Below are 133066 nucleotides of genomic sequence, written 5' to 3' on the forward strand. Positions count from 1 at the left end.
ACTGGGGCCAGGCTGTTCAGCATCATCTATTCCCACACAAAGGACAGCCAAGGAGAGAATATCTGAAGATTAGCTCTCTAAAGAGCCATCAGAATTTTATATCTACTAATTTGGAAGAAAAAAATAAGTCGTGTGGGAAAATGTAATTATAATGCAGCTAGAAAATAAAAACAGGCAAAGCAAACCAAGCATTGTTGCATCATTAAAGGAGAAAATGACCCTTCTGGGTAATTTTCCCATGGAATTCAGAACAAAAAGGGGAAAAAATTGGAAAAAGGTTTGGAAGAAACCACATGTGATTCTTTCCCTTCCAATTACAACAAATTTCCACAGTTTTCAACTCAGCAAAATGCCTGAACCATAGCTTGGCAAATAGCAGAGAATAAAATTGTTAATAAAATAAAAAATTCATGTCCAAGTCTTCCAGACAGCTAAGTTGAATAGGTTCTCGTATTACTTAAACTAGGTTTGGAGAGATTTATTCAATTTCTGACTTCCAGGTTCAGTTGAAACAATCTAATTAAAATTCAGATTTAAACACACACACACACACACACACACACACACACACACACACACGCCCTGTTTCTCAGAGTCCACGAGCAGCAGCATATATAGGTATCTGGTTCCCTCTGGGAGAAAGTCCTGGGATATCTCTGCCTTTGTGAGCTCCTTTGGTTCAGTCACTGACATCGATTACCAAACTCTTGCTATGGTCACAGCACTTTGTGATCTAGCATCCCTCAAACCCACACCTCTTCATGATTCTCCTGCCTCAACCCAATGCACAACCACAACATCAGCTGCTTGGACCAAGGGCCAAGCCTATGGCCACATGGACCTTGCTTTCAAAGGGCTGCTAAATGCAGGGTTTCCTTTGGGCAGAAGTGTTTCTCCCAGGCAGCCCTGGTGTGTTTGGGAAGTACCAGGGTTCCTGCTGAATGGCTCCCTGCATCAGGCATCCTGGAGGTCTCCAGAGCCTAATGAGGTGTCATATATAAAGCATTCCTTAATGGAGTGACCTCAGAGGAGAAATAGCAGGGAGGCATTGTCAGGGTGCTACTGGCAGGAAAGTCTAGTAGATGCTCATTAGGTTCACCCTATCAGTAAATATCACTGTCTTGGAGAAAGAAGAATTAGATAACCCTTAGCTAAGGTATGTAAAAATCCTGGAGTTTTAGCTTCACAGCTATACCTCCCTGAATCTTCTGTTTGCTCAGCCTTATTTATAGTCCTTATGTTCAACTTGTATAGTATTTAGTTTTACCCTCATTAAGTACTTGTATGACAGTAAAAATATACTATAGATTCCTCAATTAAATGGATTTAAATATTTGCTGAGTGGCTACTATGTGTCAGGTGTTTCTGGCTGTGGAGGTTGTGACTTGCTCCAAGACATTAAATGCTCAGGTAGCAGTTCAGGCATTCAATCTCCAGACCCAGATCTCCCCACTCCACTGCAGCTGCCACCCACTGAAAACCCACTTTCTCCCTGGCTTTCTCTTCTATTACGTTTTATTTGAATGTGTTCCTTAGTCTTTTTTTAAATCATCTTTCTATGGCTTTTACCCATTTATCCCTGCTTTCTTCATGCTTCTGCTTTTCTATTTTTCTCAGTTTTCTACACGTTCTTTATACTCTTGATTATTTACCCTTTTCCTTCCAATCACTTTCCCCTTGAACCTAGGTACCTCAAGTCCTCACATTATCAATAATATCAGGTAAAGACACATAGACCATCCATACTATCTACCATCCTACCCACATTTAAGAAACTGAGTATGGGAGAAGTTAGGCAACAACTATAAGGACCCACTACTAGTGGGAGCTGAATTCAGTCTAGAAACAAGCCTTAATTCTTACATTAGTGTTATTTCTAGCTCTGAACTTTCCTCTCATACTCCTTGACCATAATTACACAGTTCAAGTGCACTTTTCATCACTGAATAGTTTTCCTGTGTATCTCCAACACTACCTGTACTGTCCTGTCCAAGACTTTTTAACACATCCTTAGCTCAAGATGGTAAAAGAACTTAAATCTTCTGGCCATCTTCTGAGTCTCATATCTTTGAGGGACTCTTGTATGTACATATGTAATTAATATTTTTCTCCTGTTAATTTTTTTACAGGGTGGGTTCAGCCAAGAACAATTAAGAGTAGAGGAACAATTATTTTTCCTCTCCTACACTTTGACATTTATGTCCTACCACTTTCCTAATCTACATTTTTAATCCTTCATTTAATTTTTTTAGTATTTTTCTTTTTCCTTTATTAAATTAAATTTATTGGGGTGACACTGGTTAATAAGATCATATAGATTTCAAGTTTACAATTCTATGATACATCAACTGTATTGTGTGCCCACCAACCAAAGCCAAATCTCTTTCAATCACCATATATTTGACCCCTTTTAATTCTTCCACCTCCCTCCACCCCCTTCCCTCTGGTACCACCATTTGTTGTCCGTGTTTATGAGTTTTTGTTTGTTTTTCTTTCTTGTTTGTTCATTTGTTGCTTTCAGTTTTCTATCCCACACCTTTATTTAACTTTAATCCTCTATTTCCCCTTTATTCATGTTACAACAAACTAAGTGCATAATAAGGGGTCTGGATTCCTTTAACTTGGTCTTTAAGTCATAGATTCACTACATAGTTAGAATTTCAGGATGTCCAAGGCCATTACCATTACCATGGATCTACTATCAAGTGGACTTAGCACTGGTCACTTAGGTTGTCTTATCCTAGCATGACTTAAGGAAATTAAAAGTGCTTGTGCTTGTTCGTGATAAAGGTAGACTAATATGAATCTGAATGATTGAAACACATTCCCAGGGGAGTATGTTTTCTAAGTGTTAAAAGAGCTTGGGTGACAGAAGTTCAAAAGGAATTCGCAGGAGGATCTCGTAGAAGAGTTTTTGAAGACCTGCTGTCTGATAGCCTCTATTCAGATCAATGCCCAGCAATAATGGTCTTGAGTTTAAGGAGCCCTCTACTTGGGCTGACTAAATACATACTGACACCCTCACTCTGTCAGTGGATTTTATTATTTGGGATATCAGTTTCACATTGAAATATTACTTTCCCCTTATTCACAAAGTATATGCTCTGACAAAAAGTTCTGATCTAACTGCAGTTTTTATAACATGTACTTCTATGCATATTGTAACATGAAGTCACCATGAATACGGCTTTGTTTTGGGACAGGTAGAGGCAGCCTAAGAGATCAAAAGCTATGTAAGAATTTAGGTTTAAGAAAATAAAATCCTGAAACTATATATTATACTGTAATGTGGATATATGTCATTATACATCTGTTAAAACCCATAGAATAAACAGTATCAAAATTGAACCCTAATATAAAGTATGAACTTTGGGTGATAATGATGTATCAATGTAGGTTCGGTGATTGTAATAAATGAACTACTCTGGTGTAGGATATTGATAGTGGGGAGGCTATGCATATATGAGGCTAGAGGCTATATGTGAAATCTTTTTACCTTCCATTCAATTTTGCTGTAAATCTAAAATTCCTCTAAAAAGTAAAGTTTATTTAAGAAAAATCCAACTTCTCTTAATATACATACAAACATGCACATGTTGTAGAAAACTTACATTTTTTGTTTAACAAGATGTGTTAGAAATATGTATATGCCATGATTATAAATTGTTTTTTATTTTGACATCATGACATCTCAATAAAAAGGAAACAAAGTGGGCTCCAATAAAGCAGCCAAGAAATCCACTAAAAGATTAAGTTTGATTCCCAATAACTGTGGGAAAACCTCAACAGAAATTCGGCCAGCATATGGTCAATTTTAAATTTAACAAATATATTTTCAAGATTTACTAGCTAGAAGAGATGAGTTGTAGGAAGTGATACTTGCACAGCCTTTTCCAATTTTGGCTGTATCTATTCCTTAGGAAAGAATGCTTTCTTTTATTTTCTGCCTTTGATCCATCTGGGCCCAGGCTTACAACCTGTCAACAACCTCGTCCAAGCAACCAGCAAGTGAAAACCCTCTGTCGATAAACAGCTCACACACTTGTCTGCAGCATCAGAGCAGCTTCTTTCTCGGGCTCTCCACATGCACAAAGGACCATCATGAGCAGTTCCAATAAAGTAGCTGCAATCAATTTATTAGAAAATAGCTAGACAATAATCTAGACAGAGCTGTTTCTCTGCTGTTATTATATCTACTCTCTCAGCACTGGCTTTCTGAAGCTCCCAATGGTCTAATTTTTCAAGTCATTTATCCACTTCCAACTAACCTTGATAGAAGGTCCTAGTGATAAATATATAATGACCGAACCAAGTCTTCCCTAGCTTATTCATTCATACTGAATTAATTATTCATTTTCTAAACATACTCTTCCTAGGGCCCCAATACTTATTCTTTCAACTCCAGATGGTCAAGAGCTCACATCTGCATTATCTTTGGAATTGTAACCAGTAAGAGGGAAAGTAGACAAGCCAGAAAACGGAGAGAAGGAATCCTGCTATTCTTTGAAAAAGGTCAGAGGCCACCTCTTATCCCAAATCCCCAAAGACAGTGGAAGGAAATAATGAAAAAAGTACATAGGCCATAATCCATCACTATAAGTACAATAAAACTATCATAAGAAGGCCCAAGCTTGTTTCTGTTTTCCAAGGAAATTTGCCCATCAAATAAGAGTTAAGATCCTTTTTTATTATGGTGGTGACAAACCTTGTACTTAGGATGGAAGATCATGTAGAATTTGTACTCAGAATTGTCCTGATATTTTGTTCTTATTTATCTAACTAGAAAGAAAAAGCCCAGAGGACAATATTTAAACAGAAAAGAATATTGAGCTCCTTTGGTAGAAACCCTGTAACTCTTTTTTTTTTTTTTTTCCCCTATCACTAGCTCTTCATTTTAGGAAGAGTTGGAGATTAAAATTCTTGAGAGTTAATCCAAATGCAGGGCCCAAGTACTGCATTTCTTATGTCTTATGATGACTTCTAGGTCCTAACATGTTAGGGAAAGTGGTCATAACTGCTGTGCCTCCAGTCTTCAAAAACCTTCCCCGAGTCCTTGGTGAATTCAGCTTATTTTTCTAGGCCACATTCAACATTTACCCAATTAACTAAGTCTTCAAAATTTTCCCTACCGACCCCCAAGGGGAAGTGAATAGCAACATAGATAAAACACAATTGGCCACAAATTAATACCTGTTGAATCTGAGTTATAAGGGCTTATTATACCATTCTCTCTGCCTTTGTGTATAATTGAAATTTTCCCTAATAAAAATTTCATAATAGTAAAAAGCATAACTCTCCATCATCTCCATAAAGTGAAGTATTTTAAATAATTCTGAAAATTATCTCCCAGAAAACATTAAATAGTGCCATAGTTATTCTAAATTCTGTCCCTAAGCAATATAGCAAGTCCTTCCTCATCCCTTACTGTAGGTAAATCAGTTTATACACTCTTTCCTCACCTCCACTCTATTCATCTCTTGCACTTAAAAACCATAATGAGTTGTTTTAATTGGCACATTGTGAATTATTAGTTCCATGCCTCCCAATACTGTGTGCATTTTGAAAGAGGCTAGGAAGAGCAAACCCTAAAATAATGGCTAGCCAACTTACAAATTAGTTGGAGAGATCATTTGTGGGCAGGTCTTCTGTAACCCCTATGTAACAGATGCTCTTGGTGCCCTGCCCAGATCCCCTTCATCAGCCAGGGCACCATCTCTTAGATGCAAGAGTGTTGGCCAGTGGTGTGCTGATTAATGTTTAACAGCTGCTCTTAGTGGGCATATAAAAGCCCCCAATTTGTAGCTTTGGCTAAATTTCATGATGCAGATGCTCCCATGGGGCAGATTCCAAGCTACCAGGATGTGGTGACTGCCTGGGGAGTTGGGAAGTGGTGCACACAGTCAGCTCTCGAGAGCTATATAAGCTGACTCCAGCACACCACTGCTGCAAGGAACTCACAGCTGTTCTGTTCTCTGGGGAACTGCGTGATCCACACACACACTTTCTTCCCCACTCCCAGTGAAAAGAGTCACCTCTCGGGCTTCATGCAGGGATGGCCTGCAGATGATGACTAACTGATAGGGAGGTACAAAAACCCAGCCTGCTTGCTTCAAGGGGAGTCAACTCTGTGATGTGATCTATTCACCACCACATAAATCAGATCATATTCCTTGAGACCACATCAATGTTATGCTCTTCTCCCTTTCCTATCCTATTTCCCTCACTTATTAGCAGGGTTTTTTCCCTTAAAGCATATGCCCGCAGTAAATTGCATGCAGGTGAACGCTGGCCTCAAGTTCTGCTTCTAGGGAACCCAACGTAACAAACCCCCAAGGGTCTAGATTTCCCAAACTTTCCCTCCAATGCACCCCTAATGAAATAAAGAAGTAATTCTATCCCACAAGATCTAAAAGTACAATCCAACTACAAACCCCACATTTTTAAAAAATCTTCTATTTCACAATAAAAATGCATGTAAAATTTAAACTATGTTTTATGTCTGTGTTGAACATAAAAAAAAAATGTCTTCCTTTATTTTTTCAGAATTCTTAACTGGAATCAATGTTTCAAGGTACTGGACTATAATGGCCCATGGTTGTTCCATCCCTGAAGGCAGGCATGCCCCAACCTGGGAACCCTGAACAAAGGAGCAGGGAGGTCTACCCTGGGTGCTCAGCTTCCAGCATTACAATATGCAGTGTGTTTGCCAATCCTTCAGGCACTGTCTCTTCAGCAGCACAAGCTCTTAGCAAACCTACTCCAAACACAGTGTCAGTACATCTTAGTTTCTCCTTTAGTTTAACCAGCAAGGAAGGGAGGGAGAGAGGAAAAAGGAAGGAATTCAGTCACTGGTTGTTAGAACTCAAAGTGCTCTTCAAGTATTCTTTCTAGTCTTCCATATTACAAATGAAAAACTGAAGTTTGGGGCATGAAAGTAATTTGCTGAAGGTTATGAAATCAATGCTGGAACCAAATTCATCATGTCTCTGGTTTCCCAGACCAGAGGTCTCACTGCTTACTCATGCTGCCTGCCCTCAAAAGAAGATGTTATCAGTATAGGAACAGAAGATCTGAAGTATGTGGTCACTCCGCAAAATGTCTGTGCTGATACCCCAGGATTAGGTGGTGGTTTATGTAGCAAGGCAGCCTACGTACTCCAAGTGTTCCCAAGTGAAAGTTAGAAACTGCCTCTTCCTCCAAAAGGAGACCCAAGTGAGAGGCGTCTGGTACTTCCCAGCTGTAATCCCTTACTAATAGATGGTCCAAGAGTGCCCCCTGGTGATTTTCTAGTGCATGTTCAGGCAATTTAGAGAGAGGAGGTGGTTGTAGGTAAGAAGTTGGACTCCTGGAAATGGTTTTCTCATCCAACAAATGTGGCATAAGTGTTCTGTCAGTAGACTGTGGATCCAACCAGAAAGTAGGATAAAACCATAATACATGGTCACATATCTGTTGCATTTGTCTTTTGTCCTCTAACAATAACTATAACTCCTTTTTATTGCACAATTATTTAAATACTTACTGAACTCATATTATATTAATAAAAGGCACAGAAACAATAACATATTGGTAGGCATAAAAAATCTCTAACACAATTTTAAATTAGGCATATCCTTCTCTGGTTTACTGTATCATATGATCATCATTTTCTAAGAAAATGAGCAAAAGCATACCCGTTGGTTCTCTTGAGGCCACTGCCACTTCATTTTTAATGACATACATTTGAGAAAAAGAAGATTGACACTTGTGCTCCAGGATATACTCCTGAAGATGTTAAAATGAGTTTGAATAGAAGCAGTGAGAAGAAAACAGACTCAAATGCAATTAAATATTGTCTAGGACTATGACCTAGATATGTTTGCCCCTTTTAAGCTTTATATGGATCAGAAATATAAAATGTTAGGAAAGGAGACCATCTATTTCAACACTACCGTATATCAAGACTCATCATTTGTTAAATATTTGCTAGGTATCAGATAATGTGATAAACACTTCACATGGATTATTCCATTTAAGTCCTAACAACAACCATAGGGGAAAGGAACTGTTATGTAGATGAGAAATCTGAGACATGGAGATATTAAATAAATTATGCGAGTTCACACAGCCACTAGTGAGACACCCCACAAGTTTCCTAATAGCCATCCTGTCCCCTCTCCTTGAATTCATCCAATCATGAGCCAATCATCCTATTATCTAACAGCGCTCATTGCTTAAAAAGCTCCCGTTGCCCTCTGTTTTGTGCCATTTGGTCCTATCCTGTCTACTCAAATTAGGCAGAAGGCTGATTCTGGTTCAACTTGACATCCCTTTAAATATTTGAAACAAAGTATTAGGTCACCAGCCCAAACTCTAGTCATCTTTCCTCCAATCTAAACAGTCCCAGGTCCTCCAACTCTTTCCTGTATAAATAGTTTTTCATTCTTTTCACTATTGGGGTTCATTGCAGCTTGTTATCACCTCTCCCACAAAATCAAAATGCAATGTCTAGCACCAAACAAAACTCTAAATGTAGTCTGACCATAGCAGAGCATAATGGAACTATTGCTTCCTTGTTGCCAAAACATTATTTCTTATTAAAAAGCAGCTGACCATGACCTGAATTCTCACAGTAGCTGGATCACACTGATATTCAGACAGAGCTCATTCTACAAGAATCCTCAGTGTTTCTCCCAGCTGACAAATACACACTATATGCTAACTGAAATGAAGAATTTACTTATTTTAAACTGCATAATCTTATCTGTTCTCATTTCTTCTCTACTAGGATCATCCAAACCTCAGATCAAGATGTTGAAAAGTGGGGTCCATACATGGATCCCCAAAGTCTCCCTCCCAAGTGCCCCTTGCATATCACCACCAACTGGCCGTGTTTCCTCCAAGTGTAACTGTCACCCAGCTCATGTATCTTCATCTTTCCCAGAAGGACGTCACCACAGACTATCAAACGTCTTCCTGAAATCCAAACACATCTTGTCTGTGGCACTTCCCCTCTCCACCAGTCTCCCCACTCTATCACAAAAGGAAATGAGGTTAGTTGGGCATATCTTGTTTTTAAGCAAACCCACATTTAGGGAATTCTTATTTACATGTACCAATAGGCTCAATGGAATGTTTATTTCAGAAAGTGGCAAGTTTCTCCAAGAAACCGAATTTTGAACAGATTATAAAGAATTGACATTTTAGCTACACTTTTTTTTTTTTTTTTTTTACTTTCAAAAAGCACTTGACAAAAATATTTTTTCAGGACTGTCAATGCCACATGGAGCTCAGTATTGATGATAGTGCAAACACCACTTAAATATACATTTCTAAACTACAGCTAAACTTTTACTGAAACCACATTATCCAGGATTAGAACATTTTCTGCTCATACTGTCGCCAGAGAGAGAAACATCACTAAGACAATTTGATATCCGGATTGAGTTCTGAATTCACATTAAGTTCCACTTTCTAGAACTTTTAGAACTGCCATCTGGACAATGGAAGTTGAGCTGGCCCTGAAAGACTTCTACATCATAGACAAAGATTTCATTGTGTAAGCATTCCATACATACTAAAGCCAAAAAGTGGATGAAAACATTTTTGAAAGATATTATTTATCAAAGTAATATAGCATTTAGAATGTTTCAGGCATGTTCTGAAAGCTTTACAAATGTCAAGTCATTTAATCCCAATAGCAACTCTGTGAGATAGTTACTCTTAAAATGAAGACACAGAAGTTAAGTGACTTGCCCAAGGACATGCAGTTAGGACACAGCATGGAGCCCTCATAGTGAAAATTAAAAGTTTTATGCTTAAAACTCAAACAAAATATTCATAGACATTCTTCCACCTCCCTGGGCATTCCCCAAAATGTCCTAAATACTTTTATTTTTCTCCTTACATCAATTGGCAATGTTCATCTTCATAAAAGAATGGAATAAAAAAAAGTACAGAGTAGAAAAATTAAACAATTATCAGGGCTATGCATGGCTCATTTAGTTTAAAATTCATGGATCATTTAATTTCAATTCACTGACTGTATTTCAACTCCTGATCCTTATGGCAGCCTCAATGTCTGCTACACTGCCCAGACCTTGGTAGGTAGTGAATTAATCTTTATTGAATTCACTTAAGTTGATTTGTTTTTGAGGCATTTCCAAACCACCACATGTAAAGGTAGTAATAACAGCCCCACCACTGAGCTCAAAATACTTTCCAACTCCTGTTAGCTTACCCTCTCACTTAAAGAAGATTTAGACTCATATTTCTATAAGCAGGATCTAGGATACATGCCCCAACAAATTAGATTATGTTTTTTAAAATTATAAGAGTAAAAAATCCCCAATAGAATATTTTATTGTGGTTATATTTTACGCAAATGTGAAATAGTGTGATATTAAAAAATTAATACAATTCCTTCATTCTCAAAAATTTGAAGTAGTGTAAATCCCCCAAACTTAAGTTCTTTTCAAGGGTCACATAATTTCAAAGCTCGCACGCCTAATGAATTGTAAAACTATGTTAGGATATTGCCTAAATGATGCAAGTTTTTAATTATGCCTCTTCAGGGCCACATCCTTGTCATGAAGTACCACCATCCTCTCATGTCACTGAAGGATAACTCTCATGAAGCACTACTCTACAGCTCAGTGGCCGAAGCCTGAAAGGCCAAACAGGCTCAGAGCCTCAAGCTACAACAAGGCCGGGTTGCACAATACAAAGATGCAAGTTAAACTGAAGGAGCCCAGGACCGATGTGCACCGACATGTCCAAATGCCCGTGGTGATGGCCCTGCGACAGAAGGCTCCTCAGAAGTCAGGGAGCCAGTTACCCACCAAACTCTCCGACCTTTCTATTGTAAGCTCTCGGACTTCATCGGGTTGGGAAACCACAGCTCTCTCAGGAGCCACATCATCCGAGGATGAGAAATGTTGACCCATGAACAAACTACTAAATGACAGAGCGACCTTAGTCTGTTGTGCATTGGAGCAATGTCTGGAAAATCTCTGACCAGCTCCCACAGCCAGGCAGACACTTTCAGAGAGAGGGGAGAACAACAGTCCCTCATGTCACCTCCTCCGTTATATGCTCCCTGAAATTGTTGCTCATCACAGTCCATGACTCCTTAGAAAGTAAGAAAAGAACAAAAAACTAAGAAAAATGGAACTTGGGCAAAGTGTGGGAGCAACAATGAAAGGAATGGGGCTGGAAGTCTTTTACAAGCACGTACAGAATCTGAAATAACGTGTTGCCTCTTTCCTGGGGCTTTCTCCTTCCAGTGGCCTTCCTAATTAGAGAAAAACTGAAGCTAGTCACTTTTGGTGCTGGTATCAACCTTGTAAGACATACTAAATTCTCCCTCCAATGCATAACTGTCAGCCGCCCTCACTCATCTAGAGTGATTTTTCCAATTAACCAGGACAGGTCTTTCACTCAAGCCCCCTCTTCTAACTCAGAGACCGGGTCCTGAGGAATGAGACGTCAGGCGGCTGCTGACACTTCCTTTGTCATACAAGCTGCTCTAGACAAACAATATTGACTGCAAATTTGTCAGGACTTTCTATGGCCATCAATCATTCCTGCCCTTCTGCCTTCTTATTCACCCCTGAATTTCCCCTCACTGTCATCCTTAAAACCAAACAAAATAAAATAAAAAATTAAAATACCCCAAAGTTAGAGTCAGGACACATCCTGGAGTGTCTGGAATTTGAAGATTCATTTGCTATGACTAACGTACCCCTTACTATGGAAATTAAAAGCTATAAAATAATGCACCACCTTAGAGAAATGAACACTACAGTTTCATGTCAGAATGTTTTGGGGGTTAATTTTTCACTCTTACACAAGATCTCAGAAAGCACAAGACAGGCAAAGGTTTAGTCCACAGGTCTTAACCTCAACACCTTCAGTGACCTGGATTATAAATTATAAAAGTCCTAGATGTAAGAAAGCAGGGACTTGTGGAAAACTGGAGTGTGCATCGCACTCTGCTTTTCAAACACCGTGCTAACCAAAAAAGAAGCATATCTGAGGGCTGAATTCATGGCATGGGCTGCCAGTTTCCAACCCCTGATTTAATACACACACACACACCCGGGTACTATAACTCCTCCTTTATCTCATATGGGCACATTTGTATATTTTTAAATATTTTTTCAGAGACAATCAGATGGAAGGAAAAAGAACAGAAAAAATAATCCAGACTCAAAGCTTATATAGGGCAGGGCAAAAGTAGGTTTACAGTTGTGAGTCCATGAAACAGAGTTTATTCTTGTACTATTATTTATTATGTACCAGGCCTCTAGTTATTTATTAACTAGAGGCCTGGTACATAAAATTCGTGCCCAGCCTGCACCCTCTCCAATCCGGGACCCCTCAGGGAATGTCCAACTGCTGGTTTAGGCCTGATCCCCAGGGGATGTCCTACTACCGGTTTAGGCCCGAACCGGCAGTCAGACATCCCTCTCACAATCCGGGACCACTGGATCCTAACTGCTCACCTGCCTGCCTGCCTGATCATCCCTAACTGCCCCCCATGCTGGCCTGGTCACCCCCAACTGCCCCCCCTGCCGGCCTAGTTGCCTCTAACTGCCCCCCCCCCGCTGGTCTGGTTGCCCCTTACTACCCCCCCTGCCAGCCTGGTCACCCCCAACTGCCCCCCCACCAGCCTGGTCACCTCTAACTGCCCCCCCTGCTGGCCTGGTTGCCCCCAATTGCCCCCCACAACTGGCCTGGCCCCCCCCAATGCCCCCCTCTGCTGGCATGGTTGCCCCTCACTGCTCCCCCCACCAGCCTGGTTGTCCCCAACTGCCCCCCCTGCAGGCCTGGTTGCCCCATGCAGCCTGTTGTTTGGTCATTTGGTCACCCCTCACTAACCCCCCTGCTGGCCTAGTCGCCCCACACAGCCTGTTCGGTGGTCCGTTCGATTGCGATGGTCGCTTAGGCATATATATATATATATATATATATATATATATATATACACACACACACACACATATATATATATAGATTATTGCATTATTTTCCATATGCACAGCTGTGAATCTACTTTTGCCCCACCCTGTATATTGTTCACAGAGACAGGATTCAGAGGCCTCACCTTCCACTAAAAGAAAAAAGACCTCCTATACCTATATTCCTTGCTCATAAGTCAGGATCTCAATAGTAGCAAAAGTGTATAAGCCTTCCCCCATCTCTACTCCATAAATGCTGAATCAATTTCATCAAAACTGCAACTCTCCCTCATTAATCCTTAAGCAACCAGAGCCAAAGTTACTCCTGCTCAGCGAAGGGTCCAACTATTTCTAAGGGCTCCTCTGCAGAGCTTGGAGTAATGGGGCTCCCACCACAGTGAGCTCTAAGGCAGCTGGTCCTGTCTTCTGACCAGATGGCTGATACTAGCATTAGAACTTCCCAAGTTATGGTTTCTTTCTGCTGACTCTTGAATGAGAAAGAATTAGTGTGTTTTTTTTTTTTAAATAAAGTTTAAACTTTCTTCTCTCTCCAAGGTCTTCTTAGCCAATGTGCTGGTTATCCGTCAGCTCAGATGACAGAGATGAACAGAAATGGGACACTGGTGTCCCTCTCCTTACTGCACCTCTGCCACTTGCAGGTACAGAGTGTTCTCATACAATATCAGCTGCTTCTTCAGCATGTTTGGGAGGTACATATACAATTACAATGCTGTTTGCAGGTTTAGTTCATAATAAAAACCAAAGTCGAAATGCTTCAATATAAAACAGAAATTTCAAAGCACATCTAGTTAACTGAGAAGCTGATGTCATCTTTTATCTTTTTCCTGATTCATGAAAACTACTAGTTGCAAACTGATGTAGACTCAAAGCAGGGGGCAGGGGTGGGGAAATGCATCTCAGGATCTGGCCCTTTTTGGAGCCAGTGCCTGAACCACAAGGAAAAAGGATCTGGCCTGAAGCCAGTGGTAAAATCGTCATAACAGACAATACAACCAATTTGCTTAATGGGGAAGGAGTTAGGCAACTACAAAAACCACAGGCCTCATCTACATTTTTAAAACTTATGTCCATGTGTATAAAAGTTGCATAAGCCTTCTATGCTCTGTTCTTTCAACTCTCAGAGCTCCGTGAGACTCAATCTATCCCTCCTCTACTTTAACTCTGAGTAATGGTGCCCCAAGCTGCACAACTATCAGCATAACCTGGAAAGAAAGCCCTTAAAAAAAAATTCTCTGCCCTCATCCCAGGTCTCACCCTTGGCCTACTAAATCAGAAATCTGTAGCATGAGGCAGATTTATCAAGTTATCCAGGTGAATCTATTGATCAACCAGAGTTAGGAATCACTGGGTTGGAGAAAAAAGAGAAAACATATGGCATATGAGTCAATTCCCCAACTTCTTTGTCCATGGCAGACATTAATAATCAATACCAGCACTCTCTCCCATAGATCCCAGCCAAAGCTTTAGAATCCTCCTCCATGTGGAACTCCAAGGAGCCACCACCGGTGGGCGAGACCTGGCTCCAAAGTGAAACCTGCCTGCTATCCCCGAGTGAGACTCCAGCAGCCCACCAACATCCTGTGCTCAGCTGCACCTTTAGCCAAGTACTATCTAGAATAGTTCATTGTATAATTCTTTTAGGTTTATAAATCTTTTCAAATATTCCATCTCCTTGAACCTTCCCAAAACCTCGTGAGGTAAGAAGAGTGTTTACTATTACAAATTGACAGGTGAGGAACCGAGAGTCACGGCTTTGTCTTGCTCAGGGTCAGAGAGCTGATGAAGAGTAAGGACAGAAAATCAATCCTGATCGCCTGCCTCTCAGACCAGCACTCCTCCTTCTCAATTGAACTGGGCATGGAGTGTTAAGGGCAACCTGAGCCTAACAAGAAACAGAGACAATAGGGAGAACAGTGCAAAAAAGGGGTACGTAGGCTTGAGAGGCTTAGTAAGTTGACCAAGGTCACAAAGCTGGAGAGCCAGACCTCTAACAGGGTCTGTCTGACTCTGAGATTTATGTTCTTTCTGCTTTGATAGCAGGGCCTCCCACACCAATACACTAGGAAGAAGCCTTTCCTCTTCTTCCCCCTCTTCCCTGCTCCTCCTACCCTCCTCTCAGCCTAATTTGCTTCCTTCCACTAGCATCATCCTCGTAGCCACATGTACCTCTCCACAGCCGGCCCTCTTCTTGCCCCTGCAACTCCCTTCCAAATGCAGGCGGAAACCGCCCAGCTTACTCAGAGAAGCCCCAGCCAACTGACTGAAGATAAGACAAGCACCTTGGCAGTGAGATGCAAATATAAAATTGCAAACAGCTTTTGAAGTTGCAGATCCATAATCTTCTAAGCCAAAGAAGAGGGGTTTGCGTCTTCTCCCCCTCGTCTATATCAACACTCCAAAGGCCTGAAATGAGTCCAGCCAGCCTTCGGATGTGATCTCACAAGCCTGCCTGCCACACACATGCATTTCCAGCCTGTCACTTGAGCAAAACCTCCATGCGGCTTGTCACCACTTGATACAGAGGACGTGTTTCTGCTGAAATCAAAGGGAAAGGACGTGCTTTACTGCCCTTTCATGTGCTCAAATACGTCCTGACTGACGTGGCAGGGCCCTTATCTCTTTAAGAAACTAAGCACTTTCAGGTTCAGGAGGAGGATTCTAATGGTTTCAGAACACAGGGGCTGGTTAAAAGCCCATGTTCTCCTTACTGGTGTGTAACCTTGATCAAGTTATTTAATATCTCTCATCTCAACTTTTCCATTTGTAAAATGGAAATCTAATAATAATACTTTTGTTATAATGTTGTAAGTATTAAAATAGTTAATCCATGTAAAGAATCTAGTACAGTAGCTGATACAGAGTAAGCAATGAGTATAACCATCACAGTTCATTTTAAGACTGAAACAGAAGACTCAGGGCATATATCACATGATTTTTAGACTTTAAATGGCATCTCAATAGGTCCCCATAGTATTTTAGGGTCACAGTAAAATAAATTTAGAGGGTCACACATGAAACTCTAATATTTGTGTTATCATTATTTTCAGTGACATAACTGTATGCATAGAAATAAAAAATTAATAAAATTTTTAGAACGAAGTTAGCTTAAGATAACAGTGTTTGCTGAGATTATTCACGATTTTTACTTTTTTAGAGTATACATTATATACTTTTTAAATCTTCTTTAAAAAGCATCTATTATTTTAGAGTCAGAAAAAGTAAAACAAAAAATACATATATAATAAAATTTGGCAAAATGTGGTTTATAGTTATAAAAACATATCTGCAGGAAACTAAAATCTAAAAATAAATAAGTGCACTGAGATTGCATCATGGCTTCCCCTACTGGCCCAATTGGACATTTCTCTTGGAAAGTTTGAGAGACCGAAGTCTCCACATCCAAATGGAAATGGGCCCCAGTATTGCTCAAATATCACTGGCAGTGCTTTCAGCCTGGAGAAAAGCAAAACAAAGAATTGTTTGCAGGCCACCTCCTTAGCTAGTTCCATTTCGGCCTACATTAGCTTCATCCACAGGATGCTGATCTGTCATTGTCGCATGCGAGCACGCGCGCGCGCGCACACACACACACACACACACGCACACACACACACACACATCTTCATATGTACAGCCCAAGCACTGAGTTTTGTTTCTACTGCTTTGTTCCTGTGGAGTACTGAGCAGGTACTGACAGACCTTATTCACTTCTTTCTTGGTGCACTCTGGACATTTCAGCCTTTTTTGTTTTTCTTTCCACTTTAAATAGCTAGAAATGTCCCCAATTAAGGCGCTTTTCAACTGGTAAAATATTAATTCCCATTAAGTCAAAAAGTGCTAGTATCCTATAAGCATGCAGAGCAAAGCTTAAAACCTGATCTAAAAAAAAAAACACAACACATTTTGAAGTGTTCATATAAGAAAGATGAGGAACTATGTAGTGAACCCAATCTGTTCTTCAGATCTATAAGCAGAGGGACCAGCTGGGTCATTTGTCATGAGACAAAAGCCCAGAGGATCGCAAATGTTGGCTGCTGTTTTATAGTAAACTCAGGGCCACTCAGAGGCTGAGAGAGGTCTGAGCCTATTTCAAACTTAGAAACTTAACAAATATATTAAAAAATGAAAAAATGCCAAAAAACACTGCTACAAAAATATTGATATTTTTCATATGCTTACATTTAGCAAATGAATGCTTTTGACCCAAGGATAATTTTAATAACCATATGTATATCTTCTTTTGAGGATATTTTCACAAATCAAATTGTGGGGGCCATCATCAATGTGAGGCCGAAGATACACAGCTCCCTATCCCCAGTCCTGTGACACATGTGAGTAAATTTGAGCAGAGAACAAAGTGAGGATAGCATTCCTTCCCTTGCAGGACATTTGGTCCACACCAAAAGGTCCTTGATTCATGCTAGTATTTTTTATGTATTAATTCTGTAAATCAAAAGTATAAATACATATTATGGGCTATTTGAACCAGCGATGTTTTCTAAGCGTGGACCATATGGTGTGAATCAAATGTTTCCATAGACCTTTTGGACAGGACCAAATGTCGTTCAAACACTGACCTGAACTCAACTCCAGCACCCTCAGTCCTGACTGCATCAGAGGTGTGGGAAACCGCCAAGGCCAGGATGAAAAACCTCAAGTCAAGGGCTGTCCAGGCCTCATGCATCCCTTGAGACCCTCTTTTTAAAACTTGGATTGACATGTGATATACAAATCAACAAAACTTATTCTGAAATAATTTTATCTTCTCTTGGGTTATCAAGCTGCCAATGGCCTCATTCTCTTCGCCCATCCCCCTCTTCAGACTGTAATTTTCACTCACAACTAATCTGTTCTAAGGCCCCAGCATCGAAAGGCATCAAAGAAAGGAATTGGTTCCTTGAAGATGATGATGAGTACTTTTAAGACCTGTGTCGCCAAAGCCCCTCTGGGGTGGGAAAAAAATAGATGATGATAGCAACCTATATAAATATATACCCACAGGATTCAGATATAATTACACAAGCTGGGCTTTATTAGGCATCCATGTGATGATTGCCTGACACAAGGTACCCTGAAGCACAGAAGCAAAGAGACAAAGAAAAGGCCTCTGGGATTTCTAAGTAATGCTGGTAATGAAAGGGAAACAGGAAGAATGATGCACAGAGCTTCCATGAATGATCTCATGACACCTTCATCCCTCTGCTGTTCAAAGACATAAGCCCTGGTAACTGTGAATCTCAGGTTCCCAGGTTCTCCATAATCTGGTCTCACAATGCCTGGTGTATAGTGCATGTAGTAAATGTTAACGGGCCTACATTAGTACTTTGGAAATAAATTAGAACTTAGATTCAGAAATCCCTTTTAATTCTTGGTTAGTAAGTTTCCCACTTAGGTCTCCATATATGTTCAGGTATTTAATAGCTTGGTCTATATGGCATCAGAAAGTGCCAGTTATGTTTACCCACTTCTCACTTCTCCCCGTTCTCTCTCACACACACACACACACACACACACACACACACACACACACATCTTCCCACTTGTAAGAAAACTGATTCCTATGGTTTTGGATGTTTTGTGGTTTGGCCATTTGAAAAATAATATTTTTTCTAGAAAGAGTATTGGAGGAAAGAAAACACAAAATGATGGATCTACTTAATTTAAGAAAGAACAAAAGTGACTCTCCAAGGAAAAAGCAGGTCTGGCATTAATAGAAGCCCATGTCTGCATAAAAATAAAAAGCCAAATAAAAATTAAAAGTTCATTATAAATATATGTGTGTTTTCACGTAAGTCATAAAGAAGAGATGAAATTTACTATCCCTGCTCTCACATGAAGAGAACTAAGTTACAAATCTATTTGGGTCAGAAGTAAAACAAGTCCATACCACAATGCAGGAAACAATCCCCAGCAAAAGAGACTACCGACTGAGAATGCTGGACCCAGGGAAGTGGTGAACTTCTACTCCACCTCTCTGCTCTACTCTCCCTTCTGCACAGACACACTTCCAAATCTCACATCCTCACCTAAATGTCTATCTTGTAAGCAAGTTTTCAAAAGAAGGATAGGTCATTGAGAAATGGCCACTTCCCTTGAAAATTTACAGAAGTGAAAAACATATGCACTTTGTAACATTGCCTTAGTAGAGAACTGTCTGTGTTCCAGTAGTACTGACCCAGGAGTTGCAACACAGGAAGCCCACTGGTCCCTGGTCTCCCTCAAAATACATGAGAAGTCACTCCTACAGAATGGGTTATACAAGTAGGCCCTAGTCAGAGTGCTCTGCATACTATAACCCTCTGGTCAATGCCTTTAAAGCAGGTGGGAATAATTTAAAAATGTATCAAAGGCATCAAGGTGAGTTATCAGGAAGACTAGTGTTCCCTGACAAAACCATGAGCAACAACAACAGCAACACATGGTTTCTTTCAAACAAGCTGAGGTAAAGAACGTTACTTTTCTGCTCTAGCCGGCCTGGCTCAGTGGACTATGGACTGAAGGGTCCTGGGTTTGATTCCAATCAAGGGCAGGTTCTCCTGTCCTGGTTGGGATGTGTGCAGGAGGCAACCAATCGATGTCTCTCTCACATTGATGTTTCTCTCTGTTTCTCCCTTTCCCTTCCACTCGCTTTAAAAATCAATGGAAAAATATCCTCGAGTGAGGATTAACAACAAAAACAAAAAAGAACTCTACTTTCCTAAAAGCCTTTTTTTTCTAGGTCTCAAACACTTTGTACTCCCCTGTTCACCCTGAATTTTGTAACAGCTTTTACACATCTGTCTCTCCTACTGATAGATGGACTTCATAAGAGCCCTGCCCCATTCTCATCCATCTTTATATTCACAGAGCCCTCAGGGTAAGTGAAAAGTAACAGACTCTCAATAAATGTTCAATAGATGGATAAATGTATGATTAACGTATACCAGAGTGCATTAGAAAGTAATATCCAAAATTCTTGAGATAAAAGTGAAATATTTTACAGCAAATCATCTAAACATTGAGGAAGGACTTCATTGTTACCCAGATTTCATCAGATTCATTACCAATAATTGCATGAGTATTCTAAATAATGGAATGTTGAAATGGACACTTGTCATTGACATTATCAAACATGTTGGTCACACCCAAAATAGCTGCAGTTCATGTGACCAGCAAGAGAGTCTCGCTAAGGACTCCGGAGGTGGTAATATCAGTGTCCCTAGAAAATCTGGAAGTCATCGTCTTGAATAGGAGGGCTTAGGAAAGCTGAGGGCAGACTGTTCTCTTGACCCTAGGGTTAGCACTTACAGAGAGACAGGAAGTTGGAAGAGGACCCAGGGTCAGACTTCTGCAATGGTGTGAAGTAGAGGCAATTTGTCTTCACCTCCTTTTTTATGGCCTTCCTCCATTGTCTCCCCACCCACCCTGATCTTCCTCAGTAATCACACCAGGTAAATTTCAAACAGAGTATCTCCTACTAAGGCATACATAACTTATAATGATTGCATAAATTATTGCCCCATGGGCATTTCCCTTTTTAACAGGAAGCAATGCTGTTACTCCAAAAAATAATAATGAAGTAGTGAGATTTCTACCATCAATATAGCAAGAGATATACCTGAGGTATGATTATCAGTGCCAGCTTGTAGTTGAGTAGGTAGCTACCCACTGAAGTAGCTATATACATTTTTTTTAATCTTTGGAAATTTATGACTTGGGCTTTGAATTTTCTGTGACTGTGTGACTATATCTGTTTAAAAAATAAACACTTCCACCTTCTAGAGTGATAACCAAGAGGTTATCAGTATTCAGACACTGATTAGTGAGTTTCTAGAGACCCCAAGTGGTCACAGTAGGAACTCATTTTTGTAATGAATAGAAAGAAGCAAGATGAGCAGATGTTAGTGGGGCAAAATAAGATCTACAATTCGGTGATCTCTATTAAGGAAATATTTGGAAGTTTCAATAATGGGCAGTTTGTGTCACTTGCTTTTCCATCCATTTTTGTTTCTCCCTCCTTTCTCTTTTTTATCTGTGTTATAATCCCATTTCCCTTAAGTACCTTATAGGGTCTTGTCCTTAATGGGCCTTCGTTGTCCATTTTCATTCCTTTACTTGGGTTGTCCACATAAAAACCACCTTGCCCTTCAAAGGATCCAATCACGAGTATATTTCTCTCATGCATTCCAAGGGCTCCTACATCTTGTTTCACCCTGACATTCACTTGGTCTTTTGTTACTAGATTCTCAAACCAGTATGTATTCTCAGATACATACAAAACTATGCTATTGCTACCTTCCATTTTCACCTTTTTTTGTGCCTGGGGAGTGTTGCTTCAGGGACATGGAAGAACTATCCTAGGGAATCAAATTTTAAGTGCTGGCTATTAGTAACAGCTAGTTTATAAATTCATCATGAAACTCCGGAAATAGAGACAGCCATATACATACATATCTATATATATATATATATATATATATATATATATATATATATATATATATAGATATATATATAGATATATATATAGATATATAGATATATATACTAGAGGCCCAGTGCACAAAATTCATGCACGGGGTGTGTGTGTGTGTGTGTGTGTGTGTGTGTGTGCTCCTCAACCCAGCCTGTACCCACTCCAATCTGGGACCCCTCGAGGGATGTCCGACTGCCTGTTTAGGCCCGGGCAGTCAAACATCCCTCTCACAATCCAGGACTGCTGGCTCCCAACTGCTCACCTGCCTGCCTTCCTGATTGCCCCTAACCACTTCTGCCTGCCAGCCTGATCACCCCCTAACCACTCCCCTGCCAGCCTGATTGATGCCCAGCTGCTCCCCTGCCAGCCTGATTGCCCCTAACCGCCTTTCCCTGCAGGCCTGGTCACCCCTAACTGCCCTCCCCAGCAGGCCTGGTCACCCCTAACTGCCCTCCCCTGCAGGCCTGGTCCCCCCTCAACTGCCCTCCCTTGCAGGCCTGGTCCCTCCCAACTGCCCTCCCCTGCTGGCCATCTTGTGGTGGCCATCTTGTGTCCACATGGGGGCAGCCATCTTGTGTGTTGGAGTGATGGTCAATTTGCATATTACTCTTTTATTATATAGGATATATATATATATCTATTTCAAAGAAGAGGGCTCAAAACATTACCATACTTTATAAGAATATCAGAGATCACCCTTCCCAAAAAATAAAAATCATTTCCACAGATATGTGGTAAAAGCAATACAAGTATCTATGTCAACCTGAAGCTTTATTATGTACACTTTCAAGTGGCAATATGGTTTTCCTCTCCCAACTTTTCCTATCCAACTACTAAAATTATATAAATACTAGAGGCCCGGTGCACGAAATTCGTGCACTGCGGGGGGGGGGGTGTCCCTCAGCCCAACCTGCACCCTCTCCAATCTGGGACCCCTCGAGGGATGTCTGACTGCCTGTTTAGGCCCAATCCAGGCAGTCGGACATCCCTTTCACAATCTAGGACTGCTGGCTCCCAACTGCTCGCCTGCCTGCCTTGCTGATTGCCCCTAACCGCTTCTGCCTGCCAGCCTGATCACCCCCTAACCACTCCCCTGCCAGCCTGATCGATGTCTAACTGCTCCCCTGCCAGCCTAATCATACCCAACTGTCATCCCCTGACAACCCAGTCACCCCCAAATGCCCTCCCCTGCATATTCCCTCTTTATTAGATAGGGTTTTTTCTTTAGCATATTGGACAGCGCTAACTGGTTTGGCTCAGTGGATGGAGCATCGGCCTGCAGACTCAAGGGTCCCAGGTTCGATTCCGGTCAAGGGCATGTACCTTGGTTGGGGGTACATACCCAGTGGGGAGTGTGCAGGAGGCAGCTAATGGATGTTTCTCTCTCATAGATGTTTCTAGCTCTCTATCCCTTTCCCTTCCTCTCTGTAAAAAATCAATAAAATATATTTTTTTAAAAAAGAAACATTTAAGATTCCTCCATATCTGCCTGGCTGGTGTGACTCAGTGGTTGAGACCCCAGGCTGCCACGCCTGGCCGGGGATGGCGCCCCGACCAGGCTGAGACCCCAGCCCAGGCTGCAATATGAGCCTGGCCGGGGATGGCGCCATTGGGGGTGCGTGCCCCGGCCAGGCTGAGACCCCAGCCCAGGCTATGGCCCGGGATCGTGCCGGGCACTGGTGCCTCCCAGCTGGCACCCCGGGCTGCCGCCGCTGGGCAGAAATCACTGCGTGGGGGGTGGGCGCCTTGCAGCCGGACACCCTGGACTGCCGCTGCTGGCCAGGGATTGAGCCGCAGAGGGTGCACCCCGGCCAGCCTGAGACCCCAGCCCAGGCTGCCACTGCTGGGCAGAAGATCACATGGTGGGGGTGCGCGGCCCTGCGGCCTGAGACCCCAGCCCAGGCTGTGGCAGAAGATCACGTGGCGGGGGTGCAAGGCCCTGCCAGCCTGGGACCCCAGCCCAGACTGCCGCCATGGCCGGGGGATCGCGGCTTGGGTGCGAGGCCCTGCCGGCCTGAGACCCCAGCCCAGGCTGTGGCCGGGGATTGCGCCGGGCGCTGGTACCTCCCAGCCGGACACCCTGGACTGCCGCTGCTGGCCAGGGATCGCACAGCAGGGGGTGCATCCCCGCCAGGCTGAGACCCCAGCCCAGGCTGCTGCCATGGCGGGGGGATCGCGCGGCTTGGGAGCGAGGCCCTGCCAGCCTGAGACCCCAGCCAGGCTGTGGCCAGGGATCGTGCTAGGCGCTGGTGCCTCCCAGCTGGACACCCCGGACTGTCGCTCCTGGGTGGGGATCGCTACATGGGGGGTAGGCTCTTCCCAGCCGGACACCCCGGACTGCCGCTCCTGGGCGGACTGGGGGACTCCGGAGGGGCTAAGAGGACTGGGTGCCACCATCTTGTGGCTATGGGAGCCGCCATTTTGTAGCGGAGTGATGGTTAATTTGCATATTACTCTTTTATTAGATAGGATATATATATATATATAACATATTAAAATACATACTCACCAATATGTATTAGAAGGACATTTCTCTAGAATTAAATTATAATTCCTCCTGGCTTTGAACTAGTAATGGAAAGAAGTGGGTCAAATCAATAGGAATAAAGTGTGGGCTGCAAGTATATCATCTATTAATCTTATCTGAATTTCTGCTTTGCCTTGAAGTTCTAGTTCATGATCATGAACAGGTTTCTCTAACTCATTTTTTTTTTAATCCCCACTTCAGATGAATCCCTCTTCCAATTAATTCTGAGTGATCAAACTTAAAACTGAGAGTGGGTCAGGCCAATGATAGAAGCAGCAGGCCCAGAAGGACTTACTTAAACTGGACCCACATTTGGGTAATTTTAGCCTCCAGAACTGAAGGAAAGTTATTTAAGCCATTTAGTCTATGGTATTTTGTGATAGCAGCCCTAGCAGACTAACACAGCCAGTTTTATATACAATGCACATACCATCAATCTAGAAGTTAATCCCACCACACCAGATTCCCACTGATGTGAGGCACTGATCTAGATCCCTTCTCCACGTAGGCACCTTCTCCCCACGGGACATTTTGCCTTTGTTCTTAAAACTTATGTGAGCCCGTCCTTTAAATCCTCTTTAGAAGTATACATTTTAATTTTGCAAGGTAACACTTGATGTCTGGTGTTCTTACCTTTGGTCCGCCCAGCCCCAGCCACCACACTTGAGGGTGCTAAGAATTCAGGAGATTCTCTGGACATAATCCTTATTTCCTAGCAAGAGCTTCTGTGTCAAGCTCCTATCTGATCTCCCAATCTGCTCAATTTTCTCTTTGTTCCCTAGGATCTCAGGTAAAGCCAAGAGAAAATGTTTGCTCTGAACATCCATCTCCTAGGATGCTTCCAACCCTATGACTTCAGAGGGAGAGAGTAGAGAGCTATTACATAATTTCATACAATTTCTAAAATATTTATTGAGTGTCTAATATATGAAGGCTATCATAATGAGTTTGCAAAAAAAAAAGTTTTATTTTTCTTCTATTTTCCAAAATCATAGGAGTGTGTTTATGTGTAGAAATTTTTTTTTAAATATTATGTAAAGAGTTGGCATCCTAATCACTCTTGGGAAAGAAACCACTTTTGTTTTGGACAGTCTGTTTTGGTAGAGGTAGACCTTAAAGATTTGCAGGAACAAAGGCAATGAAGGAAAAAGCCAAACTATTGTACCAGTGCTTCTCAGGAGACAGTAAGAGGGATTAGGGGTTACATCAGAGTGAGAGAGGAGAAGAGGAGAGATGAAGAGCCAAACAAATGCCATGTTATGAGTATGGGAAATATGTAAGGCAAAGCAGCTAGTGAAAAATGCATCCTGGGTTGACTTTTAAAATAAGAATGGTTAAAAAAAAAGAAAGAAAGAAAACATAAAAAAGTGATTTAAAAACAAGAACTAAGTAATCAAAAATGCTTTGTATTCCTGCAGTGAACCCCCACTTCTTTACCCAATGCACACTGCAGTCTGGGCAATGGCGCCCCCTGTAGTCTCCTGTGGGCTGCCTGAAGGACTGTTCTCAGAGACTATTGTTTCTGACTCCCCAGAGCCCTTTCAGGCCATGCCAACCAAGCCCATGGCAATTTCTCAAGTCTTTATAAATGAGTAAAAGTAATTTGTTAAATTAGTAAATTTGGTAAATTCAGCAAATTCATCATTCAATAACTGGCAAATTGGTTTTTGGCAAATTGAACTGATTGTATTAGTGCTAGAACAAAATCATTTCCAGGACTTGGCTAGTCTACCCACCATTACATTCAATACAGCACTTTGATGCTCACTCTTTCATTCCCAAACACCAAAATGTGTGGTGTTTAAGAACCAGCCTCATTTTCTGAGACAGGATCAATGGTATAGACTTATGCCTGGAGAGATCATCTCTGACAAAAGTTCATATCTACAGGTCTCCTTTAAGCAAAAAGTTAAGAGGAAATGACTAACAAGGTCCACTTATAAGAAGAAGATAGGCTACTATCAACCTGGGTAGACCAAAGTTAAGAACACCAGACATCAGGTCTTATCTTGCAAAATTAAAATGTATACTTCTAAAAAGGATTTAAAGGATGGGCTCATGTAAGTTTTAAGAGCAAAGGCAAAATGCCCCATGGGGAGAAGGTGCCTACATGGAGAAGGGATCTAGATCAGTGCCTCACGTCAATGGTAATCGGGTTTTGGTGGGATTAACTTCTAGATTGATGGTATGTGCATTGTGTATGAAAAAGAATCCCTAAACGATGAGGATAGTGTAAGGAGTCTCTGGTACAACTTCAAGAGTACCAATATTTGCATCATGGGGGTGTCAAAAAGAAAAGAGAGAGCAAGAAATTGAAAACCTATTTGAAAAAATGATAGAAAACTTCCTTAACCTAGTGAACACAATAGACATACAAGTCCAGGAAGCACAGAGAATTCCAAATAAGATGAACCCAAAGAGGCCCACACCAAGACACATCATAATAAAATGCAAAAGGTAAAGACAAAGAGAGAATATTAAAAGCAGCAAGGGAAAAGCAGTTAGTTACTACAAGGGAGCACCCATAAAACTGATTTCTCAACAGAAACTTTGCAGGCCAGAAGGGAGTGGAAAAAAATACTCAAAATGATGAAAAGCAAAGCTATCATTTAGAATTGAAGGTCATTTAAAGCACTTCCCAGATAAGAAAAAGCTAACGGAGTTCATCACCAACAAACAGTATTACAAGAAATATTAAAGGCTCTTCTTTAAGAAGAAGAAGTGGGGGGGGAGATAAAAATACGAGTAATAAAATGGCAATAAATACATAAAGTATATCAACAGTTACTTTAAATGCAAATGGATTAAATGCCCCAATCAAAAGACATATAGTGACTAAATGGATAACAAAAGAAGATCCTTACTTATGCTGTCTATAAGAGACTCACTTCAGATGGAAAGACACACACAGGCTGAAAATAAAGGAATGGGAAAAAATATTTCATGAAGATGGAAATAAAATTTAAAAAAAGCTGGTGTAGCAATACTTATACCAGACAGAATAGACTTTAAAACAAAGGCTGTATAAGAAGAGACAAAGAAGGACTCAGCAACTCCACTTCTGGTTATTTATCCAAAGAAACCCAAAACACTAAATCAAAAAAGACATATATACTCATTATTTATTGCAGCATTATTAACAATAGCCAAGATATGAAAGCATTCTAAGCATCCATCAATAGATGAATGGATAAAGAAGAAGTGATGCACATGTATACACAATGGAATATGATTCAGCCACAGAAAAGAATAAAATCTTGCCATTTGTGACAGCATGGATGGACCTAGAAGGTATTATGTTAAGTGAAATAAGTCAGACAGACAAAGGCAAGTGCCAGATGATTTCAATTATATGTGGAATCTAAAAAACAAAATAAATGAACAAGCAGAACAGAAACAGACTTACAGATACAGAGAACATTTTGATGGTTGCCAGATGGGAGGAAGGTTGGGGGATGGAAAAAAAGATAAAGGGATAGAGAAGTACAGATTAGTAGTTACAGAATAGTCATGGAGATGTAAAGAACAGCAGAGGAAAGATAGTCAATAATATTGTAATAATTATATGTGGCATCAGATAGGTGGTAGGTTTATTAGGGTGATCACTTCATAAGTTATATAAATGTCTAATCACAGGGTTGTACACCTAAAACTAGTACAATACCGTGTGTTAACTATAATTTTAAAATAAAAACACACACAGAACACATGACACCCCCACTGGCAGATCCTAACACTGGACTAATGAATACTCTGCATCTTGAGATCCAAAGACATGTGTGCAGAAATGCATACCATCCAGCAACCACAGCAGAGACCCAGGCTAGGACAGAGGGCAGAGATAAGTATGTGAGTCTCTCCTCACTCCATCCACAGGTCCTAAGGGCTTGCCTAGCACCAAGCCAAGGAGGGGGCTAACATCCTGTGTCCATCCAGGTTGGGGTTAGTGAGATGACCAATGTACCTAACATCAAACCTTACTTTAAGGCTGGCCTTAAACACAGAGTGGGGGTTATGTGAATGAGGGCCCAGTAGCTCTATTCTCAAGTTTAAAAAGTGGTATTATCATGAAGAAACAAAGGCTCTCTTGGGCCCGCTAGTCAGATTTGTACAACTGAACAAATATGGAACTTAAAGCAAAGTCCAGTGCCCAAAGCCAATTCCAGCATGTCATCAAGTGCTGAATCATCTGGGATGGCTGAAAGGCATTTCCCCAAAACTGAAAAGGATGATTGCTTGCTGCCAGTCAGCTCAGGGCTTCTTAATCTACATGTTATTGCCTCCTCCTGGCCAAACACCTGAATAGCCGGAGGTAATTCTTCCAATCTGACAATGGATTCTGTACCTAACCCTACCCTTTGATGTGTATATCTCTACCTGCCTTGGGACAATTTGTGTTACTAAAAAGCAAGGGGTCCTGAGACGAGGAGAACTTAGTTCCTTTAGCTAAGTCTTTCTCTGAATCCCCAATATGCCTTTCAAAATTATGTTTCATCTCTGGACTCTTATTTATGCACAGCGCCTTCTCCAGGTTTCCTGAACCCTTCTAGATGCTGGATCAAGACCACCGGTGATAGGCCAGAACACTGGTGCACTGGTGCACGGCTAGCTCCTCCAGCAATCCTTAGAGAGACATAACCTATTATCATACTCCTTCATTTTCTCAGGAGCAGGGCCAACACACAGGCTGCAGGATTGAATGCTCAGTGTATAGTTATGTTAGGTCCCCCAGCATCGTCTGCAGTTGCATGAGTACTTTTCAAAAACCACCAAATTAAATACCCTGAACAACCAAGGTTGAATCCTCCTCTGGGAGGGTCAATTCTGCCTGCAGTCACTCATATTTGATGAGTTGCTCTGATTTTGAATGGAGGTTTGACATTCCTTACACTGAAAGAGTCGGGGTCAGCCTCACAGGATTAGCAGAAAAAGTCCATGGTCCTGTCGGAAGTTAACACAAGCCTTCCAGAAACAGCTTGCTCCACTGTCTCCCCAGATCTCAGCTCATTCCATTTCCTGGGCTTAGATGAGAACAAGGCAAGGAAACAGAAATGGTTCATATTTCATCCTCTGGCTCCTGAGCTACAAAAGCCCTCAGTCATGTGGCTTCCTCACAGAATTCACAGAGCGTAGCAGCACCCAGATGAGCATGAATTGCCCCTCTGTTGTCCCTGGCTGGGACCTGGAGTAGTCTGCAGTGAGAGTGCACACTGTCACTCTTGTTGTACAGACAACCTAGGCATAGAGTGCTTCTGTCTGGATGACACATTCAATTTCAATGGTTTCAAATCAAGTCACAGAAACTGAATGTGAACTCTTCCCCAGGAAATAAGAGTGTGAGTTTGAAAGGGAACCTGGCTCTCCACAGGAGACTCATCGCTCTGCACTGGAAGAGACTTTTAAATATCTCCTAACATAAATCGCAAGCAAACTTTGCTAGGGGGTTCCCTCTTTGACCACCACAGCCCCAAACATCTTGCTATTCCTTGGGATCCCTGGGTCCCTGTTCCCCGGTACTAAGGGAACTCCTAGGAGTGATGCTGCAGTTTGTCACTAGCCAGTATTTAAGGCAGTTTGTTTATGTCACCATTTTATTCTTTGCAAAATACAGAGAGCAATGGGGTCAACCTTGTAAGGCTTGTGAGAATTAAATGAGCCAGGGCACATAAGGCACTTACTTATATAAATGTGAGCTACTAATGAGATAAGAAAAACAATATCAAATATAAAGAAAAAAAAAGATAACATGACAGACATGTCAGTTCACAAACCAAGGTGAGTAATAGGACACTCTTCTTCCATTTTCCTGAAATCAACTGGAGTCCAACTCAATCCCCCAGTAAAGGTAACACAATCACTGCTGGGGTTCCTTGCTGCCCAGGGCTGAGCCTCACTTAGCTCTAAGACACCAGGAGGCCTTCTTCACCCAGCACCTGCCTTGCTCTGCTCTGGTGATCCCTGCAGGGCCAGCAGCTCTGTCACCTCCTTACCTCTCTTGGGGATCAGGAGCCTTTGGCAAGTCTGGGGATCCCATGAAAGTATCTAGCCCCACTCCATATCCTATCCAGCCACCTCTACAGTTTTTCTTCTAGCCTGGAGTCTGCCCGTATTATCAACCTCTTTTCCTGTCTCCTCTTTTGGGAGTCTCTCTTCACCTTCTGTTCCACAAAGGTATCCTCCTAGCCCCACCCCTTTCTCTCCATCCCATCCAGGACACTTCACATGATCCACTAGACAGAAGGCAGGAAGACTTTGCTCTAAGCAGTTTCTACTTTCTTCCCACAGGCAATGATTTCAAAGGGTCTGTCAGCCACCTGGTTATAGAGGGAAGTGATTTCATGCAGCCAGCAAAATGCAAATTAATATTCAAAGATAACATTCTGCTGCAATAACACATTGGGAAATAAATGTTAAATTCTGCCAGGCTGATGACAGGGTCACCAGGAACCAAGACTTTTTAAACATGAGTGTGTTCCATATCATCTTACCTCCTGTAAGCTTGGGACAGGGTAGAGCAACTGCCTGGTCACCTCAGCAGACATGGGGGTCACATCCCATCATGGGGGTGAGGTGGCTTCCCATCGAGGGAATGACTCCTTAGTTGAGCTGTAACATAAGAAAAGGGGCAATTCTGGAGAAGTGCAAAAGGAGGACACCAAGGGCAAATGATGAGGGTCATGGAAGGGGACACCAAGGGCAAATGATGAGGGTCATGGAAGGGGAGGGAGAGGGAGACACAAAGGCAGTATTTCTGGAACCATAAGTACCAGGCAAAGGAGTCCTCAAAGACAAGGCCAAGTCACCAAAAGACTGTGTACCTACACTGAGAAGTTCAACCATTGACATTTCTGTCTGCCTTCTGAAACTAAGGAACGAGTGCCTCAGGTTAGTGGCAGGACTATTCAAAGCCTCGGGTAAAGAGACACTCTTAAAGATAACTAATTTAAGGCATTACATTTATAATAGGACAAATGTAGCTCATTAGTAACAAGAAGGCAAAATTTGAGTAAATTGTGAAGATAAAATAGGAAAACTTTTTTCACTTATAAAGAGGGTATCTCCATGTCTCCTGAGGGTTGCTTTTGTCCTCCTCAGTCCCAGAGTGTATTTATGTAGCAAATTTTTAGATCTTTTGATCAATAGCTTTCATTTTTGTTTAATCAGGATTCCCAGTTATAAAGGGGAAAAAAGTGCATTTTTCACAGTCACCCAGTAACACACAAACACATGCATATGCACACACACAACACATAATTCCAAACTGTTCTGCAAACATTACTTATTCTCACTATGTGAGAATCGTTTTGCTTTCTATTCTATCATATCCTATCCTATCCTATTATATTTAACTTTCTTTAAAACTCTGACCTCAACTGACTAAACTCATTCCAGAACCCAATGATGGATGACCCCCACAACAGTATAAAACTTACACCATAGTGCAGGGGTCCTCAAACTAGGGCCCGCGGGCCACATGCAGCCCGCCGAGGACCTTTATCCAGCCCGTCGGGTGCCGCTGCCTGTCCTGCTTAGCAGCCGACTTGTCCCGGGCCCACAGTGCGCATAGGAATTTGTTCATAGTTTTTTTTTTTAAACTATAGTCCGGCCCTCCAACGGTCTGAGGGACAGTGAACTGGCCCCGTTTAAAAAGTTTGAGAACCCCTGCCATAGTCAATGTAGAACCAGTGAAGAGATATAAACAAAGAACTCTTATCCTGATTAGATTTGTGTTTCTAATGCCTCTCTCTCTGGGTTGTGTAGAGTTTGAGTTTGAGGAGGATAAATGGAAGGAGGCATATTGGAAAGGAAGTTCTTTTGATTCGCAAGGTGGTCTGCAATGAGGGCATTGCACTAAGGCAGAATTAACAGAGATGACGAACAGGTGATCATCACAAGTATCTAGGAGCTAGAATTATTAAGACTTGATACTGGGTTGGATATGGATCTGAAAGAGTGGGAAAACTCTAGAATGGCTCCCATGTTTCTGCCTCAGCACTGAGTCCACCATTAACTGAAAGAGGGGAGGCATACAGGTCTAGACAAGCAACACCTTAGGTTCACCTTGAATTTGAGGTTCTTGAAACACATCTGTGTGGAGATGACTAGAAAGAATTTGTATTTTCTGGTTTGAAAAATCAGAACTACAGATTAATATTTTGAATCATCAATATATGGGTAGCAATTAAAACATTGAGAGTGGGTGTAATCCCCCTGGGAGAAATCTTTAGAAGATTATTTCACTCTGTCTTTGTGAATATGATTATCCTATCTAATAAAAGGGTAATATGCAAATTAACCATCACTCCATCACAAATATGACGGCACCCATAGCCATAAGAAGGCGATGGCTAGTCCTCTCAGCCCTGCTGGAGTCCCCCAGTCCTGGCAGGGCGGCCACTGAGAGCGGGCAGCGTGAGCGGCCTGACAGAATGCTTGCTTCATCGTCGTGGCAACAAGGCAAGCATTCCACCCCGGCCTTGGAGGGCCTCTGGGTAGTGGGCACAGAGTGCCTGGGGGGTGGGGGAGGGGAGAGGGGAAGCTTGCGTTGTCGCCCCGGTGATGAGGCAAGCATTCTGCGCCCAGCCGCGATGGGTCTCTGAGCCACAGAGAGCCTCTGGGCAGCAGGAGTGGAGCAGCCAGGCCCCACAGAGAGCTACTGGCGCACAGATTCGTGCACAGGGCTACTAGTATATATATATTACATACAGAATTAATTCATTGCCAACATATTTTACCTCTCCCCCCTCACCACAAACAAACTGTGAAAACAAAATTAGCAAGATAACCTTGACCTCACAGTAGAACTCAAAGTGTGAAGACACAAAGATTATCATCTGCCCCATTACACCAAAGCTATCTCCTCTTTGGGATGTGCCTATAGTTCCAGAAGGCAGGAGACAGACACATCTGTTGGCTTTAACTGCATGCAGACATCCAATTCTGTGCTCAGCATAGAGCCTGGCACAGAGCAGGCATTCTAAATATAAATGAGTGATGCAAGTTGTCCCACCTCCACATTTAACCACCACATGTATACATCCATATACTTTAAGGTCAGGATTTATGCATTACTGATAAGGGGAAGACCTTTTTATAAGAGAAAAATGCTCAGAGTATGGATAAATATTGTGGACTACATGGAAATATGGCCAATTTTTTTTGGCAAGATATGATAGAAATTCATTCTGTATCTAAAATCACAGTATATAATGACAGAATAAAAGAATTTTCTATGATGAGAATACAATGACCATACTTCTAACAAATGTAAGAGTTAGATGAAATTCCCCTGCTGTTACTAAAAAGCATTTCCTTATACAGATGCACAGTTTCACAAAGGTGCCACATTATATAATTTTAAAGACCATCAAAATGACTTATGCAAAAATATTTTATTTTAAGACATTTAAAAATATCTGTTAACTATATAGTGAATAACAAACTTACTGGTATTACATAAACAATTTCATTTCAAAAGGTATTATTTCCCTTTTTCATTTAAGCACATTAAAAACAGCATATGCCTGAGATCATTCCATATATTGTTTGATGTTAAGATAAAAGAACTATGCAAAACCCTCTAATCTGAGTTCAAAATTGTTTTAGTTGGACATTTTAGTCCTTTATGTACATAGACTAATCACAGTTTTATTGATGGGATCATAGAGATTTTCAGTTCTCAATGTTATGCTTTAGTGTCTACTTTATTCCAAAATTCTTGCACACAAACAGGCAATATATTTGTATGTGAGCCTTATCTAACTTGAACTCCCCAAGGGCAAGCAATGAGTTAACATTTAAAAGATCCTAATCAGGAATTCTCTGAGGAGACTATTGCAAGCAGCTTATAACGTGGCTTCTCAAATCTGCACCAGAAGATGTAATTTGCATAAAGATGTTAAATAAATTTTCATTGGTGAAATAAAAGGTATTCTAAGTATGTGGTTAGTTAGAAATTGTATGTGGGCACCTCAATCTTTGCATGAACAAATGTATAAAAATTTGCTAAATTTACCTTCTATCTGAGACCCTAGATCTGATCCAGCCTTCTGCCACTTGATGGAGGACTTTGTTACTTATTCAAACTAGAAGGCTTTTTTTCCTTCCAAGTCTACTGTTCTGCCCTAGACAGTTTGGCTTAGTGGATAGAGCATTGGCCTGCAGACTGAAGGGTCCTGAGTTTGATTTCTGTCAAGGGTACATACCTCAGTTGCAGGCTTGATCCCCAGCCCTGGTCAGGGCTCATGTGGGAGGCAACCAATCGATATGTCTCTTTCATATCAATGTTTCTCTCTCTGTGTGTCTCTCCCCTGCCCTTCCACTCTCTCCCCTAAAAGTCAAGGAAAAATATCTTCGAGTGAGAATTAAAAAAAAAAAAAAGAATACTTTCTAACTTGAATGTTCATACAAAGCATATGACCTGAGTGCCTAAAGAGCAAAGACCTCGTCAAGCTGCTAGCTAATAAATGTTGGATGATAGAACTCTGCCTGAGACTTCCTCTCACTGATTCCTAACACCTGGTGGTTAGGGTGTGGAGGAGGAGCTTTCTAACCATTGGAGGCTACCAGTAAGCATCAAAAGAAGCTGGTCATTGGCTAAATTGGCTTACATGAGTTCTCAAAAAAGTGGAGAGACCAGTAGGGACAGCCAGCAATAGCGTGGCTGTATCCCTCTCTCAAACAATGTAAAGCCTAGTCATTTCTACAGTCTGAATATCCTCAGAAAAAGTGGCATAAAGGATAAAAGGTATGGAACGAATGAACTAGTCTAATACTCCCATTACAGAGGTGAGCACTTCAACCCACACACTACCTCAGCAGAAGGCCGAGCCAGTCAGCAGAGAAGGGCCAGGCTGGTTCTGTCCTAAGTTTAGGATCTGCTTTGACTTCCCTGGGTGATTGGCAGGTAGTAAAAATATTTCCACTCAAAAGCATTGCCCCATGCCCTGCCATCGGTTGGTGTACTTTCTTCTATAGATGTGAGGTTGAAATGGGCGAAGCCACTAGATGTAATACAGAAAGAATTAGATCAACAGCTGAAATTTCATGATTAGGGCTCAGCCTTTTGAATGTAGCATGACTCTCTCATGTACAAAGATACTACATTTCTTCAGCAAACATAACTTGAGCACTGATTGTATGCCAGGCACTGTACTAGACACTGAGGACACAGAAATGAAAGAGACGTAATCCCTGCCTCAAGTCCTGGGAGCATAGCATGTTCTCAGTAACAATTTCATAGGACTTAATTTACCTCATGTTTTCCTAGATGACTGGAAGGACTTGGGATGATTTCCAAGCAGAGATTACTAAGGAAAGGAATTAAGGGGAAATGCTAAAAGGAAACAAGGAGATACCGAAAGAGGTTCTTTCTGAAGGCAGCCTTCCCTGCATTGCCATGTTGCCTTGCCTTAACCCTAATGGAGGTAACTGAAGTTATTAGTGAGGTGGGGATGTAAGACCTTTGGAAAAACATAGATCCACTGGTGGCAGAGTAGCTCTTGCCTTGGAAATAGTAGAAATATATTTCTTCTCGAAGCATTCATGCTCTTCAATATGCTTGCCCCAAATCCTTGCAGTAAAGAGAGACTTCTTCCTTTCCATTCCCACTGACCAGATGAACTCAGAATCATCTGGTGTTTGCGTCACACAATGTCTCCAATGAAGCAGAGGTGGATGAAAGTAAAATATATCCTGTACCTCCTTGCCAAGTTAGAATACAGGCCCAGATTGGGGCCAGATGTGTGAACCATGCCATATCATCTTTTACCCTTTCAGGGCTTGGCTCCTCTGAGACATTTAGAAATGGGAGCAGATAAATGCTGACTGCTAGGGGACTTTTCCCTGAGATGGAAGCAAGAATTTTAGACTCAAGGAGAAAAACCTAAATTTTCTGGTGCTAGGCATTACGTTTGCCCTTGGAAAAACACTTAGAACTGCTTGGAAAAAGTCAAAAGACTTGTTAGACATCAAAAACTCAGAACAATGCTTTAATGATTTAAGTGTAAATGAATCTTTGACACATATGGATTAAATTTCCCTTACCAGGCACATGCTAAAACGCTGAAGAAAAATGTTTCTGACAAGTCACATGTTCAGTTTACCAAATGAGTGCAAACTATGTGATAGATCATCCTTGATCCCCACTTGAGTGTCATCCAATGGGCACATGCTGTCCACAGGTGGACACATCTCAGGATAAATTGGGAAAACTGGATATCCACATGCAAAAGAATGAAATAGGGCCCTTTTCTCACTCTATAAACAGATACCCAAAAATAAATGCAAATGGATTAAAAATTTAAACATAAGACCTAAAACCATAAGATTCCTAGAAGAAAGGCTAGGGGAAAAGCTCCTTGACATGAATCTTAGTAATGATTTTTTTGGATTTGACACCAAAGCATAAGGAAGAAAATCAAAAATAACCAAGTGGGACTATAAACTAAAAAGCTTCTGCACAGCAAAATAATCAACCTATAAAATGAAATGGCAACTAATGCAATGGGAGAAAATATTTATAAACCATATATCTGATAAGGAGTTAATATACATGATATGTAATGAACTCATACAACTTCAGTGGCTAAAATAACCAAATAGCCAGATTTTAAAATGGGCAAAGAACCTGAATAAATATATTTTTCCAAGGAAGACATACAAAATGGCCAGCAGGTACATGAAAAGGTGGCCAGTGTCACTTATTATAAAAAGTTAAAAGATAAGTTTTGGCCAATTGTGGGGAAAATCAACCCTTTTATACTGTTGGTGAGAATGTAACTTGGTACCGCTTTTAGGGAAAATAGTATGACACTTCCTCAAAAAATTAAAAATAGACCTACAATATGTTCCAGCAATCCCACATCTGAGTATATATGCAAAGTAAGTAAATCACAATTGCAAAGAGATATCTGCATTCCCATATTCACTACAGCATTATTTACAGTATCCAAGATGTGGAAATAACCTGTGTTTACCAACAACTGAATGGATAAAGTGTGATACACACATACACACACACACACACACACACACACACACAGGATATTATTCAGCCTTTAAAATGAAGGAAATCCTACTATTTGCAATAACCTGGATGAACTGGGGAACACTGTGTTAAGTGAAATAAGGCAGACACAGAAAGACAACTACTGCATGGAATCTATATAATAAAAGCCCAGCGACCATTACAGCGGAACGACTGAAACGACCGGTTGCTATGATGCACCAGCCGCAGGGGCCACCACTAGTGCTGCTGCTGAGCCCGAGGGCCCTGGGGCCAGTTGCACAGCAGCTGCCAAGGCGCCAGTAGAGAAGAATGCGAAGGTGACCAGTGTGAGTGTGCAGCTTACGATGAAGGCTCTGTGGGACAAATTCAATCAGCTCGGCACCGAGATGATCGTCACCAAGGCTGGCAGGTCAGGGCACCCCTTTCCCTGCTGTGACCCTCCCCACATGGCGCCAGTCTCAGGCAGCGGGGCTTTGGCCTGATCCACACGAGCGAGACTGAGAAGTGGGGTGGAGGGTGCGGCCTGGCCACCTGCAGGTCCAGCTCCTTAGCTCTCCGAGTCCCAGCTCTAGCAACAGCCTCCTGGTGGGCCAGGCTGGAGGGTACTGCTCAGGAGGCCAGGAAGGTGGCAGAGAAAAACCCTGTGGACCTGCCACCGGTCCAGCAGCCCAGGACCCAGCACTGCCAGAAATGGACCGGCTCAGAGCACACTGAGCTTGTGAGGAAGGCAGTGCCTGTGAGGGGCCTTGCCACCAGCTGGCTCCCGGTGGATCCCACCTCAAAGGAAACTCTGTCTTTGGTTCCTTATTTCAGTCTATCCCAGCTAAAGAGGAGCAGCTGGGCACATTGTAGGGGATAATTAAGACTCTAAAACAGTGTGTTCTGTTCCGTGGAGATAGCTACCCAGTTGTCTTAGGCCTAAATTCCAGGTGACTGTGGGGCCTGGCTCTGCCACTGGGGCCCATGTCTTCCAATTGGCCTGTATTTGTTGTAAGGGCCCAAAGAGAAGAAGGGGAACAAGTTTTTCGATGCAATGGATTTGACCAACAGACAAAGATGAGTGCCGGGCTGTGTCTAATGTACAACAGAGACACCATCTCTGAGTCCGCCTGGCCAAAGGGAGCTCAGGCCTGTTTTCAGAGCCTTCTGGTGGTTTCTGTTTCCTTGCTGAGGCCACCCTCCCCGGGAAGCCTGGGGCCCATGCTCAGCTTCAGCTCAGTGGGTTTTCTCCAGGCCCCTCCGCCTGGCCGCCCCCACCCCTAATCAGCCCCCCCATCCCGATTGGGGGGCGGTGCTGGCTGGCCAACCTCCCATGGCCCCTCACTCCCAGCCCACCTGGCCCCACCAGAGGCAGTGCCAGCCAGACCCAATCCGTGCACGAATTCGTGCACCAGGCCTCTAGTCACTTATAAACAGAATCTAAAAATGTTGAACAAAATTTTTTACACAGAGAGAAGAATACTGGTCATCACAAGCTGGGGGGTGGGAATTAGGAGCTACTGATCCAAGGATACAAAGATTCAGTTATAAGATGAATAAGTTTGGAGACCTAAGGTACAGCATGATGACTATCCTATCTAATAAAAGAGTAATATGCAAATTAACCATCACTCTGCTACACCCACAAGCCACGCCCACAAGCCAATCAGGAGCAAATATGCAAATAAACCCAACCAAGATGGCTACGGCCACAGAGAGCAGGAGGGAGGCTTGGGTTTCCCCAGCAATGGAGGAAGCCAAGCTTTCCGCCTGCCCTTGCCGGTCTAGGCCTCCACTCAAGGCTACAAAGTTTCAATAATAGAAGATACATAAACCCAAACAGAAATGGTGGTAGCCACGGAGCTGGAAAGAGCAGGAGGCTAGGGTTGCCCGCGGTGATGGAGGAAGCCAAGCTTTCCCCACACCCTGGCTGGCTCAGGCCTCCGCTTAAGGCCACAAAGTTTCAATTATAGAAGATACATAAATCCAAAAAAAAATGGCTGCCGCCTCAGAGCAAGCAGAAGGCTTGGCTCTGCTTCAGGCTACAAAGTTTCAATTGTAGAAGATAAATAAACCCGATACCAGGGCCTCCGCTTGGGTTGCCAGGGGGCGTGGCCGGCCTGCAAACCACCACAGGCCCCTCACCCAGGCCTCCCCATGCCCCAAGGGAACCCCCACCCTGATCTGGGACACCCTTCAGGGCAAACCAGCCGGCCCCCACCTGTGCACCAGGCCTCTATCCTATCTAATAAAAGAGTAATATGCAGATTGACCATCACTCCAACACACAAGATGTCTGCCCCCATGTGGTCAAAGATCCTGCCCCCATGTGGACACAAGATGGCCACCACAAGATGGCCAGCAAGGGAGGGCAGTTGGGAGGGACCAGGCTTTTAAGGGAGGGAAGTTGGGGGCAATCAAGCCTGCAGGGGAGGGCAGTTGGGGGTGACCAGGCCTGCAGGGAAAGGCAGTTGGGAGGGACCCAGGCCTGCAGGGGAGGGCAGTTTGGGGGGACCCAGGCCTGCAGGGGAGAGCAGTTGGGGGGGGACCAGGCCTGCAGGGGAGGGCAGTTAGGGGTGTGACCAGGCCTGCAGCGGAGGGAAGTTAGGAGCAAACAGGCTGGCAGGGGAGCAGTTAGGCATTAATGAGGCTGGCAGGGGAGTGGTTAGGGGGTGATCAGGCTGGCAGGCAGAAGCAGTTAGGGCAGGGGTGGGCAAACTTTTTGACTCAAGGGCCACAATGGGTTCTTAAACTGGACCGGAGGGCCGGAACAAAAGCATGGATGGAGTGTTTGTGTGAACTAATATAAATTCAAAGTAAAGGAGCGGAGGGGAGAGCAAGAGAACCGGATAGAACAGCCGGATCCGGCCCGCGGGCCGTAGTTTGCCCACGGCTGGGTTAGGGGCAATTAGGAAGGCAGGCAGGTGAGCAGTTGGGAGCCAGCAGTCCTGGATTGTGAGAGGGATGTCCGACTGGGCTGAGGGACACCCCCCTTCCCCCATGCACGAATTTCATGCACCGGGCCTCTAGTACCTAATAATATTGGATTATATACTTGAAATATGCTGAGAAAATTGCCACACACAAACACACACACACACACACACACACACACACACACACACAAAAGGTAACTATATGAGTAGATGGATAAGTCAGCTTGATTGTGTTAATCGTTTCACAACATTGATATATATCAAATCATCACATTGTACTTTAAATATATACAATTTTTACTTGTCAATCAGACGTACATAAGGTTGAAAATAGTAGCGGTCTAATAGGGTAAAAAAATTAAAGTAAATGAGCTGAAATGAAAGAAAAAACAATTATTGGCTATGAACCACAGACTTGTTAATCCCCTTTGGTTCAATGAGTCCTAGCATGATTTCCTTGGTAATAGAAACTCAACAGTTTGAAAGCAGATCAGTTTAGGTTCAGCCTAGGACAAAAACTAAGACTGTCTTATTAAACACACACAGAGAAAGAGAGAGAGAGAGAGTCCCTAAGAGCTGCCATATAAATTTAAAATCTATAACTTTGTAACATCAAAATTTGTGCACACAAAAAGAAGGTCTGTCAGAAATATCTGAGTACAAAAGACCAATAGGGAACAAAATCATTCTGGGGAAAAATAATTAAACCTTAGGTTTGTATGAATGCACAGAAATGCATAGTAGACAAGACAGTCAAATTTAGAAAGTCAGAAACTAAGATTTCTTTAGAAAGCAGTAGTGTGACTGGCACATTCCAAACCTGGAGGAGTGACTAAGTCCATTCATCTAAATCTAAATCTGGGCCATGGTGTGAAACGTGGCACGGTGAGGTTTTCAGATTATTGATTGAGGAATAAGAACAGCTGCAGAATTGTCCTGTTAGTCTCTGGATTTTATGTCCATAATGCTTCTCCAACCACATATAAAAGCTGTGGGAAAGGCTGCAATCATTACGTATTAAATGGGTTTACTATCTCACCTTTACACTCAGCAAAGCTTATTTTTACATCCTCTAGAAAAGGTCATTGTAATTATTACTAATTTCTAATAGCCTTCCCTGAGAATTTGTGTCATGGTTTGTTGGAGGGAAAGGTGGAAGGGAGGGGAGGGAGGGAGGGAGGGAGGGAGGGAGGGAGGAAGGAAGGAAAAGAGGAAGAACTAGCAAGATTTTGAGCACTTTAGAGATTATAAATGATTGGACTGGATACCAGGCTTTATCATTAGACTGTGCACTTGAAAATTGGAAGATGAAAAATATAGTGGAAAGCTGAGTAAAGACATGTAAAAGGCAAATAAGAATGCTTTATTTTGGGATATAATCATTCTTATGAAATGAACTGGAAAAGGGTTTTAGATGAAAAAAAGGATGGGGAGATCTAAGCTAATTTTGATTTTTTTAAATTTTACAGTTTCCACTCTACAGTTTAAATAAATTTTAAACTGCCCACACTGTTCCTAAATTATTTTATTTCCTGTTTTATCATTTAGTTAGCTTAATCAGTTCCATAATGGAGGCAGAAATGATGGCTACATTAAAACATACACTTCAAAAGCGTGAGACTCATAAGCGAGGAGCCCACTCGGCCTGTTCCGCTGTGGGCTTTGGGAGGAATGAGAATCTCTTCTGAACTTACAGAACCTCAAGTCAGAGGATGGAAAGTGGCAAAGAGGAGAGAGTCAGAATGAAAAGGATGAGTTCTTACTACTCAGCCAAAGTTTTTCTAGGAAGTAGCAATAAGGGTTTCATGTATTTCACACTTTTCTCTAGACTAGGTTTTACCGAATTTTAGTAAAGACACAAATTTAACTTAACTTAAATCTCATTTTCAAATCTTATTTTTAGATGCCAAGTCCTGCAGTTGGCATTATAGAAGTGTTTCTGGAGGTTGGCCATGTTGCTGATGATTTTTAATAGATGCCAAAGAAGAAGCAGCATTCTAACTTGGAAAGAATAATTTAGGACAAAGAAAAAAGCACAAAGAAGTCTAAATGCAAACTATCTACATTAAATAAATGCAGCCATGCCAAAACAATGCAATTTGTGCTTCAGACAAAATAAAATATGGTGATACTCTTATGGGTTACAGAGAATAATTTAAGAACTATTATAGAAATGATCCCTTTTGGTACTAGGGAAAATTAGGGTACTCGCCTCAAACACTGTACTGTGAGTAGAGAACCATTCCTAGCCCCAAAGCCTTTTTCTCTTTGCCAAACTCAAGCAGATAGATAAACAGGAGCAGGTGGGGCACCAGGCCTTGGACACTTATCCATGTGCACAGAGATGGGATGAAGTAATGGGAATATCACACAAGGAAGTCCAAGGACCTGGAATCTAGTTCTGTATCTGCCATTTACTAAATATGAACTATGAGTAGATACCCATCTGAACCTCTATGTCTCATTAACAAAAATGGGATGATAATTCTTGCCCTCCTAAAGTCCTTAAGAGTATCAAATACCATATCAATTACAAGGTCAGAGTAAATCTGGGAACTAATAATAAGCCCTTAGATATTGAACCTCTCAAGAAGGAAACATGTCTTTCTGGCTTAGAGCTGCAAGATGGAGCTTCGGCTTTCCAACAAACTGACAGAACAAGTGGGTGAGGTACTGAAGAGCACCAACTGATGCTCAAGACAGAGTGAAATTTTCATGTGATTACTGAACAGAGTTAATACAAGTCTCTTTGGTGCCCAAGGCACTGACAAGTAGTCAATTCAGCATTTAGGCATGCCCACAGGCACTTTCAGTCTCACAGAGCATCACTCAATGCCATGTCATAGATGACATAAGGAGTCTTGTTAGATAGACTCTTACTCAACTTGAGTCTTTCTCAGATACATCCTCCTCAATCTCACTTGGACAAAGCTCTCAGAAAAAAAGCTCAGCTTATCAGACTCCAACAGAGTGTTGAGTTTCTTGTGTCAGAGCTCTGGAAATAAGACACTATTCTTAGCTGAGTTTACTTGGGAAATATTTAGCAGTGGTTTTTAGCTATTCTAGGAATGATACTGAATTTGGATGCCATCATGTTGGCGCCTCCACTAGAGGAATGTCTGTTCTGGTGAGGAAGGAAGCATGGAAATTGTAACTTCAAATTGAATGTTTTAAACCATTGTATAGCTAAGTAGAAGTTCTTGCAACCCCAATTTCTCCACATACTTTACCCATGGTTCTGAGTTTCCTTGTGAAAGGTGGAGGGATGGTTCTTAGTCAGCATTCCCCTAACCATCATGTTAATTGGTTCAATTCACTACATCTTTCATTGATTAAAGACAGAAACTTTAGACATAAGGAGAGTCCTTGGACACCTTCCCAAAACAAATCCCAAGTATCTCCCTAAAAAGCTTACTATAATTCATGGCCCCCAACACTAGCATTAGAAGTTGCAGGTAGATAAACTCAATCAGGAAACCAGAGCAAGAGACTTTAGGAAACAAAAAAACAACCTTAGGGCTCAGTTGACATCTGAAGGCAGAATAACATGTAGGCAAATTTTGCCTAGTTGACAAATTATATAGAGTGAGCTCTGAACATGAAAAAATGGTATATCATAGTCCATTTTTAGGTTTTCATATGTTCACGGCAAATCTTGCAGTCCCTCTGTTCAAGAAGACTTATCTATAAAGTCCTTCTATTTTTTAAAAAAATATATATATTATTGATATTTCACAGAGAGGAAGGGAGAGGGATAGAGAGCTAGAAACATCGATGAGAGAGAAACATCGATCAGCTGCCTCCTGCACACCTCCCACTGGGGATGTGCCCGCAACCAAGGTACATGCCCTTAACTGGAATTGAACCCGGGACCTTTCAGTCCGCAGGCTGACGCTCTATCCACTGAGCCAAACCGGTTTCGGCTATGAAGTCCTTCTTAAATGTACTTCCAATCAGTGGGTCATTTAATCTAGATCAATATAGGAGTTAATATCTATAAAGCACTTAGAAAAATCCCTGGCACTATATAGTATTCTCTATATAAATTTTTGTTAAATTAAAATTTTAAAAATTTAGTACATCTATTTTTAAATTGTTGCCCTACAATTTTAACAGAGTTCTAGGAATATACTACACATATAATAAACACTACTTTCTAACAGATTCATTTCAAATATTTATTGAATGCCTGTAAAGTTATTCCAAATAAATTAAACACTTTTAAATTTTATTGTTCAGTTCTTTTTTATTGTATTTTTATTGATTTCAAAGAGGAAGGGAGAGAGAGAGATAGAAACATCAATGATGAAAGAGAATCATTGATCGGCTGCTTCCTGCATGCCCCCTACCAGGGGATTGAGCTCACAACTGGTCATGTGCCCTTGACCAGAATCGAATCCAGGACCCTTCAGTCTGCAGGCTGACATTCTAGCCACTGAGCCAAACCAGCTAGGGTAATTGTTCAGTTCTTAAGTTGCATGTAAACATGCAGTCAAACCAATTTGTAAAGCCATCAGTTATTTACTTACTCTTGACAGCCTCCGTGTGATCCCTTTTATACTCAGATCTGAGAGGATGAAGTGATCAGAATATGAGGTTCTTGACCTACCCCCAAAAGAAGAAGTTACTTAGTGTGCAATCTGAGTGCCAGGGGCCACTGCTCCTGGATAGGTAGTGGCAAAGTTCTATATTCGGGAACATATGCTGGATTCTTTGCTCCCTGGCAGTCTTACATCTAAAAGAACCCTCCTCTTTGAGGAACTTTTCTCTGAGTCTTAAAAGTTATTACTCTTTCTCCTCAGCATACTCACTCATTTAAAGTATAATTCCTCCTGGAAAAATATATATACATATGTAAAAGATGGAAGAAGATGAGGAGTTTCTCATGGTCACATTTTCACGTTTAATTCTTCTACTTATTTCTTTCAAACATTTCTCACTTTCCTCATTTGAATTGCTCATTTCTGGAAGTTCTCTCTGTCCATCTACTTTACTTGAGAATCGAGGTTCAGGTTAAGAGTCACTTTCCCAGTACACATAGTTGCCGTTCATCAGTGTCCACATGATCATCAGCTTTGTGTCCAGTTCATCAAATTATAGCCTGTCTGCCCTCTTCTTCAGATGAACTACACTTTCCAAAATCATCTCCCGGTTCAGACTGCTGCCTCCCTGTGCTCACTGGCTTTGGAAGGCTCTCCTAATGTGCCTCTTGACCTAGAGTTGGTTGCACATTATTGACTTCTTTCAGCAAAATATTTCCAAAGATGTTCAACAAGCTGCACCTCATAACTCTTCAATGCCTGAAACATCTCTCCACAGTGTGGTAAATAGACATCTACAGTCTCAGCCCTAGATTCTCACTGTCTGCTTCTACCCAGGGGTCAGAAAACCCATACAGTCCAGCACATCCATAACTCACTCCCTCAGTCATATGTCATCAACTCCTAGAAAAAAATGCCACACTAAAATCTAGTCAAATATAGTTGTACTCTCTTTTGTGCCCTAATAAATCTATTTTTACCAGGATCACTTGTTCATTTAGAAACAGAACTATGAGCAATCATTATCCGCTCCATTAGTGTAAAGCCCAAGAAATTCCAGAGATGAGGGAGGGGTAGCACAGGAATTCCCTTCAGAAAAGTGACCTTTTATTTCATTGGCCTCAAGGCATCTTTTTTACACCCCATTCCATACAATAAAGATCTCAGAGGAAAAACTTTTTTTAAGGCAAGGGAATAAATGGAAAAGCATCAAAACAAAAGACCCTCAGAGGTGTTTTTCTGAAATTTTTATTTCCTAGACTGGTGCTGAATTTCCTTTAATCACCAAAAGACAAAGAGGTTTGAACTTTGCTTTCCCCTCCACACATACAGCTACCCTCACGCTCCAACAAAAATAAACCCATCCCTACCATGCATTTCCTAGGGCAGCTACCTATTCTTCCACTAACTTCCTGCCACATCCCCTTTTTCCCAGCCCTCTGCTCTCCAGGTTCAAGGGCATGAGCAAGGAATAGGAAGGCTATTACTTTCATCACTTCTACCAGGATTACAGATTCCATAATGTAACTGAATGATCCTTAGATTGGTAGAATATCAGAATTCTAAAGGTAACTAGAGATTGGATGTTCAATAAATGTTACTTAGTTTTCTACCAGACTCTAAGCAAGGCCTTTATCTGAATTTCCTCATCAATCTATTTCAGTATCTACCACAGTATCTGACATAGTACATGCTCAATATCTGTTTATTGAATAAATGAACAAATAAACAAATAAATGAATTAGAGATCACTTATTCTAAATATCTATTTTAAGCATGGCAAATACTATATAGCATTAATAATAAACACTTCATATTTGCTTTGTCTTACAGCATTTGAAGTCTTAAATAATATAAAATTTTAATTACTTGCCCATTTTTTCACACTTCCAATACCAACTTTTTAGTGCTCCTAAGCTCAAAAATATGCTGTGCTTGTGAAATTAGCTCCAGTAAGAAGTTATTAAATATAATAATAGGGCCATGTGAATCTGTAGGCCTAGAGCCTGAAATCAAAAGTATATGTGATATGTTAATAAAATATATGAATATTAACAAAATATGTACTATAATTTAATATTATGCACTACAATTTAGAAGGTATTATACTACTCAAGCATTTGATAATCCCTGGCTGCATAATCAATATCACTTTGACAATAAGAGAATGCTAAGCTGATGACAATTTTGCTGGTTCATTGATGTTTGTATATTTGGTCATTTATTTCAATGATGGACAAGCAAGATGTCCGATAAAAAAATACAAATTATGAGATGGTTAAAACAGAAATGAAGTGTTTTATATCATCAAGTGAAATACATATGCATATTTCAAAATTGCAGGTTTGGGTTCTATATTCGCTAAAGAGCAAAGTAGAGACTTTCAGCAATTCTCCAGCTACTTCAAAAGGGGAAATATATTTTGCTTATTCCACTAGATATCTCTTATAAAATTATGGCCTGGTTTTGTTTCACATGATCTGGGAAATAGCTCCAGTTTTCTCCTAACTAGTAGTTTACAGGCAATGAGTAACCTTTATTCTATAGTAAGACTTAGTGTTACTCACTGGTCAACTATCCACTACATTTATTACAAAATGGGTTACATCTACATATATAAAAGGCTAATATGCAAAATGTCCCCTTGGGAGTTCGACCGGGAGTTTGATCGCTCGCTATGACATGCGCTGACCACCAGGGGGCAGCACAGAACGAAGGAAAGCCTGGGCCAGCAGCTGGAGAAGAAAGGCCCTGGTCGGCAGCTGGCAGCCGGCAGCCAGGGAAGAAAGGCCCCAGCCAGCAGCTGGAAGGAGGCCAGGCCTAGGGATCCTACCGTGCACAATATTCATGCACTAGGCCTCTAGTTTAATTATATTGCTAATTAAAAATAAAGGAACATACAAAAGGAATATGTTGACCAAGAGGGAGGAAATAGCATTGCTTATTCACCCAAATAATAAATATCACTGACTCTAAACACAAATAAATCTGACTAGATATTTTTTGCTAACTATCACGTGAACTTTGAGGAGTCCATCATCCACGTCATAGCAGATAAGGCCTGCTTCGTCCTGTTCTGAATCAAGCACCAGCTAATGGAAAAGCAATGAATCATTATCTGAGTTTTCTCTGAGTGAGGAAGAAACAGATTGTATGTTAATCCATTCGAATATTTTTAAAAGGAACCTTGGGTCCCAAAAACAAATACATGCATATCTGGGAGAATCATTTATAGGAAAAAAACTGGGTGTGTCTACATTTTCTGTACTGATGACTGGACCAATTGAGTAATTTAATTGGTGACACCTGTTATTAGGATAGAACTAGAAACAAATTTACTTATTTTGGCAAGTTTTCTGTTAGACAAATCAAGGAACTAAAGACAATGACCTTTTTGGTAATCAGCTATGTGTTGTCTTTCATTAGATTTTCCTTGGTTTTTCGATGACAAACAAAATTTGCTTAAAGACACTTCTAGATCTGTCTGGCTATTCTTCATGGGAATTAGAGCTCCCTACTTGGTGATGCATCTGGTTTCCTTCAACAAATAGGGATGACCCCCTGAGACCTATGAGGCCTGTTTCTCCAGGGCAATGAGCATTGAACCAAAGAAAGAGAAAATGTTTTCCATTACCAAAAGGAAAAGCAGAAAGCAAGAAGGGAAGAGAAACCCTTGGTTCTGAGGTTGTAGAGGTGGGTTCTGAGAATATCTGTTTAAAGATGTTCCCAGAACATCTTGTAAAGGGTATATTATGGAGGACACAATCTTTTTGTCTCAATGGACAGACATTTCACAAAGACCTACACACAGCGAGGCCCCACAGAAGCTGTATGAGGACACAATACAGGAGGCACATTCAAACAAAGAAATGTGGCTGTTTGGGTGAACTCTCCTGACTATAAAGGAACAATCTGGGACTAATTATATCCAGCCTTATTTAAAACCATCACTTCATTTAGTATTTTGAATTGCTCTAATGTAGTTAATTAAGGTTTCCCCTATCATTACCATAATAAATAAATATATATAATATATAAAGATATATATCTTGTATATGTATGTATATGTGTATGTATATGTATATGTATATGTATATGTATATGTATATGTATATGTATACATATATGTATATTCTTCCAAAGCTTTTGCAGTGTTGTGTCAGGATTACCACTATGAATGACAAACAGTTACAAAATATTCCATGATTTTTTAAAACTAAAAGTCATTGCTGAAACCAGTTTGGCTCAGTGAATAGAGCGTTGGCCTGTGGACTGAAGGGTCCCGGGTTCGATTCCGGTCAAGGGCATGTACCTTGGTTGTGGGCACATCCCCAGTGGGGGGTGTGCAGGAGGCAGCTGATCGATGTCTCTCTCTCTCATCGATGTTTCTAGCTCTCTATCCCTCTCCCTTCCTCTCTGTAAAATATCAATAAAATATATTTTAAAAAAACCAAAAAACTAAAAGTCATTGTCTAAGACTTTTCAACAGATAACAATAATAATTCCAGAAAAAATTAGTGGCTTACATCATTAGAGCATCACATCTGGACACCATGAGTGCAATACACTCTTGTCCCTGCAAATGTGTGAGTTCTCTGCATTCAAGAAATACTACAAATCCAGAATAAAGGAGGTTTCCTCTCTCTCCCCACATCCCCTGGTCTATTAAAAGCCATTGTGGGAGCCATGAGACCATAAAGAGCTTATATATCATCTCCTTCTCCCAAAGGGTTGGTGACTGAACCAAATGAAATAAACTCTTTCTCTTGCAGGCTACTGGCTACAGATAGGTGGCTCTGTGGTGGCATTTTTTTCTATTTAGCTTTATTTCAAATATTCCCTTTAAAGGGTGTCAGAAGTCTCCAAAATCTGCTTTTTTTTTTTTCAGTTACTAACTGAAAACTGAGCCAGTAGCAGTAGCATGAGTTTTGGTGGATGATTCTCTCTTAAATCGCAAGGAAAGACAAAACGCCTTACTAAAGGGATAGGAAGACTGTCATCCGCTCCTACTACAGAGCGATTTCCTTTTCCCACAAAAGAGCTGGAGTCAACGTACTGAGAAAAATCTAATGACAGTGAGATTTTTGAATAAGTCTTTTGATTCTACCCTTCTTTCCTTCTGGCCATTTCTCTACCCCTGAGTCTGGCTGAGGCAGGAAAAGAAGAGAGAACAACTGGACTACTTGTGGATCTCTGGCAAAAGGTTTAGTGAAGGACAAGGTTCAGCTTAATTTCTAAATTTTTCAAATACTATTGATACAAACTCAATCTGTTCCCCATTACCACAGATACCAGGAATTAACTGTAATTTTACTTCTATTTGATTCCCCATAGGGACAAAACCACATTTTTAATGCCAATACATGCACATTCTAATATTACAGTAAACATTTTTCTGACGCATTTACAGATTCATCAAAAAAGAGAGATAAACTGAAACATTTGGCTAAGGCTTATTTACTTCACTGAGAATCAATAATATTTCAGAAAGTGGTACAATGTTGAAATTACTAAATCCATTCTTTAAAAATCCTCAAATTAAAGTCTGAATTACCAGAAAAAGAAATAAATGCAAATTGTTTATTGTTTTCACATGTACAGTAAATTCAGAAAATTGAACTTCTTTTGAAAACCATATGGGAGAGAGACACTCTTTTCATCAGGAGTGGTTTTGTTAGTTGTGCCAAGAACTAAAAAGATGTTTTCAATAACCAAAGCCAGTTTGTTATACAATCTGTCTGGATTTTACTTGTAACAGAGATGAAGATCCATTTGGTAGGAAATAGAGGGCAATGAGGCAGTTGTCTGAGATGATAGAAAAGTTATGCAAAACACACAATGCAACGTGAAACATCTTTAACTCATGACTGGTAGAAAAACTGGTTTCCACACACTGAGGAACCATGGGAAGTTACTAAGGCTCCTTTAGTATATGTGACCATGTTCTTTACAAAGGGGGATACAACATTAAATTGGGTGCTGCAAACATGTCTCCTAAACACCCAAGTTTGGTGCAAGTGAAGAATTCACCCAACAACAGCCTGAAAGGGCCTCAGAGAACATGACTGTACTTTGAGCATGACTTTGAACCAAGGAAGGCCAGGCCCCAACTCAGATTCTAGGAAAAAAAGTATTCTGAGGAATGAGAGTGATCCAGAGAGTGATCTATTAAAACAGATGTGTTTTAGTAGACCTATGTTTAAAAAAAAATAGTGTCAGACCATATTTAACTTTTCATGGTCCATAATGAAACAAGAAAATTATGCATTTTTCATAAAGTGAAATAAATTCATTGTAGAGGCCAGTCCTTCACTGTAGGAATAGATCCTTCCTATAGTTCTCAAGATAAAATATTCCTTAATATAGTACACTGAGCCACAGGAAAATGCCACTATTCAACTGCTACAAAAATGTCCATTTCCTAGGTTTCAATCTAACATTAAATGATGATGGTTAGATATGGGAACTTCCAATGGCCTTATGCAGTAATACACAGGGTGCGGCAAAAGTAGCTTTACAGTGTGACTACACGAAACACAGTTTATTCTTGTATTGTTATTTATTATTAATGACATATGGTTACCTGTATAGACCTGGTAACCATATGTCAGTGCCCTGATTTGTTTTTCAAAATGTTCTAGTCCATAAAGTCCATATAACTATAAATTGCCCCTAGAGAGTGTCTCAACCAGCAGCCTTCTAACTTTTATTGTTGTAAGATAAAACAAAATACAATTTTTCTTTTAAAAAAGGAAAGCAGACTCAGGTGCTGACTAGAATGCTATGCACACTGGAAATGAGGTTTATATGAAGAGGCTGGAACTCTTGAGTCTTTGGACACCAGGAGCACCATAAAGACATGCTCAAGTGATGAGAGATCTACCAAAGAGAAAGAAATTGAAAGAACAAGGCAGAGAAAACATCTCCTTTGCTTCCAGATTACATTCCAGTTCCTGGGCCAGTCATTCAAGAAGACCTAGCTGGGCCCTCGCCAGTTTGGCTCAGTGGATAGTGTCAACCTATGGACTGAAGAGTGCTAGGTTCGATTCTGGTCAAGGGCATGTACCTTGGTTGAAGGCTCCTCCCCGGCCTGGGCCTGGTCGGGGCTCGTGCAGGAGGCAACCAATCCAGGAGGCAACCAATCGATGTGTTTCTCTCATATCGATGTTTCGATGTTGGTCTCTCTCTTTCCTCTCTCTTCCATTCTCGCTAAAAATCAATGGGAAAATATCCTTGGGTGAGGATTAAAAAAAAAAAAAAAAAAGAAGAAGACGACGACCTAGCTGGGTCTTGGGATCCAGGAGATACCCCAATGTGGGAAGTTTCTGAGTTTTATAAATAACGGACTTCTGCTAAATTGTGAGTGGTCTAGATAGCGGAAGAAGAAATTGGATTATGGCCAGAACTGGCTGAGAGTAATAGCTACTTGACTTCATAGTCCTCCTTTTATATCTCTTTTCTTTCATATATGGTTTATCTTCTGCTCTTTCTTTCTTCTTAACTGGCAGATGTGATAACTCAGAAGTAGATGTAACTTCTAATTTAGAAATGCTTCTAACTTTGATGACATATCCGTAAGTTTTGGCTTCAGAAAAAAACACTCCAAGACATAGTACCTCAAAAGAACCATTTTTTAGCTCATAATTCTGCATGTGGGCAATTAGACTTTCATTAGTTGGCAGTTCTTCGGGTTGAAGCTAGGCTGACTTACTGGTACACATCTGTGGATAGCTGCTGGGCCTGCTGGGGCTGACGGACCTAGAATAACCTCAGCCCAGATGGATATGTCTCCTCCAGGTGGTCTCTCATCCTCTAGCAGGCTCTGCCCCCATAATTGTTTACTTGGCAGCTGAGAGGTATTCCAGGAGAACAGGTAGATGCTTAGGCTCAGAATCTGCCAGGAATCACTTCTGGATGTTAGTGGCCAAAGCAAATCATCAGGCCAGCCCAGATTCCGATGCTGGGGAAATATACTTCACCTCTGAAGGGGAGCAACTTTGAAGTTACATCACAAGGGATATAGATAGAAAGAGAGGAATAATAGTGGCCATTTTATAGATAATCTACCATAGGTGGCCTCTCAGCTCCAGGGTAGAGTCTATTAATAAAAGTGACGTGGCCTGGCTGGCATGGCTCAGTGGTTGAGCAACAACCTATGAACCAGGAGGTCACGGTTCGATTCCCGGTCAGGGCACATGCCCGGTTGTGGGCTTGATCCCTAGTGGAGGGTGTGCAGGAGGCAGCCAATCAAAGATTCTCTCATCACTGATGTTTCTATCACTCTCTCCCTTTCCCTTCCTCTCTGAAATCAATAAAAATAATATTTTTTTTAAAGTGATGTGAAATCGTGGCTTAGTCTATCCCTGCTGTAAGACCCAAGAAAAGGGCTATTTCCCATTTCCCTACTGGTTTCCTCCTGTCATATACAGTCATAGGATACAGAGAACCAAAGGATCAAACCCAGGTCATGGGCTCACTAGGCTGAACAATGGGCTGACAGAGTTTGCAACACTAGAGCCTAAAAGCTGGAAAACAGAGGCAGCTAGTTTTAATAGTCTAAGAGAAGACTCCATCCAAAGAACAGCATTGCAAGCATATGAGATGATGCATTTAGACCATGGCAAATTAAAAGTTATCTCTTTTAACAATAAATGTCCAGTTATAAGATGAATAAGTTTTGGAGTTCTAATGTGTTCATTATAGCTAATAAAACTGAATTATATACTTATAAGCTGCTAAGTGATTACATCTTAAATGTTCTCACCACACAAAATAAAATGGTAATTGTGCAACATGATGTAAGTATTAGCTAATGCTATGGTGGTGATTATTTTGCAATATATAAGTATATCAGATCAACATGCTGTACACCTTAAACTTACAAAATGTTATATGTCAACTATATCTCAATGAAGCTGTGATGAAAAAAGAAAACCAAAGTAGAAAACAAAGTATCCCTTTTGTGTGCAATCTCAGCTACCATTCCTTGGATAACACAGTTTTTACTTTCCAGTCCTGTAACTTTCGGCTCAGTTGGCTTGAAGGTCTTAGTTCCCAAGAGAGAAATGCTTTCACCAGGAGAGAAAACAATGATTCCATTGAACTGGAAGTTGAGACTGCCACACAGCCATTTTTGGGTCCGTATGTCTATGAACCTACTGGCAAAGAAAGGGGTTACTCCAGTGGCTTCCAACTGGGGGCAATTTTATCCAGAGGACATTTGCAATATCTGGAAACATTTTTGGTTGTCACAACTGCAGGAGAGCACTACCAGCACCTTGCGGGTAGAGGTCAAGGACGCTGCTAAACATCTTACAATGCGTAAGACAGCCCCTCTACAACAAAGAATTATCTAGTCCAAATGCCGATAGTGTGAAAACTCTGGATTCACTTCATTGGTACTGGTGATGGGATTGCCACTGCACAATGAGGACAGAGAGGATCCCTGGGTGCCTGTTAGTACTTTCCTATTCTATGGCCAAAGTCAATGGAAAACTGCAACAAGTCAATTCAGGCAAAATGTAATAGCCCAGAACTTCAGGAATAAATGTTTAGGTTACCCACAGTCAAGGTACTCCAACTAGTAGAAAGAGGCAATTATAAATGCCAGCTACATCACATGACTAATTGCAGAGATGAGGAGTATGGTAGTTATAAGTATTTCTTCCTTATTTTGATAAGAACATAATATATATAAAATCTTTGTTTTCTTCCCCTCTCCCATTCCCCTACCATCTAACATAAGATGTGTAGTAGTTTTTAACCTTATATCATAGTATAAGTTAACAGAATATCAAAGTAGGAAGCTGAATAACCTACAAGAAAAATGAATATGACCAAAAATGCAAATTAGTATTCACTTTGGAGAAAGGGTTAGAATATTTTCAGTTGTTCACATTGTAGTTAGGCAGAAGTATAACTTTGTTATGTTTATTTTTAAAATAGTATAGTTTTTCAGAGATGTATGTGGGTGCCAAGTTGACAATGAGTAGGCTATTGTGGCTTTGGAATATGTCCAAAGATGGGCTGATTCACTTCCCTGTATGTTTCTGGTTAAGGTGCACCATGTTTGAGAAACCTATGTGCATGAGATTTAGGTGGAAGTAAAGCAGCAGCCATCTCGTTTTTAACCTTCAAAAGGTAGAGTCAGAGTGGAGAACCAAGATGGCAAACGCCTGTACTGCTGCCTCCCACAACCACGTCAAAATTACAACTAAAATACAGAACCACCATCATCCAGAACTGCTGGAAAGCTGGCTGAATGGAAACCCCACAACTAGAGAAGTGAAGAAGAAAGCACACTGAGACTGGTAGGAGGTGCGGAGGCGCAGAACAGGCAGGTCAGGCACCCAGGTGTGCTGCTTTTTTAATCGGGAGAGAGATCATCTCTACGGAGGCTGCAGAGCTGCCCCACACCAGACTCCCAGCCCAGGGTCCCAGAGCTGGGAAAAGAATCCCCACCGGCAGTAAGAACTACGGGCTGTAAAAATGAGTGCTGACTGGGGCTCAGTGACACACAGGCTGCTGGAGACCCAGCTACTCCTCTTAAAAGGCCGGCAACAGGAACTGAACTTACAAACTCCCACTTCTTCTGAGCTCCACTGCTGGGCGAGGCTCTGGGGGACCCAGACACATACAAGGAGAAACGACTGTCTGGCATCGGGGCAGGAACTCTGGGGTGATGGGGAGGCTTTCTTCCAGACAGAGGTGCTCGCAGAGGTCACTGTTCTGGTGCTGGGAACTCCCTGGTCGCAGGGCTGACTGGCAGCCATTTCTGTTTGCTCAGCCCTGGTGATTCCCTGAGACCCCGCCCTACCCAATTTACCGTGTTTCCCCGAAAATAAGACAGTGTCTTATATTATTTTTTGCCCCCAAAGACACACTAGGTCTTATTTTCAGGGGATGTCTTATTTTTCCATGAAGAAGAATACGGTACACATTTATTGTTAAATGAAAATAAAGGAAATTTATTACCTATATATGGTACGGTAGTACGGTAGTTGTCAACACAAACCAGACAAACTGTGAATCCTACAGTATCAAGAATTTATTCATTTATTCAATGACAATCATGTCATCATCTTCTGGAACATCATCATAACAATCCAATTCCTGAATTTCCTGGTGAATTTCTTGTGACTCCATTTCTTTCAGAATCAGTGGACCAAATCTCTCATGTTTAGCAATAGCACTGTCTTTAAATGAGTACTTCTTGTCAAGGTAGCCTGCTCGCAGTGCATTTGCAATGCAACTGTCAGTGATTTTCTCCCATGAATTCTTCACCCAAGTCACAACTTCTTGCAGTTTAGGTTTCACAAAGTTTCCACGCTGATTTCTCTCCATTCTATTTTCAATGTAGTCATTAATTTCCATGTGCAAATTGTCTTTGAATGGCTTGTTTATTGCAATATCAAGAGTCTGGAGATAGGCCGTCATTCCTGCGGGAATCATTATCTGATCTATTTTTCTTTCGTGAAGGAATGTCTTCATGTCTTTAGCGCGGTGAGTGCTGGCTGCATCCCAGACTAGCAGACCTCTTTGGCTCCCTCGCATAACAAGTGGCAGCATTAAATCGACCCACTTCCTTATAACTGCTTGTGTGGCCCAGGCTTTTTCAGTTTCAAGAATAAAAACGCCCAAAACACGTTCAATCTTTTCCTTCTTGCCCTTAGAAATGATTAAAGGTGGGATTTTAGTGCCATCCAGACGAATTGCCAAAATACAGGAAACACGTGCACTTTCGTAAGCAGTGGAGGGAATGTACACTAAGGAGGCACCCCGCTGTTCAATTGTTGTTTGAGATGATTCCCCCATAAACACTGCAGTTTCATCCATAGCAATCATGTTGGAAAGATTGTATTTAGAGAAGTCAGCATCATCAATAAAGGACTTGAATGCAAGTGCTCGCTTAATAACTTGAGTATCTTCCAACCTAAACAATGTTGTAGATCTTCTTAAAGACAGTTCACTTCGCTGAAGGAAATTATCCAGCCAGTGTTGTGATGCTTTGAAGTCTTCGGGGGCTATGTCAAACTGTGGTGCCATTGCAAGGGCAAATTCTTAAATCTGAGCCCTATTCACAACCAAAGCCTTTGCTCTCCTGTCAACAACCCATTCACAGATCAGGTCTTCCAGCTCGGAAAATAATGGTTGCCGACCTGACTCACACTTGCACTTTTTAGCATTTCCCTTGTCCACTTGAGGTTACCATACTCTGCTCGCCATTTTCGGACCAATTGGATACTCAACATCTTCTCTTTGCAGAAAGCAGTAAGATTTTGGCCCCAAGAGTCTTCCACCATTCCCTTCTTGTACTCCACGGAGTAGCTTTTTCTTTTTGCGCTCATTTCTAGGGGTAAAAAAAAAAGGAATTGGGGTATCAAGGTGGGGGGAGGGGGATCACTCAAAATGACACAGGGGGGATCAGAGGGGAGAATCAAAATGGCACAGAAGAATCAGAGGGGGGATTGCCATTTTAGTAACCCCTTTTGATCCTCCTGTGTCATTTTGATTGCCCCCTCTGATCCTCCTGTGTCATTTTAAGTGATCCCCCTCCCTCCTCCCCTGTGCCACTGAACACCTTCACCAGACATCCCTCCTACCCCTTTATCAGACATTTACCCCCTGGGGCCTGCCTGGGGACTGTCACTGGGCTTGCTGGGGCCTGGATCTGGGCTGGAGCAGGGTCTGCCACTGAGAACCTTCAGTCATCATGAAGGCAGCTGCGAGCATCAGGTAGTGTCACCAGAGACAGACCAGCACTCACCACCTTCGCCGCGTCCCGTTCGCTCTAATCCTCCTGTTCTTCTACACGCATCTGTGAAAGTCTCCTCCTCTCTCCCACCCTGCGCTCACCGCTCACTCCGACCTCAGCTCCGCCTCCACACAGCAGTGACGTCAGGACTCCGCGTAACGTCACTGGTTGCTAGATGCCAGTCGGGGTGGCCCTAGCGACCAGTTTACGGTAAATTAATTTTCATTCTGAGACAGAGCCTGGGGGACTTATTTTCGGGGGATGCCTTATATTTCACTCAGAAGGAAACCTGTAAGTAGGTCTTATTTTCGGAGGATGTCTTATTTTAGGGAAAACACGGTACAACCCACCCAAGCTGTGCGCAGCAGCTTTTGCATATGAATGGCCTGTCCATGCTCAGGCTAAAATCAAACAAGCTGCAGCTGGGTCAGGGAGCCCCAAACCTATCAATAAAAGGCCCAAGACCCGGCACCAGCCTGCCTTGCTTCACAGCTGGGCCTCCTCTGGGCACTTCCAAACCTGATACAAAGAGGAGGAATCTGCAGATCTCTCTGTAGCTCCTGCTGGGTGACCCCAGGCAGTGGCTGACTTTGTACCTCTCTGGAGACCTAAGAGCCAGTATACCTGGTGGTCAGTGTCAGACCATACCAGATTACAACTCTACATATTCATAAGCAACACACTCAAGGGGCCAACTCAGTGAACACCAAAGCCCCACTGAAGCGAGTCTTACTCCATAAGGGTGTCCCCTGCACAGTAGCTCTCCACTGTAGTTGCAGCTAGTACCCAAAGCCAATTGGCCTAGAGGTCAATTCCTCCAGGTGACAACCAACAGCAATCAAGGCTCAACAACAGCAAAACTGTGCACACAGCCCTAGCTGTTTTGGCTCATTGGAAGGGTCCCAGATTCGATTCCAGTCAAGGGCACATGCCTGGGTTGTGGGCTCAATCCCAGTGTGGGGCATGCAGGAGGCAGCCAATCAATGATTCCCTCTCATCACTGATGTTTCTATATCTCTCTCTCCATCTCCCTTCCTCTCTGAAATCAATAAAAATATATTTTTAAAAAAAAAAAGACTGTGCACACAGCCCACAAAGGGGTACACCTAGAGTGTCCACCTCAGGTGATTGAGGAGGCTGAGCCACTGGGCCCTATAGGACACCTACTACACAAGTCCACTCTATCAACTTGAGGAGATTTAGCAGTTCTACCCAATACATGGAAACAAACACAGGGAAGCAGCCAAAATGTGGAAACAAAGAAATAGGTCACAAATGAAAGAAATGGGAGAAAGCAAACTACTGGATATAGAATTCAAAACCACGGTTTATAAGGTTACTCAAGAATCTTCTAGAAACCTCCAAGGGACTTAGTGAGATTTTCAAGAATCTTAGTGAGAATGCCAAAAAAAAAGGGGGGGGGGGGAAGCATACACTGACTGAAATAAGAATAGTATACAGGGATTTAACAGTAGACTAGAGAATCCTGAGAATCAAATCAATGATTTGAAATATGAAGAAGCAAAAAACACCCAACCAGAAGAGCAAAAAGAAAAAAGAATCCAAAAATATGAAGATAGTGTAAGGAGCCTCTGGGACAATTTCAATCATATCAACATCCAAATTAAGGGGGTGCCAGAAGAGAAAGCAAGATATTGAAAACCTATTTGAAGAAATAATGACAGAAAACTTTCCCTACCTGGTGAAAGAAATAGACTTACAAGTTCAGGAAGCACTTGTAAGAGAACCCCAAACAAGAGGAACCCAAAGAGGACCACACCAAGACACATCATACTTAAAATGCCACGGGCAAAAGACAAAGAGAGAATATTAAAAGCAGCAAGAGAAAAACAGTTAGTTACCTACATGGGAGCACCCATACGACTGTCAGCTGATTTCTCAACAGAAACTATGCAAGCCAGATGGGAGTGGCAAGAAATATTCAAAGTGATGAATAGCAAGAACCTACAACCAAGATTACTCTACCCAGCAAAGCTATCATTCAGAATTGAAGGGCAGATAAAGAGCTTCACAGATAAGAAAAAGCTAAAGGAGTTCATCACAACCAAACAAGAATTACATGAAATGCTGAAAGGTATCCTTTAAGAAGAGGAAAAAGAAGAAAAAGGTAGAGATAAAAATTATAAACAACAAATACATATCTATCAACAAGTGAATCTAAAAATCTAGCAAATAAAAAATCTGATGAATAGAATAAACTGGTGAATATAATAGAATCAGGGGCATAGAAAGGGAGTAGACTGACAATTCTCAGGGGGAAAGGGTTCTGGGGGCTGTGGGAAGAGACTGGACAAAAATCGTACACCTATGGATGAGGACAGTTGGGGGGTAAGGGCAGAGGGGGGAGTGGGAACCAGATGGAGGGGAGCTATGGGGGGAAAAAAGAGGAACAATTGTAATAATTTAAAATTGAAGGTCAGTTAAAGAGCTTCCTTGACCTTCACAGACAAGAAAAAGCTAAAGAAGTTCATCACCACCAAACCAGCTGAAGGGTATTCTTTAAGAAGAGGAAGAAGAAGAAAAAGATAAAAATATGAACAACAAAGTGGCAACAAATACACATCTATCAACAATTGATTCTAAAAATCAAATGAATGAAAAATCTGATGAACAGAATAAACTGGTGAATGGAATAGAATCAGGGGCATGGAAATGGAACAGATTGATGATGCTCAGAAGGAAGGGGTATGTGTGTGTGGGGGGGAAAGGGGGCAGGAAGAGATCAAAGATCTTATATGATGTATGCATTACCTATGGACACAGATAATAGGGTGGCAAGGGCCTGGAGCAGGGTGGGAACTGAGTGGAAGGAAGCTTTGGGGTGGGGGGAAGAGGGACATCTGTAATAAACTCAATAAAGATTTTTTTTAAAAAAAGGAAGAGTCAGGTGCATTTGTAGCTCAAGCACATTATCATTATCTGCTGACTCATCTTCCTGGCACCTAGCAACACCCAGGCCTACAGCTGCCACATCTTCTCCTGGATCCTCCTTCAATATCTTCAATTCCTGGGCCATCTATTTAGCTCTGTTACAAAGAGCACTACTTTATCAAGATTGAAGGCAGTGAACAATGATACAGGTCCCAGTTATTTCTCATGGTCCCAACTCCTCTTTATGAATTCTAGTTCATCCTTGCTCTCCCCCACTTTACATCCATCTTCCCCTCCAAGTTGCCTTCTATGCAGACTTCAAGTTTTAGCATCAGACATGAAGACAACGGTGCTTAACTTAATTTGAGCTCCTGAGAAAAGAATTTGCATATAACTCCTTTATTTTGGAGGTGACACCAGGAAATATCATTGGGAAAGCAGGGAAGTAAAATAGGGCAGAGAAGGGAATCAATAAAGTGAACAATATCAAGCAAGATATCACAATGGGCAAAAGCTTAGTCTTGCTGGGAACTCCAGGAAATGGTGTAAAAGACACTCCAGAATGATCTCAGTCAAGGGGCAAATGACTGGAGTATTTATACACAACTCCTAAGAGTCACTGGATGAAGACTACTCCCAGGGGGGCATTAATTCTTCAGTGCTTCTAACCTTCCATGAACACAGGTAGAGCTGCCTCTGAGGGCAGTTATTGGCAATGGAAAAAGGGCCACCAGGATACACTGAAATGGTAAAGGTATGTGGGTGACAGCTTCTGCTACATTTACAATTTTCTAGTCAAGACCTTTCTATACACATATGATCCCAGATTCATACTTGTACCTCTACTATTGGACCTGCCTACAGGAATCTCCCAACTCCCATTCCTCTCATCCCTTCCTCCCTGATTATAGAGACTGGCATCACCATCCACCCAGCACCCCACATAAGATACTACCTACCAGTCATTTGTGTTTTGCCAATGTTTGCCAAGTCTTATTGAACCAACCTTCTACACACCTCTTATAGCTCTTTCTTCCCACCCCATTGTCTTAGTTTAGGTCCCATCATTTTTTGTATGAATTGTTGCAATAATATCCTGATTGGCATTTCTGTCTTATTCTATACACACTTACACACCATGTAATTTATCTTGCTTAAAATTCTCTTGGGGGCCTCACCATTTCGTAAAGTCAAGATTCTAATTCTTTAGTTGAATGCTAAACAGAATTGGAATCATCTGTTCCCTCTCTTCATTCCTCTAAATAGATTATATGTACCTACCCACATACATGTATTGCATAGTTCTCTGCACATGGTAAAGTCCAGTATTTACATATATGTTTCCTTTTGCTATGTTTGTCCTTCGCCACATTACCTGCCTGGTCAACTCCTACTCATATCAAACATCACTTTCTTTGCCATATTGTTCCAGACATCCCAGGAAGACAGATATCTCTTAGGCTATTCTCCTGTAATAACAATTTCAGGGCAATAATCACATATCTGTTGGGTTGATAATAAAGGTATCCATGGGAACAGTGTAAATTCTTTACCGAAGATCAGAACACACCGTAAGTACTGTAAAAATATAGAAACCAATTGACAAGTATAAAACTGTTTATGAGAATGCTCAACATTAGTTATGAAGACCATAAACCCTTTTTTAAGAGGTCTCTATTTCATTCAAGGCGTTTGAGTTATAAGCAGTCTCAGCTTTAGGAAGACACTATGATGACTCAGTAAGGTTTTTTTAAACCAGAATTAGATGATGGTGATAATGAAGAAGAAATAAGGAGCAGGAGCGGGGGAGGAAGAAGGAGGAGAATGAAGAAGAAGGAAGAAGGAAGAAGGGAGTAAGGAGGAGGGAGGAGAAAGGAGAAGGAGGAGGAGGAGAAAGAGGAGGAGGAGAAAGAGGAGGAGGGGCAGTACTTCAGTGAATTTTTCATAAATTATTTTATAAATTATTTTTCATAATTTATTTCATAAATTATTTCATATATTATTTAATCTAATCTGATTAACACTCCTGCCCTTCAGCCCTTTAAGGTTGCTGGCTGCTACTTGACCTCTGCCATTCCAGAATCCCAGCATCCCTACTGAGACTAAGAATTCCACTTCTAGGATAGTATCTCCTACCTTCCCCTATAGCTCACTGAGGCAGCCACTACAGTGCTTCAAAAATGCCGATACTGTGTTCCCAATGTATTTCATAGTGCAATGACAAAAGGAATGTCTTCTGGGCCTTCACAGAGGAAAATAATTTTGTAGGGGAGAGCATGATAAATTTATTCCTACATCCCAATTTCCTAAGTTATTAAATTTCTTTTATTTCTCTATATCATGCCAAGGGATTTCTGGTATCAACTTCATTTAGTGTATGCCACTGTTGAGTCCAAATTTTAATCAACTAAAAAATTGTTAAAAGTATCCCCAGTTGTTCAAATCAGCACATTTATTCCAAAATCTAGTAAGAAAAACTATCTCAAAAAAAGTTAGCCCAATCTAAAATTATACACCTCACTCTCTGAGTTTGCACCTTCAGAATCCATTCCCACATATATTCCCCCAAGTCTTTTGCTGCATAAATTAGCAAACCCTTGCAATTTTATTTTCTCAGATTTGACTTTGCAATTGGTTCCCTGAGATGTGCTAGAACATGACTCTACTTGCCTAGAGGCATTGAAGAAAAATGGCACACACTAGCCAAGTAACTACCTCTGGTGAGGCCCTTCACAGAGTTTTCAAGCAAGGCGGGAATAGACTCTTCTCTCCGGGGTTACTTCTGCTAGCAAGAAAACCTCAGTGGAGTTTGGAGATTAAACCTCCTTAAAGTCATCTAAATTCTCCACAAAGTTACCATTCCTATTTCAAGGTTTCTCTCTTTTGTAATCAATGTTCTCATGTTCATATAAGAGCCCTGGCAAGCTATGAATTCTACCTGCAATGCAGTTTACCAATTTGCAGGATCAGACCTCGGTCTGATTTTCAACTGTCAGCCCCCTTGACAAAAGATAAGAGATCCTTGTAAATCAGTCACAGAAACTCCCCAGATTTTTTACCATGTCTTGAGCTGCAAATTTAAAATCCTGAGCTATTATTTTCTTTCTGTAAGCCTTCCAGCCCAGATAGAAAGAGCCAGCCTTCCCTCAGGGTATCACCCATACCTGGGGTGACTCTATATCCCAATTTGTGTGGCACCATCCTGTTTATGTATCTTATCTTGCAATTGTTGACACTCCCTTTCACTTTCAAAAGTGATCCCCTGTTTGAACAGTAAATTATGTTTACTCTTCATGGACCTATAGCCTAACACAGCAGCTATCTGTACCACCACTGGACCATCAAGGCGACCACATTGCAAATCTATTTCATTAAGGAATGGCATTGGCTATCAATTTTCTATTCTCTAATGCTAACATAATCCTCACTGGTTTTAAGTCAAACAGAGTCAGATAATCCTAGATTCCCATTTTCTTGAAGGTCTGTTCCCTACAATCATCTTTTGTACTAATAAAGTACATAAATCAAGACTCTTAGTTGTAGACTACACAATCTATTCCAGGTATTAAAACAGAAAGGAATTCACCACACAGTTTTAGGAGCTTACAGAATTCTGAGAGAGCTGGAACCAAACCTATATTCACAATCAACAGTGCAGCCAGAAAAAAGTCCAACATGAGACTGTTCTATCAGAAATCCCATAGCCATTGTCATTTGCTACTTGAGACTAGATTACCCATCCACACAACTGCCTGGAAGATCCAATATCCCTGTGCCTGACACCTCCCCCTCCCCCAACTCACTTCCACCCCCCCTGCCCCGCCCCAACCCATGTTGTTCCTATCTACATTCTAAGTTTTGTGCAAAGGTATCAGTTGTACCAAGGTCATGTACAAAAACCTCGTTAGGGAAATGCAATATACCTTTTATACTTAAGATCTCTTTAACACAGAAGGCATATTAGAGAGGTTTTGGTGAAGATGCAGAGTGAGCCAATCTCCAGTATCTGCTAAGAGCTGAAAAAAATTATGGGGAAATCCATGTGGAACAAAATGGGAGACAGAAGATTAATGGTGGCAACAGATTTTCTATTAAAGAAGAGTTTAGGGGATACTATCTCACTGGAAGTGGGTTCAGGGGATTCGCCTTGAAGCTGTGTTTGCATAGCAAACACACTGTTCTTACTTAGCTCAGTTGTTTGTTTCAAGTGGCACCTAGGGGAGCTAATGGAGGTCTAAATCAGACAAGTAGGGTGAACCTTCACATCACAGCCAGAGAGGAAAGGTAAAAATGCTACCAGGATTACTACCCCTACTTCACAGATTGAACTGGGCTTCCTCTGAATAGAAAATAAATGACAAGAAAACCCTTGAGCCCAGCTGGTGTGACTCAGTGGCTGAGAATCGACCTATGAAACAGGAGGTCATGGTTTGATTCCTGGTCAGGGCACATGCCCAAGTTGTGTGCGGGCTTGATCCCCAGTAGGGGGCATGCAGGAGGCAGCTGATCAGTGATTCTCTCTTATTACTGATGTTTCTCTTTCCCTCTCCCTTCCTCCCTGAAATCAATAAAAATACATATATTTCTTAAAGTTCAGTTTCTTTTAAAAAAATAAAAAAGAAAACCCTTGAATAAAGTGTTCTACTATAATGACAGGAGTCCCCCTAAACAGTTCTATGAATGAGAAAAAAAGATTCATTTTTAAAACAAAATTGTGACATAATTTATGAAAAATGCAAACTATGTTACAAAGTATTTTAAATTCAGATCTTCCAGATAACCTTGGATCTATTATTTCTACACTTATCACATCCAAACTGGCACAGGCAAGAAGGAACAAGTGTTTTCCCTTCTTTATATTGCATTGGTGTGTTTTTGTGTTTTTTTCATCTCCCTAACTTCAAGGTAGCTTGCCTTCAAGGTAGCTTTGGGGCAATGAACCATCATATTTATCTTTGTGGGATTCCTGCCAATTCCTTTTCATTTTCCCAAGTCTACCTCAGTAGGTGAATGGATACTTACGTATTTTTTACATGTATTTCCTTTTTTAAAAATCAAGCCATTTGGTAAAAATCATGCATCAGAAGTCCAACAACAGAGAATACAAACAACTCCTTTCTAACCCCACGGTGGACTTCGTAGGAGAGACTGCCTGGGCTATTACACGTATATTTTGCAGATCTGTTGGGTTCTCAGTTCATAGCTTTCAACTCCCTGGCTCCTCAGCAACTCCTTCTCTTCCGCTGCATCTCGAGCTTTCAGCTGGGGGAAGTGGGCCGGAGAGGTGATGAAATCGTAGTGCCTGTCCAGATGCCGCAGGTAGATGAGCATGTGTAGGGCGTAGGCCAGAACCAGCAGCAGGATCAAGGACATGGCCAGGCCAATCAGAATAGCTGGTGAGAAGGAAGAGGCACAGTCTCGGGCCTTGGCAAACTGTGCCCCATTGATGGTAAAGCCTTGGATCTGTCAGGAGAAAGAGAAGACACCCCAGCTGGTTTTGCTCAATGGATAGAGCATCAGCCTGTGGACTGAAGGTTTCCGGGTTCGATTCTGGTCAAGGGCATCCCCAGTAGGGGTCATGTAGGAGGCAGTTGATCAATGATTCTCTCTTATCATTGATGTTTCTGTCTCTATCTCCCTCCCTTCCTCTCTGAAATCAATAAAAATACATTTTAAAAAAAGAAAAGAAAAAGAAGAGCTGAAATGACAAATTTTCTCCTAAGATATATTTCCCAGTCAGGCTGGAGTTCTGGACCCCTAATTAGCCAAATTTAAGACACTGTGCCCATATTTATGAAATAACTTAAGCCCATGATCTAACAAGTGTGAGTGTGCTTACGGGACAGTGAAACTGACTTTTAAATCAAGACTGACCCAGAAACTCCTCTAGGATGTATGACTGCCGTAAATAAGAAGCTCATGAAATTCAAGGCTCTGAAATAAAACCTTTATTCCAAGGATCTAAAATAAAACTTCTTTTAATCAGACTCTTAGAAATGTTCTCATTCACCTAAAACCACAACTGCTATAGTGTTTCTATAATTCAAACACACTCACAATTTTATGTTTTAGTATAAATTTCACAAAGAATTTTAAGACTTAGCTCGTCTACCTTTGATTCTGTTGACAGAAATTAGACAGGAAAACTCTTTTAAGGGAACATGATTCCCAATGACGTAAAACATAGAAAATAATAAAAGCTAACAGTTATTGAAGGTTTAATGCTGCCTTAACTCACTTAATATCTACAGGAGCCTATGAGTACGTTATTATTCTAGTCCTATTTTATGGATGAGGAAACTGAGGCACAGAAAAGTTAAGTAACTGGCCCAGAGTCACACAGCATTAAGTATAGTAAAGCTATAATTCAAACGTAGGCAGTCTGGCTTCAGAGTCACTACCCTGTAACTCCTGGTGTGGTCTGTCTCTTCTCCCTCTCCCTCTTTATCTGTTGTGCCCTACCGACTTGGTACTGTTTCTGGAAGAGCTGTATAGCAGTCCTCCCTTGCATCCTACCCAGAGAATATAAAGGAAAGCTTTCTCATATGCACAATGAAGTGGTTTAATTAGTTGGAACAAGGAGAGCTCAAATCAACAACTGGCCCTGACATCCAAATACTATCACAATGAAAGAAACAAGGCTGCAGAGCAACTACTCTGAAGGGAGCAATCTTTTGTGGAAGGCAGCCCCAAATGTAGCTGGCTTCTAGAATGTAACGCTACACTGTGTCCCTTCACTCAGTCACCTAGTTAATTTTAAAGAAGTACGTCAGGAAATTGAATTATCCATGAGTGCTTTACTGAGAATTCATTTTTATGATGTAAGTGGGTATGGTAGCATTTTCCATGTTAAAGTGCTTGTAGCCATTCATCATGCCACAGACCTTAGGGGCCTTGCTCATCCAATTGTCTGTGCTCTACACTGAATTCAAAACAGCTTCTGAAGGAGAGTTTTGGCCCGGCTTCTGCAACCCTTGTCCTACCCCCTCTATGAAGAGGTAAAGTGGCCCAGTCTCCAGTTCAGTGCCTGAAGAGTCAAGCTCCTCAATTACAAATGATGGACTCATTGATGCTGCAACTCTAGCCAAAGAGAATATCCTCACACTGACTGCCATGTCATTCTTAACAAGACTTGGTTGAATCGAACAGTATCTACAGAGACTGCCTGAAAGGTATGTTCTCCATCCATTTTCTGGACGGGAGATTGCTGTGTTCACACTAAGGCTGCTGTAAATGTTGGCACCTATTGCACAGCACCAGGGATGGACGTACTCCTCACACACACATTTTCAGGAGTCTTATGGACCCCACGAGCTTGTACCTGGATGAGTCTTTCTTACTCTGGCCAAAGCTTCAGAGCCAAATGACTGAGCCACCTCCAGCCAGGGCACACAGATAGTCTTGTGGTTTTATGTACCAGACTCACCAGATCTAACTGATCTTTTCTTCCTTTGGTTTTCTTAACCTTCATGTCTTTCCCTATTTTGCAAAGTTATTTTTATTATAGTATGTGTATGAGTCACTTTAAGTCATCTCTGGAACAAGGTGGAGGCATAAATCAGTCTCTTCTTCCCAGCTGGTGTAGCTCAGTGGTTGAGTATCGACATATGAACCAGGAGGTCATGGTTCAATTTGATATCCAGTCAGGGCACATGCCCGGGTTGTGGGCTCAATCCCCAGTGTGGGCATGTAGGAGGCAGCCAATCAATGATTCCCTCTCATCATTGATGTTTCTCTCTCTCTCTCTCCCTCTCCCTTCTTCTCTGAAATCAATAAAAATATATTTTTGTAAACATCAGTCACTTCCTCTGTTCTATTTAGGTGAAACTGTGTATGAGTTATTCCTTGTTTTCATTATTACTGCCTCATTGCCCTTTCTGCCTGCTTCTCTTTTAAAGGGCCAGTGCACAAAATTCGTGCACAGGGGGCGGGGGGTGTCCCTCAGCCCAGCCTGCACCCTCTCCAATCTGGGACCCCTTGAGGGATGTCCGACTGCCCATTTAGGCCTGATCCTGGTGCAGGACTGCTGGCTCCCAACTGCTCGCCTGCCTCTGCCTGATTGCCCCTAATTGCTTCTGCCTGCCAGCCTGATCACCCCCTAACCACTCCCCTGCCAGCCTGATCGACACCTAACTGCTCCCCGGCCGGCCTGATTACCCCTAACTACCCTCCCCTGTCAACCTGGTCACCCCTAACTGCCCTCCCCTGCCAGTCTGGTTGCCCCTAACTGTCCTCCTCCCTGGTTGCCCCCAACTGCCCTCCCCTGCTGGCCTGGTCACCCCTAACTGCCCTCCCCTGCAGGCCTGCCCCCCCCAACTGCCCTCCCCTGCAGGCCTGGTCATCCCCTAACTGCCCTCCCCTTCAGGCCTGGTCCCCCCTCAACTGCCCTCCTCTGCAGACCTGGTCTCCCCCAACTGCCCTCCTCTGCAGGCCCAGTCACCCCTAACTGCCCTCCCTGCAGGCCTGGTCCCCCACAACTGCCCTTCCCTGCAGGCCTGGTCCCCCCAAACGGCCCTCCCCTGCAGTCCTGGTTCCCCCCAACTGCCCTCCCCGGCTGACCTGGTCTCCCACAACTGCCCTCCTCTGCTGGCCCGGTCACCTCTACCTGCCCTCCCTGCTTGCCTGATCACCTCCAACTGCTCTCCCCTGCAGGCCTGGTCCCCCCCAACTGCCCTCCTCTGCCAGCCTGGTCACCCCCAACTGCCCTCCTCTGCTGGCCTGGTCACCCCTAACTGCCCACAACTGCCCTCCCCTGCAGGCCATCTTGTGTCCACATGGGGCAGCCATCTTTGACCACATGGGGGTGGCCATCTTGTGTCTTGGAGTGACAGTCAATTTGCATATTACTCATTTATTAGAGTGTGTGTGTATATATATATATATATATATATATATATATACACACACATACATATATATATATATATATATATATATATCCTATATAATAAAAGGCTAATATGCAAATCGACCGAATGGCAGAACAACTGGTTGCTATGACGCACACTGACGACCAGGGAGCAGACGCTCAATGCAGGAGCTGCCCCCTGGTGGTCAGTGTGCTCCCACAGGGGGAGCACTACTCAGCCAGAAGCCAGGCTCAAGGCTGGTGAGCCAAGCTGTGGTGGTGGGAGCCTCTCCCGCCTCTCCAGCAGCACTAAGGATGTCTGACTGATGGCTTAGGCCCACTCCCTATGGAGAGCAGGTATAAGCCGTCAGCTGGACATCCCCCGAGGGCTCCCGGACTGCGAGAGGGCTCAGGCTGGGCTGAGGGACACCCGCCCCCCCACTGAGTGCACAAATTTCGTGCACTAGGCCTCTAAAATATATATATATATATATATATATATATATATATATATATATATATATATTAGATTAAATATATGTTTAATATGTATTAAAGTGCCTTTAAGCCAAACAGTCCAGAATTCAAATTCTGCCTCTACCATTTACCAGTTATCTCATTTTGAAAAATGATGTAAATCAGTACTCCAGTCACCTCATTGGAAAAATAACTGCAACAGGCTGACACCAGATGGGACTCATAAGTAGTATTTTTAATCCATGCCTGACATGGTCCTGGTATTGCTACATATATTAGGCCATGAATTCTTTACATCTATAAAGATAGATCTGAAATTGAGAAAGTGAAGTAACTCGCCCAGGTGGCTGAGAAGTAATTGGAAACCAGGACTGTCAGGCTCCAAAATGCAAGCTCCTTACCTATGTCAAAATGCCTCTCATCAACACCACACCTCCCCAAGCTGGGGGGAGGGGGTAAATATGTATGTGAAAGATTGGAAAATGCCCATAAAAGGGACAAGCTTGCCTGCTATTTCAGTGAGTTGTAAGAACAAGTTAAAGCTTTTTTCATAGGTAAACAGGACAAAGAACTTGACAGATGTCTCTGAGCCTGAGATCCTGGAGGTGAAAAGGAACCTCTTATGCCCATGCCTTTCCCCAAATACTTTCAAGAGGATCTCTGAGATATTTTTGACTCCCTGGCTGACAGCTCCATTCCTACGTTAACTGCCAAAGCTGTCACTCACGCTACAGATATACTTCTTATCTACCCTGATAGGATCACTGCTCCACTCCCTGAAGGAAATAAAATAATTGTCCGATAATTCCTCTCCCTAGAAGGGTTTCTCACTCCAGGAAGTGTCAGTGACTGGGCTTCGGGCCACAGCCTCACTGGGGCTTAGATTGCTGGCATTCCTCCCTGATAATCTGTTAGTGAATGGATAAACCTGAATGTAAAATCAAGAGGAATGGGGAGTATGCAGGGAGAGGAAAGACTACCCTACTCCATTTCACACCTTAGACTTAGAGGATAAGGAAAAAGAAATACTATTTTAAACGTATCCACTCCTCTTTTTCCCTTGAACACCTATGTTTCTGTCAGGTGTTTTCAAACAAATACTGAGTTTCTCTGGCACCAAACACACAGGAGCATGTATAATAGTTTATTACCTGGAAATCAATGAAAGTGACCTCCCACAGGCTTGACATATCATCCATGTCGCTGGGCAGCAAGAGGGCATCATACTGCTGCTGGCTGCTGACGTGCTGGCAGTGGTAGGAATAACTTGACAGAGCATATATGCCAGTTGCATTAAAAGTTGCTTGGATTGAATTATTAAAAATAATCTCAACTCGGTGCAAACTATACCAGCTCTGCATGGAAAACTTGTTGTAATTGGTAAGAATGAATCTGAAAACGAATATAAAACAGTATTACCACCAAAGCACTTACATATTTGCTGACACAGAACATCATCTATAAACAGTGCAATCTCGCCCTCTTTTGTCAGATAGAAGAAGTGGCTCAAAGAGAAAGTCTGGCATGGTTCTGAACAAGAGCTTCCTGCTGGGTGGGAATGAAAGCAAAAGACCAGGCAGCCCCCAAATTGTAGCAATAAAATTCCTACAAAAGGAAAAACACAAAAATCTTGGCTTTTTCTGTTTTGGAATTAACACTTGATTTTATTATTGCTAAAAACATTGAGAAAAACTTAAGTGGACATCAATATAGAATTAGCTAAAGAAATAATGATCAAAATTAATAGTAACGAAAAAAAATAATAATAATGGCTCTTTGTGTTGAGCACTCTATGTTTTTTATATACATCTTATTTCATCTCCCCTACAACACTAAAGACAGATAATATTATTATCCTCATTTCACAGATGAGGAATCTAAGACACAGAGGGGTTAAATCTATAACCTGTGCAAGTTCACTCAGAGAGTAAGTATTGGAGCTGGGTATTGAATTCAATCTGCAGACAAGAGCCCTAATTCTTAGCTATTGTAGAATTGCATATTCTCCAGCCATAAACACATTATAATGTACATTTGCCATGATCATTTTTCTCACATAAAAAATACATAGAAAAATACATGATTGCATAGAAAAAATTCTGAAAAGTCAGAGATCAAAATGTTAATGGTGATTATAAATTGTGGTTGAATTATGGATGACTTTCATCTTCTTTCTATAGCTCAATATTTCCTGAATTTTCTGTTATCAATGGACATGTATTATTATCTTGTCTTAGCTTGGGCTCCTACAGAAGCAGACCCTGAGATAAGAATATAAATACAAGAAGTATTTTTGGAAGGTGATCCCAAATCAATTTGGTAATTTAGTCATTCAAAAGATGTAGAACGGAGAGAAGAGAAATAACAAAAGAATAGAAGGCAGCCAAAAGGACACATTATCAAGCGAGTTTCCACCGCGGGCAATGGACCTAATGCCTATGGGGAGCCCTGGGATGTCGGGCTCCAAAAAGGAACACATGCTTGTGAGTTATCACCAGAAGGTGAGGGAGCTGGGATATTTCTACACCTGTCAGTCACTGGCTGAGGGTTTCTGGGGTAGGGATGGGAGGCAGTGGGTCTGATTGGCCAGAGTAAACTTTCAGACAAAGAAAGATTGGCAATTGAAAGTAGAGCTGGTGGACAATAGAGCTCTCAAATGGAAACACCCAAGGGGATATGGATGGGGTACTGACAGTGTCTGCCATATATCTTTATCATCAGGAAAAAAAAAAGTCAGAAAGCTATTTTGGAGGGGAGTATGATTTGAATAAAATATTCATTTCTGTATCAAACAGATATGTATATGTGTTCAGATATGTTGTGAGATTCTATTTTTCTCATAAAGTTCTCTGAAAGGTAGTGGCATGCATTACCTCAATATGGGCAGTGACACATTGGTGCTCCATTATATACAGACAAGTGTTCTGAGGAGAGAGCTGTCCAAGGTTGAAGATGGTAAACACTAGGTGAACCAAAGTCACCAAGCACAACAATCTTCCTAAGGAGCTTGTCTTCACAGAACCTTCATACACAAAGTTAGCCCTGGCCGGGTGGCTCAGATGCCTAGAGCATCGTCTCATACACCAAAAAGGTGTGGGTTCGAATCCTGGTCAGGGTATATACCTAGGTTATGGGTTCAATCCCCGCTCGAGGTGCATATGAGAGGCAACCGATGGGTGTTTCTCTCTCACATCGATGTTTCTCTCTCCCTTACTCTTCCTCTAAAATCAATAAAAACATATCCTCGGGTGAGAATAAAAAATATATATCTATATACAAATTTATACTGTGAATCTCCCAGAGGCGCACATGGCGTGCAGTCTTTCTCAACCATGTTTGACCACAGAATGCCTCTTCTGAGGAATCTTACATTTTCACAGACCAGGAGTAGCTCATAGAACACAGCTCTGGGAAGATTGCTCCTAACAAATTCTGCTGGTTTTATAAGTAATATTAAAGACACAGCTGCTACCTCCACTGAAAGCCTGGTCATACATAAAGGGAAACATTATCCTGTATAATAAAGGGGTAATATGCAAATTCACCCTAAGGGCAGAACGACCAGAATGACCGTGGACCAGTCACTATGAGGCGCACTGACCACCTCCTGGTCCCTTTCCCCGGCCCGCAGGCTCTGATCACCTGATGGCCACCCACTGCAGGGGCAGGGCCAATGAGCGGGTGGGAACAGCCGACCTCTTGGTCCCTTCCCCCGGCTGTCAGGCACCAATCACCCTATGGAGAATGGGGAACTGGGGGTGGGTGGCAGCGGGGGGCGGGGCCGGCTGTGGGCAGCTAGGGAAGATGGCCCTGATCGCAGGCCAGGCCTATGGACCGTACCCATGCACAAATTTCGTGCACCGGGCCTCTAGTATTTTTATAAGAAAAAAATGTAATCCCTTAAAATTGCTGCCCTCTCACCTTCCTTAAACAGTTCCCAACTGCTTAGATAAATCACTTTTGGCAGATATATCCTTCCATACATAAACACGGAAAAACGTAGGCCTGTGCCGACTGTCCACTGGGGGATTCAGCTAACAGACACTTTTTCATTATCATTAAATGATGTGTGATTCACTGTAAAGAGCCATACAGAAAATAACTTCAAACCAGAGCCTTAGCCCTTGGAGTTTTAAATATATTTTATTCTTTGCTCAGGTGAAAATGGTTACACATTCTCACATTCATGTGTTCATGTGTTCTCTAGGTCCCTAAATGAGGAAACTACAGATGCTTTAAAAACTAAAGAAAGCATGACTATAAGACCCCATCACAGAACACCACTGGCTTTCCAGGGTAATTAGGTAGCTGTGACATTTCACATGTCACTGCTTAGCACAGAGCAGGCCCTTGATACTTACATGTTGAATGAATAAATTATATGGAGCTAATCTGATGTGCTGAACCTATAGAACTCCAAAGTGGTATCCATACCTACCTTATCTCAAGACCTCTGGAATTTTCAGCATCGTCAAATTTCAGAGACAACCTAAGAAAACAGAAACAATATAGCACTTCACATATACTAAAAAATCTCCTCAAAATAAATCATAGACCTAAATGTAACAACTAAAACTAAAAAACTTGTAAGAAAAACATAGAAGAACATTTTGGCAATCTTGGATGGACAATGGTTTCTTGAAAAAACACAAAAGTATGAACTATAAAAAAAAATCAATAATTGTACTTTATTACATTCAAAAACTTTGCTCTTCAAAAGACATCATTAGGAAAACAAACAAACAAAAAAAAGCAAGCCAGAGAATGGGGGAATATATTCACAACACATACGCATAAAGAATTTGTATCCGGAATACAATAAATAACATTAACAACTCAATAATAATAAGACAATCTGTGCACTACAAAAGGGGTTCTATGGGAAGTAAACTCACAGGGTAATCTGATCATAAATTCCTAACTGGGCCAGTCAAGGTGGGTAGTCATGCCCTAGGCATATAACTTGTTAGTAAAAGGTTTATCTTTGCCTTAAGTAAGCCCTGTCCATTGTTTTTGTGCATCTAGGTTAATACAACTTTGAAATAAGTGTAACCATCCTCAAGAGAACACAGTCTTATTAAATACTAGAGGCCCAGTGCACGAAATTCGGCCCAGCCTGTACCCTCTCCAATCTGGGACACCTAGGGGGATGTCTGACTGCCGGTTTAGACCCGATCCCTGCGGACATCCCTCTCACAATCCGGGACTGCTGGCTCCTAACCACTTGCCTACCTGCCTGTCTGATTGCCCCTAACTGCTTCTGCCTGCCAGCCTGATCACCCCCTAACCACTCCCCTGCCAGTATGATTGATGCCTAACTGCTCCCCTGCAGGCCCGATCGCCCCCAACTGCCCTTCCCTCCCGGCCTGGTTGCCTCTAACTGCCTTTCCTGCTGGCCTGGTCGCCCCTCACTGCCCTCCCCTGCCAGCCTGGTAACCCCTAACTGCCCTCCCCTGAAGGCCTGGTCACTCCCAACTGCCCTACCCTGCAGACCTGATGGCCCCCAATTGCCCTCCCCTGCCAACCTGGTCATCCCCACTGCCCTCCCCTGCTGGCCTGGTCACCCCTAACTGCCCTACCCTACAGGCCTGGTCACTCCCAACTGCCCTCCCCTGCCTGCCTGATGGCCTCTAACTGCCCTCCCCTGCAGGCCTGGTCCCCCCAACTGCCCTCCCCTGCTGGCCTGATCGTCCACAACTGCCCTCCCCTGCTGGCCTGATCGTCCACAACTGCCCTCCCCTGCTGGCCATCTTGTGGCGGCCATCTTGTGATGACATGGGGGTGGCCATCTTGTGATGATGCAAGGGTGAGACGCCACCTAGGCTTTTATTAGTATAGACTAGAGGCCCGGTGCACAAAATTTGTGCACAGGTGCTGTCCCTAGGCCTGGCCAGTGATCAAAGCGCAAGCATCTGGCGTGGAAGGGCTGGTCCCAGCTGACCTCTGGGCCCTGGGCAGCACCTGGGCCCCCAAACACCTCCCTCCGCCTGAGTCACAGCACCCAAGTCCCCACGCAGAGGTGCGGTGAGCGCGGCATGACAATGTGGGCCAGGGCGCAATGTGGGCCTCTGGGTTGCCCACCGGCACCACACGGAAGCCAGGCAGGCAGCACGCTCTCTCCTGGCCAGCCTTGCAGACCCGCTCCTGCGCAAACCCACTGGGAGCCCAACTGGTCCCTGTGGTCCCAGCAGCTGTAGCCTGGCTCACCCAGAGTGTGGGGTGGGCTCCTCATGGGTGCCCAGCACCTAAGCATGGGGGCTTCCCCAGTGTGTGAGCTCTGGTGTCCCGGGGGAGAGTAGCAGGGGGAGTGAGAGCGAGCTCGGCAGACACCCCACATTCTCACTGCACCTCTGTTCCCGTCACCCCCGCCTCCAGGTAGCTGGTGAGAGGTCGCGGCGCGTCACCGACGCCTGCCATGTTCTGTGCTGCCCCCTGGTGGTCAATGCATGTCATAGCAAGCAAGCGGTCAAACTCCTAGTGTCCTGGTCAAACGACCACCCAAGGGGACAATTTGCATATTAGGCTTTTATTACATAGGATTCTGTAATTTAATCACCGCTTTGTTTTTCTCCCCCACCTCCTTGGAAATTTTCTTACTTTCCCTCAATTTCAAATGCTACAAAGAAGCTGCAAAGTTGTTATTCTGTGGAGCATTTGAGATCTTGTTCCCTGGCTTATGTCATCAATTAGGCTCAAGTAAACTGTCATCAAAATTCTTTACAGGTTTGGACATTTGTTACATCGACAAAACCTAACTTAAAAATGGTCAAAAGACAGGCACTTCACAAAGGAAGATATACCAATGGCAGTAAGTACATGAAAGGATGCTAAGCATCATTAGTCATCAGGAAAATATAAAATAACCCCATTATAAGATACCATGGTACAGCAATAAGAATGACTCCAACTTTTTTTTTTAATATATTTTATTGATATTTTACAGAGAGGAAGGGAGATGGATAGACAGTTAGAAACATCGATCAGCTGCCTCCTGCACGCCCCCTACTGGGGACGTGCCCGCAACCAAGGTACATGCCCTTGACCGGAATAGAACCTGGGACCTTTCAGTCCGCAGGCTGACGCTCTATCCACTGAGCCAAACCGGTTTCGGTGACTCCAACTTTTTAAAAATATCTACTCTCCAGGGGTTTTTTGTTTGTTTGTTTTTCTACTCCTCAGTTTTTAATATCTATATTTATTCACATTTTCCTGAAAGTTAACTTGAGATTTCCTAGAGCAGAGACAAATTATTACTTACTCATAGCAATAACCACATTGGTTCCCTTTTAACCCAGTTCTTCCCTCTGACCACATGCTGAGACCCAGATGTCACCCTGCACATGTTGAGATTGGTAATGCAGGTGAGGAATACCAGAATTATTGAGACAGGCTAGTAAGCCAGGACAAGCAGAATAGGGAAACTGAGACAGACAGTTAAACAGCTAATCAGTTTACAGCCATCTAGTAAATAACCAAATCCTATCTTTCCTAACCAAGGACACTTAAGAGTATATGGTCTGCACTTCTCCCCAACCAGAGAATAGCTTAAATCAGTGGTCGGCAAACTGCGGCTCACGAGCCACATGCTGCCCTGTTGACTAATGAGTTTGCCGACTACTGTCTTATACCATGAGCAGGGATTATCCTAAATCATCCTACTCAGGGAGATAAATAACAAAAATCCAATTAGTGCCATTTGTGCCAAGCACACCTAAGGACCAATGCAGTCAGGGAAGTAAATCCCATTCTGGTGCATCAGCATAAAGCTGAATATTCTATTGAGATCCTCCCCTAAGACCTCTCCAAAACTCTCAGGCTTTAAAACCCTCAAGATGAAGGACCCAGCATGCTCTCCCTCCCAGGATCATGCCCGAGCCTTTCTTACCTCTCAGGCATGCATCTCCTAAATTCTAACGGTCTTGCAACCAGGGGAGCATTGGGCAGCTGCAGCTTATCCCAGGCTAACCCCCTGAACCTGTCTCCAAGGCCCCCTTTACTCTTGACTTCTCAGTGAACCAAAGCAGTCCTGTTTGTTGCTTCTTCTATCCTAAGACCTCCCTTGTTTCACTGTCCCAGCTTTATAGAAAGTACTCTCAAAATCACCTGGACTCATATTGTGAAATCTTTCCTGCACACAATCAAGAACCCCCACATTACTGGCCAGCCCGCGGCAAACATGCTCTGGGCCTGGTTCCTGTCCCGTAACATTATGAATCTGGGAGTTTACATAGAAGAGTGGCAGCAGTCCCGCAGTACCTCCTGAGAGAGGAGAGACACATCTGCTTCCTTAGTGCCAAAAATTTTCTTTGGGACGAGAGAAGGGAAGAATCCTGGGTATCTACCACAGAATGTAAGCAGATGAGTTTCATTAGTCTTTGGATGGGAGCAAATAGTTCACCATAAAAAAGACAAATGGCCCTGACCAGTTTGGCTCAGTGGATAGAACGTTGGCCTTCAGACTGAAGGGTCCCAGGTTCAATTCTGGTCAAAGGCCATGTACCTTGGTTGCAGGCTGGATCCCCAGTCGGGGGCATGCAGGAGGCAGCTGATCAATGTTTCTCTTTCATAGATGTTTCTAACTCTCTATTCCTCCCCCCTCCTCTCTGTAAAATATTTTAGGGGGGAAAAATGACAAATGCTGCCCTGGCCAGTGTGGCTCAGCAGGTTGTGTGTCCATCATCCATGCAAAGAAAGGTTGCCATTCGATTCCTGGTCAGGGCGCATGCCTGGGTTGTGGGCTTGATCCCTGGTAGGGAGCATGCAGGAGGCAATCAATGTTTCACTCTCACAGCAATGTTTCTCTCTCTCTCCCCCTTCCTTTCTCTCTAAAAAAAAAAAATCAATTTAAAAAAGGGACAAATGGGAGAGATCCAAGATGGCGGCGTAGGTAAACACCTAAACTGCTGCCTCGCACAACAATTTCAAAACTACAACTAAAAGACAAAACGTCTATCACCCAGAACCACGGGAAAGCTGGCTGAGTGGAAGTTCTACAACTAGAAGGAAAGAGCAAACAGCATTGAGGGGTGCACAAGCGCTGAAAAGCTGAGGTACGGAGACGCACGAATCGGGCCTGCGAAGGGGGGCTGGGAGCACTGCTGTTTTCAACCCGAAGGGAGATAAGCTCCCGATTACTCCGAACTCGTTTCTGGGGAGACACAGGGGACCCAAACTCCTACGGGGAGAAGCTGGACTGTATGCCCTGGGGTCGGAAAGTGAGGGAGGCTTGCTTGCAGGGCTGCGCGCAGGAACAATTGTTTATTGTGCTGGGGCGCGGGACCCAGGGACACGGTGGGAGACTCAGAGCCGCAGAGCTGGCTTACTGGCAGCCATCGCTGTTTGCCACGCCCTAGTCTAGTCACGCCCTGAGACTCCGCCCTGCACAATCTACAAACCCACCCAAGCTCTAAGCAGCGGCTTTAGCATATGAATGGCCTGCCCTATCGCAGCTTAACCTAGCAAACTTGCAGCTCGGGTCAGACAGCTCCAAAACCTCCAAACCCCAAGCAAAGAGGAGAAAACTGTAGTTCTCGCTGTAGCTCCTGCTGGGTGGCCTCAGACAGTAGCTGACCTGCACCCCATTGGAGATCCAGAAGCCAGTGTACCTAGTGGTCAGTGTGAGACACCAGATTTCAACTCCTCACATCCATAAGTGATACATTCAAGAGGCAGACTCAGTGAGCACCAAAGCCCCACTGAAACAAGTCCTGCACCATAAGCGTGTCTCCAGCGCAGCAGTTCTTCCATTATAGACACAGCGGGTCCTCACAGCCAATTGGCCTGGAGGTCAATTCCTCCCTGCGTACCAACAGCAATCAAGGCTTAACTACACCAAGACTTTGCACTCAGCCCACAAAGGGGTGTACCAAAGGCGTCTACCTCAGGTGATTGGGGAGGCTGAGCTACTGGCCCCTATAGGTCACCTACCACACAAAGCCACTCCATCAACATAAGGAAGCAACAAAATGCGAAGACAAAGAAACATGTCACGAATGAGAGAAATGGAGGAAAGCAAACTAATGGACGACATAGAGTTCAGAACCACATTTATAAGGTTACTCAAGAATCTTCTAAAAACTGCCGAGAAACTTGATGAGACCTCCGAGGAGCTTAGTGAGACCTTCAAGGACCTTAATGAGAATGCCAAAAAAATGGAAAAGGACCAGTCAGAAATTAAGCATACACTGTCTGAAATAAAGAATATACAGAAATTCAACTGTAGATCAAAGGACCCCAAGAATCAAACCAAAGATCTGAAATATGAGGAAACAAAAAACACCCAACAAGAAAAACAAAAAGAAAAAATCCAAAAATATGAAGATAGTGTAAGGAGCCTCTGGGACAACTTTAAGCATACCAACATCCGAATTTTTGGGGTGCCTGTCCCGTAACATTATGAATCTGGGAGTTTACATAGAAGAGTGGCAGCAGTCCTGCAGTACCTCCTGAGAGAGGAGAGACACATCTGCTTCCTTAGTGCCAAAAATATTGAAAACCTATTAGAAGAAATAATGACAGAAAACTTTCCCTACCTGGTAAAAGAAATAGACTTACAAGTTCAGGAAGCACACAGAACCCCATACAAGAGGAATCCAAAGAGGACCACACCAAGACACATCATAATTAAAATGCCAAGGGCAAAAGACAAAGAGAGAATCTTGAAAGCAGCAAGAGAAAAACGGTTAGTTACCTTCAAGGGAGCACCCATACGACTGTCAGCTGATTTCTCGGCAGAAACTATGCAGGCCAGAAGGGAGTGGCAAGAAATATTCAAAGTGATGAACAGCAAGAACCTACAACCAAGATTACTCTACCCAGCAAAGCTATCATTCAGAGTTGAAGGTCAGATAAAGAGCTTCACAGACAAGAAAAAGCTAAAGGAGTTCATCACCACCAAACCAGGATTACATGAAATGCTGAAAGGTGTTCTTTAAGAAGAGAAAGAAGAAGAAAAAGGTAAAGATAAAAATTATGAACAACAAAATGACATCAAATACATACCAACAAGTGAATCTAAAAATCAAGTGAATAAAAAATCTGAAGAACAGAATGGACTGGTGAATATAATAGAATCAGGGACATAGAAAGGGAGTGGACTGACAATTCTCAGGGGGGAGGGGGTGTGAGGGGTGCGGGAAGAGACTGGACAAAAAGCTTACACCTATGGATGAAGACAGTGGCGGGGGGTAAGGGCATGGGGTGGGGTGGGGAATCAGGTGGAGGGGAGCTAGGGGGAAAAAAGAGGAACACCTGTAATAATCTGAACAATAAAGATTTATTTAAAAATAAATAAATAAATAAATAAATAAATAAATAAATAAATAAGGGACAAATGGCTGCAGGTCCAAAACCATGGTATGTAAATATATGTCTCCAAGGGGAAGATCAGAAGCCTCTCTGAGTTTCCAAGCCCTGGAATGTCTCCACAGCCCTGAGCTTATTATTACCTTACCTGTAAACACATTCCTCTAAGGAAGAAAATCTCTTACTAACCCGAGGCTTATCTTTTAACCCAAGTCCCAGTAAAAGGTGTTCAGAAATTACTAGCCATGCAGAAACAAAAATATTTTCTCTACAGTTCCACACTGACCATACCAAGTGTTGGTGAGGATGTGAAGTAACTGGAACTCTCATACAATGATGGTGGAAAGGAAACTGGTACAACCACTTTAAAAAACAGTTTGGCCGAAACCAGTTTGGCTCAGTGGATAGAGCGTCGGCCTGCAGACTGAAGGGTCCCAGGTTCGATTCCAGTCAAGGGCACGTACCTTGGTTGTGGGCACATCCCCAGTAGGAGGTGTGCAGGAGGCAGCTGATGGATGTTTCTCTCTCATCGATGTTTCTAACTCTCTATCCCTCTCCCTTCCTCTCTGTAAAATATCGATAAAATATATTTTAAAAAATAAATAAATAAATAAATAAATAAATAAATAAAACAGTTCGGCAGTTACTTTAAAAACTAAACAGCATGTAACATTATATTTAAAATAGTTTTTCTTGAAATATTAATGTTTATTGCATGGAAAAAATAAATAAAATTTGATTTACACTAAAAAAAACCCAAAAAACTAAACATATACCTACTATGTGTTCCAGCTATTCCACTCCGAGGAGAAAAAAACAAATTTCCAACATGAGGTGGATGGATAAAAAAGTTGTGGTATATGCATATGATGTACATACTACTCAGCAATAAAAAGGAACATACCCTTGATACATGCACCACACAGAAGAATATCAAAATCATTAGCTAAAGGGAAAGAATGTATACTATATGATTGTATTTACATAAAATTCTAGAAAGCACAAACTAGTCTGTAATGACAGAAAGCAGATCAGTTGTTACCTAGAGAGGTGGGAGGGTAGGAGTGATGGTTAAAAAGAAGCATAAGGAAACTTCTAAGGGTGATGTGGACATTTGCTGTCTTGATTGTGGTGATGGTTTCATAGGTATACACATATGTCAGAACTGATCAAATTGTACACTTCAAATAAGTGCTACTTAGTGTACTTCATTTATATTTCAATAGGTTAAAATATGGATGATAAAAAGCTAAATAAATAATTGAAAATGAAAAATATAAAAAATTTAAATGCACAAAGGATCCCAATGTTATATGACATTATAATGTATAGAAGTTATATCTCAATCTAACTAATAAAAGAGTAACATGCTAATTGACTGCACCTTTGTGACGCCCACCAGCCAATCAGGAGTATGCAAATTAACACAACAAAGATGGCGGGTTAATTTGCATACACAGGTGACGAGCAGCTGGGGGTGGGGCGGGACGCTTGCCTAGTCACCATGGAGACAACGCAGGCATTCCGCCCCACCCCAGCCGCTCCGGGCCTCTGGGCAGCATGGGAAGGCTGAAAGGCGGCTCCGGGCCAGAGTGAAAAGGCAGCTCCTGGCTGGAGCGGAAAGGCTGCTCTGGCCAGAGCGAAGGCGGTGCCAGCAGCCAGAAGAAGGAAGGCCCATTCTTGCACGAATCTTCGTGCATTGGGTCTCTAGTACATTATAAAACCGAAAAAGCAATAAAATGCCCAATTAGAAGCTTTAAAAATACTGCACATGTATAATCTCATTAATTTGGTTTTACTTATCAAGATATAAAAATGTCAGTGATTGAGCAAAGTTATTTTAATACTATTATGGAAAAGGGGAGAGGGATATTTAAGAATAAACTTTATAAATAAGATTGCTAAGAGAAATATTTTATTTACCTAAAATCATAAGCTTAGCCACCTTAGATACATTCATTTACAAATACTGTACAGGCTAATTTACTCAGTAAAGCAAGTTTTCAGCAATATTTTTAATAATCTATTACAAATTATTGAAAATATTTTAAAGAACTAAAATGCATTTCTTGAGTAGTACTTTGTAAATTTGACTGGTCACTTATTCCAACAGAAATTTCTCTAATTCTTCCAAGGAATCAGAATAGCTTAGTTGCTCATGAACTGGCTCTACAGCTAACAAACTAAACCTTAAAGCAAAGCCATGCTGAGATGCCCTAATCTCTGTCCTCCTCTCCTGAGGGAGAAGCTCAACAGCCCCCACGCTTCTGACACTCGAGTTTTCTCCAGCAGTCCTGGTTTCAGTGAAAGCTGTTATCACGCTTCACTGCAGAGTAAAGAACATGAGGCCTGCTAGTGTAGCTCAGTGGTTGAGCATCCACCCATGAAACACGAGGTCATGGTTAGATTCTTGGTCAGGGCACTCGCACAATCCCCAGTAGGAGGCATGCAGGAGGCAGCCGATTGATGATTCTCAACATTTATGTTTTTATCTCTCCCTCTCCCTTCTCCTCTCAGAAAGTCAATTTTTAAAAAAGAAGAACAGGAGACCTGATTTCAACAAAGCAAATTCAACACAGGAAAACGATACACAAAGGAGAAATGCAACCTAGTGAGTCACTCAAAAAGGAGCTTATTTTACTCTTCCAAACTCCCTACCCTCCCATGTTTAAAATGGATTCTGAATTCTTCAGACTATAATTGCCTAATTCAAAATATAGACAGATACTAGGATTATGCTCTATTTGTAGGGCTTTGACTATTTAACAAGACTTCCATTGGAAATCTGTCTGCCAACAATTTGCCTTTCCCTGAACATTGTGTTTTCAAGCACTAAAACATGTTCATCTTTTTTAAATCTGTGCTTTTGACCTTACATGGTTATGTCTTTGCTTAAGTTTTTTCTTTCAGCAACCCCCTTTCTGGTTCTTGAGGACATGAGTTTTTAGCCAGCACCACATGCTCAGGAATCAGGGACACCCAGTCTCAGCAGCTGGTCCTCGAACATCTCACATCCTGGGAAGCCTCCCTCATCCCCATGGAGGAAGCAGATGCTGCACACTTAGTAATTGCCCGGAGTATAATTCTAGAGTGATGACCAAGAAGAAAAAAGTCAGGTCCCACCCAATTATGAATGTGTGCATTGTGAAACCCAAAACTTCTTTGGTCCTCTTCACCAGGTAACTAGACACTATTTTACACTAGTTACCACTAGTATGTTAGGAAGGTCTTCTAACATACTAGAGGCCCAGTGGGGTCCCTTGGCCTGGCCTGTAGGATCGGCCAAAACTGGCTTTCCAACATCCCCCAAGGGGTCCCAGATTGCAAGAGGGCACAAGCCAGACCGAGGGACCCCACTGGTGCACAATCGGGGCCAGGGAGGAATGTGGGAGGTTGGCCAGCTGGGGAGGGCTCCAGGGCGTGTCCGGCCCAATTGGCCAGACTCCAGCAGCAAGCTAACCTACCAGTCGGAGCGTCTACTCCCTGGTGGGCAGTGCACGTCATAGTGAGTGGTTGAGCAGCCTTAGCATATCATTAACATATTATACTTTGATTGGTTGAATGGATGACCAGACACTTAGCATATTAGGCTTTTATTATATAAGGTAAGATATTTTGAGTAACACTTGACAAGTTTTCAAAGTTCTTATGCATATAAGAGGCCCAGTGCACGAAATTCATGCACTCGGGGGGAGGTGGTCCCTCAGCCAGGCCTGCACCCTCTCGCAGTCCAACAGTTGGACATCCTTAGCACTGCTGTGGAGGTGGGAGAGGCTCCCACCACTGCCATGGAGCTCGCCAGCAGTGAGCCCAGCTTCTGGCTGAGTGGCGCTCCCCCTGTGGGAGCAAAGTGACCACCAGGGGACAGCTCCTGCATTGACCATCTGCCCCCTGGTGGTCAGTATGCATCATAGCGACTTGGTCAGTCCACCATCAGGCCGAAACTGGCTCTCCGACATCCCCTGAGGGGTCCCAGATTGAGAGAGGGCGCAGGCCAGGCCAAGGGACCCCACCAGTGTACAACTGAGGTCAGGGAGGGACAGGGGAGATTGGTCAGCCAGGGAGGGGCCATGGGAGGACTCCAGAGCGTGTCCAGCCTGTCTCGCTCAATCCCAATTAGCCAGATCCCAGCAGCAAGCTAACCTACCGGTCAGAGCATCTGCCCCCTGGTGGTCAGTGCATGTCATAGCAAGCAGTTGAGTGGCCTTAGCATATCATTAGCATATTACACTCTGATTGGTTGCATGGCCAACCAGACACTTAGCATATTAGGCTTTTATTATATAAGATTTCCTTATTTGATTTTCACTACCTTAAGAAGTAGGGCCAAGAACGAGGAGGTTGAATGTCATCATTAAAGATGTTTTAGATCCCAGCCCTATTACCATATAAGTTGTATAATCTTAGCAAGTTTTCTAAGCTCTACATGCCTTGACTTTCTCATCTGGAACATGGACAATAATAGTACCTGTGACTCAGAGACTTATTGGCAATAGTACTGTGAGGAATATCAAACATCAAGCTTGTGAAGTCCTTGTATGACACCTGGACCATGGTAAGTGTTCTGGCTGTTAGTTAATAGATGGCTTCACCTCCATCTCACAGATGATGATTCTATTGTGGCTCTAGTTTCGTAAAGTCACTGAGCTCACTGGCAGAACTCGGGTTAGAGCCAAGTTTTCATTCTTTCTGTGGGATTCCAGTGATCATTGCAGTTTCTAAAGCCCAGCAAAATCCTATGGTGCTCTGTTCTTCCCCCAAAATAGCCTCAGGTCAGAATAAATGGAATCAAGGAGGGTCAGTCAGACATGGACAGGCAAGACGATCCCCAGGCAATCAGCCTCTCTCTGAGCAGCTGACTGCAAATAACGAGCCCTGTAGGGAACTGACCAGTGCCTGAGGAAAGAGTCCTAAACTCTTAGCAGTGCTGGAGTCTCTGATAGTCAGCTGTAACAGAATAAACAAATCTGGGAGGACCCTGGATGCTTACAATTCCATAGTTTCCTAATAAGAGAGTTATTCTGAGTCATAAGGTACTTACTAAGACTTGTAATATAACTTGTAAGTTTATTAATATAAGCCATTTTACCCAACATCAAGAATTTTTGAAGTTCAGGAATAAAAAAGTGTTTCAGCCAAAGTATATAAATATAAAACTACTACTACTACACACACACACAGTATGTTACGGTTTATATAAAGAATTCTGCCCATCTAAACCAGACCAGGACAGAATCTTCCAAAATCCTCCATTATACCAGTAAATATTGAAAGCAAGGAGATTTACATGAAATAAGTGGGACATGCCAGACTTCCTCCCGCTGGACCAAAACAAATACAAGCAAAAAATTTTGCTTGGACAACTGAAAAGCAGAGAAAGGCGTTGGCAATTGATTCCCTCCTCTAAAGGTGTATTTGTTTAATCTGCTTATGTCAAATCAGATGTAATTATTCTAATCATTTTGAAATGTCCTAAAGGATTATCTGTTCTCAATTTTTTGACCTAGCAATTCCTCTCCTGGGTATATACCCAAAAACCTCAAAATCATGTATTTGCAAAGATATATGCACCCCTATGTTCATTGCATCATTATTCACAGTGGAATGGAAACAACCAGTATCCTGAGATAGAGGGCTGGGTAAAGAAGATGTGGTACATATACATAACGGAATACTATTCAGCCATAAGAAAGGATGAAATAGCACCATTTGCAATAACATGGATGGACCTTGAGAACATTATGCTAAGTGAAATAAGTCAGTCAGAAAAAGGTAAGAACGATATGATTTTACTCATATGTGGGATATAAAACTGAAACTCATGAACACAAACAGCAATGTGATAGTTGCTAGAGGGAAAGGGGTCAGGGGAGAGGGGTGGGGGAGAAGATTTGACTTTGGGTGGTGAGCACATGTGCATTATAAAGATCTTGTAACATAGAAACCCACACCTGAAACCTATATGTTCATGTTGACTAATGTCACCCCAATAAATTTCATTTAAAAAAAAGAATTATCTGACATTTGGCCATTTAAAGGTACCCTAGCATATTTGGAAACAGACCATGTTCTGCAACTTCAGAACACTCCCTAGAATCAAATACCTGCCCTGAGCAGGATCAGTCTTCTCCATTCACCCACTGGAATGATTCTGCCCTGTGATATGAAATTTCCTCCCTGATGAGACCAACGTCGTTTGACATCTCACATTTGGAGCTGATACCATGCCTGGAATCATTTTCTCTTTTTCAGGAAGAGAAACCTTCATTTTCAGAGCCCCGATTTCCCACAAGATACTGTAATAATCAGCTAAAGGATGCAGAAGAAAATTGCTGAGACAAAAAAAATAACACATTTTTTTAAATTAATTTCTGACTTGGTCTTTATTGTAGATTATTAAAAATTTCCTGATGGATGTATGTCAGGTCATGTACAAAGGAACCTACTTCTTTGTTCTGAAATGACAGAAAACTGGACAGTCCAGTTAATAGACTACAATCACCCAAAAGGTGTCATCTGATGAAGTGGTCAACTTACTTGGCACTTTCTTCACTGCAGTTTGAGTTGGTAGCATCCACTGTTGCCTTCTGGCCAAAAGCTTCCTCTGTAAGGTCCAGCCAGGTCTGGTTCTTAAACTTAATTGTTATTCTTTTGGCCCAAAAGAGAATGCAGGGGGTTCCATCCATGGAGACATTAACTGGGCTGTCATGGCTGAATGCATTCCAAGGTTCTTTTACTAAATGCCCTTGTCTGCTCAGATTGTAGTTCAGGGCCTAATTAACCAAATAAACAAAATAAGAGATAAAATGCTTTCTGGAAGCAAAAGGGTTAATTCACAAACTATTGAAACTGATCTTTCTATCCAGAATTCATATTATTGTGGGGCAAAGGGGATAAGTGGACTAGATCATAACAAGCCTTACAAGATAGGTATACTTGAAAGGTACATGAACCCATTTCCACAAAGCACCAAAAATGGAAAAGACCAAACTAAAAAACAAACAAAAACCCAACTTTTCCAATAACATTATTAATATAGACTTTAAAAAGTCACTTGCTGGGGCAGAAAGCAGGGATGCAAATTTTTAGGGCCATGAAACTATTCTGTATAATACTGTAATGGTGAATAGATAACATTATATATTTGTTCAAACTCATAGAATGTACAACACAAAGAATAAATCCTAATGTAAACTATAGACTTTAATGAATAATAATTAATCAATATTGGCTCATCAATTTTAACAAATGTACCACACTAATGAAAGATGTTAAATATAGGAAAAATTGGAGGAGAGAGGAACCTTCTATACTTTTTGTTCACTTTTTTCTGTAAACCTAAGTCTATTAATTTAAAAACTTCATCATGTCATGATAATTGCAGTAATCTCATCAGAAAATAATATCGTAGGAACCCAAATAATGCAGGACTTTAACTAAAGAAATTAATGTTAAAGAAAACATTTTTAGAAATCAAGCATAATTCTCCAGACCATTATGTCCAACAAAACAATCTCCAATACTGGATGTGTTCTATATCTATACTATCCAAAGGCTGGTATGGCATAATGCCCTGGAAATGTAGCCAGTGCAACTAAGGAGCTTAACCTCTAATTTTATTTAGCATTATTTCTCTGGAATTTAAACTAAAATGCCACATGTGGCTAGTGGCTACTGTCTTGGACAGTGCCAGCTCCAGATTACTTAATATACATAAACTAGCAAACTAGTATTCTAACATTGTTTTAATTCTTATGAAACCTCTGCTGATTTCCAGGGAGCCTAAGACAAAGCACTTCCATACCTGACTCTGGAGGTCACAAAGACGGGGATATATCTGAAAAAAAGATCCACTTATCTAGATAACTACTCCATACCAATTACTCCAGTGTTAAGTACAAAGAGAAATTTAACAGGCAGCAGCAATCCAAGCTTGCCTGTAACCAAAGATAAAATGGTCCTATAGTGATTCTCTCTGGAAAGCAACAAAAGTAAAATTAACTATTGTAATGAAATATATAAGAGAAGTGAAACTTTAGTTTTTCTCAACTATAAGATTACCATAATACATTTCCCCACTCACAGCTCAAGCAGGATATTATTTATTAATTGAATTACTTATATTTTCACAGTGGCTCTGACCTGATTGAAATGCTTAAAATTTTTAAAGACATAATTTAGTTTCCTAACATATCCATACCTGTGGGACTGGTATTGTTGTGAAATTCTGGATTGGTTTCATATCTTCATTATTTTGTTGATCTGTCAAATAAATGAGAGGAATACAAAGGCTGAATGTCATTGATTGATTCATGTAACTCAGTTGAGGGGACTGAAGGAAGCTAGGTAGACAGGGGTGGGACCACGGAAAAGGAAATAGACTAAGGCACCCCAACTGGGCAGGGAAGGAAGGGCACTCAATGGCATGAACTTTAAAATGTATGGATGTTGTTAAGACAGCAGTGTATAGATAACCAATCACAAGGCAGAAAGGCATATGTGGGAACCATGCCAGGTCCCCAGATAGTCAAGGCCGGTGGGAGCACAAAGGCCTTGTTATTAATATATTAGAATGATCAAGGGCCACTCTGAACATGAGTATAATCGGAATGTCCAAGGACTCTGAGCCTGGGAATTCTGATCAGGCCAAGATACCATGAGCGGGTACAAGGACACATGGTACATTGTGTCCTTCTGTAGCCAATATGATTGATGTCACTGTTGGCACGAAGCCTTCTTTGTCTAAATAGTATAAAAGTAAGTTACTGCCCTAGCTGGTTTGGCTCAGTGGATAGAGCGTCAGCCTGCGGACTGAAGGGTCCCAGGTTCGATTCTGGTCTAGGGCACATGCCTAGGTTGAGGGCTTGATCTCCAGTAGGGGGCATGCAGGAAGCAGCCGGTCAATGATTCTCTCTCATCATTGATGTTTCTGTCTATCTCTCTCTCTCTCTGAAATCAATAAAGATATATTTTTAAAAAATAAATAAATAAATAAAAGTAGGTTACTGACCAGCTAGTTGGCTAGAATAGGCTAGAGTCAGCTGAGGATGGAGTGAGAAGTCTGCTAAAGAGAGCAGCTGGGCAGGAGAGACAGGAGAAGCTGCTGAGTCAGAGATCTTAGGTACACTTGAGACGGTAAGTCTAGGAGGCAGCGTGTGGCTGTGCAGATAATAGCTATGGTACAGAGACTAATGCTACTTTATGGAAAAGATATGCATTTACCAGCCGGTGTCTGGCTGCCTGCCTGTACGGACTTTGCTGTGAGAACTGTTCTTGTATGATGGTTATATGGCCACTAGCTTGAGCAATAAAGACTCATTCTTATATACCCACAACCTCTCATGGCTTCTCCGTCTAAGACGCAGCATCCTAGGAGGTCCAGCCCCAGGCAGAGGGGCTCAGACCCAACACCTGTTACTAGTGAGCAGAGGATAAAGGAGGAACTTAGGGACTAAGTTCCCAACAGTTATTACAGTCAGCAGGGTTCAAGCAGGAACCAGCCCTGACATAATCAAATTAAAAAAATTTAAAAAATACATAAACTCACAGCACTCAGAACAACTCAGAGCACCAGAGCTCATGCAGGGCTCCTGCTACGTGCTCTGACCGCATATAAACCAATCCAAAGGATATTGCTAAGGCAGAATTCTTTGAAAAGACCAATTAGGAGCTAGCAACACTACCCACCCCCTAAATTAAAAGCTGCACATTTCCTCTTGTTCTCTCTCTTCTCCCTGGTACGCAATGGGTTCCTGATGTTCGTTCCTGTGGCAGGAGAGCACATCCCTGCATCCACTTGGTTTATGGCCATGTGGGCCTCCACACATGGACTATTAGACTTTAATTCGCTTGGATACTAAATTACTCCCATCGTAACTTGGAAAGGAAGTTTGGGACACTGGGCTGTTCTTGGAACCCCAGCTATACCTTTTCCAGCTTCTCCTAATAAATGTTGGTTCCATTAATCGTTTTTGTTCATGATTTTATTATTCAACTTTGAGATACATGATCCCAGGAAGACCTTCGGCTCCAGTTTGGGTATTACAGTGATAATAATATGCTAAGCACTGTGAAATATACCAGGCCTGAGCCTTTTTTGACTCATCATTTAGAATACACAAGTTTAAGAGATTTTCACATGAGAGACTCCTCATGCAAGCACCAGTGTTCAGGCAAGGCCATCACAGACAAAACCCTTCCTCAACCCCACAAGGAATCATAAGGGCAATTGTAGGTCTTACCACTCTTTATAACCACTTCTTTATTTGAAGATGTTTGAGAGCTGAAACAAGAAAAATATGAAATTAAAAGATGCTGAACAAATATTTACATTTCAGATTTTATGTTGTTTTAAGGAGGATATTTCATTTATTAATTTTCAGAGTAAAAGAGCAAAACCATCCACTTTATAACAATAAATTTATGGTTTAAAAAGTAATATATGTTCTTCAAAGAAATAAAACATAATAAAATATTTTCCAGTGAAATTTTATGCTACATGTATGAACATATTAAACTGAAAATATTAAACCCTTTTTATTAAAAAGACTCAATTGCCAAGAAAGATATTTCTGAAAATTATGAGAAAAATTATAAAATATATCCTCTCAGTGTTTCACTCTAAACACATACACACCACAATCAAATTTCCTTTTTATGAAATTTAAAACCAGATTTTTAAAAACATTTTGTTTTGGAAAATGCATTTTTTCACTTAAAAATATATCACAAATATTTTCAATGTTATTACATATTTTTTCACATAATTTTGAATTCCAATTGTGTCAATCTCCAATTGTGTCATGAACATCATACTTGTTTACATTTTATTGTATATTTTAAGTTTTTCATTAAGTTGTATCTGTAGTGTATGAGAATGTAAATCAAACTCTATATTTAGAGGTTCCTGTTTGATACCTATATGTATGCTATCATATAAACTCATAATATGTTTACAATTAGAGAAATACATATATTATATATCATGATTTATATGAAAAACATAATTTTAGCTTGAGTTATTAAATCTATATCATAGAAAAGTGCTTTAGAATTAATTATATGGAACCAATTACAAATTAAGTGCACTTTGCAACTCAATCTATATTATCTAATAAGAATTTATGAAGATGACAAATTGGTAACCATGATGTCACTATTAATAAATTCATGCATGCATGAAATTATTGTTTCACTTTACCAATTTTACTGAAGCATACTTTAAGTATAGTAAAATGCATCCATTCAATGTGTACAATTCGATGCATTTGGGCATATGCATTTACCCATTACACCTGCCACAATAAAGAGACATCCCAAGTTTCCCCATGCACTTTAGCGATGGAGAGATGTTCCTTTCACCTTCAGCCACAGGCAACTATAGACTTGCTTTCTGTAACTTTAGATTAGTTTGCATTTTCTAGTAACCTATCTAATAAAAGGGTAATATGCAAATTGACTCCAACACACAAGATGGCCGCCCCCATGTAGACACAAGATGGCCACCACAAGATGGCCTGCAGGGGAGGGCAGTTAGGGGTGACCGGGCCGGCAGAGGAGGGCAGTTGGGGGTGCCCAGGCCTGCAGGGTAGGGCGGTTGGGGGCAATCAGGCCTGCAGGGAGAGAAGTTGAGGGGGACCAGGCTTACAGGAGAGGGCAGTTGGGAGGGGCAAGGCCTTCAGGGGAAGGCAGTTGGAGGGACCAGGACTGTGGAGGAGGGCAGTTAGGGGGGACCAAGCCAGCAGGGGAGGGTAGTTGGGGGCAACCAGGCCTGCAAGGGAGGACAGTTAGGGGGGACCAGGCCGGCAGGGGAGGGCAGTTAGGAGCAATTGGGCTGGAAGGGGAGTGGTTAGGGGGTGATCAGGCTGGCAGGCAGAAGCAGTTAGAGGCAATCAGGCAGGCAGGCAGGCAAGCGGTTGAAAGCCAGCAGTCCTGGATTGTGAGCCCTCTCAACTGCGCACCAGGATAAGGCCTACACAGGCAGTTGGGCATCCCTCAAGGGGTCCCAGATTGGAGACGGTGCAGGCTGGGCTGAGGGACACCCCCCGTGCACGAATTTTGTGCACCGGGCCTCTAGTTATAAATAGAATCATATAACATATTTTAGAGCTTAGCTTCTTTCAGTCTTAACATAATGATTGAAATTCATTAATGCTGTTACATGCATCAATATTCCATCCCATTTTATTACTAATAAATATTTCATTGTATTGATATACCACATTTTTTATACAAATGGTGAACATTTATGATGTTTCTAGTTTGGGGCTACTACAAAAAAAGATGTAAGAACTGCTGTGTACAGGGTTTTATGTGGAATATATTTTTGTTTCTTTTGAATAAATATCCAGAAGTAGATGGCTATTATGTAATAGAAGTTTAAAAACAAAACAAACGAACAAAAAAACAACAATAAAAAACCTTCCAATCAATTTCAGTGAATGAGCTGTTCTGTGGCTCCACATTCTTGCAACATTTGGTAGTCAGTCTGTTTAATTTTAGCCATTCTATATTGTTCACTGACAAGCCAGTTACTATACTATAACTGTTGTACAAAGAAAAACATATAGTATAGTAACTGGCTTGTTAGTGAATAATCCTATCTAATAAAAGAGTAATATGCAAATTGACCATCACTCCAACACACAGGATGGCTGCCCCTATGTGGTCAAAGATCCTGCCCCCATGTAGACACAAGATGGCCGCCACAAGATGGCCAGCAGGGGAGGGCAGTTGGGAGGGACCAGGCCTGCAAGGGAGGGCATTTGTGGGTGATCAGGCCAGCAGGGAAGGGCAGTTGGGAGGGACCAGGCCTACAAGAGAGGGCAGTTGGGGGTGATCAAGCCTGCAGGGGAGGGCAGTTAGGGGTGACCAGGCCGGCAGAGGAGGGAAGTTGGGGGTGACCGGGCCTGCAGGGAAGGTCAGTTGGGGGGGACCCAAACCAGGGGAGAGCAGTTGGGGGCAATCAGGCTGGCAGGGGAGCAGTTAGGCATCAATTGGGCTGTCAGGGGAGTGGTTAGGGGGTGATCAGGCTGGCAGGCAGAAGTGGTTAGGGGAAATCAGGAAGGCAGACAGGCGAGCAGTTGGGAGCCAGCAGTCCTGGATTGTGAGAGGGATGTTTGACTGCCCATAAACGGACAGTCGGACATTCCTTGAGGGGTCCCATATTGGAGAGGGTGCAGGCTGGGCTGAGGGACACACCCGCCCGTGCACGAATTTCATGCACCGGGCCTCTAGTATATGCATAGTCATACTGAGGCAAGCATAGATTTAATAGTAATGCAACTATATTAAAGGGTGAGGGGGATGAAGGGGAAAAAGCTGAGGGTAGTGTTAGAGACAGAAACTTTGTCAATTATAACTGGAAGTTGTTAGTCACTGTCTAAAATGTAGAAATTGATAAACCATCTATGCATATTATTTAACCACTGTGGCAGTGTGGAATTGTATGATTGTTCCCAACTTCCTGCAAACAATCCAGAGATGTAGCCCTGCCCTTGGCCATGTACCATTCAGCACCTCCTGTAGGTGAAGAATATTTCCTTCCCCCATCATCTGACTAGCTACATGTCTTCGTTGGGCCAGTGGGATATGAGTAGAAGCAATAATGTGCCAGTTCTGCAGAAACGTTAAAGGAGTCGCATATGTCTGCCACCTCTTGCCCTTTTCCCTCTGCCATGATAATGGCATGCCCAAATAGGGCTGCTCTTTCAATCTGGGTCTTGGAAAGGGACACAGAGCTAAAGCAAGGCCATGGCAGCTCACCTACAGCTGGCAACATGAAACATCTGCATGTGCAAGAAATAAATGTTTGAGATCATAGATTCTGGAATGTTAAAGTTGTTTGTTAATAGAGAAAAACTGACTAAACAGAAGACAATTTTTTTTCTATGATTTATGTGTCTTGACATCATCTGATTTTTTAAAAATTCACTTTTATTGTCGAAAGTATTAAAGATGTCCCCTTTGTTTTTTTCCCATTGACCCCCTCCACTCTACCCCTCCCTCCTAGGCCTTCACCACACTATTGTCTGTGTCTATGGGCTATGCATATATACATATAAGTTCCTGGTTAATCACTCCCCACCCACCCCTCCAAACCCTCATTTGATTTTTTAAAAACTATGTATATGCATTAATTTGATCAATTTTTCTAATTTATTCTTTTTAAAAAGATGCCTTTCTTTAAACTTTTATACATTAGCATTCTAATTTGTATAAAGTCTCTCATAAGTAGGATTAGCATGATCAGTCCTCTGAGCCCAATCACATCTAGGAGCACTAAGAAATTTAATTTCCTAAACAGCAAAAGTGAGGCTCCATCAAACTAATCATTTAACTACATTAGCGATATACTCTAGCCAAAGATCTCCATCTACCTAAACTCCAAACTCTGCAGTGAAAGTTAAAAAGTAACTGAACATTTGAAAGAAACACTAATTGAGTCCCACAGGGATCTGGCCTAAACCGGCAGTTGGACATCCCCTGAGGGGTCCCAGATTGGAGAGGGTGCAGGCTGGGCTGAGGGACACCCCCCTCCATGCACGAATTTCGTGCACTGGGCCACTAGTATACATAATACAAACTTAATAATATACCCTTCCTGGAGACTTAAGAACCTTAAATGGACCCATAGAGTTGAAAAATATTTTTAATTTCAGATCCATAATTTGACAGAACATTCACAAAACAACTGTTGTTTCTTTCATCTATATATATAAAAGCCTAAGCAACTGAACGACCAAATGACCGGTCGCTATGACGTGCACTGACCACCAGGGGGCAGATGCTCAACATAGGAGCTGCCTCCTGGTAGTCAGTGGACTCCCACAGCCAACCTCCCGTGGCTGGCCAACCTCCTGCAGTCCCGCCCCCAGCCAGCCACCCTGATAGGCCCCGATCACTGGGCAAGCCGAGGGACCCCATATGTACACAAATTTGTGCACTGGGCCTCAGTAATGAAATAATATGCCATATTATTACACTCAAATAATCACTGACTTATGAGATTTCTAGGGTCCCTTCTGAAGCTAAGATTATTTAAACCCATTAACCCTGTTTCAAAAAAAGAAATGGGATTTTTATAGTTCTTGGTGTACATTTTACCAGTGTAATAATATACAAGTCAGTCATTTCTGTATAAGTCAGGTGAGGAAACATTGCTAACTATAACCACCTAAGGAGTATAAGTCACTTATTAGAAGGTGAACCTAAAGGAAGTACTAATTGATTTGAAAACAATGAGGTGAAACAAATAAAAAAAAAATGTGCTTAAGGTTTTTATCAGCTGGTGACTTAAGAATTCTTTAACACGGTTTTGGCAGATCATCCTGCTTGCTGCTATCCTTTGTATCCATACTAAATTTATTTGTTAAAATGAGTAATTCAGGTTCTGAATATTATTCCTTATAGAACAATCTCTACATGTCCTCTTAAATGGTATGGAAAGAAGCAAAAAAGAAATAAAACAAATAGAAATTTTGCTTGTTCATTTTAACTACTATGTACTCCACACAATTACTATCTCCTACCAGTTAAAATTATTTAACACCTTTTTTTGAGGGACAGGTTATATACATTTCTGAGGTTTTAAATATTTTCCTTACTCTCTTCTCACATAATACTGGCAGGAGAAATGTGAAATTAACATTTACTTGTAAGTATAAGAGAAATCTGAACACTGATTTAAGTAATTTTTTCATAAATATATATCTTGGTACATAATACAATGTCTCCTGAGTATTTTGAACAAACAACTCTTCCCTTTTATAATAAAGATTATATCTTTATCTCTTATTTATAAATTCTAGTTCAATGATTTTAGTAGCTTCTGAATTATCTAATCTAGTATATCCATTTTGAATAACAAATGTAGCTGTATGACAATATAAAAATATATAAACCACCTAAGTTCACATTTACACTCAAGTTCACAGACGTTATTAAAAGACATGCAATTTCTCACCTTACATTCTTCCTGGCAAATATCTGTTCCAAAGTTAGTGAAAATCCCACACATACAAAAATAAGTGAAAAACTAAACAAGATTTTCCTTCCCATCAAGAAATGAATCCGTTTCTTCAAACCAAGCACAACTGTTAATGCATAAATGCAAACAGAGCAGAGGCAGTACTTTTCATACTATGTGACTGACCACATATTTAACCAATAAAAAGGCAACGTTCCTAGGAAGTATTATGTATGGGGGAGGGTAAAAGGAGGAGCCTGGTACTAGTTAATTTGAAATCAGGATTTCAAAAAAACAGGGTGAAACCAGTGGGTCTATTTAGGTTAGTCATCTCAACAACAGATTATTAGGGAGCAGATTTTCTAGGGAAAATCTGTCAATTAAGATCTGTTTAGAAATTGGCATTGTTTTGATACTCTAACTCAATAAGAATCTCATACTGTTTTGCAGAAAGCTATTAAATTCTCTTCAAAAAATCCAAGAACTATACATTATTACAAGCATTTTTCAGGTAAATAAAAGTGAAAATCCTGAAATTTACCTGATTTTACTTGTGTCCTAGTTCACACTTTCGTCCTGCATTTCATGACTCCATTTGCTGAGAAACATGAAATGTAATAGTAAAGAACACTGGCTTTGGAGTCGGACAGCACTCCAGGGCATTCCCAGCTCCAGTCTTGACTAGTTATATGATACTGGGAAAGTTCCTTTTCCTCCTGAGCCTAGTGTTTTCATCTGCAGGTGGGGACAAAAGTAGTTAACTCAAAGAATCATTGTGAAGACTACAGAGGCCCTGAATAGCCATATCTATCTTGAAAAAAGAAGAACAAAGTTGAATGCATCACACTTCCTGATTTCAAAACTACATTACAAAGCTAGAATAATTAAAACAGTACACTACTGGCATAAAGACAGGTATTTAGACCAAAAGAACAGAACAGAAAGCCTAGAAATAAGGGGGCCAAGAACACACAATGGAGAAAAGACAGTCTCTTCAACAAATGATGCTAGAAAAACTGAATATTTACATGCAAAAGAATGATATTGGATCCTTATTCATACCTTACACAAAAATCAAATAAAAATAGATTAAATACTTAAAACTTAGAAGAAAGCATAGGGGGAAAGCTTCATGACATTGGCCTTGGCAATAATTTCATGATTGTGACACCAAAGTACAGGCACTAAAAGCAAAAAGAGACAACTGGGACTACATCAAACTAAAAAGCTTCTGCACAGCAAAGGAAACAATCAACAAAGTGAAAAGACAACCTACCAAATGGGAGAAAATATTTTCAAAAGGGTTATATGGGAAAATGTCTGGTAAAGGATTAATTCCAAAATATATAAGGAAAAAGTCAATAGCAAAAATAATAAATTAATAATTCAATTTAAAAAAAGGGCCTTAAAACTTAAATAGACATTTCTCCAAAGAAGACATACAAATAGCCAACATGTGCCCAAAAGGGGGAAATGAAATTAAAACCACAAAGGGATATTACCTCATACCTGTTAAGATGGCTATTATCAAAAGAACAAAAGACAAGTGTTGGCAAAGATGTGAAGAAACTGGAACTCTTGGACACCTTTGGTGGGACTACAAAATGGTGCAGTTCCTATGGAAAATAATACGGCAATTCTTCAAAAAATTAAAAATAGAACTACTATAGAATCCAGTAATTGCACTTATAATTATCCAAAAGAATTGAAATCAGAATCTCAAAGAGATATGAGCACTCCCACGTTTAATGCAGCACTATTCACAACAGCAAAGATCTAGAAATAACTGAAGTGTCTGTCGATGGATGGGGGATAAAGAATATGTGGCATAGACATACAATGGATATTATTCAGCCTTTTAAAAAAGGGGAAATTTTTTTAAATGGGGGAATTCTGTGACAGCACGGATGAACCTTCAGGGCACTATGCTAAGTGAAATAAGCCAGTCACAAACAGTCATAATTCCATTTATATGAGGTATCTAAAATAGTCAAATTCAGCCCTAACCGGTTTGGCTCAGTGAATAGAGCATTGGCCTGCAGATGGAAGGGTCCCAAGTTCGATTCTGGTCAAGGGCATGTACCTTGGTTGTGGGCACATCCCCAGTAGGGGGTGTGCGAGAGGCAGTTGATTGAAGGTTCTCTCTCATCCATGTTTCTAACTCTCTATCCCTCTCCCTTCCTCTCTGTAAAAATTCAATATATTTAAAAATAAAAGTAAAATAAAATAGTCAAATTCATAGAATCAAAGAGTGGAATGGTGTTTTCCAGGGGTTGGGGCAAAAGCTGATGGGAAGTTGTTAATAAACAGGCAGAAAGTTAAGCAAGATGAATAAATTATAGAGATCTGCAGTACAAGATGGTACCTATAGTTAATAGCGCTGTATTGTATACTTAAAACTTTGTTAAGAGAGTGGATCTTATGTTAGGTGTTCCTACTATAATCAAATAAAATTTTAATAAATAATAAATAAATAAATACCACACCCAGCTGGTGTGGCTCAGTGGCTGAGCATTGAGCATCGACCCATGAACCAGGATGTCACAGTTTGATTACCAGTCAGGGCACATGCCCAGGTTTTGGGCTCAATCCTCAGTAGGGGGCATGCAGGAGGCAGCCGATCGATGATTCTCTCTCATTATTAATGTTTCTATCTCTCTCTCCCTCTCCCTTGCTCTCTGAAATCAATAAAAATATATTTTAAAAAAATACCAGAGATGCATGCCTTTTTTGCTTCAATGACTAGTTAAATAAAGAATATCTATTATTATTCCTTCCTTGTCAGCCTACAATCCCACCAGCCTCTGCCCACCTAAAAATCATTAAAAACAACAATAACAGCTCTAAGAGTTGTTTTACATTAAAAATAAATTTTAAATGCCACAATAAAGAAAATCCTCCAAAATGCAAGTGTCAGCATTTTAGGCACTTAAGGACCTTGAAATCTTTAAAGGCCAAATACTGATAGCTGAAAGGTGCTATTTGTAAGTGACATTTCAGAGATGATGGGTTGTAGGAAAGCAATCCATCCTTACTACTGAATTTACACACACACACACACACACACACACACACACACACACACACCTTCTTCCAACATGGCTCTTGGAAGCCTTATAATAAATGAGGAGTTAAAGGATGGTAACTTGGGGACCTGGGAGAATGCAGAAATAAGGAAGTTAATAATAAAAATTATCAATGTGGTCTTTCCATGCCCTACATTATTCCTACTTCCCATCTTATTCCTTGTTTTTCTCAGTTCTTTTATTTCACCCAACTTCCACCTTTCATCTCTCCTTTGACCTTTCCATCCTTTTCCTCATTTTGTGAAATTTCAGGTAGCAAGACAAATCAGGAATTAAGTCTTAGGAAAGGTTGCCAGATAAAAAATACAGAACATCCAGTTAAGTATGAGTTTCAGATAAACAATAATAATAAATAATTTTCAAGTAATAAGTAACAAAAAATAATTTTAATAATAACTATATTCCATGAAATATTTGGGGTATGCTATACTAAATAATCATTTGTTATTAAATATTAAATTTAACTGGACATCTTGTATTTTTTGTTTGCTAAATCAAGAATCCTAGTCTTAGGGACTCAAGTTTTTTGTTTGTTTTTTGTTTTTTAAATATATTTTTATTGATTTCAGAGAGGGAGAGGGAAGACAGAAACATCAATGATGAGAGAGAATCATTGATTGCCTGCCTCCTACAAGCCCCCCACTGGGGATCCAGCCCACAACCTGGGCAAATATTTACCCCATCCTATCTAATAAAAGAGTAATATGCAAATTAACCATCACTCCGCTACACCCACAAGCCATGCCCACAGGCCAATCAGGAGCAAATATGCAAATAAACCCAACCAAGATGGCTACGGCCACAGAGAGCAGGAGGGAGGCTTGGGTTTCCCCGGCAATGGAGGAAGCCAAGCTTTCCGCCTGCCCTTGCCGGCCTAGGCCTCCACTCAAGGCTACAACGTTTCAATGAAAGAAGATACATAAACCCAAACAGAAATGGCGGCAGCCACGGAGCTGGAAAGAGCAGGAGGCTAGGGTTGCCCCGGGTGAAGGAGGAAGCCAAGCTTTCTCCACACCCTGGCTGGCCCAGGCCTCCGCTTAAGGCTACAAAGTTTCAATTATAGAAGATACATAACCCCAACAGAAATGGCTGCCACCACGGAGCAAGCAGAAGGCTTGGCTCCACTCCAGGCTACAAAGTTTCAGTTGTAAAAGATAAATAAACCCCAGATACCAGGGCCTCTGCTTGGGTTGCCAGGGGCCGTGGCCAGCCTGCAAACCACCACAGGCCCCTCGCCCAGGCCGCCCCACACCCTAAGGGAACCCCCACCCTGATCCGGGACACCCTTCAGGGCAAACCAGCTGGCCCCCACCCGTGCACCAGGCCTCTATCTTATCTAATAAAAGAGTAATATGCAGATTGACCATCACTCCAACACACAAGATGGCTGCCCCCATGTGGTCAAAGATCCTGCCCCCATGTGGACACCAGATGGCCACCACAAGATGGCCAGCAAGGGAGGGCAGTTGGGAGGGACCAGGCCTGCAAGGGAGGGCGGTTGAGGGCGATCAAGCCTGCAGGGGAGGGCAGTTAGGGGTGACCAAGCCAGCAGAGGAGGGAAGTTGGGGGTGACCAGGCCTGCAGGGAAAGGCAGTTGGGAGGGACCCAGGCCTGCAGGGGAGAGCAGTTGGGGGGGACCAGGCCTGCAGGGGAGGGCAGTTAGGGGTGGCCAGGCCTGCAGGGGAGGGCAGTTAGGGGAAAACAGGCTGGTAGGGGAGCAGTTAGGCATCAATCAGGCTGGCAGGGGAGTGGTTAGGGTGTGATCAGGCTGGCAGGCAGAAGCGGTTAGGGACAATCAAGAAGGCAGGCAGGTGAGCAGTTGGGAGCTAGCAGTCCTGGATTGTGAGAGGGATGTCTGACTGCCCATTATTAATAAAAGAGTAATATGCAGATTGACCATCACTCCAACACACAAGATGGCTGCCCCCATTGGTCAAAGACCCTTCCCCCATGTGGACACAAGATGGCCACCACAAGATGGCCAGTAAGGGAGGGCAGTTGGGAGGGACCAGGCCTGCAAGGGAGGGCAGTTGTGGGTAATCAGGGCAGTCGGACATCCCTCGATGGGTCCCAGATTGGAGAGGGTGCCGGCTGGGCTGAGGGTCACCCCCCCCCAACCCTGTGAACGAATTTCGTGCACCGGGCCTCTAGTGAGATCATAATTTCCTATGTGCCCTTGACCAGAATCAAACCCAGGACCCTTCAGTCCACAGGCCGACACTCTATCCACTGAACCAAACCAGCTAGAGCTTAGAGTCTCAAGTTTTAATGTGCATACAAATCACATGAGATTTTGTTAAAATGCAAATCTTATTCAGTAGGTCTGGGAGGCTAGGAGTGGGGCATTTATGAGCTTCTTTGTTTCTCTTCCAGATGGTGCTGATGCTGTTTACCTAAAGACTGACCTCTGAGTAGCAAGGACCTAGAAGAGCATTGTTCCACAGAAATATAAGGAGAGCTACATATGCAATTTAAATTTTTCTAGAAGCCACACTGAATGAAGTAAAAATAAACAGCTTAAATTAGTTGTAGTAATATACCAGGTGGGGCAAAAGTAGGCTTACAGTTGTTGTATGGAAACTATAAACCTACTTTTGCACATGAAACAGAGTTTACTCTTGTATTATGATTTATTAATTGTTGTGATATTTTCCATACACTGTAAACCTACTTTTGCCTCACCCTGTATTTTATTTACCCTAAAATACTATGTCAAACATAATTATTTTAAAAATTATTAACGAGATAGTTATCTTCCTTTTCTACCCTAAGTCTGAAATCTGGTGTATAATTTACATTTATACACATCTCAATTGGGATTAACCAAAATTTCAAGTGCTCAGTAACCATGTGTGGCTAGTGGCCACTCTATTGGTCAGGGCAAATACAGAACATCTCCTCCAGCTGCCAGAGCAGGAGTTCCTGGTCCCCCATGAGAGTAGCAGTTGTATTTAACCACATGGCTGCCCAAATCCCTGGTCAGGAGGAAGTGGGAGCGCAAGTACATGGTGATCCTGTACTGTGATGATAATGGTTCTGTGAACACTAAGAAACCTCAGTGTTAGTCCCTTAGTTCTTAACATTAATCTGCTTCGGTTATATTTTCATGCATAAGCATATACATAACATTTTTTATTTTAAATCAAGTACCATTTTAATATATTTCATGACTTGATGATGCTAAAATTTTAATATAGCTCTTTTTCTGTTGTTGAAGTCTTCTCCCACTTGGTTAAAAATATTTAAGGCAGAATATTTAGAAGCTACGAGGTTTCACACGTGTTTTAGAATAGAAGTCACAGTTAAGATGTGATTGTTTGAGAATAGCTCATCTTGTGACTTTGGAGGAAAAAAGCAATAACCAAAAATGCTAATATGATAGCTAGCAGGCTGTGAAGCACTAGGGTATCACCTGCCTGGCATGGTACCTGCCTGCTCAGATGCTGAGCAGTGGGTTTCATTTCAGGAGAGAAAAACCCTGAGTTTCCAAGGCTATAAGCAAACTGCTGTTTGCTACCAAGAAAGATATCATTTCTACCTTTCAACTGTTCACATACAAACATCCTAAAGATATTCCAGAACACGGAGCAGTTAGTGACTTGCTCATAAGATATGCAGAAAATGCACACGCACATGTAAAATATCCCCTTGAGAAGGCTAAAAGGACTAATTACAATGTAACCCTGATATTCGGGGCTAGTGACCTGAATCCACGCCAGCAAGCTCAGTGTACATTCCTGATAACTTATAATTAAGTCCCTCTCTCCTTCCCAGATACTGGTCTTGCAGAACCTGTTACTGTGAACAGTGCACTGCCCCAGAGGGAGGGTTATTAACGCTAGCGACAGGCCAGACCATCAGATATGGCCTGGAGATCCCCCAACACCTGGGGGCCTTCTTGCAAGGCCTGTGAAAAGGACCGGAAGCATAATCCATGTTTGTGGGATCACAGGGAGGGAGATATAAAGGAAAGCCCCATGCGTGTTCCTTCACTCGGATTTGGAAGGCTGTTCCCTGAGTCCGCTGGCGTATTAAACAGTGTCCCTCCTTTTTTTCTCAGAGCGTCCTTGGTTTTCTTTGGTCTTCTGCAACAGCTGGTTCCCTGATACCAGGAAACCAATCGCACTTGGCTTTTTTGGCCTCCAGTGAGGGGACAGGGCTTGGGGCCCGGGGGCGTGGGATAGGCCTCCGGAAGGTGCGCCCTGCTGATTTTAGCAGAATTGAATCGGGGACTCCTGGCGCTCCTGGACCTCAGCCTAGGACACGGCCGGCATCTGGAGAAAGTAGACGGACACTTCTGGACCTGTCGACAGAATCGGTAATGTAGGGGGCCCCAGTCAGTCAGGCCCACTCCAGTGAGTGGAAGGGGGAGCTTGACCACCTCCCCAGAAGTCATAGGACTTCATCAGGTAAATTGGTCAGGAATTGGGTGGACTGTTTTTTTAAACTCTGAGTGACTGTCCGGTGAAAGTGTGTGAGTGTGGAGAGAGAGGGCCTGCCCTCTCTTATCCTTTGTGTGGCTCCACGACCTTGGTTACGGAGTCCGAGTGGGCCCCAACCTGCGGTTCCTCAATTCATCATATGGCATAACGGTGACTCACCGCCACGTGGAGGTGACCAGGCCCGGGGTTTATACGGGTGCACCTTAGCTAAGACAAATCTAAGCTCCCAAGGGATGCGGCCAGGCGGGCATCTGAGTGAGGATCTGTGAAAACAGGTTCACCCCCTCCCTTGTCTGTCTCTCGCCACCGATCATCATGGGTTCGGGACAAAGTAAACCCACTGTTCTCAATTGCATGTTGTAAAGTTTTGAAAAGGGTTTCAATGGAGACTATGGTATTAAAATGAACCCCAAAACACTGAGGAAATTCTGTGAATTAGAATGGCCAGCCTTCAGGGTCGGCTGGCCTTCGGAAGGCTCCTTAGATAAAGGACTGGTAAGGGCAGTCTGGAATGTAGTCACGAAAGATCCTGGACACTCAGATCAGTTTCCCTACATAGACAGATGGTTAGAAATTGCTCAAACCTTGCCGCCTTGGGTCTGGTTCTGCGTGTGTAACAAGGGACAGAGTAAAGTTTTAATAGCAGGAGTGAAGAGGCAGGCAGGGCAGGTGCAGGCTAAGGAAAAGCAGGCAGAAGAGGAGAAAGGAGAAGAGAAGTCACCCATCAAATGGGGTCCCAAACAGGAGAAAGCCTTCAACACCATAAAGGCAAAGCTCACTGAGGCCCCAGCACTAGGGCTCCAGATGTGACACGAGACTTTAATCTTTTTGTTCACGAGAACAGCGGGGTAGGGTAGCCCTAGGAGTTCTAACCCAGGAGTTTGGACCCTGGCAAAGACCAGTAGCCTATCTCTCCAAGCAGATTGACCCAGTAGCCTCCAGGTGGCCCCCATGTCTCAGGGCCCTTGCAGCCACTGCATTGTTAGTCAAGGAAGTGGATAAGCTTACCTTAGGACAAAACTTAAATGTAAAAGTACCTCATGCTGTTGTCACCCTGATGGAAGCAAGGGGGCAGCACTGGCTGACTCATGCTCGAATGACTCAATATTAAGGCCTATTAAGTGAGAACCCGCAGGTAAGATTAGAAGCAGTAAGAAATCTTAATCCTGCTACCTTTCTACCTGTTGCTGGGTTGGGGGGGGGGGGGGGGGGCGGGCCCTGAGCATGATTGCCTGGAAGTCCTAGAGGAGGTTTATTCCAGCCGGCCAGATCTAACGGATAGACCCCTGCCAAACCCGGACTTGGTATTGTTCACAGATGGCAGCAGCTTCTTAGATGAAGGAAAAAGACAAACCAGATATGCAGTGGTATCAAACTTTGAGACAATTGAAGCACAGGCCCTGCCTGATGGATGGTCAGCCAGAGGGCAGAACTTTGGGCCCTTGCTAGAGCCTTAGAACTCAGAAAAAATAAGCATGCCAACATCTACACTGATTCGCGCTATGCCTTTGCTACCCTGCATATCCATGGGACCATATATAAGGAAAGGGGGCTCTTGACGGCCGGAGGAAAAGGAATCAAAAATCAGAATGAGATTTTAAAGTTACTAGAAGCAGTCTGGGAGCCCAAGGAAATAGCCATCATCCATTGCAAAGGTCACCAGAAAGGGAAAGACTCAGTGTCAGAAGGAAACCAATGTGCTGATGCCGCAGCCAAGCTGGCTGCTAAAGAACAAGTGGCACCGTCACAGATCATGTTGGCCCCCGAATTACCTGAACCTCCAAAATACACTACTCAGGAAGAGGAATGGGCCCAGCAAGAAGGGGGCAAGAGAACAAAGGAAGGCTGGTGGATACTCCCAGATCATAGGGTCTATGTCCCAGAACAGTTAGCCCATAAGGAGGTCCTCCAGCAGCATGAAATTACTCATGTAGGGAAGACTGCCCTAGAAGCTTTGTTAGGCAGATATTACCTAATTGCCCATCTTTCTCCTTGTGTGCCTCAGTCTCTCAGCGTTGCCTCCTCTGTGCTCAGAACAATGCCAAACAGGGTCCTGTGGGACCAATAGGAGTTCAGCACTGTGGGCAAGCTCCTTTTGAGGGCTTAGAAGTAGATTTTACAGAAATAGGGCCTACCAGAGGGAATAAATACCTGCTAGTTTTTGTTTGCACCTTTTCAGGCTGGGTCGAGGCATATCCCACTCGCACGGAAAACGCGAGAGAAGTCACTAAGGCATTGCTAAAGGATATAATTCCACAGTATGGAATGCCTCTGACCATAGGCTCCGATAATGGCCCAGCCTTTGTAGCAGAAATAGTACAACAGGTAGCTAAGGCTTTAGGAATTAAATGGAACCTACATACAGCCTACAGGCCTCAGAGTTCAGGGAAAGTACCGTGTTTCCCCGAAAATAAAACATCCTCCGAAAATAAGACCTACTTACAGGTTTCCTTGAGTGAAATATAAAGCATCCCCCGAAAATAAGACCCCCAGGCTCTGTCTCAGAATGAAAATTAATTTACCATAAACTGGTCGCTAGGGCCGCCCCGACTGGCGTCTAGCAACCAGTGACGTTACGCGGAGTCCTGACGTCACTGCTGTGTGGAGGCGGAGCTGAGGTCGGAGTGAGCTGAGGTCGGAGTGAGCGGTGAGCGCAGGGCGGGAGAGAGGAGGAGACTTTCGCAGATGCGTGTAGAAGAACAGGAGGATTACAGCGGACGGGACGCGGCGAAGGTGGTGAGTGCTGGTCTGTCTCTGGTGACACTACCTGATGCTCGCGGCCGCCTTCATGATGACTGAAGGTTCTCAGTCAGTGGCAGACCCTGCTCCAGCCCAGATCCAGGCCCCAGCAAGCCCAGTGACAGTCCCCAGGCAGGCCCCAGGGGGTAAATGTCTGATAAAGGGGTAAGGGGGATGTCTGGTGAAGGTGTTCAGTGGCTCAGGGGTGGGGGGAGGGGGAACACTTAAAATGACACAGGAGGATCAGAGGGGGCAATCAAAATGACACAGGAGGATCAGAGGGGACAATCAAAATGACACAGGAGGATCAAAAGGGGTTACTAAAATGGTAATCCCCCTCTGATTCTCCTGTGCCATTTTGATTCCCTCCTCTAATCCCCGCTGTGTCATTTTGAGTGATCCCCCACCCCCCACCTTGATACCCCAATTCCTTTTTTTTTTACCCCTAGAAATGAGCCCAAAAAGAAAAAGCTACTCCGTGGAGTACAAGAAGGGAATCGTGGAAGACTCTTGGGGCCAAAATCTTACTGCTTTCTGCAAAGAGAAGATGTTGAGTATCTGATTGGTCTGAAAATGGCGAGCAGAGTATGGTAACCTCATTGAACAAGTGGACAAGGGAAATGCTAAAAAGCGCAAGTGTGGATCAGGTTGGCAACCATTATTTTCCGAGCTGGAAGACCTGATCTGTGAATGGGTTGTTGACAGGAGAGCAAAGGCTTTGGTTGTGAATAGGGCTCAGATTCAAGAATTTGCCCTTGCAATGGCACCACAGTTTGACATAGCCCCCGAAGACTTCAAAGCATCACAACACTGGCTGGATAATTTCCTTCAGCGAAGTGAACTGTCTTTAAGATCTACTGGTACAACATTGTTTAGGTTGGAAGGTACTCAAGTTATTAAGCAAGCACTTGCATTCAAGTCCTTTATTGATGATGCTGACTTCTCTAAATACAATCTTTCCAACATGATTGCTATGGATGAAACTGCAGTGTTTATGGGGCAATCATCTCAAACAACAATTGAACAGCGGGGTGCCTCCTTAGTGTACATTCCCTCCACTGCTTACGAAAGTGCACGTGTTTCCTGTATTTTGGCAATTCGTCTGGATGGCACTAAAATCCCACCTTTAATCATTTCTAAGGGCAAGAAGGAAAAGATTGAACGTGTTTTGGGCGTTTTTATTCCTGAAACTGAAAAAGCCTGGGCCACACAAGCAGTTATAAGGAAGTGGGTCGATTTAATGCTGCCGCTTGTTATGCGAGGGAGCCAAAGAGGTCTGCTAGTCTGGGATGCAGCCAGCACTCACCGCGCTAAAGACATGAAGACATTTCTTCACGAAAGAAAAATAGATCAGATAATGATTCCCGCAGGAATGACGGCTTATCTCCAGACTCTTGATATTGCAATAAACAAGCCATTCAAAGACAATTTGCGCATGGAAATTAATGACTACATTGAAAATAGAATGGAGAGAAATCAGCGTGGAAACTTTGTGAAACCTAAACTGCAAGAAGTTGTGACTTGGGTGAAGAATTCATGGGAGAAAATCACTGATAGTTGCATTGCAAATGCACTGCGAGCAGGCTACCTTGACAAGAAGTACTCATTTAAAGACAGTGCTATTGCTAAACATGAGAGATTTGGTCCACTGATTCTGAAAGAAATGGAGTCACAAGAAATTCACCAGGAAATTCAGGAATTGGATTGTTATGATGATGTTCCAGAAGATGATGACATGATTGTCATTGAATAAATGAGTAAATTCTTGATACTGTAGGATTCACAGTTTGTCTGGTTTGTGTTGACAACTACCGTACTACCGTACCGTATACAGGTAATAAATTTCCTTTATTTTCATTTAACAATAAATGTGTACCATATTCTTCTTCATGGAAAAATAAGACATCCCCTGAAAATAAGACCTAGCGTGTCTTTGGGGGCAAAAATTAATATAAGACACTGTCTTATTTTCGGGGAAACACGGTAGAACGCATGAACCGGACTCTAAAGCAGACTATGGCTAAGTATGCCAAGAGACAACCTTACTCTGGACAGATATCTTGCCTCTTGTACTTCTGAGGGTACGCTGTGCCCCAAGGGCCAGGGTAGGTTTCTCTCCCTTTGAAATTCTATATGGTAGACCCTCTCCCTTAATTCGGCCAAAGGGAGATTTGGGGGAAATAGGGAACTTAGAAATCCAGAAACAACTACAAGGACTTGGAAAAACTGTCTTTGAGGTACACAGATGGGTTACTGACAGACTACCCATCTCTCTAGGAACAGCCGTACATCCTTAATAAACCTGGAGACCAGATTTGGGTAAAGGACTGGAAAAGGGACCCTATCCAGTCATATTAACCACCCCCACAGCTCTCAGGGTTGCAGGCAGCCCACCAGCCGAGTGATGCCCAGCCTGAGTGGAAGGTGACCTCTGACCAGAAACACCCCCTGAGGATCACTCTCAAGAAGACAGCAGATCTGGCCGATCAACCTGCACCAAGGAATTCAGAAACGCCCTGCTGAATTCTCCCTAACACTAATCTCTCTTTCTTACCTCCTCCTAAAGAGTGCCGCCGGAACCCGAGACTAGCACCAGGAGGAGAACTCATCTGTTCTTACTGGAACACAGAAGCACCATAAAATTACTGCTTCCCACACAGCAAGGAAACAAAGGCCTCATCATGGATTGCTGGACTGCACCTTGTCATGCTATCCTTGGCTACCTCTGCCTTGCAGTAATAGCCATCATACTGCTCTTTGTCCTAGCGGTTCACTGTTGTGGACCCCCACTGAACAGAAATAGAGGGAATAACATGCTCCCACTAATAATATTAGCTAGCACATACTTGCCTCCCATAGGGACCACTGCCACATGTCCTTGCTTAGAAACTCACTACCCAAATTTGCTAGACCGGGTAGCCTATGGGAAAGCTCTATCAAGCCAGATTTTTGTTAGCTATACTTATCAGCCTGCGGCATGTTATGACTCCACTACCAAATGCACGTGGGGGGGGAGGGAATTGTATTGGATGGAAAAAATGACAGGACCTGTCATGGTCAATGTGCAGCTAATTAATGTGCTCCTATTTGTTTCAGCAGTACCCAGGGCCAACATCCAACAGGTTGCCTCCCAGACAACTATGCAACTCTACCCTCAAGGCTGAAAACACCACCTGGTGCTCCCCTGCAGGAACATTCTACGTGTGTGGAACCACTGCTTGCCTCTGCCTGCCTGCAAACTGGACGGGAATGCCTTTAAACTTCAGAATTCCCTACAAACTCCCCACGGGATGCTAACCCCTTGTCATCGCCCCTTTCCAGCTGGAAGCAGTTAAGAGTAGTCATTGTCCATGTTCACCATAACATCCCGTAGTTGTTGTACCACAAGGCTAAGAGAAGCTTGTGGGACGATGGGGAGGGGGGGGGGGGGCATGGGGAATGAGAAGGCTAAAAGGACTAATTACAATGTAACCCTGATATTCGGGGCTAGTGACCTGAATCCACGCCAGCAAGCTCAGTGTACATTCCTGATAACCTATAATTAAGTCCCTCTCTCCTTCCCAGATACTGGTCTTGCAGAACCTGTTACTGTGAACAGTGCCCTGCCCCAGAGGGAGGGTTATTAACACTAGCGACAGGCCAGACCATCAGATATGGCCTGGAGATCCCCCAACACCTGGGGGCCTTCTTGCAAGGCCCTCGAAAAGGACCAGAAGCATAATCCATGTTTGTGGGACAAAGATCACAGGGAGGGAGATATAAAGGAAAGCCCCATGCATGTTCCTTCACTCAGATTTGGAAGGCTGTTCCCTGATTCCGCTGGCGTATTAAACAGTGTCCCTCCTTTTTTCAGAAGCGTCCTTGGTTTTCTTTGGTCTTCTGTAACACCTTCAGCAATCTCCATAAGATACCAGGAAGTTATATATGCATGCTGCCTTCTTTCGGACCGAAAATACCTTGGGTTTGCTTCCTTTTCTGATTTACCATATATTGCTAAATGAAATGTTACCTGGAAATTTGAATATAAAAATCTATCTTCCCATAATCATATTAAATTATGTTCTCATGGGGGAAATATTTGCCTTAAGGAGCATTTAGCATTTGCCAGACTGCCGAGAACCAATTCCAGCATGTAATAATTACAAGAGTTTCACCAAAAGGTTGGTGAAGCTTGGGGAGCTCAACAGGGTTGAGTCAAATGTAATTTACCTGTTGGAAACGGCTAAGGCACTTCCCCCAAACCTGAATAGGATTGTTAACTTCCAGACAGCTCAGGGAATTTTATTACCTCCTGTTGGCCAAACACCTGAACGGCTGTAGGCTATTCCCCAATCTGACAATATCCTTTGATACCTTACCCTTTGAAGTGTATATTTCCACCTTGCCTTGGGACAAATTGTGATAGAATAAAAGCACGGGTCCTTGGTCAAGGGAAGAGTCTTCAGTTCCTTTTAGCTGAAGCTCCTCTGACCCCCAATGCCTTTCAAAACTATCTTTCGTCTTTGGACTCCTTCTTAATCATCGACACGCAGCCCCTTTCTCCAGAATGCTGAACCCTTTGTAAGGCTGGGATAAGAACCCTGGCATTATGGTGGCCCAAACAAGGGACACCAACACCAGACCACCGGTCTCTATTCATCCAATTGCTCTCAGACTGAAAAATCATATTAGTCAATTGTTCAAATGAATTATAAAGATCTTTGCACACTGATTCAAAATCCAAATCCATCCCCCTCCTACAAAACCCTGCACGACATGGCCCTCACTGGTCTCTCTCGCCTCATTTTATGCCATCCCTTCTTCCCGCCATGCTCCAGCACTGGCTGGCACTCAGCTTTTCAACACCCTCCACATGCCAAGCTTTTTTGCACATCAGTGGCTCTGCTCTAACTCTCCCTGCATTTTCTTCACTCTCACCATAATATGTATCACTACTTGTACTGAGACATTTATTTTCCCATTGCTTATTTACAGTGCATTTTCTCACCAGAAGGCCTGGCTTCTTGAGGGCAAGGATTGTGTTTAAGTAACTGAAATAAACCTAGAGGCTAAGCTGGTGCTCAATAAAAGGTACCAAATAATGTCACATAATTAATTACCACTTCCTGCCTCATGGTTATGACTCCCAGGGCCTAAATATTTAGGCAACTGTAACTAAAAAATCAACTAACTCAAGTATTCCATCAAACTGAAGAGTCGGGGTTTGATTCTGGTCAAGGGCACATGCCTGGCTATGGGCTCGATCCCCAGTACGGGGTGTGCAGGAGGCAGCCGATCAATGATCCTCTCTCATCATCGATGTTTCTATCTCTCTCTCCCTCTCCCTTTCTGTCTGAAATCAATAAAAATATATTTTTTAAAAATTCAGTAGTTTGAAAATGCAAACGGACAAAACCCAAGTTACATCAGTTCATTAGCAAACTACCACAGTATATGTGTACTTCTTGTTCCTTGTTGGGGGGTATGACTCTGTGATGGTTAATTTTATGTATTAAGTTGACTGGGCCAGGAGTTGCCCATATAGTTGGTTAAACATTATCTGGGAGTGTTTCTGGATGTTTCTCAATGAGATTAATATTTGCATTAGTAGATTAAGTGAAACAGACTGCACTCCCCGATGTGAGAGGGACTCATCCAATCCACTGGAAGCCTGAATAGGACAAAAAGATGGAGTAAGGGAGACTTTACTCTCTTTACCTGTCCTGGAGCAGGGACATCAGTCTTCTCCTGCCTTCAAACTCAAACTAGGACTGGAACCACACCCTCAGCTCTCCTGAGTCTCAGCTAGCTGACTGCAGATCTTAGCACTTCTCAGCCTCTATAATTGCATGAGCCAATTCCTATAATGAATGAACAAATGGATAGATGGATGGGTAGATGAATGGATGGATGAATGGATATATAAATAAATATGTATCTCTTTTTCTTTCTTTTTCTCTGGAGAATTCAGCCTAACGCAGACTCTTTTTTTCTTCTTCTTCTTTTTTTTTTTGTGGTGCAGACTCTATATCAGCCATGGGCAAACTACGGCCCGCGGGCCGGATCTGGCTGTTCTATCCGGTTCTCTTGCTCTCCCCTCCGCTCCTTTACTTTGAATTTATATTAGTTCATACAAACACTCCATCCATGCTTTTATTCTGGCCCTCCGGTCCAGTTTAAGAACCCATTGTGGCCCTCGAGTCAAAAAGTTTGCCCACCCCTGCTCTATATCAAGTTCACAGCCTAACTGCTGCCATGATTTCTACCAATTTTCATCAAATCAACTTCTGAGTTGATTAGAACCAAGTTAGTAAATGAAATACTTATAAGTGCTTTTGATTTAAATATTAATGTTTCTTACTTTAGATTCCCTTTTGACTTCTTTGAACATGGATAATGTATCAAATTAGTGGCACATATTTACATTCTTGGCTCTCAAGCTAAACTGAGATAGGAAGCCTATTCTTTCATAAATTTGTCCATTAGACAAACATTCATTGTCATGTGCTAAATGTCAGGAATACAAGGCAAAAATGACCCAGTCCCAGCCCCCAAGAAGCTCCTAGCCCAGTGATGTGTAGAAATGTGAACACATAATTGCTGGTTGAACACCTTTAGGATGTTGCACCTAGCAAACCAGTGACCTTCACTTCATGAGGTCAGTGTGCATCCCTTGGTACTGGGATCCATGAGCTACTTATAGTGCCCTTCCAATAATTAGGCTTTTGTTCTTAACACAGCCTGAAGTAAGATCTTTCACTTGCAGTACAAAAGGACCTTTATTGAAAGGGATTTCTAGTTAACAAATTTAGTGTAGTAATAGAGGCATGGACTGGAAGGGAGGTTTGTGGGACAGGGAGAACCTAACAGAACTGGGTCCTAGGGAGAAATAGGCCTCTACCACTCTCAAAAATGCTCTCACCAAGTACCTGCAGATTTCCCACCTCAACAGACAGGAATCAGAGTTAAAATTCAGTAAAACAAAATTTGTATTGAGAATATATGCTATCTGATGTTGCCCTATACTTTAAGCCATCATTTATAAGAAGAGCAGTATGAATTCTTTGGACAAAAATTAATTAGCACACTTAATTTCAAAGAGAGCAATGTGTCCAACTACTCAGTAAAAATCCAAGATGTTGTTTGCTAAACAATTAAATTTGGAAAATTTAACTTAAAACCTAACTAAGTTTTAAAATTGGCCCATGAACATATTATTCGTAGTATTAAAAATGATATCTATAAACTGGTTACAGATTCATTCATTTGGGTTATTTTCATAATTAGTAAGGACTGCTAGGAACAAGATAAAAAGATAATGGTTTAAACTTGTGGAAAAATTATTCCTGTTCAGAACACCTCATTTCTTTTCTTCCTCTTATTCTATTTTCTCACTCCTTTTTCTCTCTTGTAGTATAAAACACTCAAAAGTTTTCACTTACTTTTATAGTTTTTAAATTTATATATTATAATTTACATACTATTACATTTAAATAATCTACATATATATAAAAAGCCTAATATGCTAATTGTCCCTCTGACCGTTTGACTGTTTGACCAGTCACTATGATGTGTACTGACCACCAGGGGATAGATGCTCCGACAGGTAGGTTAGCTTGCTGGTGGAGTCCAGCCAATCAGGACTGGGTGAGTGGGACCAGACATGCCCTGGAGCCAACATCCCCCAGTCCCTCCCCTGCCGGCCAATCTCCCGCAGTCCCTCCCCGGCCTCTAAAATATTTCTTCTAATTAATTTCCTTTCAATGTGCACAAATCTGCACCAGGCCTCTAGTCTAGAAATAATCTGGTGAATTTTCATTTTACTGAGGAATACAAAGGCTAAAAGAGTTACTTCCAGCCATTCCTCATCACCATAGATCAATTAGTCCCCACTGACCTCACTGACAGAACAGATCTGGCCTGTCTACCAGATTCTTAAACCTCTCCAGGGAATGAGATTCTAAAACGTAATATTCCAGGAAGTGAGTAACAGTATCTTTCTTTTCCTAGTGAGAAAAATTATCTTTCATTTCTTATAACTCAAAGTTCCCCGCTGAAATAGAAGCCTATGTTCTTTTGTTTGGTTCTCAGCCAAGTTAGAGAAGACCTGAGAAATAACTTAATATGCATTATTAAAATAACTCCCCAGAACTTCACAAAGGATATCAAAGAACAGTGTTGTCAAGCCCCCCCCCCCCAGATCCTACACAGAAGTTTAATTATAATAACAAGGATTTTAAAAATCAGGCCTGAATATTAGTAAGATTATATGGCACTACACACATATTTCTTTAGTTCCACCTTGGAATAGATATGAGAATAACCAATGTACCAAAAAGTAGGGAGAATGAGAAGATAGATCTCATTCATTTTGGATAGAGGAAAAATTATGTTTAATAATTTAATCAGGTAAAATGAAGCACTCAATATTCATCACTAGTAGTTATACAGGGCATGTAATCATGGGTCTTACCCTTACTGCTTCTTCTTCCTCACTTAAAGCTGTTATTTTAACTTCCTGTCACATTTCCATAGCAACTAATGCCTCAATTTTTACAGCTACAGCACAAGGAATTATTTCCAACTATTCTAAATGCTCCAATATCAATTGTCAACATTGTTAACACTTTTGGCTATCCTTCGGAAAAGCTAGCTTCTCCCCTATACAGTATGAAGGCATCACCCTTAGCATAAATCTCCCCATCAACTGATCTAATTTCAAAATATCAATCTTTCTTCTTAGTTGACAGGGGTAGGCTCTGAGAGAAATCAAATAATAATACCCTACTGCCCCACCTGAGTGCTAAACCAACAAAAATAAAACTAAGGGTAAGATAAGTGGAGAAGCAAATATCACCTTCATTACTGTGGAAGGCCAGAATGGAGGGCAAAGTTCAGTGCAGGAACAAGATGGATTGTAACTGAACCCTTTTCCCCAGAAGACAGACATGGCAGACTATCCTGGAAGCACTAGACTCTCCATAGGGAAGAGAAGCCTGCCCCAGGAGAACCAGGAAAAACGCACTCAGTGGGCAAGCTGGGTCCCCACAAGGCAATAAAGAAGAGCTTCCTCAATTTATCACAGATGTCACCCCTCCTCACCTGGCTTGGAGTCAACTGGCAGAGAAATAAGGAGTTACACTAATTTAAATCTTTCTACTTGGAAGGAAATACTAGGAAAGAGGGAAACTTGTTCTCTTCCCTGCCCCTCCCCCAACATTTCAAGAACTACAAACAGTATTCTTTGGGGACAAGGTGTCTACTGGTTTCCATATACTTCTAATAACGCATGGACATGCAAATTATAATACTTTATTCTTGCCCTGGCTGGTGTGGCTCAGTTGGCTAGAGTGTTATCCCAGACACCTGACTAGATCCTACCCCAAACCCTGATAAATCCAACTCTCCATCTACCTAGTCATTACAATGAATGAACCTGAAGAAGATACAAAACCATGCTGATTTATGTAACTGCATAGTTTCAAATTGGCCCTAAGAACTGTTCAATCCCACATTCCTTCGTCAATCTATCTTTTCACGTTCCTAGATTAGAAGGCAAAACATATGTTGAAACCTAATCCCTATATGGTTTGTTTTTTAATCCTCACCCAAGGACATGATTACCAATTTTTTTCTTTTAGAGAAAGGGGAGGAGAGAGAGAAACATTGATAGATATGTACCTTGGTGTGCCCCGGCCAGTAATCAAACCCAAAACCTTTTGGTGCACTGGACAATGCTCCAACCAACTGAGTCATACTGGCCAGGGTCAGATGATGGTATTAGAAGGCAAGGCCACTGGAAGGTGATTGGGTCATAAACCCTCATAAATGGGATTATAAAGAGATCCCAATGTATCAATTATATCTCAAAAAATTTGAAAAAAACAAACAAAACAAAAAATAAGAGAGACACCAGAGAGCTGCCTTGGCCCTTCTGCCATTTGAGGTTATAGGAAAATGAGAATCATTTATGAATCAAGACGGGCTCTTAACAGATACTGAATCTGTCAACACCTTGATCTTGGATTTCCCAGTCTCCAGACTGTGATAAATTTGTTGTTTATAAGCCATCCAGTCTATGGTAATTTATTATAGCAACTAAGTAACTATACCTCAGCAAAACAGGGGTACTGAAAGTATTTACTTTTCAGTGTTGTGAGAATTAAATGAATTAATAAATGTAAGGCACCTAAAACAGTATGTATCACAAAGTACTATTTAATGCTAGCTAGCAGTTATCCTAGACCCGCGGTCGGCAAACTGCGGCTCACGAGCCACATGCAGCTCTTTGGCCCTTTGAGTGTGGCTCTTCCACAAAAACCACGGCCTGGGCGAGTCTATTTTGAAGAAGTGGTGTTAGAAGAAGTTTAAGTTTAAAAAATTTGGCTCTCGCCGAAACCGGTTTGGCTCAGTGGATAGAGCGTCGGCCTGCAGACTGAAGGGTCCCGGATTCGATTCCAGTCAAGGGCATGTACCTTGGTTGCGGGCACATCCCCAGTGGGAGGTGTGCAGGAGGCAGCTGATCGATGTTTCTCTCTCATCGATGTTTCTAGCTCTCTGTCCCTCTCCCTTCCTCTCTGTAAAAAATCAATAAAATATATTTAAAAAAAAATAAAAATTTGGCTCTCAAAAGAAATTTCAATCGTTGTACTGTTGATATTTGGCTCTGTTGACTGAGTTTGCCGACCACTCTCCTAGACGATGATTTCACATCCTACCCTCTCTCTTCAAACTTCTTTTCCCTGCTCTTTCTCTTCATTGATGACTTTGCTCAAAACCGAAGTTCTACATCTTCCCATGAACAAATCTTCCAATTTACTTAGTTATACTTTGCCTTCTGTACTACGAAAGAAAAATTGTTATTATTCCTGAGGTCAACTCCTCCACTTGGGTTCCTCTCTAGTCTACTCCAGGACTTGCTCGTGCAATTATCCTTTCTAATTATTTCTTCTTCTCTATTGGGACAATCCCATTAGCATACGAAAATGCCGTAAAACAAACCCATCCTGGCTCCACATCTCTCCTCAGATAGCCCCTTTCCCCTACACATTATAGAAAAATTCGTTACAAAAACTGTCTCTAGTTCTGGTCTACACTTCCTTCTTTCACTCTATTGACTCCACTCCAGTCAGTCTCACCTAGCACCACTCTCTCCATTCACTGTGCTCCTCCTCCCTGGTCCTTTGGTTCTTGAAAAGCTCCAGCTCATTCTGCTCATTGAGAACTCTTCTTCCTGGAAGGCTCTACCCACTATACTTGCCTAAGGGACTCCCTCTCTTTAGGGATTTCAGCTCAACTGTAGGTCCACAAAGATGCTTTCTTCATCAACCCTATCAAGAGTAGCCAATCTCATCCCCAAGTTAGTATCACCTTAACCAATTATATTTTCTCTATAGCACTACTTACTATGTAAAATTACCTTATTTAAAAATATATTTATATATATTTCTTGCCTTCTCACACCTAGAATATAAACTTTGTAAGAGGAGTAACCTTCACTCCCTTGTTACCTGTTGTATTCCCAATGCCTGGCACAGAGAAGACAATTTAAAAAGTAGTTCTGGATGAACCAAAATCGCAACCAACTCTTACTCTACAAAACAAACCGATATTTAAAGAGTTCATTAAATGAAATGCCCAAGGTCGCACAACCAGTATATGGCAGCTTTGGGGTTTAAGGCCTGGTCTGCTTCCAGAGCTTGGGTTTTTAATTACTACATCACATGACTTCACTAAAACTATTTCCATTTACCATGCTGCTTGCGAGTGGGTGTTAAGGCGCACAGGTCTAAGTTTCCAAACTATAAGCACATGGCCCACACGCCGCTTCCCAGACGCAGACGAGAGCCCTCTCCTTCCCCCACCCAGCGCCACCAAGCCCCGCCCCCGTGGTTTTGCCGACCGCGCCAGTGCCGCACTGTGAGCGGGTCCATGTTCCTTTTGCCTTCGGCATCCACATAAAAAGAAATAAACACCGATCTAAGTTATATATCCCTGAATTTCAAAAAGGTTAGATAAGACGTAGATTCTGGAAAGTGGTGCACATTTGTCTCTTTCAACTGAGAGGCTCCAGACTCGGGTCAGGCGCGGCGCAGACAGCCTCATGGGTCCTTGGCGGGGCGGAGCCTGCTCGCGGGGGCTTGTGGCTCCTTCCTGTACAGCCTCTCTCTTTCGCTCAGGCCCGTGGCGCCGGTAGGATGGGTGAGTAGTCCTTGCAGGGTGGAGGTGATCGCAAACATAAGCCGGGAGTTCCAGGGGGAGCGGGCGGGTGGGAGCGGAGAGGAGAGGAGGACGCCGGGGGGAGGACCGACGAGGGAGGCCCGGGGAAACTCCGCGCCCGCAGCCACATGGGCCGAAGCCGAAGGGGCCCGGTGCGGCCCAGGCCGCGGAGCCCGCCGAGTGAGGGGAGCTGGGCGGCCGACGCTGCTACTGAGCCTGGGCGTGGGGCCTGAGGCCCTTGGGAAGAAGCACCCATTGGAGCGCTCGTGCCCATCTCTTAGTTGATTCAAGGGAAGCTTAAGTTCTGGACCATGTGCCAAGATGTGATGTGAGAGCTTGCCGGCTTGTGCAGCTGTAGTGTCTTAGGAGTTAAGTATGACTGGGGCGCTTTTACGGGGGAACTAAGGTGATGGTGGTTTTTAGGCAAGTGTCGCGGTCTTCGTACTGCCCGGAAGCTCCGGAGCCACCGGCGAGATCAGAAGTGGCATGATAAACAGTACAAGAAGGCCCATCTGGGCACGGCCCTGAAGGCCAACCCTTTTGGAGGCGCTTCCCACGCAAAGGGGATTGTGCTGGAAAAAGTGTAAGTGAAAGTTCAGTCTTTTATTTTACTCTGGTAACTCACATTCAAAGAAGTTGTGGTGTAAACTCTAGGTCTTTGCGTAACTATAGTATATTTATTTGAGAGTTGGTAACAACGGTTCGGAGGTTAGATGACCAAGGGTTTTAATCCCTTAATATTATTAGCTTGAGGGAATTGGGGTGGGATTGGAGGGGAGAAATAAGGGACAAATCGCAGTATGTGTGGGAACTGTTCTAAGCTGTTGACATCCATGAACTTTTTAATGCAACCAATCACACCTTTCTACTTGAGAAAACTTAAGTTTCTTGCCTGAGATTTCCAGCTAAAGTTGAACAACATCACATGAATTTGCAGTACTCAACCGTTTTTTACTTCATAAAATCATAATCTCGTATCCAATCAAATTTAGTGACAGTCAAGTGTTAAATTCAGAATTTCTTGTTTTCGTATTTTACAACTATAGAGGGGCAGGTGTCTCCAGTTGTGCTAATGACACTAAGACAGGAGATACTTGGTTGAAATCACAGGCATTTAGCAATTTAGGAATAGATAGAAAAGGTAGAGACAGTACAAGTTGTAATGCGTTTTGTGCTTAATGAACTAAAATGTATCCCTTTTCAGAAAATCAACTCTTGTGCTGTTTATGTTTCAGAGGGGTTGAAGCCAAACAGCCAAATTCTGCTATCAGGAAGTGTGTCAGAGTCCAGCTGATCAAGAATGGCAAAAAAATCACAGCCTTTGTACCCAATGATGGTTGTTTGAATTTTATTGAGGTAAGTGCTTTTAAGTCTTTTGTAGCTTCTGTTCCTGGGGCTGTTTCCCCCAGTTATCTTATATGATGAATATTTTTAGTGATTGCTACCGATACCAGAATAAACTGTCATTTTTATTCCAGGAAAACGACGAAGTTCTGGTTGCTGGATTTGGTCGCAAAGGTCATGCTGTTGGTGACATTCCTGGAGTTCGCTTTAAGGTTGTCAAAGTAGCCAATGTGTCTCTTTTGGCCTTATACAAAGGCAAGAAGGAAAGACCAAGATCTTGAGTTTTGATGGTGAAATCACAGTAGTAATAAATTTTCATATGCCTAAAATGCTTTTGTGTCTTATTTTCCTTACCACAGACTGTATTGTATAACTTACAATTTTAGGAGATTGGGAAAACAGTTAATTCAGAATTCCTAGAGTAAATGAGATTCATAGCAAAGTTTCCCCCCCATCCATTGAATAAGCAAAATAACAGTAAATTTAACAAATTGGCCCTAACCAGTTTGGCTCAGTGGATAGAGTGTCAGCCTGCGGACTGAAGGGTCCCAGGTTCGATTCTGGTCAAGGGCATGTACCTTGGTTGCAGGCACATCCCCAGTTGGGGGTGTGCAGGAGGCAGCTGATCCATGTTTCTAACTATCCCTCTCCCTTCCTCTCTGTAAAAAAATCAATAAAATATATTTTAAAAAATTGCCCGGCTAGCCTTGCTCAGTGGTTGAGGTTCATCCTATGAACCAGGAGGTCACGGTTCTGATTCCTGATCAAGGCACATGCCAGGGTTTCGGGCCCAATTCCCAGTAGGAGGCAGCCAATCAATATCCCTCTTTGAAATCAATAAAAATATATTTTAAAAAGAAATGAATAAACTGGCAGGAATCACCTTGGATACATCTTGGGGCCCAATATAAAGACTACCCTCAAGTTGCTCCCTGCTCTGGTGTTTAGTGTATAAAGGTCAGTATCCATGTAGCTTCTGTGGTTATGACAGCAAAATTTAGGCATTGGATGATTTAATAAAGTGGATTTCAGACAATAAAAGCTTGTTCAAGGGAAGACCAGGTATACAAAGTAGTGGGTTGAGTTTGTCAGTAACTGATAGACTGACTTTCTACAAAGAACAATAAAGGAAGTGAATAGGTAGTAATGGTCAAGGTGGGTTGTGTTTTAATTGTTGAAGCTGGGTATTGAGTCCATGGGGGTTCATTGCCCATGAGTTTCAAAATTTGTATAGAGTGGAAGATTTTATGTCTGCAATGAGGCTCATTAGCCTTAAGTCTGAGAAACTGCTATTGGTAGCATTAGTAAATACGGGTTGATTTCTATCTAACCAAAGCCTAGGGTTAGGGTTAGGGCATTTGGAAAATATTCTTGGGCTTCCCATTTCCCGTAAGATCAAGATGAGTTCTTAAAGGAAACCCTGTGCCTTTGTTCAAACTTGCATTCCTCATCCAGCTTCAGGCGGTGCATGGCATTTCCCCTGCTGCTCATTTCACACGTTTATCCTTGACAAATACGTGAGCAGTTATCTTTCCACAGGAGTGTAGAGAGGCTGCCTTTTTTTTTTTAACTGACATATTTGACAGCATTGTGTAAATTTATGAACACCTTGTTAATTTGGTATATTTAAATGTTAAATAGGCTGGCTGTACTTGGTTTCCATCCAGCACTTCTAGTGTGTGTAGTTAGTTGCACACAGTATTCCTTTCCAAAGGTTGACCAGATGCTTTGGGATTGGCATACCTGACCCAACCCTGGAGATCCCTGGGCCTCATTCACCTGGCCTGGACCAGAAGAGCCCAGGGAGGGCCACATGCTGGATTAAAGTGTGGGCAGTGGGGGTAAGTTCACAGGTACTGCTGGAGGGAGGAGGTGTTCCTGGCCAGGAGGAGAGGGTAGCAATACCTGCTGCCTGCCTGCAGCCTCCAGTCCCCTGCAGGGTTGAGACCTTTGTCAACCTGTAAAGAAACATGCCTAGAAGGAAGTAAAACACCCTGCAATGATGACCCCTACTTGTCTCCAGGATGCACCTGGGACACAAGTCCTATGGCTAAGTGATTGACAAGACACTGAGGACCTGAAGCTTTCAAACAGCAACTATGCTGCCAAGGAGCTCTTCTCCCTCAGGAGGAGGAAATCGGCCTTAGATCACTCCAGTCAGAAGTACCAGTTCCCTCTGCAGGTACTTACCAGTGATCTGCTTAATTATTTGTCGTACAAGTTATTGACAAATTCTGTTCTCTAGTCTACTCAGTGTGGGAGTGTTTGTTCATTTGTTTAAGTTTAGCTTTCTAAAATTATCACTGTAGTTAATTAGAAATAGAAAAAAATAAGGCCCTGGCCAGGTAGCTCAGCTGGTTAGAGCGTCATCCTAATACTCCCAAGGTTGCAGGTTTGAACCTGTCAGAGCATATACAAGAATCAACCAATGAATGCATAAGTAGGTGGAACAACAAATCAATGTTTCTCTCCCTTTCTAAAATCAATAAATGGGGAAAATAAAAAAAATAAAATAAATGGGGAAAAAATAGAACAAGGAGTCATGTTACTTGGCTGGGTTAAAAGTGTAGGACATACTGAGCATACCCACATTTTCAAATAAGTTTAAATGCTAATGAATATATTAAATTTATTTCTTCTTTTAGCACAGCTAATGTTTAAATGTGTACAATAGAGGGTAGAGTAAGCCACATAATTTCTTACTTTTTTTTTTTTTTGCTTTGCAGTTTATTTTTTTATTTTTTTTAATTTAATAAATCTTTATTGTTCAGATTATTACAATTGTTTCTCCTTTTTCCCCCCATAGCTCCCCTCCACCCAGTTCCCACCCCACCCTTTGCCCTTACCTCCCCCCACACTGTCCTCATCCATAGGTGTACGATTTTTGTCCAGTCTTTCTGCACCCCCAATACCCCTTTCCCCCTGAGAATTATCAGTCCACTCCCTTTCTATGCCCCTGATTCTATTATATTCACCAGTTTATTCTGTTCCTCAGATTTTTAATTCACTTGAGTTTTAGATTAACTTGTTGATAGATATGTATTTGTTGTTCATAATTTTTATCTTTACTTTTTTCTTCCTCTTCTTAAAGAATACCTTTCAGCATTTCATATAATACTGGTTTGGTGGTGATGAACTCCTTTAGCTTTTTCTTATCTGTGAAGCTCTTTATCTGACCTTCCATTCTGAATAATAGCTTTGCTGGGTAGAGTAGTCTTGGTTGTAGGTTCTTGCTATTCATCTCTTTGAATATTTCTTGCCACTCCCTTCTGGCCTGAATAGTTTCTGTTGAGAAATCAGCTGACAATTGTATGGGTGCTCCCTTGTAGGTAATTAACTGTTTTTCTCTTGCTGCTTTTAAGATTCTCTCTCTGTCTTTTGCTCTTGGCATTTTAATTATGATGTGTCTTGGTGTGGTTCTCTTTGGATTCCTTTTGTTTGGGGTTCTGTGCACTTCCTGGACTTGTAAGTCTATTTCTTCACCAGGTGGGGGAAGTTTTCTGTCATTATTTCTGCCAATAGGTTTTCAGTATCTTGCTCTCTCTCTTGTTCTGGCACCCCCATAATTCTGATGTTGGTACGCTTGAAGTTGTCCCAGAGGCTTCTTACACTATCTTCAACTTTTTGGATTCTTTTTTCTTTTTTTTTGCTTTTCCGGTTGAGTGTTTTTTGCTTCTTTGTATTTCAAATCTTTGACTTGATTCTTGCATTCTTCTAGTCTGCTGTTGGGTCTCTGTATAATATTTTTTATTTCAGTCAGTGTATGTTTAATTTCTAGTTGGTCCTTTTTCATATCTTCGAGGGTCTCATTATATTTATCGGCCTTTTCTAGGATATTCTTGAAAAGCCTTATAACCGTCGTTTTGAATTCTATATCCAGTCATTTGTTTTCCTCCATTTCTTTCGTTTGTGATCTGTTTCTTCATCTCGCCATTTTTCACTGCTTCCCTGAGTTGGTAGGGTGGCTTTGTGTGCTAGGTTTCCTATATGGCCCAGTGGGTCTGCCTCCCCAGTTAACCTGAGGTGGACACTCTTGGTGCACCCCTTTGTGGACTGTGTGTACAGCCTTGTTGTACTTAAGTCTTGATTGTTGTTGGTATCACTGGGAGGAATTGACCTGCAGGCCAGTTGGCTGTAAGGATCAGCTGTGTCTACACTGGGAGATTTTCGGTGCTGGAGACAGCCTTATAGGATTAGCCTTGCCAGATTGCAAAAGCCTCTGTGCTCAGCTTGGAAGAGGTGGAGTCTCAGGGTGGAGCAGACAGTCTTGGCTTCCCGTCAGCCCTGCCCTTGTGCGTGCCAGTCTCCAGACCTCTGCCGCAGTTCCCGAGTTTCTGTCTGACAGTCCAGATTCCCCCCACAGGAGCGTGGGTCCCCAGGGGCTCGCCCGGAACTGCGATTCAGTGCAGTCGGAACTGGGGTTCAGTGCAGTCAGGAGCTTCCGACTCCCTTCCGCTAGGGAAATCCTGTGGCAACCTCCGCAGTCAGTCTTGGTGCACACTCGCGCCTCCAGACCCCTGCTGCCGCGGCTCCCCTGAGTCTCCGAGTCTCCGTGTGCCTTTCTCTCTACCTGACAGTCCAAACTCCCCCTGTATGAGCCTGGGTCCACAGGGTTTCACCCGGAACTGAGGTTCAGTGCAGTAGGAACTGGGGTTCAGTGCAGTCGGGGCTTCCTTCCCCCTCCCACCAGAGAAAGCCAGCCAGGCACTCCGCCGCCCTTCCTCTCTGCACGCGCGTGTCTCCATACCTCAGCTCTTTGCCGCCCCTTCTCCGTGAGCTTTCCTCTTTCCTTCTAGTTGTAGAATTTCCACTCAGCCAGCTTTCCTGTGGTTCTGGATGGTGTCCGTTCTATCTTTTAGTTGTAGTTTTGAAATTGTTGTGCGGGGCAGCAGTTTAGGTGCTTACCTATGCCGCCATCTTGGTTTCTCTCCATAATTTCTTACTTCAATAACAGCTGAGAACAGTTGAAATTTACTTGTTGAAACATTTGTCCATTAAGACTTGCTTTAGAAACAGTGATATGAAATAGTTTTGTCATACCTTTTTTCCCCAATAGCTTTGTTTAGAATTTATCCAGCTTATAATACCGTTTTTTTCTCTATAGTTAGCAGCTTCAGGTATAAAGCCCCACCCTCAGAAGTAAAAGCAGAGGACAAAACCCAAAAGATTTTAACTGCTAAGAATGGAGTAAAAGGACAGAATACAGTAGGTCCTCGGGTTACGTCAGAGATCCGTTCCTACTGTGCGATGTAACGCGATTTTCCCTGTAAGTCGGAACCCACGTACATAAGCACCTACGTCACTCACATGGAGCACATACACAGCAGTAATGAAGTGAAACAGTAAAAAGAATTTAAAAGAAAGATAATTTCTGACCTTTACTTGTGGTAAATAAATAATAAAAAACATAAAGCACATATGTACATACGTCGAAATGACGGAACTTTTTTTTTTTTTAAATAAATAAATGGGAGATGGCAGTGTAACCACAAAACAATATACGTCGAGTTCGAAGTAACCCAAGGACTGCCTGTATAGCAAATAAAAAGCATTCCGGATGCACTTGTAAAAACATAATATAATGGCTACAACTTTAAAATTTTTGAACAAATATATATAAAGTTAAGGGGGTTAAATGAAGCAAACATGGCAATAATTGTAATTGCTGATTCTGATTTTATGTGAGGACTCATTGTACTCTTTACTTTTGAGTATGTATGAAATTTCTCATAATCTTTAAATTACATATACATTCTAATTTTTAACTCCATGCTTCCGGTTGTAAAGGAACCAGTACTTGGACAATCAGCTCTGACTGGAGGGAAGTGGAGATGTGGGCAATCAATCATGTGGACAATGCACAAGATGAAAAATTAACCCAGCACCACTGAGAAATGCATAACATCGGGAAGGAACAAAGCTGAGAATGCATGCATATTTTAGTAAGACAGGAAGAGAAAAATGTTTGATTCAATAATAAAAGCAAGGTAAAAGGAAATTATTTCCAAAGACTTTAGGAAATGGTAAAAGAGATTGCTGCTGGGAATGTAAATTGGTACAGCCTTACTGGTGCACAATTTAGCAACATCAAAAGTCTTAAGACATTCCATATCTTTTGATCTGCTCATTCCCTTAATAACAGACCTTTTATTTTTACATACATTATATATGCACTATAGAAAACTTAAAGATAGCAACTGTTCCTGCACACATTTCTGACTGAATTACATTTTGGAAAAAAAAGCTCTGTGACGGAGGGGTTTTGTCTACTCTACTAACCACCATATCCCTAGCACAGGTCCTGACAATGCAAGAAATAAGTACTCAACGAATTGATGGTAAATGAACAGTGAGGAATCAGGAATAACCTAAAACCCCAATGACAGTAGAGTTATTTGGTACATTTTTATCTAGAAGAAATATTAGTTATTTTAAGTTACTTTTTTCAAAGAATACTAAATGACATGGAAAAATGTTCCAAATATAATGTTACGTGGGAAAAATCAGGATGTAAAACCAAATACAGAATGATCCTAATTAGATATGTTTAAACTAGTACGAGGAAATATACCAACATTTTAACTACACCTTTCCCTGGGTGATATATATACTGAAATAATTTTTAAATTTTCTCCTTCAAATGTTTCTATGGCTTCCAAATTATCTATGAGGACTAAAATCCTTTTCAAAAATGAGCTTTAAGTTTCACAGTCTGTGGATAGATAAGTGGAGCATTTAAAAAAAAAGCCACAGTCACGTAGGTTCACTTCCTGTCCAAATTCCCACTCTCCACCCTCCTAGGTAACTAACCTCTCTTACAAGTCTGGCATGCATCCTTCCAGACCTTTTTTTTTTTTTTTTTTTTTTAATCTACATTATATATGCACTATAGAAAACATGTGGTACTGGTGTGTTTTTGATGTAAAATAGTCTTGATTGCATTGTTTTCATCTAGTTTTTTTTTTTTTTCTGTTTTAACTGTTTATGAGAACTGCCTATTTTGATACATGGGATTGAATTCATTCCCCTTAATTGCAATACAGAACCACATTTTATTTAGCCAGCTCCCTATTAATAAGCAGGAAAAGGCTGGACATTCTCTCTCTCTGAACCTATTGAAGAAAGGGGCTGAGGAGACCACATCCCATTCCGCTGCTGGTGTCAGGAGAAAGGAATCTTCTCTAAAGATGGAGTAGGTGGCAATTCCCAATGAGGAAAGCAGGTCCAGACCCTGGCACCTGCAGAAAGCAGACCCTTTCCCTGGGCTCAGTGATGACCCACATATACAGATTCTCCACAAAGACTGAGTACTACCAAGTGCCAGCCACCACGCTAAACCCTAAGGATCTGGCATACTCAGGTAAGTAACAGTGCACCAACGGCTGTAGATAAGCTGGACTATGATTTCCCATTAACCTATCAGGGCATGCTTTGTTAAATTTCAGAAATCTTTGTTAGATTTCTGGATACTATTTAAAAGCTTCAAAATAATCGAAGAAGTCATAGGCTTTATTTGTTCTCATGTAAAGTTAATGAATTAAGGAATAAATGTGAGTTTCTCGTTTTTTAAAAATAATTTACAAAATGGGACTTGGTGATCACTTTCTTCTCTAAGGAGAATATAGGATACCTGCAACAGGGCTATATTACCACTAGGTGTCGCAATTGACAGCACAAAGGTTGAATAGAAAACAAGGGCTTTACTGCTTGAAAGAACACTACCAAATACAAGAATAAAAATGTGAAAGCACTTTTACAAACACGCCCTATAAAAATCCAGGGGAGCAGCTGTGGGGACCTATGTACATATTAAAGTAGCCCAGTGCCATGTGCACAATAATAAAGTAGTTCACATATCCTTCTAGAACAATCTTCAGCAACCTACTGGTCAGCAATATAAGGAAGTCAGAGGATCTTAGAACTGGAAGGGAGCCTATTTATTAGTTTTCAAATATCCGATTGTTTTCTGGAGTTAGAAATACAATTTCATCACAACCTAGCGCACACTCATACACACACACACACACGAATGATGTAGTTGAAACCAAAGCTTCGCAAAATAATGACAATAATATCCTCATTTGTGCAAATGCACTTTTCCCTATGTATTTTTGAAATAATAGAAAATACATATATTGATCTCTGCCCCCAGTTCCTGGCATAGAGCTCCTCAAACCCTTGTAATTTCCTAAGTGATAAGAATACCAGGAGCATCTTCTGTTTTACTATTTGGTCTTTGACTCTAGTTCCTGACACAGAGCTCCTAAATCCCTTGGAGATTCCTGGGAGGAAGGAGTGACATTTGTCGTAATGAGGCAACTCTTGGTGGGCTCCTGAATAGCTTCAAGATGGGGGGTGGTCACCAGAAAGACCAAGCTCTGATTAGAAGCTTGGAATTTTCAGCCCCATCTGCCATCCTTCGGGAAGGGGACCGGGAAGAGCAGAGGAGTAAATGATCAGTCATGCCCTATGTGAAGAAGCCTCCATAAAATCCCCAAAGCGCAGGGTTCAGAGAGCTTCCGGGATGGTAAACACACCTACACGCCAGGAGGGCGATGCACCCCAACTCCATGGGGACAGAGGCTCCTGCATGTGGGGTTCTCTGGACCTTGCCATACATACCTTTTCATCTTCCTATTTTTCATATTCTATTATTTATTTTCATATTCTATTATTTGTTCTATTTTCATATTATTTATCCTATTAATAAAAGCCTATGTGGTCCTCACAGCCTTATGCTGTGACGCCCTCATGCCACAAGGAGCAATCACCAGGAGGCTGCTTGCACAGCAGGCCCACACGGTTGGGCGGGGCTGCGTGTGCACGCAGCTGGGCGGGGCTTGATGCTGGGTGAGCGGTGCAGAGGCGGGTCCCATGGCTCTGCGTGGTGAACCCTGGGGGTCCCACAGCTCAGCGAGGCCGGAGGTCCCATAGCTCCTTGAGGAGCAGAGGCAGACCTCCGGCTCCTGCCTACCTCTTTGGGGCAATCCATTGAGGAGCCCAGATGGGTTGGCGGGGCCTACCTCTTTGGGGTGATCAATCTCAGGGCTCCCACACTGTGAGAGGGCACAGGCCAGGCTGGGGGACCACCCCCCATCCCCAGTGCACAAATTTCATGCACCGGGCCTCTAGTTATATAATAAACAGGTAAATATAAGTGTTTCCCTGAGTACTATGAGCCATTCTCATAAATCATTGTACCCAAGGAGGTGGTCATGGGAACCCCAATTTAAGGCTGATTGGTTAAAAATCCGGATGACAACCTGGGACTTGAGATTGGAGTCTTAGATGTGGGCAGTCTTATGGGATTGAAATCTTGACCTACAAGATCTGACACTGACTCCAGGCAGGTAGTATCAGAACTGACAGAACCGGTGTGTTGTAGGACACCTAGTGGTGTCACAGCATTGTTTGCTGTGTGGCAAACCCACACGTCTGGTGTCGGAAGTGCTGTGAGCATGGCAGTACTGTGAGAGTAAAGGAGACACACTGAGTGTTCTTCCCAGACATACTCTATTTCACACACAAAAACACTGGTCATAAACCAATAAACTGATTTCACTTAATCCAATGCACTTCCTTTCAGTAAGAACCAGAGGCTCAGAGAGTGCAGTGACTTGCCCCAGGTGAAACAGTAAGCCAGGACTTAGGCCTTTTAGGACACCGGCAGGTTCTGTTTTGGAAGGCTCCAGGCAAAACTGAAATGCGTCCCTGGCATACTCCCAGTCCTTTCTGCACTCCTGTACCTTCTAAAGCCAGTGGGCTAGTACTTGCTGGTGAGAAAATTGACTCAAGTGTATTATGCTTAGTTATATGAAATAGTCATTTGAAAAATACAGGTTCGTTCTACAATGCAGATGTGATCACTTTAACTCCTTTACTTGAATATTCCCTCAGTGGCTCTTTGTGGTTTTCAGGCCAAATATAAATTATCAGTGTGGCAATAAAGGTTCCTCCAGACCTGGCCCCAGCCCCACTAGCCAGCCTCTCTTCCCTACTTCCCCATCTGCACCTTCAAGGGCTCTCCTCCGTTTCTGATGTGTCTCCACTCACATTCCTCTGCGAACATTCCCTCATGCTTGCTTTCCATGCCCTGTCCCAGGCTGCATCTTACTGTCCCTGAGTCTTCCCCTGGTCTTCTCCACTGGACTGTGGCATCTTACGAGCCAGGGTCCTGTCTTTCTCTTTGCCATCCCTGGCACCTAGCCTAGGGCTCAGTACATAAGAGGAACTCAGTAAGTATCTGCTGAAGTGAATGTTTGCATATTCTTATTTTCAAATTTTAATCCCCCAAAATACCAACTCATTGGAATATCAGCTCCCTGATTTATATAAAGAGCTGGTTTTGACCCTGCAGATCTCCATTTCCTAATATCTTGAGAGTATAAATAAAAACTATATCAATCTTGGGAGAAATGGAGGTGAAAATCCAGTTTTGAAATATTTTTTTCTTTATTTTACTACATTCTCATTGAAGGGGTGGTTAGTCTTGTGCTTTTAACCTCCAGCTTGTAGGCTAGTTCCCAATGATCAACACAGCCTCTGGTCCTTCCACTGGTCGCTCAGTGAACTGGTCCACCTGCTCGAATCCCCAGACCCAACCTTCTTTGGATCACTGATCAGGGACAAACAGCAACTCTTCCCTACATGTCACCTTAGGACATTCCCCCAAAATGGGTCATCACCTTACTTACTTATTACCCATAATTAAGAAGGGAGAGAAATCAAGAGTGAAAGGAAGACAATTAAATGCTAATAAGACTTTGTACAGTGAGTAATGCTGGGAGAGGTCTCCCAGCGGGTGGTCAGTGATGGTTCTGTGGAAGACTGAACCTTAGAGGCTAGGTTGAGAATTGGGTAGAGGGATAAGGAAGGAAGCATTTCCAGGTGGGAACAGCATGTGCAAGGGTCAGGTAAGGATGTGGGCAGAGGAGAATTGCCTGATCTGGAGCCCGTATACGTTGGGGAGGAGTCAGGCATGAAATGAGGTGGGAAGGAGGAGGTGTGCTGGGTCCTTCTAGGAGCAGGGGCCAATGATCCATGGTCCCCCTAACTCCATGTGGCACTGTTAGTTATAAAGCACATCTAGATTGACTCACCGTTTTGATCTCTGTGCCCTTGTTAGGAGAGTGGGATAGATACTGTAGGCTTTTTTGATGGAAATGGTGAAAGACGACAGGAGATTAAGAAAATTGGCCTGGAGGATCCAAGATGGCGGCGTAGGTAAACACCTAAATTGCTGCCTCGCACAACAATTTCAAAACTACAACTAAAAGACAAAACGTCTATCACCCAGAACCACGGGAAAGCTGGCTGAGTGGAAGTTCTACAACTAGAAGGAAAGAGAAAAGAGCATTGAGATGTGCACAAGCGCTGAAAAGCTGAGGTACGGAGGCGCGTGTATCGGGCTGGTGGCGGGCAACTGGGAGCGCTGCTTTTTTCAACCCGAAGGGAGACAAGCTCCCGATTACTCCGAACTCCAGTTTCTGGGGAGATGTGGGGGACCCAAACTCCTACGGGGAGAAGCTGGACTGTCTGCCATCGGGTCGGAAAGTGAGGGAGGCTTGCTTGCAGGGCTGCGCACAGGAATAATTGTTTACTGCGCTGGGGCGCGAGACGCGGGGACAGGGTCGGAGACACAGAGCTGGCTAACTGGCAGCCATCGCTGTTTGCCACGCCCTAGCCTAGTGACGCCCTGAGACCCCGCCCCGCACAATCTACAAACCCACCCAAGCTCTAAGCAGCGGCTTTAGCATTTGAATGGCCTGCCCTATCGCAGCTTAACCTAGCAAACTTGCAGCCCAGGTCAGACAGCTCCAAAACCTCCAAACCCCAAGCAAAGAGGAGAAAACTGTAGTTCTCGCTGTAGCTCCTGCTGGGTGGCCTCAGACAGTAGCTGACCTGCACCCCATTGCAGATCCAGAAGCCAGTGTACCTAGTGGTTAGTGTGAGACACCAGATTTCAACTCCTCACATCCATAAGTGACACATTCAAGAGGCAGACTCAGTGAGCACCAAAGCCCCACTGAAACAAGTCCTGCACCATAAGCGTGTCTCCAGCGCAGCAGTTCTTCCATTATAGACACAGTGGGTCCTCACAGCCAATTGGCCTGGAGGCCAATTCCTCCCAGTGTACCAACAGCAATCAAGGCTTAACTACACCAAGACTTTGCACTCAGCCCACAAGGGGGTGTACCAAGAGCGTCCTCCTCAGGTGATTGGGGAGGCTGAGCTACTGGCCCCTATAGGTCACCTTCCACACAAAGCCACTCCATCAACACAGGGAAGCAGCAAAATGCGGAGACAAAGAAACATGTCACGAATGAAAGAAATGGAGGAAAGCAAACTACTGGACGACATAGAGTTCAGAACCACATTTATAAGGTTACTCAAGAATCTTCTAAAAACCGCTGAGGAACTTAGTGAGACCTTTAAGGATCTTAATGAGAATGCCAAAAAAATGGAAAAGGACCAGTCAGAAATTAAGCATACACTGTCTGAAATAAAGGATATACAGAAATTCAACTGTAGATCAAAGGACCCCAAGAATCAAACCAAAGATCTGAAATATGAGGAAACAAAAAACACCCAACCAGAAAAACAAAA

General features: G+C 42.4%; 2 protein-coding genes across 2 annotated transcripts; one reads left to right on the top strand and one right to left on the bottom strand.

Moving 5' to 3' along the window:
- Positions 1–64758: 64758 nt before the first annotated feature.
- On the bottom strand, positions 64759–118749 carry LOC308254760 (V-type proton ATPase subunit S1-like protein). Its single transcript, XM_080681152.1, has 8 exons — positions 118650–118749; positions 112616–112758; positions 90926–90966; positions 88885–88946; positions 87222–87457; positions 73819–73869; positions 70532–70772; positions 64759–65518 (listed from the first exon to the last, which is right to left on the bottom strand). Exons 2-8 carry the CDS (start codon positions 112633–112635, stop codon positions 65216–65218), a joined length of 954 nt encoding a protein of 317 aa, XP_080537278.1. The 5' UTR covers positions 112636–112758; positions 118650–118749; the 3' UTR covers positions 64759–65215.
- A 51-nt stretch (positions 118750–118800) lies between these two features.
- On the top strand, positions 118801–120789 carry RPS23 (ribosomal protein S23). Its single transcript, XM_080681959.1, has 4 exons — positions 118801–119098; positions 119540–119699; positions 120352–120472; positions 120595–120789. Exons 1-4 carry the CDS (start codon positions 119095–119097, stop codon positions 120739–120741), a joined length of 432 nt encoding a protein of 143 aa, XP_080538085.1. The 5' UTR covers positions 118801–119094; the 3' UTR covers positions 120742–120789.
- The last annotated feature ends 12277 nt before the right edge of the window (positions 120790–133066 follow it).

The sequence above is a fragment of the Plecotus auritus genome (assembly GCF_963455305.1).
Source record: "Plecotus auritus genome assembly, chromosome: 7".
NCBI classification, from domain to species: Eukaryota; Metazoa; Chordata; class Mammalia; order Chiroptera; family Vespertilionidae; genus Plecotus; species Plecotus auritus.

What these genes read in the sequence shown, in the direction of transcription:
- LOC308254760 (XM_080681152.1), bottom strand. Translation starts at nt 112,635, where the DNA reads ATGTCCCTGCTCCAGGACAG. An exon ending in AGAAGTGGTTATAAAGAGTG is followed by an intron (nt 88,947 to 90,925) that starts GTAAGACCTACA and finishes TTTATTTGACAG; the next exon opens with ATCAACAAAATAATGAAGAT. An exon ending in TCACTTTCATTGATTTCCAG is followed by an intron (nt 65,519 to 70,531) that starts GTAATAAACTAT and finishes TTCTCCTGACAG; the next exon opens with ATCCAAGGCTTTACCATCAA.
- RPS23 (XM_080681959.1), top strand. An exon ending in GGGATTGTGCTGGAAAAAGT is followed by an intron (nt 119,700 to 120,351) that starts GTAAGTGAAAGT and finishes TTTATGTTTCAG; the next exon opens with AGGGGTTGAAGCCAAACAGC. An exon ending in GTTGTTTGAATTTTATTGAG is followed by an intron (nt 120,473 to 120,594) that starts GTAAGTGCTTTT and finishes TTTTTATTCCAG; the next exon opens with GAAAACGACGAAGTTCTGGT.